Below are 144,179 nucleotides of genomic sequence, written 5' to 3' on the forward strand. Positions count from 1 at the left end.
GTGTGTAGATTGATGAGGACATGTTTTTATTTAATCCATTTTAGAATAAGGCTGTTTGGTAAAAAAAAAAAAAAAAGTCAAGGGGTCTGAACACTTTCCAAATATACTGTAAATGTCATAGTTAAACTAAAGGCACTCTATTAGCTTCCAAAATGTATGTAGGCATTATCTAATGCATTCTGATTAAATGGCTTGTCCTGCACTTTGTAAAAACCCAGACTGCGTGTTGGGAAAAATATTGGTTCCTTTCTAAACATAGTATAGAACAAGAAGGCTTCTGTTAAAGCTCCCAATTCACTGCTTATTGACAATGTTTCGATCCAAAACGGATCTTCGTCAGGTCAAACACACATGTGTTCACATCCCAAAATATATACATTTCACCTCACATGACCATTGCGGACATGATGCATAGTGGGTGCAAAAAAAACATTTGTATATCTCTAATAATAATAGAGATTTAGAAATTATTTTGTACATTGAGACTTATGGAGTTATTTTGTCCCATAAATGATAAGACTCCAAATGTGGATTTGTCAAGTATGGGTGAGACGAGTGTTCAGACTATGGGTGACACAATGTAGAATGACATTTTCCATAGAACGAAAACCCTTTTTGAGCTAAATCCACTGTTCAAAGAGATTCACTGCAAGCTGATGTCTCTTATGGAAAGTGGAAAGAATATGAGTTCATGAAAGTAGACTATCCAATCAGGAGTATCATTCATACCTTACCAAAAATCCACAAACGACTGGATAAGCCACCAGAGAGACCTATTGTGGCCTCAATTGGCTCATTGACTGAAAATAGTTCTGCTTTTATAGATTTATTTTTAAAAACCAGTGTGGTGTGACTCCTTGCACATGTACGTGATTCTATGGACATGATTAACACCCTCAAGACAATGCACAATATCAATGGGGAGATGTTTATGGCTTGTTTTGATGTTGAATAACTGTATACTAACATCCCCCACCAGGGAGGCCTAGAAGCCATGACACACTACCTCAGTCAACGACCCACTGGCAAACTGCTATGGGTAGTAAAATGTCACAGAATTATGCCAATCTGTATGTGTTTTTTTTTTCTTTTTTAGAAGAAGAATGTGATTTTCAGCCCTAATAATCCATTCTTGCGACATATTAGACTCTGAAATGCTTAATTGATGACGTATTCGTTCTATTTCAGGGCACAGCAGAGGAACTTCATTGATTCCACTCCTTCATCAATTACAAGCAGTTAACATTTGAAATTCACCCTCACATTTGATGAAATACGTTTTCTTGACATTTTGAATAAGAGGGATGGGGTGGGGGGGTGGGGGGGGGGGGGTAGTACGGATCTACACAGGAAGCCGACGGACAGGAATTCCCTGTTACTTGACGACAGCTTCCACCCTACTCCGCTAAAAAAGTGCCTCCCCATTAGCCAATACAGTCGCATATGTAGGATTTGTAGTACACTATGTCAAACAAACTGACCATCTGGATTAGCGTTTCAGACAGCAGGGTTACCTAGAGGAATGACACGTTTTGTATACATATTATTATTTTCTGGAACCATTACATGCACCCATCTCATTGTTTTTTTTTAACTATTAGAGATATACAAATGTTTTTTGCACCCACCATGCGTCATGTCTTCAATGGTCATGTGAGGTGAAATGTGTATATTTTGGGATGTGAACACTATGTGCTTGACCTGACAAAGATCCATTTCGGATCGAAATGTTGTCAATAAGTGGTGAATTGGGAGCTTTAACTTGTTCTATACTAGTATTCTTTATTAGCCCAGCACCTATGTTTTTAAGGATGTGCGTATGACCACAAACTTTCCTAGCAATGCGAATGCAAAGAGGACTTGGTCCACAAAATAGTTGACGTGAACTGGCAAAAGAGTTGAGTCAATGTGAATACAAAGAGAACTGAGTTATTTTGCTCTCTTTTTTTTACCCCAGAGTTCACTCTAAATAGGACTGAGATCGGTTCTTTTAAAGAGAACTATATGTGAAAACACCCTTAAGTAGCTGAGAAGTATACCAATGTGTTATACCCTCTAAAGTTCTGGGAAAGTGGTGAAAATGTCAGTTTGTAAAGGTTGAGACAAAAAGTAGTTGATGTGGTAACTAAGCTGTCTTTTTTATTGGTAGCAGATAATTATGTTCCGATTCCTGATTTGAATAGCAGATAAGTAGACCAATATGTCACACCCTAAGTTTTTGTCTAAAGTTCTGTGACAGTTGTAAAAATGTAAATTGTTTGGAAGTAGAGGTTAGATTTCATATGCTTTCTGTTTAACTTCAGTGTGGCATATTTTTGTCAAAAGTTGTGTTGTTCACAGTGAATGGTATGTTGGAAGTCTGGGAGTTGATTATATCACAACAGGGCCTTTAGACCGGTCTGCACATTTTAAAGTTTGAATGAGGTGTTTAGCTTAAAGCTGCAATATGTAACTTTTTGGGCGACCCAATTCACATAGAAATATCAATTGTAGATCTGTCATTCTCATTGACAGCAAGTCTAAGAAGAGATTGTAGATATGTTCTATGTGCTATTGCTATTGCTATGATTCACGTGATTAAGTTTCATTTTTGCATCTTTTGGTTTTATACACCAGCTTGAAATACGGAATATAGGGAAATATATTTCACAGCAGTTTAGATTGTACATTGATTTTCTACACTATACTTGCTTTTTTTTGTCACATAAACTGAAATTGGGTAAAAGTGTAAGAGGAATCGTTTTCCAGGTAGTAATTATAAGAAGTATGACGAATATTTAAAGTGGGGACTCTTGCCTTGCAAACCCCATTAATAAGAAGTATGAAGAAGATTTAAAGTTGGAACTTTTGCTTCACAAGTCCCATCTATTTAAAATGTCCTAGCAAGCCAGGCCAATGGGAGACGAGGAAAGGGGGCGGAATCGTTTTGACGTCTCGTGCGGCGGCGGCGCTGAGTGTTTGTGTAGCGCGAGATTGTGTTTTTGTTGTTCTAATCAGCTGAATGTGGTTTCGTAGTTCCAGTTTGACAAGGCGTAGGGAAAGCCCCCCCCCCCAGTTTGTTTAGTGCAAGATCTGCACTGCACACACCGCTAAGGAAATGCGGACTTCTGGCCCTTTCGCTACGGGTTACATTGCTACAGTACCCACACCGTAGCAAGCTGGTAAGTAGTGCTAAACGGTGTAACTTCACGCTATGTATTTTAGTCTTTCGAATGCTTGAGTTCGTGAATAATTTGATGCCATTATGTCCAAGCTCTATGAAATATGAAGAAATATGGTAGTTGTAGGCTAATGCTGTGAAGTATATTTTTCCAATATTTGAGCTGCTCAAGATTCAAGTTGCCTAATCTCAGTGTAAAGTGGACAGTATTATATTGTTACTGTAACGGTATTGGAACTGTGGTACATGCCGTGAATTGAATTGCACTTCCTGACTGTCAAGTCACAGAGTTTCTAAACCCAGAGTCACAACATCGCAAGACTTTCGGCAACGCTTGCGAAACAGACCAACAGACCAGTTCCAGGTTTGGTGTTTGACAACTCAATGAGAGTAATTCTTCCTTAGTTAATGTTCTTGAAATGTAAGGGCACAACCTTGATTCGAGCCAATGTCTTAAGTAGTTGAACACTCCAGCCTCTTGAAGGTGACAAACGGACGTTTTCATTTAATTCAGAAACGACTTCATTATCGAAGGAGGGCCTTTATCTGACGGCTTGCACATGCGCAATTTGGCGCGAGACGACCGTTAGACGCATTTACGTGTTTCTGCGCATGAGTTTCGCGAGCTAACATCGCCATGACATCGCTAAGTGTGATCGTGGATCTCTACTGAAGAAGCAGTTTCTGCCTATCTTCATACTGTACTGTCTTTGATCAAATTCTGAATATGTTATGTTATTATTGATAGGAATGTTGTATTTTGACATAGGATAAAACAAGAATATGCTATATATTTGACATGCGCGCAACTGTCTGTTTGCAATGTGAAAGCAAAGAATACATTCAACCAGTTTTGATTTACTGTTGATAATGAATTCTGGAGAGCGCCCAGTGCCCAGAATGAAATTACGCATAGCCTAGTGATGGGCTGCTTTGTTGGGAAACTTGAGTCGGTTCACTGTAGTGGGTCGCCTGGCTGAAAACACACATTACAATAATTTTTGATCGTGTGAGATCTCCTTATTCTGGTGATATGACATTTTCTGTGCATTGGTCATAGGACATGGTCAATACATTTTTGTTATTGTCTGCGTTTGGTGCGATGCATTCGTGGTTCCTTTTTACACACGCTAAAAGGTACTGCCACCAGGGGCATTTTAGGACAAAAAGTTAGACTATAAAAATATGTTTTGAATGAAATCCTGAAGCGTTTGCTTTGCATCTATTCCTCATTTCCTTTTATATTTTCTATTACCTAATATAGTAATGGGTCATTACTTATTAGTGTGTGTCATTTTAAAATCTGCATACATTTCTTACATTTTTTATACTGTCCTTCATTCAGAGAGAAGTAGCTCGCTCTTTTGGAAGTTTCGAATTTTCACTGTGTACATTCCTAATAATCTCATTCACAACCCATCAGTGTTTCATTACAAATAAATCTACCCATTTCAATAATCTGTTTCCTCCCTCTTTATTATTTTCCCTGTACAAGTGTCATTACAGTTTAAGTGTAATACTGACTAGCACCACCAAGACATTTTCTGACAGAATGTGTCCAAGATGCTCTCCTCTGCAATTGGTTGGTTGGTCGCTTCATTTTGTTCTTCGATTTGATTTATAATTGATTTCTGCCTCCTCTCCTAACAGCTAAGTAGAGGATGTCACTTCAATAATGTGTTGAAATATATTATTTCACTTACAATGTGTACTGTATTGAAACATAAACATTGTATTTTAATGGTATTGGTCGCATACACATACTGTATTTAGTAGATGTTATTGCGGGTGTAGTGAAATGCTTGTGTTCCTAGCTCCAACAGTGCAGTAATATCTAAGACGCACACACAAAAAAAAGTCAAATAATGGAATTTAGACATTTTAGGAGGAGGTGTGTGTGTGTGTGTGTGTGTGTGTGTGTGTGTGTGTGTGTGTGGTGCATTCGGAAAGTATTCAGACCCCTTGACCTTTTTCACATTTTGTTACATTACAGGCTTACTCTAAAATTGATTAAATAAATAAAAATCCTCAACAATCTACACACACTACACCATGATGACAAAGCAAAAACTGGTATTTAGAAATTGTTGCAAATATATAAAATGTAAAAAATGGATCACATTTACATAAGTGTTCAGACCTTTTACTCAGTACTTTGTATGATGCTATAAGCTTGGCACACCTGTATTTGAGGAGTTTCTCACATTCTTCTTCTCTGCAAATCCTCTCAGGCTCTTTCAGGATGGATGGGGAGTGTCGCTGCACAGCTATTTTAAGGTCTCTCCAGAGATGTTCAATCAGGTTCAAGTCCGGGCTCTGGCTGGGCCACTCAAGGACATTCAGAAACTTGTCCCGAAGTCACTGCTGCGTTATCTTAGCTGTGTGCTTAGGCTCGTTGTCCTGCTGAAAGGTGAAAGGTGAACCTTTGCCCAAGTCTGAGGCCCTGAGTGCTCTGGAGCAGGTTTTCATCAAGGATCTCTCTGTACTTTTCTCCGTTCATCTTCATCTTTCCCTCAATCCTGCCTCTGAAAAACAGATTGGGGTCCATTATGAGGATCCGGTTGGCGAGTGGCTAATCTGCCTTTGCCATCGGTACTATTGGCCAACGTACAATCGCTGGAGAATAAAGTGGACAAACTAAAAGCACGTACATCCTACCAATGGGACATTAACTGTAATATCTTATTTCACTGAGTCGTAGCTGAACGACAACATGAATAACATACAGCTGTATCGGCAGATTAGAACAGCAGCCTCTGGTAAAACACGGGGCGGGGGCCTATGCATTTATCTAAACAACAGCTGGTGCACGATATCTTAGGAAGTCTCGAGGTTTTGCTCACCTGAGGTAGTGTGGTCTACAGCTTATGAGATACTCTATCTACCTAGAGTTTTCATCTGCATTTTTTTGGTAGCTGTCTACATACCACCACAGACCGATGATGGCACTAAGACCGCACTCAATGAGCTGTATACGGTCATAAGCAAACAGGAAAACGCCCATCCAGAGGCAGCCAGGGACTTTAATGCAGGGAAACTTAAATCTGTTTTACCTCATTTCTACCAGCATGTTAAATGTGCAACCAGAGGGAAAATAACTCTAGACCATCTTTACTCCATACACAGAGACGCGTACAAAGGTCTCCCTCGCTCTCCATTTGGCAAATCTGACCATAATTCTATCCTCCTTAAATTAAAGCAGGAAGCACCAGTGACTCTAAATAAAAAAGTGGTCAGATGAAGCAGTTGCTAAACTACAGGACTGTTTTGCTAGCACAGACTGGAATATGTTCTGGGATTCTTCCGATGGCATTGAGGAGTACACCACATCAGTCACTGGCTTTGTCAGTAAGTGCATCGGTGACTTCGTCCCCACAGTGACAACGTACATAACCCAAACAGAAGCCATGGATTACAGGCAACATCTGCACTGAGCTAAAGGCTAGAGCTGCCACTTTCAAGGACCGGGACTCTAACCCGGAAGCTTATAAGAAATCCTGCTATGCCCTCAGAAGAACCATCATACAGGCAAAGCGTGGATACAGGACTAAGATCAATTTGTACTACACTGGCTCCGACGCTCGTCGGATGTGGCAGGGCTTGCAAACTATTACAGACTACAAACAGAAGCACCGCCGCGAGCTGCCCAGTGACACGAGCCTACTAGATGGGCTGAATTACTTCTATGCTTGCATCGAGGCAAATAACACTGGTGCGTGCATTAGGGCATCAGCTGTTCCGGATGACTGTGATCATGCTCTCCACAGGCGATGAGAGTAAGACCTTTTTAAACAGGCCAACATTCACAAGGCCACAGTGCCAGACGGATTACCAGGACGTGTACTCCAAGCATGCGCTGATCAACTGGCAAGTGTCTTCACTGACATTTTCAACCTCTCCCTGTCTGAGTCTGTAATACCAACATCATCTTTCAAGCAGACCACCATAGTCCCTGTGCCCAAGAAGACTAATTCAACCTCCCTAAATGACTACAGACCCATAATACTCACGTCTGTAGCCATGAAGTGCTTTGAAAGGCTGATCATGGCTCACAACACCATTATCCCAGAAACCCTAGACCCACTGGAATTTTCATACCGGCCCAACAGATCCACAGATGATGGAATCTCTATTGCACTTCACACTGCCCTTTCACACCTGGACAAAAGGAACACCTATGTGAGAATGCTATTCACTGACTACAGTTTAGCATTCAACACCATAGCTTATTGATGAGCTTTTGAGAACACTAAGGTCCCTGGAACTAAACACCTCCCTCTGCAACTGGATCCTGGAATTCCTAACGTGCCGCCCCCAGGTGGTAAGAGTAGGTAACAACACATTCGCCATGTTGATCATCGACACGGGACCCCTCGGGTGCGTGCTCAGTCCCCTCTTGTAATCCCTGTTCACTCATGACCGCACAGTCAGGCATGACTCCAACACCATTAAGTTTGACGATGACACAACAGTGGTAGGCCTGATCACCGACAATGATGAGACAGCCTATAGGGGGGAGGTCAGAGACCGGACAGTGTGCTGCAAGGACAACAACCTCTCCCTCAACATGATCAAGACAGAGGAGATGATTGTGGACTACAGGAAAAGGAGGACCGAGCACGCCCCCATTCTCATAGATGTAGCTGTAGTGGAGCAGGTTGAGCGCTTCAAGTTCCTTGCCGTCCACCTCAACAACAAACTAGAATGGTCCAAACACACCAAAACAGTCATAAAGAGGGCATGGCATAGCCTATTCCCCCTCAGGAGACTGAAATGATTTGGCATAGATCCTCAAAAAGTTCTACAGCTGCACCATTGAGCGCATCCTGACGGGTTGCATCCCTGCCTGGTATGGCAACTGCTCGGCCTCCGACCGCAAGGCACTACAGAGGGTAGTGCTTACGGCCCAGTACGTCACTGGGGCCAAGCTTCCTGCCATCCAGGACCTCTATACCAGGCGGTGTCAGAGGAAGGCCCTAGTCATAGACTGCTCTCTTTATCGCACAGCAACTGGTACCGGAGCGCCAAGTCTAGGTCCAAGAGGCTTCTGAACAGCTTCTACCCCCAAGCCATAAGACACTTGAACATCTAGACTATTTGCATTGCCCCCCCTTCTTTTACGCTGCATGTACATATTACCTCGACGAACCGGTGTCCCCACACATTGACTCTGTACCGGTACCCCCTGTACATAGCCTCGCTTTTGTTATTTTACTGCTGCTCTTTAACCTCTCTGTGCAAGTGTTCCGCTAGCGACCCACCTCGACAACATCCGGTGAAATTGCAGGGCGCCAAATTCAAAATACAGAAAGAGTCATAATAAACGTTCATAAAAATTGTTATACATCGGCTTAAAGATGAACTTCTTGTTAATCCAGCCGCTTTGTCAGAATTCAAAAAGGCTTTACGGCGAAAGCATAAGAAGCTATTATCTGATTATAGCACAACCAGTAAACAAAGAGGGTAGCATATTTCAACCCTGCAGGCGCTACACAAAATGCAGAAATAAAATATAAAACATGCATTACCTTTGACGAGCTTCTTTTGTTGGCACTCCAATATGTTCCATAAACATCACAATTGGTCCTTTTTGTTCGATTAATTCCGTCCATATATATCCAAAATTTCCATTTATTTGGCGCGTTTGATCCAGAAAAAAACAGCTTCCAAATTGCGCAACATCACTACAAAATATTTCAAAAGTTGCCTGTAAACTTTGCCAAAACATTTCAAACTACTATGGTAATACAACTTTAGGTATTTTTAAATGTTAATAATCGATCAAATTGAAGACGGGTCTATCTGTGTTCAATACAGGAAAACAACAAACCAAGCTACTTTTCAAGTCTTGCGCAACTCTCAACAGTGTTACGAAGTTCCTAGATGGCCGTACTTCTTCATTGCACAAAGGAATAACCTCAACCAAATTCCAAAGACTGGTGACATCCAGTGGAAGTGGTAGGAACTGAAAACAAGTTCCTAAGAAATATATTTTCCCAATGAGAAATAACTGAACAGACAGAGACCTAAAAAAAGAAAAAAATCTGAACGGTTAGTCCTCGGGTTTTGCCTGCTACATAAGTTCTGTTATACTCACAGACATGATTCAAACAGTTTTAGAAACTTCAGAGTTTTCTATCAAAATCTACTAATAATATGCATATCTTATATTCTTGGCATGAGTAGCAGGAAGTTGAAATTGGGCACGCTATTTATCCAAAAGTGAAAATGCTGCCCCCTACCTTAAGAAGTTAATTATTTGTTACTTTTATGTCTTTTTCCTTGGTATTTTTCTTAACTGCATTGTTGGTTAAGGGCTTGTAAGTAAGCATTTCACTGTAAGGTCTACACCGGTTGTATTCGGTGCATGTGACAAATAAGATTTGTTTTGATAAACTATACACAACAGCCGTGATGCAACATTCAAGAAGACACTCATTGTTTGACATGTGTTGATGTTGGTCGCATACACATACTGTATTTAGTGGTGCAGCAGTCTCTCTCAGTGTTAGAGGCGTCAGTACAAGCCCTGGTTCGATTCCAGGCTGTATCAAAACCGGCTGTGATTGGGAGTCCCATAGGGCGGCGCATAATTGGCCCAGTGTCGTCCAGGTTAGGGCTTGGCCGGGGTAGTCAGTCATTGTAAATAAGAATTTGTTTTTAACTGATTTGCTTAGATAAAAAAATATATATATGTTGGACATATGTTGGCCTTTTGTAGTGAAAGTGGAAATAATTGGTGATCTGACAGGATCTGGCAGCACCACTTGTTGGATATCTGGCCATGGTCTCATTTTAAGAGAGGCAGTGCTGAGTCAGACATGGGCCTTACAGCCCTGAACTAACAGGCAGATTAAGAACATACTGTGGAGTGATGTATACACTAGCTGTTTTAGTTTAGCTCTCCCTCAGCACATGCTACCTACAAATCTTATATCTGGCCTGTCTTAACAGTTGGCTGCCCGCAATCACTGCTGGATTGTGGCGGTCTTACTTTGCTGAAAAATAACACGCAGGGGTTATCATTAGGACATGCTTGGAAAAGCAGGCAAAATAAAATATAGGTGGATTTATGACTATTTAATTGCACCCCGGGTAAGGTGGCACTTTGCTGGTAATACCAGTTTAAGCTAATGAACAGAAGAAGATAAATGCACTATTAAAGGGATAGTTCTGTATTTTGGCAATGAAACCCTTTTTCTACTTCCTCAGAGTAGTGGATTCCTCAGAGTGGATACCTTTTTTTATGTATCTGTGTCCAGTATGATGGAATTTAGAGGTAGTTTTGTGAGCCAATTGCGATAATGCTAGTTAGAAACATCCTTCATACTGGACGCAGAGACATACAAATGGTATCCATGAGTTAATCTGACTCTGGGGAGGTAGATAAAGAGCCTCATTGCCAAAATCCCAAGAATAATTTAGTGGTTAAGTTTCCAACCTTCCACGATGAAGCAGCCAGTTTTCTTAAGAGAAATGATCTGGTTATGATATCATTGCCATGCTCTGATCTAGGTTGCCTATACTGCACCAACAAAACACCACCTCTAAACTTCATAGAGACAACAGTTAACCTCTAGGGGCCAGTTTCCCTGATACAAATTAAGCCTAGTTCTGAACTAAAAAGCATGGTCAATGGCCCCTAGTCTAAATGCCTAGATCCAGACCTTGCTACACAGTCTTTCCTCTGGGGCTGCAGTGAAGTCAGTGAAGTACAGTTATGCTCTTGTGCTGAGGGGGGATCAGTGTAGAGAGGCCAATATGAAATTATTTCCTCAGAGAATGGTGTTTGAGCCACTTGTGCTGGTGGGGGACAGCAGCACTAGCTCAGCATGGAGCCTGGGAGGTTTTGGGTTTGTTTCTTCGGGAAGGTCAATTGTTTGAAGTCATTGTAAAGTAAACCACTTGATCATTAAAACCATTTAGTGCTTACTCCGATAAGCACTAAATGGTTGTGGTGAAAATGGTCAAAAGTTATAGGTTGAGTTTTTATAAGTTGGCAGAAGAGGGACACCTGCTTGTGTAACCTTTTATTTTACTAGACTTGTTAAGTATGATTACTTTGATATAAAACTTCAACTGAATGTTATTGTAGAACCTCTCATAACTTTACCAGTGGGTGATTTTTTTTATAGGGGTGAATGCTAAATATACTAGCTATTCAAGATTTTGGCATTCACTGTTTGATAGGAATTTGAATAGTCCCAATATATCAGCACGCAGGCTGTGCAGCACGCAGGCTGTGCAGCACGCAGGCTGTGCAGCACGCAGGCTGTGCAGCACGCAGGCTGTGCAGCACGCAGGCTGTGCAGCACGCAGGTACATGTATTGTGTGTGTGGGTGGGTGCGTGCATCATGTGTAGCTTGTGTTTATGTTCGTGTCTGAGTAACTGTGACCATGACTCTGTGGCTGCTATTGTAGTTGTACATTTCCCTTGCTTTGGCCTGCCTGTGTTCATTAAAAGTACACACACACACACAACCTTTTCATGTCCCTGCTGCTGGTCATTAATCCTGTTCTCTGAAACACAAGGGAATAATAGAACCACTGTGGCCCTCAGAGAAGAGGGAGCCAGGAACAAGGCCCTGGACACACAGATTTTCGTGGGGGGGGCTGAAAACAAGAGACCTGGAGCACTGTTCAGGAAGCCAACTGGCCCACTAGCCTGATTATTTCAGTAAGGTCATTAATTAATTGTGAAGGCACAACATGCATCCTTAAAATGTAGACCAGAGATCATCAATTAGATTCAATTGCGGGCCAAACATTTCTAAAAACCTGTATTCACTTTGCCATTATGGGGTATTGTGTGTAGATTGATGAGGAAAGCATTTTATTTAATCCATTTTAGAATAATGCTGTAACGTAACAAAATGGGAAGGTGTCTGAATACTTTCCGAATGCCTTGTATATCCATGGCCCAGACCCATCCTAGTGTGTTGGCTACCTCAACGAATGAGTCTTCGGTAGCAGACTCGACTGATGTTATTGTGGTTGGTTCTGCAGTAAGCGTAGATGGGGAGGATGTTGTTACTGTAACCCTCCTTACTCCCACAGTAGTTAATCATTACATGTGCTCATATCTACCAACAGAACATGGGCTCATATGAGGGCTTTTGCATGGCTCAGTTGTCAAATAGCTCCCTACATGAAATGGTCTAATGGTACCCAATGCCTGTAACCACACAAGGCCTTTAGGTAACAGCTCTCCCACTGAGGTTTAGTGTGTGGAGAAAATATTGTCTGTTCTACTTCTGCCTGGGTGATATCTTTGTGTAAACTGAAGTTGGCTGTGACAATCCCTCATGTTATAGGCTCCTTTTGGGAGAGGGAATGCAGAGAAAGTATGTGTGTCTGCTTAGTCTCTTGTGCAACAGTGGCAGTGTGACTGCAGTGTCATACACCACACTTACTGTATGTCTGTAGTGGCAGGCTATTATTGGTAAGAACAGTGTTTTGGAGGGGTGTCTTGTTTTAGGAATGGATAAGAAAGCTACTGCCCATGCAGTGTCTGCTGTCCAGAGCTGGTAACTGGTCTCTTTCATCTCATTGACATGGGATACCATTGAAATGGAGGCTTACCTGTAACCTTCACACATTAACATTTTTCATGTGGATGCAGGGTCCAAATGACCAGCGCTAGATAGTGCTGTGTGGTTGGTGACAGAATCACCAGATACTCAGCAAACAGTAGACATTTGACTTCAGTTTCTTGTAGGGTGAGGCCTACAAGAATTCCCCTGGCCAATTCGTTGATATACACTACCGGTTAAAAGTTTTAGAACACCTACTCATTCAAGTTTTTTGTTATTTTTACTATTTTCTACATTGTAGAATAATAATGACAACATCAAAACTATGAAATAACACATGTAGAATCATGTAGTAACCAAAAAAGTCTTAAACAAAACTAAATATATTTTATTTTTGAGATTCTTCAAATAACCACCCTTTGCCTTGATGACAGCTTTGCACACTATTGGCGTTCTCTCAACCAGCTTCACCTGGAATGCTTTTCAACAGGAGGAGTTGCCACATATGCTGAGCACTTGTTGGCTGCTTTTTCTTCACTCTGCGGTCCGACTCATCCCAAACCATCTCAATTTGGTTGAGGTCGGGTGATTGTGAAGGCCAGGTCATCTGTTACAGCACTCCTCACTCTCCTTCTTAGTAAAATTGTCCTTACACAGCTTGGAGGTGTGTTGGGTCATTGTCCTGTTGAAAAACAAATGATAAGCCCAAACCAGATGGGATGGCATATCTCTGCAGAATACTGTGGTAGCCATGCTGGTTAAGTGCCTTGATTTTTTAAAAATTTGTTAAAATCCGACAGTGTCACCAGCAAAGCACCATCACACCACCTCCTCCGTGCTTTACGGTGGGAAATACATGCGGAGATCATCCGTTCATCCACACTGCGTCTCACAAAGACACGGCGGTTGGAACCAAAAATCTCCAATTTGGACTCTAGACCAAAGGACATATTTCCACTGGTCTAATGTCCATTGCTCATGTTTCTTGGCCCAAACAAGTCTCTTCTTCTTATTTGTGTACCTTTTTAGTAGTGGTTTCTTTGCAGCAATTTGACCATGACGGCCCGATTCACACAGTCTCCTCTGAACAGTTGATGTTGAAATGTGTTAGTTGAACTCTGTGAAGCATTTATTTGGGCTGCAATTTCTGAGGCTGGTAACTCTAATGAACGTATCCTCTACAGAATAGGTAATTCTGGGTCTTCCTTCCCTATGGTGGTCCTCATGAGAGCAAGTTTTTTTTGCCAATTTTTAACCTCACACTTGTTGTTTGTGTACATGGATTTTATAATGTATGTTTTTATTTCCCCCAACACCACTTTCCATACATCTGTATAGCAGGCCCTCATGGCAAATTGAGTCTCAAGCTTTAAAAAAAATCAACACAGCATGAGAAGACTTTGCCTTTGTTTGTTTGTTTGTCAATTAGGGTGTGCAGGGTGAATGTGGTCTGTTGTATGGTAATTTGGTAAAAAGCGTATTTGACACTTGCTCAGGTTTCTGTTGATGCATACCCCCACGGTAGTTATTTTGGTCAAATTTGTCTCCATTTTTGTGGATTGGGGTGATCAGTCCTGGGTTCCAAATATTGGGGAATATGCCAGAGCTGAGGATGCTGTTGAAGTAAAGTTGAATTTGTGGTCTGTATATTTTATAATTTAATTTAGGATACCATCAACCCCACAGGCCTTTTTGGGATGGGGGGTTTGTATTTTGTCCTGTAGTTCATTACATGTAATTGGATAATCCAGTGTGTTCTGGTAGTCTTTAATAGTTGATTCTAAGGTTTGTATTTGATCATGTATATATTTTTCTGTTTGTTCTTTGTTATAGAGCCAAAAAGATTGGAGAAGTGGTTTATCCATACATCTCTGTTTTGGTTGGATAACTCATCTTTGTTTAGTTTTACAATTTTCCCAGAAGTGGTTAGATTCTATGGATTCTTCAATTACATTGAGATTATTTCTGATGTGCTGTACCTTCTTTTTCCGTGGTGTATTTCTGTGTTATAGTGATGGCGTATTCTCAGATTTTCTGGGTCTCTGTTTTTGGTTGGATAGGTTTCTCAATTTCTTTCATAGGTTTTTGCATTCTTCATTTGTCATGGTTAATTTTCTTACGTTGTTTGCTTGACAATTGTAGATTTGCTAGGGAAGCTGAGGTCAAATATACTGTTTAGGTTTCCTACTGCCAAGTCTACACCTTCACTATTACAGTGAAACATATTGTCTAGAAGGGATTGAATTTGTTGTTGCCTAATTGTTTTTTGGTAGATTTCCACACTACTTTCCTTCTACCTATAGCATTTCTTAAAATGATTCAGTTCTTTTGGCTTTGATGCCTTATGATTGACCATAGCTCTGTTCAAGTAGTGTGATTTTTGCTGTGATCTGATACGGGTGTCAGTGGACTGACTGTGAATGCTCTAAGAGACTGGGTTGAGGTCAGTGATAAAGTAGTCTACAGTACTACTGCCAAGATATGAGCTAAAGGTGTACCTACCATTGAGTATGTACATACTGTCAAGACGTTGCCCTGTTTGGTGAGGTTTATGACCCCCCCCCCCCCCCCAGTAAATACCATGGTAACATCAAAAGTTTTGGGAATGGAACAATATTTTCCCTTCACAACCAGTTGAAAGTGTCCGTTGGTACTTAAAGAATATGATGTCAGATCAGTTTGTTTCTGGGACATTATATCTGATGATAAGACAACATAAATTGTATCTTGGAAAGTCTACACGTTCTAATTATCAGATTCACATGGAATTGGTGTTCAATTTAAATGTTTAAATATGAAACTATTTGTGAAAAGATTAAATGTAATTTTAGCCTCCTAAATAAGATAATTGTTTCATAGTAAAACGTAGGCCCAAGTGAACAGACTTTGGTTGAGAACTATAAAACACGCCCTTCTCTCCCCCGGTACAAAAGCCTGTTGGTGGAAGTCAAACTTCGTTCCCGACGACATGAGGACTGGTGTCCATATGTTTAAAAGGGCTAATTTCAACGTGGAGGTGATGATCACCACGTTGAAATGGAGAATTTCGACAAGACTAGCCAGAATACAGCGCGAGCTGATTATGGCAACTTGGTATGAACTTTGAATGATTATTCACTGAAGAAGAAGTGATACCTCCCAGACGTTGAGATATCAGCTGTAAACGTACGTGGCCTAGGAAAGGACAGACAATCTTAAGAACGACAGGGTACTTTAACCTATCCGCTCTACAACACTACGGCCAGAAAGATTCTTCAAAAGACAATGGTGATCTCTGCTGGGTAAACCAGTCTTCCATCTTTGACCCATCTATCGAAGCACAGCTCAGAGGGAATGGGCTTATTCGAATGCGTAAGTATTATTAGTAAGTATTTACTGTAGCATAGCTTCTCAAGATCTGATAGATTCAATCCCTTTGTTCCTCAGTCTTCCCTCTCTTTCATTCAAACCCAACCCCCTTCCTTTGTGTAGCCAGCCGTCATATCGGGTTAGTCCACTAGGGGCTTTTCATGACATTATTAGTAGTGTGTGTGTGTGTGTGTGTGTGGTTATTTAGCTTATTAGCTAGGGTTTGTGCAGATAACCAAGTAATTACGACAATCAGAATGAGATCGATCGAGGTGACGATTAATAATTCACTGCTATTGATATAAAAGATCTTCAGATCTTTAAGAGTGGATTCGGGAGATAACAGCTCTATGTAAATGAATGATTCCATGGTACCCCAGGTTATTAATAGTTTAATTCAATCAAGTAATCAATTAAACATTATGTAATTGATTTGATAAAATAGCATGTCATATAATTTAATCATACTAGAGTCACGACAATACCCAGCGTCCGACAGAGCTGCAGGAGTTGTGACCCTTTTTTTGTTGGTTATGTTGATGTGTCTAGGGGGCATATGGGGGAGGGAATGCTGTCACCTCCAGGTAGGGGGTTGTCCCCCTGTGTGCTGAGAGGGTGTCAGGTTCTGGCATTTAGGTTGCTACAGAATAGTAAATCCCTGGGCCTGAACATTGATCTCCCCTTCTAGGATGGAGAAGCTGTCATCGTTAAAGTATGGAGATTCTATTGTGGGGATATAGGTAGCATACATGAGGACATTTTTCTCTGAGATTATTTCCTTATTCATTTCTAGCCAGATGTAAAATGTTCCTGTTTTGACTAATTTATTAGGTCTGATCTATACCAAATGAGCATGCCCCCTGTCTCTTCCCTGTTTCACATCTGCTCCTGTGTGAGGTGCTGGGGCTACTCTGTTGCATTGAGATCAGGCCAGATGCATTACTTGCAAATTTATTGATTGGTCTTGCAGGCAAGGCATTGCATTTCAGTGTGGGACAGACAGAGGTTTTATAGGTCCCAGGATACACAGGCCCTCAGCTGAGTGTGTTGGAGGGTACACCCTGTTTTCACAACTTCCCAGAACTTAACTTTAACAAGTCTTCATTGTTAATCTTAATTGTACCATTTAACTTCCCGACTAGTGACACGCTATTCAATGAAGATAATGGCTGAAAATCAAGTAAAGCTATTTTTTGCACAAAACATTAACTAAAAAAAGCTTGTTTCGAAGCCAAAACTTGGACACAATATGTCAGCTGTCTTGTACTTTACCTCCCTAATCTGTTCATCTCAAATGTGTTCTCGCTTTCTCTTGCTCGCTCTTCTCTTTGCCACACTCTCTCCCTCTACCCTTCTTCCCCACACCCCCTTTTCTGTCCATGTGTAGTATCTACATGTCCTCTTTAGGCTCAGCCTGGTCACACCTCAGTGGTTAAGTGAGGGAGGTATGTGTCTGTCTGTGCCTGTGCATGCCAGAGAAAAAAGGAGAAATTACCAAAACATACAGGAGCCAAGCAGACTAGGCTACACCTCCTCAGTATCTCTTTCCCGATCAAGCTTTCCACTCCTCTGTAACCTGTCTCCCCTGTGAGAGTAGCAGTGCTCTGAGCAAGGCTGTCTCTGTGTTCCTTTGTGCTTGTGTGGAAGCCGTCTAGGTCAGTGGTCCCCAACCACTGGGCCGCGTGCCGGTCCCCGGCAAATTCGCTACCGGGCCGCACGGAAAGGATAAATAATGTATTTTAAAAAATCTGTAAAATAATATTTATAGGCTATTTGTGCAGTAATTACATTGAACTTGATGCAGTCTGTTGGTCCTTTTTTTTTTACCACTAATATCTCTGTCACGTCCACAACAGTTTACAGATTTTGAACTTGAGTAATGCGGCTGGTAACCTAGTGGTTAGAGTGTTGGGCCAGTAAATCTCAAAAATCTGTCGTTCTGTCCCTGAACAAGCAGCTAACCCACTGTTCCTAGGTCGTCATTATAAATAAGAATTTGTTCTTAACTGACTTGCCTAGTTAAATAAAATGTAAAAAATGCATGCGCCGCGAGTTCATCACGGTCTGTGTGCGCTGTGTTGCCCACTGACTTTGTACTAGCTAACTTCGTTTGCTGACATGAATAAAAACAAACAATGTTGCTGGAGAGCTTCTTCGGAAGGGGTAAGGGAGATAAAAGGCCCAACAATTATGTTTACAATGCAGAGCCCGAGACTGCAAAAAAAGAGAGCCTCATTCAATAGAAAATGAGTCCTACCTAAAATATGGCTTTATTGCAACAGGTGACTCACATGCTCCACGCCCCCTGTGCATAGTATGTGGAGATCTCTTGCCAGAGTGTTTGTGTTATGAGAGACACTGCAGAGATTTCTTTCAGGAAAAAAAGTCACCACTGGCAGCACATTTCAATGACGATGAATGGGTCGCAGAAACTTGCTTACCTGTGCGACCTATTCAACCTGCTCAACAAACTCAATCTGTCACTTCAGGGGAGAATGACAACTGTCTTTAAGTTGGCAGATAAAGTGGCTGCATTCAAAGCCAAACTGGAAATGTGGGGACGGCGAGTGGACAGGGGCATATTTGACATGTTTCAAACATTAGCAGGATTTTGGGAGAGATTGAGACTGAGCCGTCTTTCTCCCAGCTGGTGCGTGATCACCTAGCTTCGCTGTCAACGGCCTTCGAGCGTTATTTCCCAACCGCCAAAGACCCACGAAGTGCGAAGGAATGGATCTGCAACCCATTTGTGAATGTCCCAGGTGAATCGTCCATGTCCGTGCAGGAAGAAGAAACTCCTTGAGGTTCCAAATGACGGTGGCCTTAAGTATGTTTGAGAACTTCTTCATCTCTGCCAACCTGGATTAAAATCAAGGCTGAATATCCCGAGAGAGCCACAAAAGCACTGAAAACGTTGCTTCCATTTCCAACATCCTATCTCTGTGAAGCAGAGTTTTCCGCAATGATGGCAACAAAAACGAAATTACTGGACTGGACATAAGGAACACCTGTGTCACTGTCTCCCATCACCCCTAGATGGAACCGTCTTGTTGCCCGGGAAACAAGCTCCCACTGATTCGGCGACATGGTGAGTTGCAATGTTTTTATTATATGGTCATTAGAGAAAAATATGCACTTAGTTTTTTTTATAGTTAGACCTACTTAAACTAAAATGTTATGAAAAAGTGTCTATACTAAACTTATAGGCCTAATCGATATTCCGGTCATGTCGGGATCTGCTGAGTGAATCTTGCTGACGGGAGACGCTCCAGAAAAGCCCCCACAGCGGATAGATGTACTTTACCATTGCCACCAATGCTCCTTATAGGACACATCACTGCACTCTATACTCCTCTGTAAACTGGTCATCTCTGTATACCTGTCGCAAGACCCACTGGTTGATGCTTATTTATAAAACTCTCTTAGGCCTCACTCTACTGCAGCCCTCATTCTCCACATACAACACCTGTTCTGCCAGTCACATTCTGTTAAAGGTCCCGAAAGCACACACATCCCTGGGTCGCTCGTCTTTTCAGTTCGCTGCAGCTAGTGACTGGAACGAGCTGCAACAAACACTCAGACAGACAGGACAGTTTCATCTCAATTTCTTCATTCAAAGATCATGGACATTATTATTGACAGTTGTGGCTGATTCTACCTTCTTGCCCTTTGTGCTGTTATCTGTGCCAAATAATGTTTGCACCATGTTTTGTGCTGCTACCATGTTGTTGTCATGTTGTGCTGCTACCATGCTGTGTTGCTGCCTTGCTATGTTGTCTTAGGTCTCTCTCTATGTAGTGTTGTCGCTCTTGTTGTGATGTGTGTTTTGTCCTATATTTATATATTTAAACATTTTAATCGCAGGATGCCTTTTGGTAGGCCGTCATTGTAAATAAGAATTTGTTCTTAACTGCCTTGCCTAGTTAAATGAAATCTCTCCAACACTACTGTCTGTGGTGCACCTTGTTCAGCCCACGGCAATGCTGTCTGTCTTGCCTGGTGTGCTTGTATGACATAAACACACGCATTCACTTTTAATTGTTGCCCCCAGGTGTGTTGGTGTGTGTGTGTGCAGCATAGGGTGGGCTGCACCAAAATGGTTTAAATTAATCTTAGATTAGACTTAGATTAATAGATTAATCTAGACTTTGTAAATGTAGGTTTATAATTAATCAGAGATGTGTTGCACAATTTAATGTTAAGCCTAATCTAAGGTTAAATCAATACACGTCATAAGGGTTCAGCATAGCAATTTGTTCTAATTATTTTTCCTATGGAAAAAAAACAGCCTTGCTCGCTTGCTTGCTTGCTAGCAAGGTGAGTTTTCACTTTGTACTAAATTCTGAAATTAATTGCACTTTTTTTGTCAAAGTAGTTAGCTAGCTCGTTGAGTTTTACAAACATAAGCTAAAGGAAATAGCATTTCAATCACACCAAAAACAGCACCTACACTGACATTTGATTAATTTAAACCCCCCATTCAGTCTTTGTAATTGTATTTTTAAATCACCACTGTATGTCTAGTAAATCTGTGTTTATTTAATGAAAATAACACCAATACACTACCGGTCAAAAGTTTTAGGACACCTACTCATTCAAGGGTTTTTCTTTATTTTAAAAATGTTCTACATCTGTGAATGATAGGCTGTTTCTCTTTGCTTATTTCAGCTGTTCATGCCATAATATGGACTTGGTATTTTACCAAATAGGGATATCTTCTGTCCCCCCCCCCCACCTTTTCACAACACAACTGATTGGCTCAAACACATTACATTTAACAAGGCACACCTTTTATAATTTAAATGCATTCCAGGTGACCTCATGAAGCTGGATGAGAGGATGCCAAGAGTGTGCAAAGCTGCCATCAAGGCAGAGGGTGGCTACTTTGAAGTATCTCAAATATAAAATATATTTAGATTTATTTTACACCTTTTTTTTGGTTTTACATGATCACGTGTTATTTCATAGTTTTGATGTCTGCACGCCGCCATGTTTGTTTTTCCGCAACCATCAAAGATAAGCAGTTACAAGAGGAGATGGGTCTGTGTGCAGTATGCATGTTGAAGGGGGTGTGTCGTCTACCATCAATAACTTACGGAAGTTTACTTGAAAGACGAGTGAACCATCCCTTCATCTCATTTTGCCAACATCTTTAGTCTGACTGATATTTGTGACAACCAGAATGCATGGCGCCACACATAGCTGGCAATCAAATCAAATTTATTTTTAAATACCTTTTTACATGAGCAGATTATGCTTACACAGAAACTCAGCCTAAAATGCCAAACAGCAAGCAATGCAGATGTAGAAGCACTGTGGCTACAAAAAACCTCCCTAGGAAGGCAGAAACCTAGAGGAACCAGGCTCTGAGGGGTGGCCAGTCTTCTTTTGGCTATGCTGGGTGGAGATAAGAGTACATTGCCATTAAATTAAGTCTACCCCCTCCTTTTTCGAACATTCTGTTAAAAATCGCGCAACTTTTCAGCGTCCTGCTACTATATAGTATATGCATATGATTAGTATGTGTGGATAGAAAACACTCTGAAGTTTCTAAAACTGGTTAAATCACGGCTGTGACTATAACAGATTGTGTGTTTCATCGAAAAGCGCAAGAAAAACTGCTCTCTGAAAGCTAAAAATAATTTCCATGCGTCACTTTCATGGGTTGTTAAAAGGGCACAAAATTAATTATGGACCTGCATGCAATTCCTACAGATTCCACACGATGTCGTGTGACCATTGTCGTCATTTTCCAGGGACTTTTTTGTTGGTGAATCCAACTAACTGGATTCAATTTCTTCCGGTCTCAGCCAGGATGTTGTGAGGTGCACATTTTCAGCCATTGATTTGAAGACGAGGAGCTATTGAATACACATCGCCCTGTAATCATTTTGATAGATTATAAACGTTTACTAATACCTAAAGTTGGATTACAAAAGTATTTCGAAGTGTTTTGTGAAAGTTTATCGTCTACTTTTTTAATTTAAAAAAATGACGCTGCGTTTTAAAACAATGTTTTTTTCTGAATCACACAGCTTCCATAGAAAGCTATTTTGGGTATATATGGACCGATTTTAAACGACAAAAAGACCCAATAGTGATGTTTATGGGGCATATAGGAGTGCCAAGAAAGAAGCTCGTCAAAGGTAATGAATGTTTTATATTTTATTTCTGCGTTTTGTGTAGCGCCGGCTAAGCTAAATCTTTGTTTACGTCGCATTCAGGCATTTTGGGGTGTTGCATGCTATCAGATAATAGCTTCTCATGCTTTCGCCGAAAAGCATTTTAAAAATCTGACTTGTTGGCTAGGTTCACAACGAGTGTAGCTTTAATTCAATACCCTGCATGTGCATTTTGATGAACGTTTGAGTTTTAACGAGTACATTTAGCATTTAGCGTAGCGCATTTGCATTTCCAGGTGTCTACTTGAGACATCTGCGTCTCAAGTAGGAGCAAGAAGTTAAGGCCATATCGTTGCGTTAGCTCATCATAATCAGTACAACCTTCAAAAAAGTATTTGCAAATCATATGAGGAGGTGGAACACACCTCAATTCAAACTGTTAGAAAATAAAACTTAGTCAGAAAATAATTTGAAATTGACAAGTTGAAACAGCCTATAAATAATTAGCAGGCAGCATGCCTTGGTTTGAGGGCAGTGGGGGTTAACTGTCCTGTTGCGTAACAATCACATTTTGGAACAGACTGCATTCTGACATCATGCGCATTAAAAAAAAACTCATGCAGGGGTGACTGTTAGAGATATTTAGAGCTCAAGCTTGAATAAGGTAAAAAATAAAACCCTGCGGAATCTCATTTAACTGCAATGACCCTTTGAACCTCCAGTGGCAGTTTTAGATTTCATCTCTAAATTATTATTTTTTAAGTTATTTTAAAACAATGGCTCAAAAAATATTACATTTGATCCTGGTTTGGATTAAATAAAATTTATTTTAGAAGTATTACATTGAACAATGATTATTTTACAACTAGGTCTATTGTTTTTCACAACATGATTGATAGCTCAACCTTGATTTAACACAGTTTAAGAGTTAATCCATGTTGGTTCTACACAATCACACATTTGTAGGGTGGGTGTGGAAGGGGGCGTGGCAATGGGCTTGGTCAGCCAATCGTCATGGCTACATTTCTTACACCCTCATCTTGGCGTTAGAGAGATGTTTGCATTTTTAAGCCATTTTCCTGCAATGCTACAATTTTCTCCATGGAACTGAGAGAATTGTTTTAAACTAAACACTAATGTCCTTTTGCTCAGTCGTGCACTGGGGCCTCCCACTACTCTTCTATTCTGGTTAGGGCCAGTTTGCGCTGTTCTGTGAAGGGAGTAGTACACAGCGTTGTACGAGATCTTCAGTCTCTTGGTCATTTCTGGCATGGAATAGCCTTCATTTCTTTGAACAAGAATAGACTGACGAGTTTCAGAAGTAAGGTCTTTATTTCTGGCCATTTTGAGCCTGTAATTGAACCCACAAATGCTGATGCTCTAGATACTCAACTTGTCTAAAGAAGGCCAGTTTTATTGCTTCTTTAATTAGAACAACAGTTTTCAGCTGTGCTAACATACTGTAATTGCAAAAGGGCTTTCTAGTGATTAATTTGCCTTTTTAAAATTATAAACTTGGATTAGCTAACACAACGTGTCATTGGAACACAGGAGTGATGGTTGCTGATATTGGGCTTCTGTACACCTATGTAGATATTCCATTTTTAAAAACTAATCTGTTTCAGGCTACAATTGTCATTTACAACATTAACCATGTCTACACTGTATTTCTGATCAATTTGATGTTATTTTAATGGACAAAACATACATTGTCTTTCTTTCAAAAACAAGGACATTTCTAAGTGACCCTAAACTTTTGAATGGTAGTGTACTTTATATTTCACACCCAAGGATTACAATGGCAGGAAAATCCCTTCATTTGCATGCCACCAATATACCTCTACCTGTAAGGCTGAAGGTTTCTAACACTGCATCTCAGTGCAAGAGGCGTCACTACAGTCCCTGGTTCGAATCCAGGCTCTATCACATCCAGCCGTGATTGTAAGTACCATAGGGCGGCGCGTTATTGGCCCAGTTTCTTACGGGTTTGGTCAGGGTAGGTAGTCAATGTAAATAAGAGTGTGTTCTTAACTGAGTTAAATAAAGGGAAAAAAATGTAACAGAACAAAAAGCAGACATTGTGGGTAGGTTAGGAATGCTGATGTGCGCAAAATTTTACGTGACGTCATACCTACGTTTATATAGGTATGCACAGCAACTTTGACATCGGTTTTTAACATTACCGTTAAACTAGACATATGGCCGATACCGATGTTGGCATTTTTAGCTAATATCAGCCGATTCCGATATGTTCACCGATATATCATGCATCCGTACTTTTAGGGGTGCCAGCTTGTCCAGTGCTGAGAAATCTACCCTGGAAGAGTTCCTATGCTCTATCGACATCAGACCAGTCTACCTGTCCTAGCAGTTTATTCAATTGTTCTATGACAGTTTGAGTGATCTGGTCCTGATGGTATTGTGACAATTTACCAGGTTTTTATTCTTACTTTCCTAGTGCAGTTTATTCCCTTATGCAATTACACCACTTAGGGATATCTTGTGATTATTGGATACCATAATGAGATCAATGGCAGTAAGACTGGTTACACAGATTCTTGTGGGCTCATTTATCAACTGAGTCAGTTTTGCAAAAGTTAGATGAGGCCTTATACAGGGAACAGCTCATTTTCAGTACATCAGATTGGTTTGCTCTTTGGTAATAATATATCCAACCAAACTGCTTCCATGTGATCCTGGTTTAAAACATATGTCCACTTTGAAATAGATGCACAACCCCCCTCTCCAGTTTCTGTCCTTTCGGTTAATTGGGATGTTTTTCACAGAAGGATCTAGCCAAGTTTCACAGAAACTTAACACCCCTGCATGCCTCTTTCTGGCGAGCAAGCAAATCATATCTATTTTTGGCAGTAGACTGAGTAAATGAACATTTTAAACAAAGCAAACCTCTGGAGGCGAGAGGCTAGAAAGAGCACCTCAAGATCAGTTTGGGGCACTTGGTTGATTATCCCGCAAGTTCTCTTCACCAAGGAAGTCTGCTGACTAAATTGATTGGTCCTCTGTCCGCTCTCCCACAAAGGGTTCAACTCTAGCCATCTTCACGCAACATTGTGCCTCTTCCTCAGATGGTGGAGCGACCACCCCCTCCACATGGCAACTGCCAGTGTTGGTCGCAGTGAGTCTCTAGCCTCACTCCCCCTCGCTCCCTTGGCTTTCCTATACAAACATGGGCTTGCTGGTGTGACTTAGAATTGATGTCTCAGAGCAGGTATTCCCAAACTGGGTTACAATGCCGTCGGTGGTATGCCAAAAAATAAAATAATATTAGCCACATTTTTCCCCTTCATTTTCAAACGGTATATTTATATTTTACAAACGAGGCTATACATTTGGGTGAGTTCCCCCCCCCCCCCCCCCCTTCGCTTGAGTTGCCTCGTTTCACTACCAAAAATGTAATTAAACCATCTAGTGTTCAGCAAAATAACACTGTCAAGTACAGGATGCCTAGTTAAATAATTAACATCCAATCACATTAACCGTTACTCTCTCACGGGAAACCTTTACTCTTGCGCAAACATTTAGAAATGAAACATGATATGAAAAATAAGCCACAGGAGCTTTTTGAGCGAGAATATAGATGCATTTAGAGTAGTAACATGTATAAAAGCAACAGATACCATTAATAAGAAGGGGCTAGAAGCGTCTTATATAGTGAGCTACTGAGTGGCAGGACAGGCAAGCCCCATACTATTGTGGAGGACTTAATTCTTCCTGCTGCCGTGCATATGGCTGGGATAATGCTGAGGGAAAAGACCAAAAAACTACAGACAATGCCTCCATCAAACACTTTCACGACGCATAAGTGACATGGCAAGAGATGTTTTGAAACAATTACTGCTTCGCATACAAGCCAGTGAATTCTATGCGTTACAGCTGGATGAGTCAACAGACGTGGCGGGCCTGGCACAGCTCCTTGTTTATGTCCGTTATGTTTATGGGTGGTGGTCAATTAAGGAAAGTATCCTCTTCTGGAAAACAGAAAACAAATATTTGTGCCCTGGTCCTATAAGAGATCTGTCACAACCCAGCTTGTAGGACGTGACACTCACTCTTATGTTTAGATGTAGAGTGTTTGTGGCAGGCTCTCAAGTGTGCTGACCCTGGTGCTAAAGGGTGTACGCAGCTGGAGGTTGAATGTTTGAAGGGGTACAGGACTATAAAAAGTTTAGGAACCACTGTTTTAAAGGAAGTAGGCTTTCCCGTGTGTACCGTTATCTAGTTGCAACTTTAGTTCCCATGGTTCCCATAGGTGAGAAGCACATCAAAAGCAGCGAAAAATGTCTGAGTCCTTCTCATTAAATTTAGGCAACAACCGTAAGTTCCCAACAATATCAAATGTGTCCGGGGCACGACCAAAAGAGGAACGACCCCTAGGTAAATCTGGGTCACCTTCCCAGAACAAACTCCCTCCTGAGAGCTTTCCTTCCCTAACCAGCTCTAGCCACTCTTGTTGCAGCTTGATTTTAGCAAGCTCCAAATCCTGTTTAAATTCCCAATTCCTTTTCATATTTTACACAATCATGCTCTAGCTGTTCAAAAAGAAGACTACTAGGACTAACAGATGGAGCGGCCATTTGTGCCCGTTACCTGGAGACGGCGAGTCCTCAGTAGAGGCTGCCCCAGTGGTAACTTCAAGAATACCACTCTCCAGCAGATTGGCCTTCATTATTAACCTATTAGAATTGACGTTTATCACTAATTTCAACCTTGTAGTGTTCAGCAATCTGCAACAGCTGTTCTTTAGTACATCATTCTAATGGTTCCTCTTATGGAAAGCAAATGAACTCGTCTACATTAGACACCACAGTCAGAAGTAAATACAAAAAAAAATTATAATCTCACTCGTCACTGCTGAACTCACCAGACCACAAGAGAAGTGACAATCACACTGGGCACCACAGGAGGTGAGATATATATGGAGCTTCCCCAAAACCTACAGTAACTCAACCCTAGTCTTCGTGCAGATTTGCAGTGTGTAATTACACACTGGAGGAAATAAAACCACCCAGCACGCTAGCAGATTCCCCCAAGCCACAGATGTGCCCTGTCTGCTCAGTCTACAGACACCACACAAAAAAAGAAAACAAAATAACCATGCCCAATGTATTCCAAAATGAAACGCGTCGCTAAGCCTAACGGGGAAAAAGGCTATAGCGCCGGGTAGTAAGTGTCACTACCATACCCAAATATCCCACTGAGGTACACAGCCGACTGTACTCACCTCCTCGGACCGATGCCCAACAGCAAGTAGATCAAGAGTCTCCAGCCTGGGCAAGGGCTTGGAAACAAACCAATGTACTCTCTCCAATGCAGCACACAACCAACTATCCACTGCAGTGCAAATTTACCAAACAAACAAAGGTAACCAATAGTGGGCACCAAACATTACAACTCAAACAAGCTGTAACAAAAAATGCAAACAAAGAAGCTACAGAGTTTAACATTAACTCCACATTTTCTGTGCATTTATCCTGGGACACACCCGAGCCCAGAAGGCAGAATTGTCTTTCTCCAAAACGAAATATACAGTGCCTTGCGAAAGTATTCGGCCCCCTTGAACTTTGCGACCTTTTGCCACATTTCAGGCTTCAAACATAAAGATATAAAACTGTATTTTTTGTGAAGAATCAACAACAAGTGGGACACAATCATGAAGTGGAACGACATTTATTGGATATTTCAAACTTTTTTAACAAATCAAAAACTGAAAAATTGGGCGTGCAAAATTATTCAGCCCCCTTAAGTTAATACTTTGTAGCGCCACCTTTTGCTGCGATTACAGCTGTAAGTTGCTTGGGGTATGTCTATCAGTTTTGCACATCGAGAGACTGAATTTTTTTCCCATTCCTCCTTGCAAAACAGCTCGAGCTCAGTGACGTTGGATGGAGAGCATTTGTGAACAGCAGTTTTCAGTTCTTTCCACAGATTCTCGATTGGATTCAGGTCTGGACTTTGACTTGGCCATTCTAACACCTGGATATGTTTATTTTTGAACCATTCCATTGTAGATTTTGCTTTATGTTTTGGATCATTGTCTTGTTGGAAGACAAATCTCCGTCCCAGTCTCAGGTCTTTTGCAGACTCCATCAGGTTTTCTTCCAGAATGGTCCTGTATTTGGCTCCATCCATCTTCCCATCAATTTTAACCATCTTCCCTGTCCCTGCTGAAGAAAAGCAGGCCCAAACCATGATGCTGCCACCACCATGTTTGACAGTGGGGATGGTGTGTTCAGCTGTGTTGCTTTTACGCCAAACATAACGTTTTGCATTGTTGCCAAAAAGTTCAATTTTGGTTTCATCTGACCAGAGCACCTTCTTCCACATGTTTGGTGTGTCTCCCAGGTGGCTTGTGGCAAACTTTAAACGACACTTTTTATGGATATCTTTAAGAAATGGCTTTCTTCTTGCCACTCTTCCATAAAGGCCAGATTTGTGCAAAATACGACTGATTGTTGTCCTATGGACAGAGTCTCCCACCTCAGCTGTAGATCTCTGCAGTTCATCCAGAGTGATCATGGGCCTCTTGGCTGCATCTCTGATCAGTCTTCTCCTTGTATGAGCTGAAAGTTTAGAGGGACGGCCAGGTCTTGGTAGATTTGCAGTGGTCTGATACTCCTTCCATTTCAATATTATCGCTTGCACAGTGCTCCTTAGGATGTTTAAAGCTTGGGAAATCTTTTTGTATCCAAATCCGGCTTTAACCTTCTTCACAACAGTATCTCGGACCTGCCTGGTGTGTTCCTTGTTCTTCATGATGCTCTCTGCGCTTTTAACGGACCTCTGAGACTATCACAGTGCAGGTGCATTTATACGGAGACTTGATTACACACAGGTGGATTGTATTTATCATCATTAGTCATTTAGGTCAACATTGGATCATTCAGAGATCCTCACTGAACTTCTGGAGAGAGTTTGCTGCACTGAAAGTAAAGGGGCTGAATAATTTTGCACGCCCAATTTTTCAGTTTTTGATTTGTTAATAAAGTTTGAAATATCCAATAAATGTCGTTCCACTTCATGATTGTGTCCCACTTGTTGTTGATTCTTCACAAAAAAATACAGTTTTATATATTTATGTTTGAAGCCTGAAATGTGGCAAAAGGTCGCAAAGTTCAAGGGGGCCGAATACTTTCGCAAGGCACTGTAAGTGTTAATAATAGTTGGCAGGGTTCTTGTTTTTGATGTATTTCTGAAATGTAAGACTTTTTCTGGTAGACCAGAAATCAAAGCCTTTGAAAAATTGTTGAAAAATTTGTATTTGCCTTTTATTAAAAAAAAATAAATAATAATATATACATTCCACTTTCATTTGACACCCAATTTGATATGCTCCTATGAACTTCCCATGTTGGTTTTCATGGGTCCTTTTACATGGAAATTACCTACTGTTCTTAACACACCATTTTTTTTTACTGTATCCTTGTTAGCAGGTTAGCCCCAGCTAGCTCCGGCTAGCTAAGCTACCTGGCTGTCACCAGCAAAGCTTGTTTCATGTCGCGGTTGGCTCTTGTAGTTGGGACCGCTGTTTCTGACCCGAGTATATGCAGCTCGGACTCCTCTGATTTGGAATCGGATCCTGGGATGGATGGTGAAACCATGAAATGTGAGACCTCTTCACCCTAGTAAACAAGGAAGAATTTACTGATTTATACACTTGTTTATTTGCAAAAAAAATTGTACAATGGCTCAAGACTGATTCATTGAACTACTAGAGGAGTACAGGGTCCTAAGAGAATGTATTGCTTTTGCTAAGGAGATTTCAAGATTGCGTTCCGTTTTGAACGGGACAATTCTAAATTACTGAGGGGATAATCTAGGGTGCTCTATGAGATTGGGCCACTGAGGATACTATCTTGGACCACTTTCCAGTATTAACACATCCCCACCAATGAGAACCGGAGGACTACTGCGTCTTGCTCTACATCATCGGAGGCAATTTTGCATCCAATTAGAGGTAGGAATATTCCAACGTGTCCTTTCTCTGATGTCTCGTCCAGACCTGCAACTCTCTAATCGTTTTACGGCTCTGAGCCCCTTGACTTCACCAGGGCTCTCCGAGGCCGCCCTCCCGTCCTTCCCAATCCACTTCAGCACCCAGCGCTAGCTTCTCTGGATCTGGTCCTGGGTTACTGAGCCGGCCATCCGCTGGAACAGCCACAATAGCACGTCCGACAGGCTCGCAGTGACCCTCTCTTTTTCCTCCAGTGGTGGTTGTTATAGGAAGCTCCATATTAAGGATATGGTGGTCATGGGAGGTCCTTGCTGTGATGAAGAAGAACCCAAGTGCTCACACAGTAGTCATTAGTGTTGGTACAAACGACATCAATCTTCGTAAATCGTAGCAATAGCCTAGAGGTTAAGAGCTTTGTGCTAGTAACCAAAAGGTCGCTGGTTCAAATCTGGGAATCGATCCTATTTCCATGCACAAAACCATTCAAACAAAGTACGTTGGGGTTTTCCCTAAATATTTGCATAATGTCACAAACCGTGCAGCAGTGGCATCAAAATATTTTCTTTAAATAGTGGATGACTTAATAAGATATGTATCCTGAGCTACTGAAAACAGTATTTTTACCAGATGAAATCATGACGGGGAGCGTTTGATTCTTGTTAAAGAGATGGAGTCCAGACAGGGTAATTTAGGAAACTTTTTCAATGGACATATAGGCCTATTGAGAGAATCCTTTAACTCACACATGCACACCCCCGTAAAAGCACCCGTCAATCAAAGCCACCAGTGTATATCAGACACACCAGCAAATTCTTAAAAACATAGGCCTACGTTATGCTTCTCTGAAAGTAGGCTATAAGATAATGAATTGACGATTAAAGTATGAAAGCTACAGCTATGCTATAGTATGAAGATGAAATTGACACAAATGAAAATTATGTCCATAGCCCATTTGTCAGTAATGCTGATTATCTAGGGGGAGTGTGTTGGAAAATATTTTTAAATACTGTGAAACTATTATAATTTGAATGGATGTAGAAAATAAAAAATAAATACTTTGTGTGAGGTGAAGAAAAAAATGAATTAGTCCCATCTGAGTTTTGCAATGGAGGCCTTTTTGTCTGGAGAAGTACTACGCTTTTTTTGGGACAAACTGGATCACTCGAAGTTCCAATGCAGCAATTGTTTGTTTGCTGAGGTTATAGGCTTGAGATGGCTTCCTTGATCATGCAGGTCGCCAGTCTATGTAAGAAACTGGGGAAAACAAATGTTTACCATCTCTACACCGGTGGCTGGATGGCGTTCGGGCTTGTTGGATGCATCTCTGTCTTGCTTTTTGTCGTTGTCTGACTGGCCTGGAGTTCATTCACCAGGGGAGCCATCTCCTTCCTCTCCTCCCCCATCTGATAGCGGAATTGAAGGAGTACAGCAATAGGAGCATGGCAATCAATGATGGTCGCATGTCTTCAGCTCGTGACAGCGGCCTCCAGCAAAACAGGCTACACTCCCAACCAGAGGCCCGGAGTGGATACAAACAACGAATAGTTTTGCCTCCCTGTAGCCTGATCTTCCTGCACCTTCATCGCTTGGGGTACCTGTGTCTGCGGCCGCTGTGCCTACTCCTTCCCCTACGATTCCCAAGTCAACGTCGGCAACCTTCCGTCCCTGCTCGATCCCATCTGTCGGCAGCCTGCACCAGACGCCAGGAGCTATGGGCTCAAGTTATCCTGCTTCTCGTCGTCCTTAAAGGGTTCTCCGAATCCTGTGAAGCATGGGAGTGGGCGGATTTCCTCATCCTCCTTGCCAGCTTTGATTTTGGGTAACTCCATGGTAAGAAATGTCACTGTTCCTGGTGCAAAAGCACTTATCCTGGAGCTGAGTAAATTACATTCCTAAACTGCTCCCAAATGTTCTATGCCAGGACATGGAAATCGTTTTTATTGTAGTCCATGTGGGATTTAATGACATTATGAAGGGCAACTCTGAACAGTTTGAACTGGATTTTAAAGAGCTGATTGACTATCTGCTACACACTAATAAAGACCCATCAAGACCCTGTGCCCTCTCTGAATCATGGCATTGAACGCTTTAGCAGGATTATTTCTCTTCAACTGGCTACGTGATTATTGCAGCTCAATGGGTGTAACTTTTTATAAGGAGGATGGGATCCACCCAAATAATTTGGGTTGATTTCACAGCATTCCAATGCTGCGTTGACTTATCAATGACCCAAGACAATTACTTATTGACCCAAGCCCAGCTCAGTTAATCCCTTCCATTGTTTTTCTGAGTTGTGATAATGCTTGCGCAAATGTACATTATCCCAGAGGCGTTGGCAGACACAATGTAAGTAACCAAATTTACAGTGGTTCCTCAATTTAAAAGTTATGAGCTTATGCTGTGACTGTTTGTGGTAAATGGTGGCATTCTGTCATTGCACCACACTATCACAAGGGGGAGTTAGAATGATGATCTATCAGTAGTCTCAACTGCGGCAATTAATGGAGACGTTTTCAGTCTGAGTCTCTCCTCTGGCACTAGAGTCCCGCATCAAGTAAAAATAACAAACTGTCGGTGGTCCAGGAGTTATACAGTTAGCACTGAAGTGGTGTGCCCTAGTAGGAAGTCCACTGTGTGCAGCTCACCCTGCAGTAACATAAACAACCCAAGCTTGTCTACTTCTGCTAAGCTTCCCAGTAAAGCATTGAAAATGATCAAGCATCACAGAAAAGTGCTAAAAATAACCCACATTAACATATATAGCTTAAGAAACAAGGTTCATGAAATCCATAACTTGCTTGTAACAGATGACATTCATATTCTGACTATCTCTGAAACTCACTTAGATAATAGCTTTGATACAGTGGTAACAATACATGGTTATAACATCTACAGGAAAATCAGATCTGCCAATGGTGTTGTTGCTGTTTGTATTCAGAACTACATTCCTGGAAAGCTTAGAGAGGGTGTCATGTTAAATACTGCTGAAGTAATATTGCTACAGGTTTGTCTGCCTCACATAAAGCCAATTCTTGTGGGAAGCTGCTTCAGACCACCAAGTGCTAACAGTCAATATCTGGATAACGTGTGAAATGCTTGACAATGTATCTGATATCAATAGGTTTTATTTTCTGGGTGATTTTAAATATTGACTGGCTTTCATCAAGCTGCCCACTCAAGAAAAAGCTTCAAACTGTAACCAGTGCCTGCAATTTGGTTCAGGTTGTCAGTCAACCTACCAGGGTAGTTACAAACAGCACATGAATGAAATCATCAACATGTATTGATCACATCTTTACTACTGCTGTCGAAATTTGCTTTAAAGCAGTATCCAAATCCATTGGATGTAGTGATCACAATATAGTAGCCATATCAAGGGAAACCAAAGTTCCAAGAGGTCATACAAGAAGTTTTGTAGTGATGCCTATGTTGACGATGTAAAGAATATTTGCTGGTGTGTAATGAGGACCAAACAGACATTGCACTTGACACATTTATGAAATTGTTTATTCCAGTTACTAATAAGCTTGCACCCATTAAGTAAATGATTGTGAAAACTGATACATTTCTGTGGATTGATGAGGAATTGATAAATTGTATGGTTGAGAGGGATGAGGGAAAAGGAATGGCAAATACGTCTGGCTGCACAACCGATTTGGCATATGTACTGCAAATTGAGAAATCATGTGACAAAACTGAATTCAAACAATAAACTATACTATGAAACAAATATGAATGATAGTAAAAAGCTTTGGAGCACCTTAAATTAAATGTTGGGAAAAAAGGCAAATTAGTTGGCTCATTCATCGCAAAATAATGCCACCACTGGTCATGCCAATTACTTAAATGTTCATGGGCAAGATTAGCAAACTTAGGAATGACGTGCCTGCAACAAGCGCTGACACTACACATCCATGTATAACTGATCAAGTTCTGAAAGAGAAGCTTTGAAATTTTGAATTCCGTAAAGTGAGTGTGGAAGAGGTGACTTTTTGTTGTCTATCAAAAATGACAAGCCACCGGGGTCTGACAATGTGGATGGAAAATGACTGAGAATAATAACGGACGATATTGCCACTTCTTCTATTTGCCATATCTTCAATCTAAGCCTAGTAGAAAGTGTACCCTCAGGCCTGGAGAGAAGCAAAAGGCATTCCGCTACCCAAGAATAGCCCCCTTTTACTGGCTCAAATAGCCAACTAATCATCCTGTTACCAACCCTTAGTAAACTTTTGAAAAAAATGCTATTTTACAGTAAATAAATTGATAAGACTTTCAAGCATGCTTATAGGGAAGGACATTCAACAATCACAGCACTTAAAACAAATTACTGGTTGGCTGAGAGAAATTGATAATAAAAAGATTGTGGGGGCTGTTTTGTTAGATTTCAGTGCGGCTTTTGACATTGTCAATCATAGTCTGCTGCTGGAAACACTTATAACATAGGTGTTATGGCTTTACACCCCCTGCTATATTGTGGATAAATAGTTACCTGTCTAACAGAACACAGAGTGTGTTCTTTAGTGGAAGCCTCTCCAACATAATCCAGGTATAATCAGGAATTCCTCAGGGTAGCTGTCTAGGCCCCTTGCTTTTTTCAGTCTTTACTAATGACATGCCACTGGCTTAGAGTAAAGCCATGCGGATGACTCTACTCTATGCATGTTAGCTACTACAGTGAATGAAATCACTGCAAAACTTAACAAAGAGCTGCAGTTTGTTTCAGAATGGGTGGCAAGGAATATGTTAGTCCTAAATATTTCTAAAACTAAACTAACATTGTATTTGGGACAAATTGTTAACTAAATCCTAAACCTCAACTAAATATTGTAATAAATCATGTTGAAATTGAGAAAGTTGATATGACTAAACTGTCATGGTCAAAACATATTGATACAACCGTAGCTAGGATGGGGAGAAGTCTGTCCATAATAAAGCACTGCTCTGCCTTCTTAACAACACTATCAACAAGGCAGGTCCTACAGGCTCTTATTTTGTTGCACCTGGACTACTGTTTAGTCGTGTGTGCAGTTGCCACAAAGAGGGACCTATGGAAATTATAATTGGCTCAGAATAGGGCAACACGGCTGGCCCTTAAAATGTACACGGTGAGCTAGCATTAAAAATATGCATGTAAATCTCTCATTGCTCGAAGTGGAAGAGAGGTTGATCTCATCACTACTTGTTTTTTAAATAATTTTTTACAAGCTGAATATACCGAGCTGTCTGTTTAAACTACTAGCACACAGCTCGGACACCCATGCATACCCCACAAGACATGCCACCTGTAACGGGATTCTTCCTGGGAAGGAGAGGCGGACCACAATGCAGCGTGGTTATAATTCATGGTTCTTTAATAATAAAACTATACATGAATAAACTACAGAACAAGAAACGTGAAAACCCGAAACAGTATGGTACAAACACTGACACAGGAGACAACCACCCACATAACCCAACACAAAACAGGCTTCCTAAATATGGCTCCCAATCAGAGACGATGACTAACACCTGCCTCTGATTGAGAAGCATATCAGGCCCAAACACAGAAACAGACAAACAAGACATCCAACATAGAATGCCCACTCAGATCACACCCTGACCAAACAAAACATAGAAACATACAAAGCAAACTATGGTCAGGGTGTGACCCCCCCCCCCCCCCCCCCCAAGGTGCGGACTCCGGCCGCAAAACCTGAACCTATTGGGGAGGGTCTGGGTGGGCATCTGTCCGCGGTGGCGGCTCTGGTGCTGGACGTGGCCCCCACTTCACCATAGTCTTAGTCCGCCTCATTGTCCGCTTCCGTGGCCTCCTAACCACGGCGACCCTTCTAAATGACCCCACTGGACAGAGGGGCAGCTCGGGACAGAGGGGCAGCTCCGTACTGGCTGACGACTGGCAGATCCTGGCTGACTGGCGGCTCTGGCGGATCCTGGCTGAATGGCGGCTCTGGCGGATCCTGGCTGAATGGCGGCTCTGGCGGATCCTGGCTGACTGGCGGCACTGGCGGATCCTGGCTGACTGTCGGATCCTGGCTGACTGGCGGCACTGGCGGATCCTTGCTGACTGGCGGATCCTGGCTGACTGGCGGCACTGGCGGCTCCTTGCAGACTGGCGGCACTGGCGGCTCCTTGCAGACTGGCGGCACTGGCGGTTCCTTGCAGACTGGCGGCTCTGGTGACGCTGGGCAGACGGGCAGCTCAGGCGGCGCTGGACAGGTGGGAGACTCCGACAGCGCTGGACAGGCGGGAGATTCCGGCAGCGCTGGACAGGCGGGAGACTGGCAGCGCTGGACAGACGAGGCGCACTGTAGGCGTGGTGCCGGCACTGGTGGTACTGGGCCGAGGACACGCACCTCAGGCCGAGTGCGGGGAGCTGCCACCGGAGGGCTGATGCGTGGAGGTGGTACTGGATAGACCGGACCGTGCAGGCGCACTGGAGCTCTTGAGCACCGAGCCTGCCCAACCTTACCTGGTTGAATGCTCCCGGTCGCCCTGCCAGTGTGACGAGGTGGAATAGCCCGCACTGGGCTATGCAGGCGAACCGGGGACACCATGCGCAAGGCTGGTGCCATGTAGGCCCAAGGAGATGCACTGGAGACCAGATGCGTAGAGCCGGCTTCATGGCACTTGGCTCGATGCCCACTCTAGCCCGGCCGATACGCGGAGCTGGTATATACCGCACCGGGCTATTCACCCGCACTGGGGACACCGTGTGCTCCACAGCATAACACGGTGCCTGCCTGGTCTCTCTCGCCCTTCGGTAAGCACAGGAAGTTGGCGCAGGTCTCCTACCTGGCTTCACCATACTTCCTGTGTGCCTCCTCCCAATACATTTTTGGGGCTGACTCTCGGGCTTCCATCCACGCCGCCGTGCTGCCTCCTCATACCAGCGCCTCTCTGCCTTCGCTGCCTCCAGCTCTTTTTGGGGGCGGCGATATTCTCCTGTCTGTGCCCAGGGTCCTTTTCCGTCCAACTCTTCCTCCCATGTCCAGTCCTCCTTGCGCTGCTCCTGCTGCCGCTGCCTGTCACCACGCCGCTTGGTCCTGTTTTGGTGGGTGGTTCTGTAACGGGATTCTTCCTGGGAAGGAGACCACAATGCAGCGTGGTTATAATTCATGGTTCTTTAATAATAAAACTATACATGAATAAACTACAGAACAAGAACCGTGAAAACCTGAAACAGTCCCGTGTGGTACTGACACAGGAGACAACCACCCACATAACCCAACACAAAACAGGCTACCTAAATATGGCTCCCAATCAGAGACAATGACTAACACCTGCCTCTGATTGAGAACCATATCAGGCCCAAACACAGAAACAGACAAACAAGACATCCAACATAGAATGCCCACTCAGATCACACCCTGACCAAACAAAATATAGAAACATACAAAGCAAACTATGGTCAGGGTTTGACACCACCAGAGGTCTGATCCCAAGTCAAATACAGACTGAGGGAGGCGCACAGTACTACATAGACCCATGACTACATGGAACTCTCTTTGACATCAGGTAACTGCAATCAGTAGAATCAAATTTAAAAAACATAAAAATACACCTTATTGAACATATACACAAGTACAGACACGCATATGCGGGTGCTAGCCCACGCACTCTACACACACGTTCATTGTAATATTGTTGGAAATTGGTATTGTACATTTTCTATTGTTGATATTTAGTGGTGTAATAATGTTACATGATGTACTGTTTTTGTTTTATGTGTGATCTAAGTGCCTTAATGTTTTTGGACCCCAGGAAGAATAGCTGCTGCCCTGACCGCCTCTAATGGGTATCCCTAATAAATACAAATGCATTATCTGCTTTCCCTCGCTCATCAACCCACCCATTCTCCCGTTTTCTCCCACATTATACTTTACTTCATGTTTTTCATCTGTTGTTATGTGTGAAATTAGTTTCGGTTTAGGTTCTGTTTCGAGGCAATTATTGGGGTGATTATCAACTGGCCACTTTATCCTTCCAATGTCGGGAGAAAGAGCGGCTGCCTGGCTGTGAGCTGTGTGCACTGTGATTGAAATGAAGATACATTTGTAGAAGAGCTGCGCACAGGCATAAAAGTTGGTCTAATTTACTTAAGTTTACTAATGTGAATCTTTGTCCTTTGTGTTTCTTGGCTATTTACATTGTTTTGTTCACAATATATTTTTTTCAATGTTTGAGTGTATGCTTCAGCGACGACACATCAGCTACTGATCAGATTCTCATATGTCACTGGCCGGGACACTAACTGGCGACTCCAGCGGCTCAAGTGCCCTCATTGTCACTGTAACCTCCTGCCCTTAAAGGGGCAGCTGAAGATTTGTCTCATCTGTGATATTTTAGTTACTCTGATCACAAAAAAATGTAATAAATTGTTGCAATATATCAGGTCACTTCTTACTAGTAATACACATATTGTTTTAGAAAAATTAAAAAGCATGCTCAACCCTTTTTGTTTTTTGGTGTAATAATGGAAAAACAATATTTTGGCTGGTTGTTAGATTTTAAAATCTACCTGCCACAGTTGCTGGTGGACTAAAAAGTTTGTTTCGGTCCCTGAACTGATCTATTTTGTTACCAAAGCTTGAGTTTTGAAATATAATATGGTCTGAGAAGAACAATATTGGCAGGCCAGGCATATAGCCAATATTCTGTGATAATGTATAACACCTGCCTTCTGCATGAACCTCATTCCTTACAGAACAGTTTTTTGGTTGGTAATGTAACATTTTTTTAAGTCAGCGATAAATCTTTATTTTTGACTGCAAAAGTGATCTTTGCTCGGAAAAGATTGGTGATCCCAATGTTAAAAGAACAAAGAGTTCTACAAGCAGTTGTTACAACAAGAAAAGTGTTGTCCAAATGCTGGTGGAGACAACTAACAAAAGAATGGACGATCTGACCAGAGAGGTCCAGGACCTGAAGAACAGCTTGCAGTTCTCCCAGGGGCAGCTTGATGAGTTTAAACAGGAGCAAGATGACTGCAATATGCAAGTCATTGAGAGAAGACATCAGTTCTCTGTGAACCCATGATGACAATGACAGATTATCTCAAGAAACAATCAAGGTGGAACAGCATTCTTGTGGATGGATTTGCAGAATCTCCATATGAGATTGAGGTGAGGGAAATGATCACTGAGAAACCAAAGGAGGATTGTGGTGGAGTGCGCACACAGGACTGGAAAACCCAGCACTACCCCATAGTGGTCAAGTTCTTGAGGTTCAACGACAAGGTAGCTGTTCTCAAAAGAGCCAAGAACTTGAGAGGAATGTACATCTTCCTCAACAAGGACTATCCTGAAACTGTGCGCCAGAAGAGGAAATAACTTATCCCAGCTATGAAAGCTGCCAGAGCGCGTGAGGACATTGCTTACATCCGCTATGACAGGCTCATTGTCCAAAAGCCTGGAAGGGATGAGAAAGCCAAGCCTGTGGGTTTGTAGCGTCAACCCTGCAGCGCACACACACACACACTTACACACACCAACTGGTTGCTGAATATTTTTTTTCTTCTCTTGCTTTGTTTGTTCTTTTCCATATTATGTCTATCTCTGATAAGCTATCCAGGAAAGGGCAAAAAATAGCCCACATGAATATATATATCCTTAGAAATAAGGTTAATGAAATCAATAACGTGCTAACATCAGATAATGTTTATATATTAGCCTTTTCTGAAACTCGGTTAAATAATTCCTTTGATAAAGCAGTAGCTTGAATTCGAAATTCGGCATGTCGCCCCGGGCCTCTGCAAATACTACTGCTGCACCATCAAGAGTGTCCTGACCGGTTGCATCATGGCCTGGTACGGGAATTGCTCCGTCCAGGACTGTAAAGCACTACAGTGGGTGGTGAAGACAACCCAGTACATTATTGGGACCATGCTCCCATCCATCCAGGACATCTACACTAAATGATGCCTGAGGAAAACACACAACATCATCAAGGACCCCACAAACCCCAGCCACAAGCTGTTCTCTCCCTTAACGTCGGGCAGATGGTATCGGAGCATGAGGTTTGATACCAACAGCTCAGAGACAGTGTCTATCTGCAAGCCATCAGACTGCTGAACACTTAAACTGGACTGACCACCTGCTTTGATTCTCTGCACCTTAGCACACATGCACTCGCTCATGCACACACCCACATACACGGAGTAAACCAAACATTAGGAGTTTTGAGTTTAACCCCTCCCCCTTTGCTCTCAAAACAGCCTCAGTTTGTCGGGGCATGGACTCTACAAGGTGTCGAGAGTGTGTTCCAAAGGGATGCTGGCTTATGTTGACTCCAAAGCTTCCCACAGTTCATTCGAGTTAGCTGGATGTTCTTTAGGTGGTGGACCATTCTTGATACACACGGGAAACTGTTGAGCATTAAAAAAAAAGCAGCAGCACCTAGTACCATACCCCATTCAAAGGCACTTCCATATTGTTTCTTGCTCATTCACCCCCTTAATGGCACACATACACAATATACAGTGGGGAGAACAAGTATTTGATACACTGCCGATTTTGCAGGTTTTCCTACTTACAAAACATGTAGAGGTCTGTAATTTTTATCATAGGTACACTTCAACTGTGAGAGACGAAATCTAAAACAAAAATCCAGAAAATCACATTGTATGATTTTTAAGTAATTCATTTGCATTTTATTGCATGACATAAGTATTTGATTCATCAGAAAAGCATAACTTAATATTATTTGGTACAGAAACCTCTGTTTGCAATTACAGAGATCATACGTTTCCTGTAGTTCTTGACCAGGTCTGCACACACTGCAGCAGGGATTTTGGCCCACTCCTCCATACAGACCTTCTCAGGTTTTTCAGGTTTTGGTGGCTGTCGCTGGGCAATACGGACTTTCAGCTCCCTCCAAAGATTTTCTATTAGGGTTCAGGTCTGGAGACTGGCTAGGCAACTCCAGGACCTTGAGCTGCTTCTTAAGAAGCCACTCCTTAGTTGCCCTGGCTGTGTGTTTCGGGTCGTTGTCATGCTGGAAGACCCAGCCACGACCCATCTTCAATGGTCTTACTGAGGGAAGGAGGTTGTTGGCCAAGATCTCGCGATATTTGGCCCCATCCATTGTCCCCTCAATATGGTGCAGTCGTCTAGTCCCCTTTGCAGAAAAGCATCCCCAAAGAATTATGTTTACACCTCCATGCTTCACGGTTGGAATGGTGTTCTTGGGGTTGTACTCATCCTTCTTCCTCCAAACACAGTGAGTGGAGTTTAGACCAAAAAGCTCTATTTTTGTTTCTCTCATTCCTCCTCTGGATCATCCAGATGGTCATTGGCAAACTTCAGATGGGCCTGGACATCCACTGGCTTGAGCAGGGAGACCTTGCGTGCGCTGCAGAATTTTAATCCATGACGGCGTAGTGTGTTACTAATGGTTTTCTTTGAGACCGTGGTCCCAGTTCTCTTCAGGTCATTGACCAGGTCCTGCCGTGTAGTTCTGGGCTGATCCCTCACCTTCCTCATGATCATTGATGCCCCACAAGGTGAGATCTTGCATGGAGCCCCAGACCGAGGGTGATTTTAACTGTCGTCTTGAACTTCTTCCATTTTCTAATAATTGCGCCAACAGTTGTTGCCTTCTCACCAAGCTGCTTGCCTATTGTCCTGTAGCCCATCCCAGCCTTGTGCAGGTCTACAATTTTATCCCTAATGTCCTTACACAGCTCTCTGGTCTTGGCCATTGTGGAGAGGTTGGAGTCTGTTTGATTGAGTGTGTGGACAGGTGTCTTTTATACAGGTAATGAGTTCAAACAGGTGCAGTTAATACAGGTAATGAGTGGAGAACAGGCAGGCTTCTTAAAGAAAAACTCACAGGTCTGTGAGAGCAAGAATTGGTTGGTAGGTGATCAAATACTTATGTCATGCAATAAAATGCAAATTAATTACTTAAAAATCATACAATGTGATTTTCTGGATTTTTGTTTTAGATTCCGTCTCTCACAGTTGAAGTGTACCTATGATTTTAAAAAATGACAGACTTCTACATGCTTTGTAAGTAGGAAAACCTGCAAAATTGGCAGTGTATCGAATACTTGTTCTCCCCACTGTATGTCTCAATTGTCTAAAAGGTTAAATAATTATTTTTAAGCCACCTCCTCCCCTTCATCTACAATGATTTTTAAATGGAATTTAACTAGTGAATAAGGGATCATAGCTTTCACTTGGATTCACCTGGTCAGTCCATCTCATGCAGGTGCTGCTGCTACCAGACTCTTATTATACTGCTCAATTTATACACTTGCACCCTATCCCCCTACTTTAACGTAATGCTTTTAAAAAGTTAATCAGGGGAGCTCAATTGAGACCAGGGTCTTCATTTTCAATGGTGCCCTGAGACCATGAAGTAAAATATTAAAATGTGTTTTGTGTACTTATGACTAAGAAAACTTCAACTAGCAATACAAGGATAGAACTTCAAGGAAACAATACAAAGATATATATATACGAGAAGGTGTTTCTGTATGTATTCAGAGCCATCTGCATAGTTGTGGTTGCAGGTTGACCTGCCTCACCTAAAGTCTTCTTTTAGGGTGTTGCTATAGGCCACCAAGTGCAAACAGTTTGTAACTTTTTTTACACTTTTTCCACATCTTGTTACATTACAGCCTTATTCTAAAATGTTTCCCCCCCTCGTCAATCTACACACAATACCCCATAGTGACAAAGCAAAAACAGGTTTAAATTATATTTTTTCAATTTCAAATGAATTTATAATCATGAAATATGACATTTACATAAGTATTCAGACCCTTTCCTCAGTACTTTGATGAAGCACTATTTGCAGCGATTACAGCCTTGAGTCTTCTTGGGTATGACGCTACAAGCTTGGCACACCTGTCTTTGGGGAGTTTCTCCCATTCTACTCTGCAGATCCTCGCAAGCTCTGTCAGCTATTTTTAGCCTCCAGAGATGTTCGATCAGGTTCATGTCCTTCTTCCTGGCTGGGCCACTCAAGGACATTCAGAAACTTGTCCCGAAGCCACTCCTGCGCTGTTTTGGCTGTGTACTTAGGGTCGTTGTCCTGTTGGAAGGTGAACCTTCGCCCCAGTCTAAGGTCCTGAGCGCTCTGGAGCAGGTTTTTATCCAGGATCTCTCTGTACTTTGCTCTGTTAATTTGCAGCGATTACAGACTAGTCTCCCAGTCCCTGCCACTGAAAAATCCCCACAGCATGATGCTGCCACCACCATGCTTCACGGTAGGGATGGTGCCAGGTTTCTTCCAGACGTAATGCTTGACATGGGAAAATCTTCCAGAAGCACAACCAGAGTGACCATCGGGTTCTTGGTCACCTCCCTGACCAAGGCCCTTCTCTCCCGATTGCTCAGTTTGGCCAGGTACCCTTCCCCAGATCTGTGTCTCGATACAATCCTGTCTCGAAGCTCTACGGACAATTCCTTTGACCTCATGCACAGTCAACTTTGGGACATTATATAGACAGGCCTTTCCAAATCATGTCCAATCAATTTAATTTACCACAGGTGGACTCCTAACAAGTTATAGAAACATCTCAAGGAGCTCGATTTCGAGTCTCATAGCAAAGGGTCTGAATACTTATATAAATAAGTTTGTATATTTTATATATATTTTTTATATATACATTTGTAAAAAAAAATCTAAACCTGATTTTACTCTTCTCGTTATGGGGTATTGTGTGTAGATTGATGAGGAAAAACATTTATTTAATCAATTTTAGAATAAGGCTGTAACTTAATAAAATGTGGAAAAAGACAAGGGGTCTGAATACTTTCTGAATAAACTGTATACTTGCATGGTCATTCAGTGACCTGGTATTACCATAGAAATCATAATATGACAGGAGACCTCTAATAATATCTGTTTTCTATGCCCCCTGGTGTAGTTAAACTCTGCAGGCTCAGTTTCATATAAGCTGATAGATATGACCTCGGAGATAGCTCAGTGAGCATATGCAGTGTAGGTTTGAGGGATGCAGTAGCCCAGAAGGCTGGGGTTCAGTTCAATCTGCTTACTGCCTCAGATTAAGCCTCCAGCTCACAGTCGGTCAGTATTGGGTGGCAGATCAGCCGTGCATTCCTTGGAAAGAGCTAACAGAAAATCAATGCTTGTAACATCTCTTCTACTTCGATACAGTGCCTCACCTTCCCTACATCTCTCCCTCTCCATTTCGCTCTATCACTCAAAATGTCTTTCTCTGCAACTCAGAACTCCTTTAATGCTTAACAGAAAGAGTAACATTACAGGAAACAGTGTGTGTGTGTATGCATTTGTAAGCCCTCCATGTGTACTTGAGTATACTCAAACAACAATTGCACATGTGCAGCCTGTTGCTCTGTCAAATTCTATTTGTCAAATGTGCCGAATACAACAGGTGTAGAATTCACCGTGAAAAGCTTTATACAAGCCCTTTCCCAACAATGCAGAGCAAAAAATAAAATAATACAATAAAATAACAATTATGTGACTATATACAAGGAGTACCAGTACAGTGTCAATGCGAGGTAGTTGTGGTAATATGTAGGGGTAAAAATTACTAGGCAATCAGGATCGATAAACAGAGTAGCAGCAGCATATGTGAACAGTGTGAAAGTGTTCCTATGTGGGTGGGTGTGTGTGACGTTAAAATGTGTGGGTGTGTTTGTTGCGTCAGTCTAGAATGTTTGAGTGTGTGGGTAGAGTCCAGTGAGTATGCATAGAGCCGGTGCAAGAGAGCTAATAAAAAAAGGGTAAATGCAAATAGTAATGTTAGCCATTTATTAACTGTTCAGCAGTCTTATGGCTTGGGGTAGCAGCTATTCAGGAACCTTTTGGTCGCTCCGGTACACATGTTGCAAACACTGTCAAGAATCAATATGTGCAAGAACATTCATATCAACCTTACAGTTGCGCAATACAGGCACATGTTTATATCTTGTGATCTGTTTGACTCCGAAGATTAAATTTGGCACACATGCTCAGGGATATGAGTTTAGCTAATCCACACGATAGCTCAGACACCACTGGCCCAATTTTGACGAAACATATGTGAATGATGCGTCTTGCCATAGAAATCTGGCATTTCCAAAATTACACTGATGGTGGCCTACAACGAGATACAGTTTGAGGAGCGTGATCTTTCAAAGGTAGCATTTTCAAACTTTGAAAGGTCACGCCCCTTACCCCATTTGACCTAAAGTCATGCAATTAGGGACATGTGTTCCTCTCCTCACAAGGAACAAATTTGACTCGGGACCCATGTCTTCCATGATGGATTTTCCACCATTTTGAATTTTGTTAAAAAACAAACACTTAAAACACTACTCTTCTGGCATGGAATGGTTGATCTGCACAAAACTTCATATGTGGCATATATTTACAAAGGTCTCTCAACTCAATATTTGTCAGACTTGTACCTAAAACAACATGGCTGCTATTGAGCAATAAACATTAATGTGGGCGTGGTCTGGCACTTAAATGCATATCAAAAAATCTAATGAAATTGTATTTGTCACATGCGCCGAATACAACCTTACCGTGAAATGCTTGCTTACAAGCCCGTAACCAACAGTGCAGTTAAAGAAATAGAGTTAAGAAAATATTTGCTAAATAAACTAAAGTTAAAAAATGTAATAAAAAGTAACACAAGATTACATTACAATAACGAGGCTATAAACAGGGGGTACCGGTACTGAGTCAATGTGCGGGGGTACAGGTTAGTCGAGGTAATTTGTGCCTTTTAGGTAGGGGTAAAGTGACTATGCATAGATAATAAACAGCAAGTAGCAGCAGTGTAAAAACAAAGAGGGGTGTCAATGCAAGGTGGCGCTCCGATTCCACTTGCCGTGCGGTGGCAGGCAGAACAGTCTGACTTGGGCGACTGGAGTATTTGACAATTTTTTGGTCTTTCCTCTGACACTGCCTAGTATATATTTTCAATTACGGCCTAGGAACAGTGGGTGTTCAGCCTGTTCAGGGGCAGAACGACAGATTTGTACCTTGTCAGCTCGGGGGTTTGAACTTGCAACCTTCCGGTTACTAGTCCAACACTCAAACCACTAGGCTACGCACGTTTTGGCACGTGCACTGTAGAAAAACAGCTCGCAGTAGGCTGTGCGGGTAGGCAAGTCTGCATTATGAGAATATTATGGATAAGAGAATATTTGTATTTGTCAAATGGCAGTCAAGCATCGATTATCATGTCACCAGAATAAGACACTCAATATTTATAGGAACAGAGCATCAAGCTCATCACCATGCACTTTCAGCCCCCTGTGAAGCATCATAACTTATTTAATCTGTAACATAATAAACTGGATGTCTCGAGTTGTAGTGGGGGGACCACACACCATATCATCACGTGACATGATGGTTATTATATCAATATTTGCTCGTAAAGAAATTTCCACTGTAATTTCTTACGTAATTAAGTGGATGGCAGGAAGCTTGGCCCCAGTGATGTATTGGGCCGTACGCACTTCCCTCTGTAGCGCTTTACGGTCGGATGCCGAGCAAGTGCCATACTAGGCGGTGATGCAACCGGTCAGGCTGTATAACTTTTTGAGGATCTGGGGACCCATGCCAAATCTTCTCTCCTGAGGGGAACATTTTTTGTCGTGCCCTCTTCACAACTGTCTTGGTGTGTTTGGACCATGATAGTTTGTTGGTGATGTGGACACCAAGGAACTTGAAACTCTCGACCCGCTCAACTACAGCCCTGTCGATGTTAATGGGGGCATGTTCTGCCCTCCTTTTCCGGTAGTCCACGATCATCTCTTTTGTCTTGCTCACATTGAGGAAGAGGTTGTTGTCTCTGACCTCCCTATAGGCTGTCTCATCGTTGTCGGTGATCAGGCCTACCGCTGTTGTATCGTCAGCAAACTTAATGATGGTGTTGGAATTGTGCTTGGCCACGCAGTCATGGGTCAACGGGGAGTACAGGAGGGGACTAAGCACGCACCCCTGAGGGTCCTCAGTGTTGAGGATTAGCGTAGCAGATGTGTTGTTGCCTACCCTTACCACCTGGGGGCGGCTCTTCAGGAAATCCAGGATCCAGTTGCAGAGGGAGGTGTTAAGTCCCAGGGTCCTTAGGCTATATGGTGTTGAACACTGAGCTGTATTCAATGAACAGCATTCTCACCTAGGTGTTCCTTTTGTCCAGGTGGGAAAGGGCAGTGTGGAGTTTGATTGAGATTGCATCATCTGTGGATCTGTTGCGGTGGTATGCAAATTGGAGTGGGTCTAGTGTTTCCAGGATGATAGTGTTGATGTGAGCCCATGACCAGCCTTTCAAAGCACTTCAGGGACACCAATGTGAGTGTTACGGGTCGGTAGTCATTTAGGCAGGTTACCTTCACATTCTTGGGTACAGGGACAATGGTTGTCTGCTTGAAACATGTAGGTATTAGACTCGGCCAGGGAGAGGTTGAAAATGTCAGTGAAGACACTTGCCAGTTGGTCCATGCAAGATCTGAGTACACGCCCTGGTAATCCATCTGCGGCCTTGTGAATGTTTAAAGGTCTTGCTCACATCGGCTACGGAAAGCTTGATCACACAGTCGTCCGGAACAGCTGGTGCTCTCTTGCATGCTTCAGTGTTGCTTGCCTCAAAGCGATCATAAAAGGCATTGAGCTCGTCTGTTAGGCTTGCGTCACTGGGCAGCTCGTGGCTAGGTTTCCCTTTGTAATCTGTTATAGTTTGCAAGCCCTGCCACATCCAACGAGCATCAGAGCCGGTAGGATTCAATAGTAGGATTCAATCTTAGCCCTGTATTGAAGCTTTGCCTGTTTGTTCGTTCGTCTGAGGGCATAGCGGGATTTCTTATTAGCGTCCGGCCTTCACCTCTCCCTAGTCCGTAGGAGAGTTGCAGCAATAAGACTAACTACCAATTTGATGTCACGAAATTGGAGAGAAAATGGGGTACAAGTTCTTTTTTTAAATCTATATATAAAATAATGTAATAATCAATGTGTGAGGACGTGGTGCACACAAAATGTACTTTTTTTGCTTAAGTTTTCATGTACCGAATAAAGATCTAAGTTCAATGTTTCTCCATCACTTTTTCAACTCTACCGATAGTTTAGTCACAAAAACTTTTGCGTTAAATAGCAAATGTGCCTACTATGTTACCTTTATTTAACTAACCAGTTAAGAACAAATTCTTATTTTCAATGACGGCCTAGGAACAGTGGGTTAACTGCCTGTTCAGGGGCAGAACGACAGATTTGTACCTTGTCAGCTCGGGGGTTTGAACTTGCAACCTTCCGGTTACTAGTCCAACACTCAAACCACTAGGCTACGCACGTTTTGGCACGTGCACTGTAGAAAAACAGCTCGCAGTAGGCTGTGCGGGTAGGCAAGTCTGCATTATGAGAATATTATGGATAAGAGAATATTTGTATTTGTCAAATGGCAGTCAAGCATCGATTATCATGTCACCAGAATAAGACACTCAATATTTATAGGAACAGAGCATCAAGCTCATCACCATGCACTTTCAGCACCCTGTGAAGCATCATAACTTATTTAATCTGTAACATAATAAACTGGATGTCTCGAGTTGTAGTGGGGGGGCCACACACCATATCATCACGTGACATGATGGTTATTATATCAATATTTGCTCGTAAAGAAATTTCCACTGTCATTTCTTACGTAATTAAGTTTACAGACACAAAAACATCCCACCATGTCGAACAAAAACATTATCTGTCTGCATTTATAAAATTGTACTGAAACTTCCAGTTTCCATCACAGCTGTCATAAAAAAATGTTTTATACGATATGACTTTTGTGGATGGAAACGTGGTTATGAGTAAGACATGGAATCCAAACAAATGGACAAAACCCACCCACGGACACTCCACTCCAATCCGAACCCAATAAGTATGCAGTGTCAGTTCTCTATGTCTGACAAGTAGTATGGAGCTGCGGCTCGGAGTATTGTTTATTTATCCTATGTAATGTATTCTCATTGAATTTCGGGATAGTTTTTTTATCCATGTTCAGAGTTGTTAGGTTTATATCCCATCAAGCATCCTGGTATTACCAGGTTCTGACCACTAGATTGTACTGTTAAGGACATAGGAGAATATCTCTCCCTAACACTATTTCTGCATTATGGCAATGCAGTGTACTGGCCTGGGCAGAGCGGGAACAGAGGGGAGGCTTTTGTCAACTGTAAACCAACTCTGGGTCTGAATGGAGGTGTTTGTCGCTATGGGCAGAGAGTTATTACTTAGATTGGCTGGGCGGTGGTGTGGGTAAACTCCTTCCTCAGCAGGCTGCCTGCCGTGGCAGACTGGGAGGGCTGTTTACCACCGGAAGACCCCTGACATCCAGCAACCTGTTGCCCTAGTTTGAACACATTTAAACGCAGCTCCCACCTGTTGACTCTCCCCTGAGCCTATGTTTGTGCCCAACGGGTTAGACTTCATTAGCATAGTTTAACATAGTCACAGCGGTTACAAAGATCCGTTGATATGGTGCCTGGTTACACTCCAATAGTGATGGCAGGCCTGGGATTTTGCTATACGAGGGTAGCTCTGGAGGGAATTTGAATGGGTCTTTCCCTGCCTTTCATAGTGTTGCTTCAACCACTCGGTTCCTGATGTCTTGTCGGGTTTTGGATTTTAGTTGTGGGATGTGATGGGATGTCTTTGCTCAGTTGTTGAGTTGTACTGTGAGTTATTCCATTTTTCATATGACTCCCTCTCTATTTTCAAATTCCCATTCACCTCAGATTATGGTGACTTTAGAAGGACTTTATTGGCTCTGTGGGACTATAGGCTGAGTGTGAGTTTTCTCTAGACTGAGAGAGTGTAAGTAGAGGAGTGTGAAAGATGGGGTGAAAGTGTACAAATATTTGCATGCTGTCCAGACGCCTACGCAACAGCAGCGAAACCTGTGGGTGGAGGGGGGGCGGCGGTGTCTATAAATGACACTTCCTCTTTCTATTTTTGTGTTCTGTTTTTCCCTCATGCCATGATGCGTCACATTTTCTTTCTTTCCTTTGTGTATCTCTTTTGTCAGTTCTATGTCTCTGGGTTGTTTTGGGTTGGTTTCAGACAGCTACTGTGGCAGTTGAAAAGACTTAGACCGACACTAAGTGTTTGGTTTACTTCTGTTTGCTTTCAGTGTGGGCCTTCTTTGGTTGTCTGCCAGTGCATGGGTCACAGCTGGGTCGTTTCACCAATTCAGTGCCTTTTGAGAAGTGTAATTTGGTCAAATTCTGTCATAAAGAGCACATGTTCAACTTCATAAAAAAGGCATGTTTTCCCAAATAAAGAGGTTAAATAAATAAATGTGGCTATTAAGTGGCAAATATAGTAACAGGATTGACAGTAAAGGGGTTGACTATTTCTTCTTAAATCAGTCATAAATTCCCTTGTAACAAGGGGAATGGAATCTTGTTGAGGTCATACAATAAGTTTTGTAGTGATTCTTATGTTGATGATGTAAAGAATATTTGCTGGTCGGTGGTGTGTAATGAGGAGCAACCAGACACTGCACTTGACACATTTCTGAAATTGCTTATTCCAGTTACTAATAAGCAATAATGACTGTAAAAACTGTAAAATCCCCTTTGATTGATGAGGAATTGAAAATGGTATGGTTGAGAGGGATGAGGCAAAAGGTATGGCAAATAAGTCTGGAAGCCCAATTGATTGGCAAACGTACTGAAAATTAAGAAATCATGTGACTAAACTAAATAAAAAATAAACTATACTATGAAACAAAAATAAATAATATAAAGAATGATAGTAAAAAGCTTAGGGGCACCTTAAATTACATTTTGGGGAAAAGGCAAACTCGGCTCCATCATTCATTGAATCAGATGGCTCATTAATCACAAAACCCACTGATATTGCCAACTATTTTAATTATTTTTTCATTGGCAAGATTAGCAAATTTAGGCATGACATGCCAGCAACAAATGCTTACACTACACATCCAAGTATACCTGACCTAATTATGAAAAATAAGCATTGTACTTTTAAATTCCGTAAAGTGTGTGTGGAGAGGTGAAAAAGTATTGTTGTCTATCAACAATGACAAGCCCCCGGGGTCTGACAATCTGGATGGAAAATTACTAATAGCGTGCGATATTGCCACTCCTATTTGCCACATCTTCAATTTAAGCCTACTAGAAAGTATATGCCCTTAGCTTCCCTCCAGGCCTAAAGTCATTCTGCTACCCAAGAATAGTAAAGCCCCCTTTATTGGCTCAAATAGCCGACTAATCACCCTGTTACCAACCCTTAGTAAACTTCTTGTGTTTTGTGTGTTCTTGAGTCAATGCTATTTTACAGTAAACAAATTGATAACAGACTTTCAGCACGCTTATACTGTAGGGAAGGACATTCAACAATCACAGCACTTACACAAATAACTGATGATTGGCTGAGAGAAATTTATAAGAAAAAGTTTGGGGGCTGTTTTGTTAGACTCCAGTGTGGCTTTTGACATTATTGATCATAATCTGCTGCTGGAAAAACATAGGTGTTATGGCTTTATACCCCCTGCTATATTGTGGATAAAGAGTTACTTGTCTAACAGAACACAGAGGGTGTTCTTTAATGGAAGCCTCTCCAACATAATCCAGGTAAAATCAGGAATTCCCCAGGGTAGCTGTCTAGGCCCCTTACATTTTTCAATTTTTACTAGCGACATGCTTTGAGTAAAGCCAGTGTGTCTATGTATGCAAATGACTCAACACTATACACGTCAGCTACTACAGCAGCTGAAATGACTCCAACACTTAACAAAGAGCTGCAGTTAGTTTCAGAATGGTTGGCAAGGAGTAAGTTAGTCCTAAATATGGGACAAATAATTCACTAAACCCTAAACCTCAACTACATCTCGTAATGAATAATGTTGAAATTAAGCAAGTTGTCATGGTCAAAACATATTGATACATTAGCTAAACGGGGGAGAAGTCTGTCCAAAATAAAGTGCTGTTCTGCCTTCTTAACAACACGATCAACAAGGCAGGTCCTACAGGCCCTAGTTTTGTCACACCTCGACTACTGTTCAGTAGTGTGGTCAGGTGCCACAAAGAGGACTTAGAAAATTGCAGTTTGCTCAGAACAGGGCAGGACGGCTGGCCCTTAAAAGTACACGGAGAGCTAACATTAATGACATGCATGTCAATCTCTCATGGTTCAGTGGAAGTGGAAGAGAGATTGACGTCTACACTACTTGTTTTTGTAATAAGTTTTGACAAGCTGAATGTACCTAGCTGTCGGTTTAAACTACACAGGTCGGACATCCATGCATACCCCACAAGACATGCCACCAGAGGTAACTTCACCCCAGGAAGAGTAGCTGCTGCCTTGGCAGCAACTAATGGGGATTCCTAATAAATACAAATACAAACTGGGAGTGGCAATTGAATGCAAGCTCCACAAAAAAATGAAATTGCTAAAACAATTTTAGCCTGTCTATCTATGCTCGACCCGCTCAGTTTCCCACCAGAAACACCAGAAAATTGCCAAAAACAGTAGAACCAGCTCACCTGCTTTTATTTAGAAAAAAAGAATTGTATTGTTTTATATTGTGGTGGTACAACAATACATAATGTGTAGTGCATTTAATGTTTTATTTCGAAACCCTTTTTTTTTTACAGAACCGATCTCAAAAGCACTAATTAGCCAGCACTAGGGAGTTTTAAATACTATTATTAGTCTATTTCTCCCTATTTCTGTTTGTCATTCTGTAGGAGTGTAGGAATCCTCTGCAGCATAGAACTGCCCCAGTGAGATGGAAATGAGAGTGGGGTCCCCAGAGGGTGATAATGATAGTGAGAGAAGGGGAGAGAGAGAGAGGCAGGGTGGTCAATCTGTGTTTTACCAGATCAGATGTCAGATCTGGCTGAGAATAAGTATCGATTGGAATTAATAACAAAAGACTCACATGCAGGACTCCATTAGTTGCCAGAGAAGCTAGTCAGCTTGAACCTCTCTTTCCTTCTCACTGGAGTGGAGCTGTGTGTTTGTGTGTATTCATAGGTGTGTGTTTACTTTTGTGCTTTCTACCTACTTAGTTAAAGCAATACTTTGCCCTGTAGGCCTATGTGTTATGAAAAGCTATGACATCCCTCAGTGGCAGTTCCTTGAGGATAGTCTATCTGCAGCGTTGAGGTAGGCCTTCTTGTAAGGGGTATCTGTTTTTCACCCCCAGCCTACACAAATACAAAGAACAGGCAGAAAATGGGACAGACCCAGGCAGTGGCCCTCATGTAAATGTAAACTAGGTGGGCACAGTCTAAATGGATCCTGTTTTTATCATAACACAGAGAGGGTCGGTTTAACGTAAACACACACATCTTAAATAGGCTGCCTTCTGGATTGGAGGAATTCTTCAGTCTGCTCCTTTTTGGCCCTTTTTACGGTCTATGTCTCCAGTTTACGGGGTGCAAGTCCGAAAATATGCCATCTGTATTGCTGTCTGTCAACAGACAACAGGATAAACAGTAATAGCAGCAGCATAAGTGATGAGTCAAAATAGTTAGTTCAAAAAGGGTAAATCCAGATAGCTACCTGGACTGTTGGTTAACTATTTAACTAACCATTTTGCAGTCTTATGGCTTGGGTGTAGAAGCTGTTCAGGGTCCTGTTGGTTCCAGACGAGGTGCATCATTACCACTTGCCAAGCGGTAGCAGAGAGAACAGACTATGACTTCGGTGGCTGGAGTCTTTGACACACCGCCTGGTATGGACGTCCTGGATGGCAGGGAGCTCGGCCCCAGTGATGTACTGGGCTTGTACGCATAACCCTCTGTAGCTTTTTCCGGTCAGATGCCTAGCAGTTGCCATACCAAACGGTGATACAGCCATTCAAGATGCTCTCAATGGTGCAGCTGTATAACTATTTGAGGGACCATGCCAAATCCTTTCAGCATCCTGAGGGGGAATAGGCGGTGTTGTGCCCTCTTCGCAACTGTGTTGGTGTGTGTATGGACCATGATAATTCCATAGTGATGTGGACACAGAAGAACTTGAAGCTCTCAACCTGTAGGCTGTCTCATCATCGTTGGTGATCAGGCCTACCACTGTTGTGTTGTCGGCAAACTTAATTATGGTAATGGAGTTGTGCGTGGCCACGTAGTCATGAGTGAACAGGGAGTACAGGAGGGGACTAAACACGGACCCCTGAGGGACTCCCGTGTTCAGCGTGGTGGATGTGTTATTGCCTGCCCTCACAATCTGGGGGTGGCCTGTCAGGAAGTCCAGGATCCAGTTGCAGAGGGAGGTGTTTAGTCTCAGGGTCCTTAGTTTAGTGATGAGTTTGGAGGGTGCTGTGGTGTTGAATGCTGAGCTGTAGTCAATGAACAGCATTCTCACGTAGGTGTTCCTTTTGTCCAGATGGGAAAGGGCAGTGTGGAGTGCAATGGAGATTGCGTCATCTGTGGATCTGTTTCACTAGCACCCCAACAGTCTTGTAGCTTAGCATCCCATTCATCAGACAACTTCCGTATTGAGCATGTAACTGGTACATTCTGTTTAGAGTTTTTGCTTGTAAGCAAGAATCAGGAGGATAGACTTACGGTCAGATTTGCAAAATGAAGGGTGAGGGAGAGCTTTATATGCATATCTGTAACATGCTGGTAGAAATGAGGTACAATGGATTTCAGTTTTTTCTGATCCACTAGGATCGCCGCCTCTGGGTGAGCATTGTCTTGTTTGCTTATGGCCCTTTTCAGCTCATTGAGTGCGGTCTTAATGCCAACATCAGTTTGTGTTGGTAAATAGACAGCTACGAAAAATATAGACGAAACCTCTCTTGGTAAATATACTGGACAAAAATATAAATGCAACATGCAGCAATTTCAGAGATTTTTACTGAGTTACAGATCATGTAAGGAAATCCTTCAATTGAAATTAATTAATTAGGCTGTAATACAGTGCCTTGCGAAAGTATTCGGCCCCCTTGAACTTTGCGACCTTTTGCCACATTTCAGGCTTCAAACATAAAGATATAAAACTGTATTTTTTTGTGAAGAATCAACAACAAGTGGGACACAATCATGAAGTGGAACGACATTTATTGGATATTTCAAACTTTTTTAACAAATCAAAAACTGAAAAATTGGACGTGCAAAATTATTCAGCCCCTTTACTTTCAGTGCAGCAAACTCTCTCCAGAAGTTCAGTGAGGATCTCTGAATGATCCAATGTTGACCTAAATGACTAATGATGATAAATACAATCCACCTGTGTGTAATCAAGTCTCTGTATAAATGCACCTGCACTGTGATAGTCTCAGAGGTCCGTTAAAAGCGCAGAGAGCATCATGAAGAACAAGGAACACACCAGGCAGGTCCGAGATACTGTTGTGAAGAAGTTTAAAGCCGGATTTGGATACAAAAAGATTTCCCAAGCTTTAAACATCCCAAGGAGCACTGTGCAAGCGATAATATTGAAATGGAAGGAGTATCAGACCACTGCAAATCTACCAAGACCTGGCCGTCCCTCTAAACTTTCAGTTCATACAAGGAGAAGACTGATCAGAGATGCAGCCAAGAGGCCCATGATCACTCTGGATGAACTGCAGAGATCTACAGCTGAGGTGGGAGACTCTGTCCATAGGACAACAATCAGTCGTATATTGCACAAATCTGGCCTTTATGGAAGAGTGGCAAGAAGAAAGACATTTCTTAAAGATATGTTGTTTAAAGTTAGCCACAAGCCACCTGGGAGACACACCAAACATGTGGAAGAAGGTGCTCTGGTCAGATGAAACCAAAATTGAACTTTTTGGCAACAATGCAAAACGTTATGTTTGGCGTAAAAGCAACACAGCTCACACCATCCCCACTGTCAAACATGGTGGTGGCAGCATCATGGTTTGGGCCTGCTTTTCTTCAGCAGGGACAGGGAAGATGGTTAAAATTGATGGGAAGATGGATGGAGCCAAATACAGGACCATTCTGGAAGAAAACCTGATGGAGTCTGCAAAAGACCTGAGACTGGGACGGAGATTTGTCTTCCAACAAGACTGATCCAAAACATAAAGCAAAATCTACAATGGAATGGTTCAAAAATAAACATATCCAGGTGTTAGAATGGCCAAGTCAAAGTCCAGACCTGAATCCAATCGAGAATCTGTGGAAAGAACTGAAAACTGCTGTTCACAAATGCTCTCCATCCAACGTCACTGAGCTCGAGCTGTTTTGCAAGGAGGAATGGGAAAAAAATTCAGTCTCTCGATGTGCAAAACTGATAGAGACATACCCCAAGCGACTTACAGCTGTAATCGCAGCAAAAGGTGGCGCTACAAAGTATTAACTTAAGGGGGCTGAATAATTTTGCACGGGCAATTTTTCAGTTTTTGATTTGTTAAAAAAGTTTGAAATATCCAATAAATGTCGTTCCACTTCATGATTGTGTCCCACTTGTTGTTGATTCTTCACAAAAAAATACAGTTTTATATCTTTATGTTTGAAGCCTGAAATGTGGCAAAAGGTCGCAAAGTTCAAGGGGGCCGAATACTTTCGCAAGGCACTGTATGTGGATTTCACATGACTGGGCAGGGGCACAGCCATGGGTGGGCCTGGGAGGACATACGGCCACCCACTTGGGAGCCAGGCACACCCAATCAGAGTGAGTTTTTCCCCACAGTAGGGCTTTATTACAGAAATAAATACTCTTCAGTTTCATCAGCTGTCCGGGTGGCTGGTCTCAGATGATCCCGCAGGTGAAGTACCTGGATGTGGAGGTCCTGGGCCTGCGTGGTTACACGTGGTATGCGGTTGTGAAGCCGGTTGGACGTACTGCCAAATTCCCTAAAACGATATTGGATGCGGTATATGTTAAAGAAATTAACATTCAATTCTCTGGTAACAGCTCTGCTAGACCTTCCTGCAGTCAGCATGCCAATTGCATGCTCCCTCAAAACATGAGACATCTGTGGCATTGTGTTGTGTGACAAAACTGCACATTTTATTGTGCCATTTTATCGTCCCCAGAAAAAGGTGCACCTGTGTAATGATCATGCTGTTTTAATCAGCTTCTTGATATGCCACACCTGTCAGGGGGACCGATTGGTCCACTCTCCAATGTAATCTCGTCAGGTATCCTGCACGCCGGCTTCTATAGCTCCGTCTCCTCCTTCGAGTGTCTGGTGATTTGGGCCTGGTCCAGGATAATCCATGTCTTTTGCCTCCGATTCATTGTCCTCGGCCAAATTCCTTTGTCATTTGTGGCATTATTGAATTTCCTACTTTCCAGAGTGTCACTGAGCTTGCAGCCTGGTCCCCAGCCCTTCTCATCATCATGCCAATGTGTTGCAGCTTCCCTGTCAACAGAGGCTGTATTGTACCTACCTACCGCCCATCCACTGTAAGCCCCACTCCTTCCCCAGTTTGAAGAACAGAGGACAAAAGGATGGGTGAAACCCCCTCTCTGGGAAGTACAGTATGGGAGGTGTGTGCTGGGGCTGCCGTACGTCGGCCACAAAGATCACATTCATCTCAAACACAATACAGTACAATACTATAGAGGCCCTTCGGCCAGGACAGGACAGGACCGGCCCCAGGCCACCACAGCACCACAACGCCTGCCTGCTACACAAGAGTTTGGGGTTAGGGTTGGCATTGAATGGGACTAAAAATAGAGAGTGGGACAACGAAAGGGTTGAGGGGAATGTGAATAAAAAGAGGAGAGTAAGAGAGAGGGACAAAGATGGGTGAAGAAAAGGTGGATAATGGAAAACTAGCAAGGGGACAAAGGATATAGAGAGAGAGGAAAATTTGTTTTTTCCAAGGATGAGAGACTGTAGAAACAACCGTAGTGACCTGCACTGTCTTTCACTGTATCTCATGCCTGCCGCCCAATAAGGAGAATGGCAATGGTCCCACTGGGTAATAATTAGCCGACAGCGCTCCCTCCCTTGTCTGTATGTGTGTCGGTTGGGCTCGCGGCTCGCTTTGTGCGACTGTTTATGTTCGAGTGTGACTCACATTTCCTGTGCCTTGCCAGTAAGGCAATCCTCAATGGATCAGCAGGGCCTCCTCTCATTCTCAATTCCACACGGAAAAACTGTGCGGGGGCTTGAATGGATGAGGTGGCTCTGTAATTCATTTACTAGTGCACAGGCACCGCAGTGGATTTCTTTGGAAGGTACATTTTTTTATATGTTAAAGGAGAGGGCACAGTCTTATGACTGATGTTTTGTTAGCAGGAAAAGACTGCCGTTAGACGCAGTCATTGTACGTTCCAGTGTTTCTTGAGTGAAATCTTCTGGGAATTCATCATGCCTTCATCACTTCATCGCTTACTTAGTCAATAATGGTAGGCGATGATGACGGGTTGCTAGGTTTTTCCCCAGAATCTGTCTCCCTTCGGTGTCCTGCTTGTGCTCTGCTCCGGGGAAAATACCTTTTTGAGACCTGTTTGTAATGGAGTCCACAGCCGACTGAGCCACTGTGCCAGTCTGTTTATTAAAGGTGAAAAGAGGAGTAATTGTGAGGAGAGGTCTCAGACCTGGTTTGAATGAGTGTGTGTGTTTTCATTCATAGTCCTGGCACAATATTTATTTTCCTCATAAAGTCTGACCACAAACGTTAATATTAGGGATGCAGGGTATATCAGTAAGTATATCGGAATCTGCCAATATTAGCTAACAATCTAGTTTAACACCGATGTGCAAAAGCGATGTTTTGATGACATAATGACTCCACGAAAAATACAGTGCTACACGTGCAATACAGCATTCCTAACCTAGCCCACAATGTCTGCTGTGTGGATCTATTTTGAAGTTTCAAAGGAAGATAACTAAAAGGCCATATGCAACGTTTGTGCTGCTATTATTTCTCGAGGAGGGGAGAAGGTGAAATCATTCAATACCACAAACCTAATTACTCATTTGAAAGTTCATCACCCCCAGATGTTCAGCGACTACAAAAGCAGAAAAAAGTGCACACTTCTAACAACTAAACAAGTTCAAGTCGAGCAGTCATTTGAAAGAGTAAGAACATTTCAGTGAGACAACTCAAAGGCGAAATCCAGTAACGCCAAGATAATGGAATTCATTGACCTTGACAATCAACTGCTCTCTGTGGATGATGTTGGCTTTCGCCGACTGATTGAGCACCTCGAGCCCCGCTACACACTACCAAGTAGGCGCTATTTTTCAGATGTTGCCTTACCGGAGTTACACTGTATTATTGAAACACACATCCATGAGCTACTTGCTATGGGCGTCACTGCTATTAGCTTCACAACTGACATTTGGACCAGCTGTGTCAGCCCCATGAGCATGCTGGGTCTGACAGCACAGTGGGTCGACGAGGATTTCGTACTGAGGAAAGCCTTATTGCATGCTCAAGAATGTGCTCGTTCTCATACCGCTGCTGCCATTTCAATGGCATTTGAGAACATGTTTGAAACTTGGGAACATCAACACACTCCTAGTTCCATTCAAACTGACTCGATAGTAAGCTCATCAACTGCGTCTGCAGCAGATGTGATACCCTCTGTCATGGTATTGAAACGCCTGCTCAACAAAACTGCCGACAGACCGTGGAGTTAAAACTTGTAAAAGTACTCTACTAGAGGCTGTGAACAAGCGATTTGGTGGCATTCTCTCTGAGCCTCTTTACTGTGTCGCCACCATGCTCGATGCTAGGTATAAGGACCGCTACTTCGATACAGACAAGAAAGAGGGTTGAATGGAAACGGACATAGTGACATTGTGCACTGAGGAAGAGAGGCCATGGACAGACAGACAGCTGAAACTTCACTGCTTGCCATGTATGATGAAATCCTGGTTGAGAATGAAACGACTGGGCAACATGAACAACGAAACAGCACAGCAAGTAAGTGAAAGAAATAGGTTTTGATTATGTTTTACTGGTAATGGGGACATACGTAAATGCCAACAAAAAATATTGGATATCGGTATCGGCCAAAAATGTCATAACGGTGCATCCCTAGTTAATGTGCTTCGATGTTACAACAATGATGATGATCTTGATAATGTTTGTAATGATGATGGTTATTCTAAGGTTGCAACTTTGTAGGTCCCTCCTAGCTCTCTATTAGCTATTTAAGTGTTTTCATCCCTATTCCCTCTACCTATTCCCTCTACTTCTCTCCATCACTCTCTTTTCACCTCACCCCCTCCCTCTCTAAGAAACACACCCACTCAAGCACACATATCCGCTCATTCTCTCCCCGAATGTCTCTCAGTGACTCTGAAGCTCCTCTGAGGGGTGAAACCAGACTACTCTCTCCCAGGTAAACTGCTCTCCATCCTCGCTCCCTCATTCTCTCTCTCTCTCTCCTTCCTCAATCTCTCTGTCCTCTTTCACTATCTCACTCTTCTCTCTCACTCTCCTCTCACTCGCTCTCCTCTCTCACAACTCCCTCTCTCTAAGGCTAAATGGTCACTGTAATGGAATTAGTCTGTTAGATTGGGATTGATAGTCCTCATAACTGTCTGTTGTGTGATCTGCTGCTGTACCATAGGTAGTGTTTCTATTTGTGTGCTTTCTCTGAATGGGTTGCCTGATTGTCTTCTTTATTCAAGTTTGCTTGAGTGTATTATGTACTGGATGTGAGTGTAGCAGCTACCTGAGTTCTCATTCTTCCTCATGTTTGAGTGCAGCTAAATGGGAGTGAGTTTATTAAAGGGCATCTCTGAAAAACAAAGTCCTCAATACTCTCCATTTGTTTTTGGAGGGTTAATGGTGGATAGAGGGAGGATGACTAATCAGTGTGTGTGTGTGTGTGCTCACGTGTATGGGAGTGTGTGATGAGTCGTCTACATATGCATGATTCACAGTTATACAGGCATACTCCCTCCACTTCCTGGTGTGGGTGGGCTCTTTGCCTTTCTTAATACGTTCAAAGGGCAGTAAAATAAGTATTGACAGCTTCTATGGGCTAATCAGCCTGGTCCCACTGGATTGGGTTCAATCCTTAGACTTTGTGAAAATATGAGAGCAGCACTTCGGTTAGAGCTTTGGTCAGTTCCTCTTCTTATAATGTTACCTGAATACATGATCAATCACCTTCATCCTAGCCCCTCGTACATTTCTGTCAAATCCTCCTGGGCTTTTCTTGTGGTTTAGATTAGGGGTGTGAACGTGTAAACTAAATTAGGATTTTTAACATGACGCGAAATCCCTAACCGAAATAAGTTTTTTTTTTTCCTCACCAAATTAAGTCACATTCTTTGCATTTATCACAAAACTCCTCGCGCTGGCTCCCCTGCTCTTTCTCTTCGCTAATGATGAGTGTGTGTATCCAGTTTTCCGTCTGTTGCGTGTTGAATATCCTAGCCTATTAATTGATTCTAAGCCCGCTTTACTGGAGTTGCGAGACATTGCATGCCACAGCATTCCATTGCGATATACAGTTGAAGTCGGAAGTTTACATACACCTTAGCCAAATACATTTAAACTCAGTTTTTCACAATTCCTGACATTTAATCATAGTAAAAGGTCCGTCTTAGGTCATTTAGGATCACCACATTATTTTAAGAATGTGAAATGTCAGAATAATAGTAGAGATAATTATTTATTTCAGATTTCATTTCTTTCATCACATTCCCAGTGGGTCAGAAGTTTACAAACACTTCATTAGGATTTGGTAGCATTGCCTTTAAATTGCTTGACTTGGGTCAAACGTTTCGGTACCCTTCCACAAGCTTCCCACAATAAGTTGGGGGAAATTTGACCTATTCCTCCTGACAGAGCTGGTGTAACTGAGTCAGGTTTGTAGGCCTTGCTCGCACACGTTTTTTCAGTTCTGCCCACACATTTTCTATAGGATAGAGGTCAGGGCTTTGTGATGGCCACTCCAATACCTTGTCTTTGTTGTCCTTAAGCCATTTTGCCACAACTTTGGAAGTATGCTTGGGATCATTGTCCATTTGGAAGACCCATTTGCGACTAAGCTTTTACTTCCTGACTGATGTCTTGAGATGTTGCTTCATTATATCCACATAATTTTCCTGCCTCATAACGCCATCTATTTTGTGAAGTGCACCAGTCCCTCCTGCAGCAAAGCACCCCCACAACATGATGCTGCCACCCCTGTTCTTCACAGTTCGGATGGAGATCTTCGGCTTTCAAGCCTCCTTCTTTTTCCTCCAAACATAACGATGTTCATTATGGCCAAACAGTTCTATTTTTGTTTCATTAGACCAGAGAACATTTCCAAAAAGTATGATCTTTGTCCCCATGTACAGTTGCAAACTGTAGTCTGGCTTTTTTATGGAGGTTTTGGAGCGGTGGCTTCTTCCTTGCTGGGCGGCCTTTCAGGTTATGTCGATATAGGACTTGTTTTACTGTGGATATAGATACTTTTGTACCTGCTTCCTCCAGCATCTTCACAAGGTTCTTTGCTGTTGTTCTGGGATTGATTTGCACATTTCGCACCAAAGTACGTTCATCTCTAGGAGACAGAACGCATCTCCTTCCTGAGTGGAATGACGGCTGCGTGGTCCCATGGTGTTTATACTTGCGTACTATTGTTTGTACAGATGAACTTGGTACCTTCAGATGTTTGTAAATTGCTCCCTAGGTTGAACCAGACTGTTGGAGGTCTACAAAAAATGTTTGGTGGTCTTGGCTAATTTATTTTGATTTTCTCATGATGTCAAGCAAAGAGGCACTGAGTTTGAAGGTAGGACTTGAAATAAATCCACAGGTACACCTCCAATTGACTCAAATGATGTCAATTAGTCAATCTTCTAAATCCATGACCTCATTTTCTGGAATTTTCCAATCTGTTTAAAGGCACAGTCAACTTAGTGTATGTAAACTTCTGACCCACTGGAATTGTGATACAGTGAATTATAAGTGAAATAATCTTTCTGTAAACAATTGTTGGAAAGGTTACTTGTGTCATGCACAAAGTAAATGTCCTTACCGACTTGCCAAAATTATCGTTTGTTAACAAGAAATGTGTGGAGTGGTTGAAAAATGAGTTTTAATGACTCCAACCTAAGTGTTTGTAAACTTCTGACTTCAACTGTACAGCTTTTGATTGCCGATAGATAGGCTTAGTGCACAGTTCTGACCCTGTCTGCCTGGTGGTCGACCTGCCTATACTGTGCCCCTCCCCCTCGCAATTAAAGATGTGAGTGTTTGTGTTCTCAGAAGTACGGCGACTAATCAGTCTCCTCTGTTCCAAAAATACTTAATCTTAGGAATCGATTTCTAGCGGAATCGAATCTTGACCGTCAGAAATGGGAGTCAACATGCAAGGAGTTGAGGAATCAACTATTTTGGAGTCTACTCTCCACCACTTCGTCATCAGCAGCAAAGTCCTGTATGGCAATACTTTGAGAAGTTAAATGAGAACGAAATGCAAACTTTGCGAAGTGAAAGTGAGGTACAGTAATGGTAGTACAGATGCAATGCATAACCATCTGAGACATAAACCGTTGCTGGTAGCAGCTCAGCTGCATTGTGAATTCACGTGGATATTATAGTTTAAACATTGAGATTTTTTTTCTCCATTTGTCACATCCCTAGTTTAGATGTACATTTCGATAATACCTTTGTGCTGCTTGTGTTTGATTTGAAGGGTAGAATTGACCTAGTCCAATCGGCTTGTGTTTAATGAAAGTGAACATGGTGATCGCTGTGAACTGCCTGTCTTATCAAAGCCCTCTGAAATCCTGCTCTGCCTGCTCACGGCCTCAGAGGCACAGCAGAGCAGACCTCAAAGAGACTGCTTGTATGCAGTTTAAGAAAATTCCCTCTGTGGGTGTGTACATCTCCTACTACTAGACACAGTGGGAGTAACCCTAGGTGGGTCTGGGGCACGTTGGTTTTACATGCCATCTGATTTTTAGAGCTTCTGTTCTCTGGGTTTATTTAATTGTAAGTTCTTGTAAAAAGAGCTTTATTGTGTTTTCGCCCCTTGGTTACAAAAACACCCTCAGGTTCAGGTTTGGGCATTTGATCTGGTAAAAGTGCTTACACTCTCTCTGAGAAAGAAAACCAAGAACATGGTTTGAGCTAATGTCACTTCCACAGACCTAAGTAATGAATGTTAACAAGTTGCCCCAGTGTTGCATTGTCATGACCTGATGGTTACGATGACAATTTGGTGAAGGTAAGCTAGATCTGCAGGCTGCTTTCTACCTTCAGCGACCCTCAAGCACAGGGGTCAGGGGTTAGGGGCTGTTCTGCATGGATGCAGAAGTCAGGCTGTTCCACCACTTCCTCCTGCCAGCGTGCAATTGTACCCAGAGAGGATGCTGGTTGATAAATGTAGCCCTCCAGCTCTCTCTCTATCTGCCGTAGCTCAGAGTAGACCCGTTTCCATGGAAACCAACAGCACCAGGCTGGAGCAAGGAAAGGAGAGGCGGAAAGAATGACAGACAATTTTTATTTTTTATTTTGTTTAACTCACTTAAGAGGGTTCGCTTCTCCAGGCACAAGCTAATTTAATGTTTGGCCCATATTTTCATCCATAATTACCAGGCGTGGAAAGACCTGCCAAAATGAACACATAACCTGGACTGCTCTGTATTCTTAGTGTCTATTCATATTAATATGAAAAACAGTTCTGATATTGTACTAGTGCAGCTTTTTGTATATTCATATTGAGTGACTGAATGGTGATTGTGATGATGCCCCATGTTATGTGACCTCAACTTATCAAAGTTACAGTATATCAAGATTTGTTGCTGTGTCTCAATCTTCAGATGTCAAGGTTAACATAGCAGGACTTGCAGCAGACCCGGTTGCTCAAAGAACTCTTACAATGTAATCGCAATGTTGCGAGCTGTCATTGGCATGATCAGGTTTCCTCTGTCTTTTACAAACATCCCACCAATGTCAGAATAATCTTGCTGTCTAAAGAAGGGTTAGAACATTAGATTGGAGCCTGAGTGAACATTTTGCTTAAATAGTCAGCGCTGTTCCTCTCATGTCGTCCACACATTACAACCACTTACGATCAACGTGTTAAAATAATTTTAACAACATTTCCTAGCAGTTTTATCAACAACGTTCCTTTCACCTGGAAATGTCTAGGAAAATAAATCTAGTCAGGTGTCAGTCTATTTTATCTGTTTTAATCTCCTCCTCAAGACATGAAGCAAGGTATCAAGCAAAGTGCTTCTGTTATCAGTACTGAATAATAATGCTCTGATACATGTAAGCTGAGCCCTAACTTCGTGGCTGCCATGTTGATAAGGCTGATTGATGCCCTACGAAGCTTCTATCTTTTGTGTTGATGAAATTCCTGGAAATTCAGGGGTAACCCCTCAGGTCTTTGTGAGGACATTTTAAGGCATGACACATATCCAGAGTGAAGGGATATTTAACTTGCCCTGCATTTAAATACTGTATGTCTCTGCAGACTCACTGCAAGTGTTCCATGGAATAAATAAGAGAGGAAGTCTCAGAAAGCTTCTTCCTGGGTCTCCTTTCCCCTGGGTACCTTCACCACTGTTTGTGTTTCTGCTGACGGTGCACCACACTCACACTCCCCCTCCTCCACCCACACCCCCTCTCCTCTCTTCCTAGTTTGCGCTAGGCAGGAGCTAGGCAATCCCTTTCACACCATGATATGCACGCCTCACACGCATGCACACACACACAGACATAAAAAGACACTCACACCACACCCCAAGTCTAGTCCAACTGATGACAGCAAAGGAATGTACTGTACAGACAAAGGTTAAAGATAGACACTAAGCAGAGAGGTGTGTCCCATTACAGGTTCCCATACAGAAGGACCTGATTCTGCAGAGTACAGGATTAGCCGTTTCATTTCCTGATACTAATATTAGCTCTGGAGTTTTGCTTGTGACAACTCCTATCAAAGGAATGTGTCACTATAAGAAAAGAGAACAGAGCTGCATCATCGGCTTCACTAACAGTACATTCACACCCCATAGACTATAAATAGATCTTTGTGAATGAGTGAATCAGCAACCTTTCCCCATCTGCATTCATCCACAGTATACTTCTAATTACCATCCTGAGGATCCAGCATTGAAGTGTTTGGACTGTCAGCCTTCAACTGCTGTAAATTTTTAGTCTCACTTCCTTCATATGGTTCCTTCTACCTGGTTATCGTAAAGCATTAATGTAAGGTAAGGGGGTCAGTGGGAAGGAAACAACAGGAGGTGAAACAACAGGAGGAAACGTTGAGAGCAACTAGAGCCACTGGGGAATGGCAGGATCTCTATACCTGATCTGACAGTCAGAATGGATTTGAGACCGACAGGCTACAGAGGAGGGTGTTCTGGGCAGTGTAACGTGTGAGCGAGTTGGTGCGTGCATGTGTTTCAAGAAAATAACATGACCAATAACCATATCTCCCCTACCCAAGGTGATTGTTCTGTGTGTAGCACAACCATTAGGAATTAGCCTATTATTTCTAAACAGTGTAGTTTCCTATCCCTATCTCAAATAATTGTGAAAGGAATACAATGTAGCCAAATTAAATTAATGTTATTAATACATTTAATTAACTCAGTCTGTATAGGATTAGTTGTTTGATTCATCTCTTGTTGAACAGCAGTAACCAAATGGAGTTCCAAGCTCTAACCAACCATATATTTGAGCCAATTGAGATGAGTTTCCAGGTGATTCATTGCCTCTCCAATGGTGTGCCTGCCTGACTAGTAGCCATTGGCAGTATGGTTGTTGAGCTTATGCACCATTAAAATGCCTCATCACCGGACTCATCTTTTGAAAGTTGAAAGTAAAAGTTGCCATTCCCAGTCGGACTCAAGTTGTACGCTGACATTTTTTAAGTTAAATGCTGTCAACCAAAGGATTTAAAAGCTTGCTATCTCTGTAGGTGAGAGTATGCTAAGGTAGAGGGGAATCTGTGTTTAGAATTATAGAATGTTATTGCTGGTATCTATGGCAATCCAAACTTCCTTCTCTTGTGATGTACACTACAGTTCAAAAGTGTGGGGTCAATTAGAAATTTCACAAGTCCTCAACTGGCAGCTTCATTAAATAGTACCCGCAAAACAGCAATCTCAACGTCAACAGTGAAAAGGCAGCTCCGGGATTCTGGCCTTCTAGGCAGAGTTGCCTCTTCACTGTTGGCGTTGAGACTGGTATTTTGAGGGTACTATTTAATGTAGATGCCAGTTGAGGACTTGTGAGGCGTCTGTTTCTCAAACTAGACACTCTAATGTACTTGTCCTCTTGCTCAGTTGTGCACCGGGGCCTCCCACTACTCTTTCTATTCTGGTTAGAGCCAGTTTGCACTGTTCTGTGAAGGGAGTAGTACACAGCGTTGTACGAGATCTTCAGTTTCTTGGCAATTTCTCGCATGGAATAGCCTTCATTTCTCAGAACAAGAATAGACTAGACTGATGAGTTTCAAAAAGTTATTTCTGGCCATTTTGAGCCTGTAATCGAACCCACAAATGCTTATGCTCCAGATACTCAGCTAGTCTAAAGAAGGCCAGTTTTATTACTTCTTTAATCAGTATAACAGTTTTCATAATTGCAAAAGGGTTTTCTAATGATCAATTAGCCTTTTAAAATTATAAACTTGGATTAGCTAACACAACATGCCATTGGAACACAGGAGTGATGGTTGCTGATAATGGGCCTCTGTACGTCTGTGTAGATATTCCATAAAAAAACAGCCGTTTCCAGCTACAATAGTCATTTACAACATTAACAATGTCTACACTGTATTTCTGATCAATTTGATGTTATTTTAATGGACAAAAAATTTGCTTTTCTTTCAAAAACAAGGACATTTCTTAGTGACACCAAACTTTTGAACTGTAGTGTATGTGAAGTCATTATGTTGCTTTGTGACATACATTCTGTTTACTTTTAGATGTTTTAGTATATTCCAATTTTTACCATGGCAACTTAACCTGTTGTGCCCCTATCTGCCTCTTTCCCCATCAGAGAACTCTATCTGGGCTGCCTAGTCTCCCTTGGCCCCCTCCTGCTAGTGGGAAAGGACCCATACTCTCCAAATTTGTCCAGGATTTTGGGAGTCGACTCCGTCTCCTGCTATCGTCGTTGTAGTCGAATCTCTCTCTCGAAGCCGACTCCAATTTGACCAAACTGACAAAAATTTGCAAAAATTGTCAGTGTGTGTGCTTGCACGCTAATGAACTGGGTGATTGATTAGCAATGCATATGTAGCTGTCTGACAATCTACTGACCAAAATATTGAAAGCTAATCGGTAGCCTACGTCAGCCTTTTTTGTATAACTCCATAATTTTTGGAGTCAACTCCAACGCTTGTGGTCAAGGAGTAGACTCTCCACGACTATTCATTAGTAAATAACGAGTGTGTACACATGCTTTAGTGTGTGTGTGTGTGTGTGTGTGTGTGTGTGTGTGTGTGTGTGTGTGTGTGTGTGTGTGTGTGTGTGTGTGTGTGCACATACATACTGTAGCATGCTTGTTAAAATGTGTGTGCTTGTGTGAGAGATTATGATGTGCTTGCTCACTCTGGCAGGCTTTCCCCTTAACTTCCTTGCAAAGCCCTAATGCGTGTTTCCCTGCTCTGAGCTAGAGTCTAGACTGCACTGCTATGCATAATTCAGACGGATCTCTCCCCCACCCTAAAACCGCCTAATCACTCTGGTTAAAGATTGCATAAGTACTATGCCAGAGATTATTAAGCCTTACACTGTGATGGCCAACTTGTGCTCAGGTCAAACAACACAAGTAGGACGGGGGAAGACAATTTCCGTTCTACTTTTTTCTCTCTCTCTCTCTCTCTCTCAATTTTTTTCCTCCCCTCTCTTTATCTTCGTTCTTCCTCTCACCGGTATATTTCTATATACAGTATGTATCGCCCTCCTACGCACTCTGACTTCATAGTGCCTTATTTTTTCTCCCCATTCATCTTCTCACTCTTTACCTGTCTTTTCCTGTCTCTCCCACTCATGCCTTTTTTATTTCTCAGTCTCACACTCCTGTAGTATTCTCACCCTCACTTTTCTTTCTTGGGAATTGTGTGTGAGGAGACCACTTTGGTACATGACCTAGCTACAGCATAAAACCAATCCCTTTTCTAACTATTCTAGCTAATTCCCAAGGCAAACACCACAATGTAGCTGGACAGCTCAGAACATTTTCTCGTCTGCCTCTCTTACTGTGAGGCGTTTGAGTTCATTTTAATGTCTGTTATTCTTAATAATTGCTACTGCTAATAGTACTCTGCTGTAAACAAAGTTAACCCTTGTGTAGTCTTAACATCCTATATACTCCCCTTGTCCTAAGGGTAAAAAAATGACCCGCCTTCACTACACCACTAAAATAAAGCAGCTTAATTGAATTTTAAAGCCCAAATCTATTTTGCATGAAGAAACAACCTGTCATTCATCACAAACATTGAATATCTGTGTTTTCCCTTCTTCACAATGTAGAAAGACTGCATTTAATCAGTGGACACCACTCGTTTTTATTACAACACACCTATCATAATTGTTTCCTTTACTAAAGTAAAGGTTTATTTGTATTGTTATTATTATTATTGCTAAAGGTCCTGCATAGGTGTAAACATACATTTTCTCGCAAGAGATAGCACTTGTATAGCCTAAGAAAGTAGCAGAAATGTGCAGAAAGTAGTTTTGATTGCATTTTATTGAAGGGAAACAATGACAGTCTTGAACTTTTTTGGCAACATAGCGATATATTCTTATATACTGTACAATGAGGAATTCAACTACAAAATACTAGTCTTCTCCCATTTTTTAACCATTGCCCCCACCCACAAGGTGTATCAACAACAACAATAAATAAGAAAAAAATAAGATAATAGATACAAAACAAAAATGTGAAGAACATAAATCAATCAACTCTAATTAGCACATGTAGGACAGTATGCAAGTGTGTGTGCATGGACTTTGCAGATGTATTTCTCACATGTGCAGCACATAGTATTTGTTTTACAGTCATTCTTTGGGGGGGCAGAATATGCATCTCCTCCTCTTGCCTGCCCCAACTGCAGCCTCAGGTGGATCAGGACAAGATTCACCCCCCTGAACAGCTTTCACAAGCGCTGCAGAGGCTGCTGTGCGGGGTAGGCGCTCCCTTATTTGAATGTGTGGGGTTACAAGTACCTTTCCCAGCTGCTCCAGGAACACCCTCCTCTTGTTCCGCTTATCAAGCATCCAGGTAGGGTTGATCTTGTTCCGTATCACAAAGGCATTGTATGAGGACACATCAATGATGTTATGGAAGATGACCAGGGGCCAGCGGGCAGTCATCCTCCTGCAGCTGTAAGTTCCAATCACCTTGACCAGGTTGTCCACGCCTCCTTTGTTGTGGTTGTAGTCCAGGATGATGGCTGGCAAACTTTGATGAGAAGTCCTCTCTGCCCCTTGTTGATGAGAAGACTTCCCTCCCTCTCTGCATCCCAGAGACTACATGTAGCCTTGCCTCGGGACCTATACACACCCGCTAAGATTAGCAGCCCTATGAAGGTACGCAGGTCAATCTCATCCACCCTTTTCCAGGTTTCTCTATATTTACAGAAACCCTCCAAATTTGTCATCTCCAGGATGATTTTCTTGATGGCTGGTGTGATGAACATGTAGAATGTTGAGGCAATGTCCTGGGCATGGGAAACTGCATGTCTTGTGGGCCCTGGGGTCATCCTTATGACATTTTGTGCTGCCATTCTGCCTTGGTTATCATATGGTGACAAGGACCATGTTATTTAGCTGTTCTTTGACAAAAATGTCTCTCTTTCAGTTTGGGGGATTTCTTCTTCATCTGAAGATGATGCATTGTGCTCTGGGTTGTATTCTTCCCCATCTTCTTCTTCATATACCTCCTCCTTCTAAATAATTGATCTCTTGTTCCTCCTGGGCATCTGAAAAAATCAGATCTACGACCTGTTGTGCACTGAAAAGTGCACTCATGGCTTCAGCAAAGAGAGAACTGGGGGGGACTGTCATCTGCATCACCTTTATAGCCTCTGACTGCATTTCCCATTAGTAAACAATGCTTTCAATAAATGTATTTTGTCTGAAATGTTTTTGTTTTGTCTGTGAACTTGAGTCATGTGTGGGGTTGTGGAGGGGAGATGCTGCACATGCACAATAACGTTTTTGTTTTGTCTGAGTTCAATCAGTAGCACACAATCTCAATTTCTCATTGTGTGTGTTTTTTTTGTGGTGTGTAAATTATTTTATAACTGCTGGTTAACCACCCTAAGAAAATGTTTGTACCCTGGTGGTGTACAGCTTTCATTTTTTTTTAATTATTATATATTTTATTTTACCTTTATTTAACTAGGCAAGTCAGTTAAGAACAAATTCTTATTTTCAATGACGGCCTAGGAACAGGGGGTTAACTGCCTGTTCAGGGGCAGAACGACAGATTTGTACCTTGTCAGCTCGGGGATATGAACTTGCAACCTTTTGGTTACTAGTCCAACGCTCTAACCACTAGGCTACCCTGCCGGAAAAGTCATCAGATTTCAAGTTGAAAAAATATAATTTAGGGGGTTTTCTCTGCTATTAAACAGTGTCGGGTCATGTTTGACCCTTGAAACAACACAAGGGTTAACTTCTGTTCGGGGGAAACCTAGGTGTGACCTAGGTTTCTGTACAGGATTGTTACATATACAGTGGGGCAAAAAAGTAGACTAAATGTATGATCATCAGATGTAGGGGAACATGGAAATGGAGCCGAGAATCTGTCAATTCACTTCCAAAAAGGAAGTGTTATTCTCTGTTTTATTTTCCACTGTTAAGAAGCCAGACTGTGCTGTGTTTTTCAGGAACATATGGAGAACGAGTGAAACCCGGGCTCATTAAAAAACCTGTCACCGCTGCCCCAGCTGGAGTCAGTCAGACTAGTCTTCTGCTAGGCCTGTTTAGCCAGCCGCTGGGACACTGAATGACTCCACACAGCCTCTCTCTGAGAGTAATCTCTCTCTCTCTCTCTCACTCGCACACTTACTCACCCTGTCAACTTATCAGTCTCTACCTGCCACTGCTTTTGCCTTACCTAGGGAAGGTGGGAGGGAGACAGTGTTAAATGCACTAGCTTATAACCCCTACATCTATTCTCTCCCTGAAAAGTGGTATTCTGAAGTATGATTTACTGAGACGTGTGTGTTGATGGCTCTGTTCTGATGATGGATGTCAGTGGATGGGCCTCAGCTCGGACTGTCAGCAATTGGCTACGACAGCTCAGTGACATTTTTTGATTGGCCCTGGCTGCTCCCAGAATGTGTTTTAATTGGCTGCAGTACAATAATTCTGTGTGTGGAGTTGAGACCTAGGTTTTTCCTAAAGTGGGAAATATAACATCAGATATGTCTTGATAAAAGAGGGGAGGTACACTTCCCCATCTTCCTACAGTCTTTTTTTCTATCTTCAACTACTTCACCTGGCATCTCATCCCTGCCATGCTGCACCCTAGTGGCTGTACATGACAGTGCAACACAGGGGGAGACGCTGAAGGCCTGTTGCTGTCATCTCATCTTTACTCATTACAAGAAGATAGCCCCTCTTCCCCCAGCTTGAGAACAAGATTGAATAAGCTCAGGCTAAATTTAAAATGTTTGTTTTGACTTGAGTCACACTTTTACCCTCTCTGTTGGCGCTGCTGCCCTGGATGTTGACCTGGCTTGGCCTTCTCAGAGCAGTGGTGTCTCGTGCAGACTGCTCTAGCCAGATGGTTTGTAGATAGATACACAGTGGTGTGGTAGAGTTTTCTCTCTCACTGTGTCTGAGCTCTTTTTGGAACCAGGAGGTATTATGTTGGATGTTGCACGTTACAACATTACAGGGTAGAAGTACACTGAAATAGACCGTTTCTGTATGTGGCAGAGACTCCAGCATACAGGTAGAGCAAGAATAGATCAGAGCAATAACACGGTGTTACCGCAATTACCTCGCTAATGTGATCATTAGAGCACTTCCTCCACTCATCAGGCCAAGGAAATGTGGCCTTATTTGTCAGGGTATGATTTGTGGCAGCAATATCAACGTGAGAGTCAGTGTTTGGTCACAGGGCTTTGACTAGGCCTAAACACCATGACAGTCTGTTTTGGGGGTCTTTAGGGACTGGCCACCTAGTCATCGATAGTGTCACTAACTAATAATGATGAAACTAATGCCGAGGTGTATTTTGTCAGGTCTGCCTAAGCTCTGTGATTCACTTCTGCTTATTTCTGTGTTTCTGCAGATCCAGTGAGGTACTAGGTTTGACCAGAGACGGCCTAAGAGGAACAAGAGAAGACCCAGAGGTTTCTACTCACCAGAGCCACAGGTGTCAGAACTGTCCAGCAGTATGCCAAGCCAGACCCTCATCTAGCTCCCAATCCACAGTGAAGACCTATCAAAATGGCTCAGACTTACTCTGTGATGAGAGCGAATCTATGTTTACCTACATCCTCTATGCTGCTCTGGGGCACTTTTTAATTATGTCTTATTTGGTCCTCTTGAAAGACTTTTGGCCTGCTCATAAAAAAGGTACTCCGTTAGATGTTCCCTCGTCCCAGGCATCCCTGCGGCACTGTGGCTAGCCCCATGAGGCTGTGTGGTGCACTGCTCCCTGAGGCAATCCCTGTGTGTCTGTAAGGCCTCCTCCCCACTCTATGGAGGCGGAGCCCAGCCACCCTGCTGATGGGGAGCGATCCGGAAGGCAACAGCAGCCTCTTTCTCCTGGGGCCACTGAGCCCCCCACAGGGTCCCGTCCAACTCAGCCACAGCAACCGTCATCCAACCCCCGCCCCGTCCACGGTGGCCTGGGATGTCTCCACCACCGCAAGCCTAAACGTAGCGACCTGCTTCTCAGGCTTCAGCATCAGCACAAGACCCAAGCAGCATGTCAGCTCTCAACAGACACCCCAGGTCCTTCAGGAGGTAGCTTCTCCTCCCCCTCCACCTTATCCCTACAATCCTCCTCTACCCAAGGCCACAACACTCAGGGGGTGCAGTCCCAGCCCAACCAGGAAGTCCTAGAGGGCAGCCCATCTAAAAGAGGCGAGAGGAAGCTCCAGAAACCGGGGAAGTACGTGTGCACTTACTGCGGCCGTCCATGTGCCAAACCCAGCGTTCTCCAGAAACACATCCGCTCTCACACAGGGGAGAGGCCTTATCCTTGCGTCCCCTGTGGCTTCTCCTTCAAGACCAAGAGTAACCTGTACAAGCACCGCAAGTCCCACGCCCACCGCATCAAGGCAGGCCTGGCATCCAGCCGGGACGAGCTGAGCCTGAGCGGACCCGAGATGAGCGCCCTGGGAGAGGATCCCGAGGAGCCCACGGAGGGGGAGAGCACAGACTCTGAGGAGGAGACGGGTCAGTACAGGAAGGAGAGGCTGAGCAAGCAGAAGAGCAGCAGCAGTTTGGCGCTGTCAGGGCAAGAGGAGGGCCAAAGGCCTGACGACTCCCAGGCCGTGAAGCAGAGACTGGCCATGAGGCTGAGCGAGAGGAAGCGTGGCCCCATGGCCTCCCCGGACGACCCTCCCTCCACCTCCTCCTCACTGGGCCCCAGCAGTAAAGGCAGCCAAGAGTCAGGCTACTTCTCCCTTTCGAGGAGCTCTGAGATGAGCCGAGCTGACTCCCAGGTAAGCCCTCCCAATGCCAAAACCTATGCCGAGATCATCCTGGGCAAGTATGGGCGGCTTGGAGGGCAGCAGCGCGGTCCCCATCAGCAGCGCGCCCACTCTTCTTCATCGGGGATGGAGGAGAAGAGCAGCATGCCCTTCAGCATGCCCAAGACGCAGGTCATCGAGCACATCACCAAACTCATCACCATCAACAAGGCGGTTGTGGACACCAGCGAGATCGACAGCGTCAAGCCCAGGCGCTCCTCGCTCTCCAGGAAGAGTAGTCTGGAGTCACCCAAGTTCTTCTCCCCCAAAGACCCCTATGTGTTTGAGCCTAAGGGAGAAAGCCCAGGTCCCAGTATGACAGGCCAATCATTCCATCCCCATATCCAAGACGTGGGCCCATCGGGGGTCCAGAAGTCCTCCTCCTCATTGCCTCTGCTGAGAAGCCACTCCATGCCCACCTCAGCAGGCCAGGAAAACCACTCCACCACCTCTCCCTGGGGGTTCTCTGGTCAGAGCCACTCCTTTGATGAGCAGCAGGCCGTGGTGGCCAAGATGAGGGTGGGCGGGCAGTACCGTTTGCTGAGGCGCCAGCCCGCCATCGAGTTGCCCCTCGGCACTGAGCTAAGCCTGGAGGAGGCTGGCCCCTCCTCCTCCGCAGCTACAGAAATTGGCCTAACCAGGAAGCAGCAACGCAAAGGTCCAAGGCTGTATGAGTGCGAGACCTGCGGCATCCGCTGTAAACAAAGGGAAAGTTACGAGGCCCACAGGGGTTTCTGCACAGGCAAGCCAATAAAGGAGCTGGAGAGAGGAGAGGTGGATGGGGCGTTCCGGGATGACCGCCCCCAGATGATGCACTATAAATTCCGGGCACTGGCCATGGCAGTGAGGAAGAGGAGGAAAGCGGATAGTCTGGAGGAGGATCCTCCCAGCCCCAGGCCTACAGCTGTTGTGACCTGCAGCCCCGCAACCACCACTGCAGTGCCAAATCGGGTGCAGCAGAGTGAGGCCTTCTCAGGTGCTCCCTCACAGGCTGAGCAGCAGCAGCAAGATAGGAAGGGCATCTCGGTCATCCAGCACACCAGCTCCTTCGAGAAGCAGAAAAGTATATCCATGGAGAGCCAGGAGTCTATAGAGCTCAGAGAGAGCCAGTTAACACCGCAAAAACAGCCGCAGCCAAAATCATCTCCCTCCATGTCCCGCCTGGTCCGCCAGCACAACATCCAAGTGCCAGAGATCCTAGTGACGGTGGAGCCTGACGCTGATATGGTGTCAGTGTCGCCCATGGCGGCGGCATCCTCGTCCAAGGAGCCAGAGAGAGTGGTAGAGGAGTTCCAGTGGCCTCAGCGCAGCCAGAGTATGGCTCAGCTCCCCGCCGAGAAGCTGCCACCAAAGAAGAAGCGTCTCCGTCTAGCCGAGGCTGCTGCCCAGTCTTCTAGAGAGTCCAGCTTTGAGTCGGTATCGCTGGGGACCCAGAGCCCCAGCCAGGAGAGCAGCATTTCCCATTCACCCAGCCGCTCTGCCTTCTTTGAAGACATGGGGGGAAAACCTGCTGAGCCTTCCCCCTGGGGCTCCAGCAGCACCCAGGGCTCCCACATGCTAACAGTGCCCTCGGGCCCCCACCAACAATACCAACCCCAAAGAGAGATGCGGCGCTCAGCCTCGGAGCAGGCCCCGGTCAGCCCCCAGCACACGGATGAGATCGTGGAGACCAGGAGCAAATCCTTTGACTACGGTTCCCTATCCCCGCAGGAGTCTGCTTCAGCCTGGAGGGAGAGGAGGAAGTGCCTACTGGTAAAGCACACCACCCTCGGTGAGCCAGACCACGAGGAAGGGGCCGTGGCTAGCCACTCAGGCCGACCAGGGAGCACCAAGCCGGACCCGTCCTACACCAGCCACCCTTCCTTCCACCCAGCTGAAGCCAGCACCTCGAAGCTCAGCCTGGGGGCCATAGGGAAGACCGTACAGCTGTTCCACCAGCCCCGGATACTCCCATTCCCCATGCGACCAACTGGGCATGATCGGTTCCCTCTTGGCCAGTTAGCCCAGCTCCATCCGGTCACCACTGCCATCTCAGATGTCCTCTCCACCCACATCATCCACAGAGCCTTCTTACACACACACCCTTCCCCTCCAACCATACAAGTTCACCCAGGGCAGCTTCACATGGCAGAACGCCTAGGCCTGCCCCTCCATCCTATTTCAGCTCTGCTTTCCCTGCAGTACCCCACTGGGGCTGGCCAGGCTGTGTACCTCCCTGTTTCTCCTGGGCTCACCATCCAAGTCCCCACACAGCCCCCCATGCCCTCCACCGTGGTTCTCCCTACCCCAGCTCCTCAGTCCTTAGTCCCTCTGCCCTGCCGCCATCCCCCGCTTGTCATCGCAACGTGCCTGGCACAGCTGACGCCAGTCGTGTCACTGATGGTGCCAGTGCGCCTCCAGACCAACATGATCACCTACGCCAGTGCCCTGTACACCACCCTCTCCCAGATCCTGGCGTCAGCCCGCTCCCAGGAGCCCATCTGCTGCATGGCCATGGTCATCATGGGCCAGCTGGAGCAGGAAAAGCTGCAGAGGTCCTACCTGAAGATCCCCACCCCGGACTTCAAGAGCTACCTGCCCCTGTCTCTACCCCTGGAGCTGGGCTCTGTGTCCGGAGAGGGCTATGAGCCACTGGGGGCTGGAGGGAGCAAACGCATGCTCTCTCCTGCAGCCAGTCTGGAGCTCAGCACAGAGGCCCAGCGCCAGCAGAAACGAGTGAAGGAGGAAGAGGAGGAGGGAGAGAAGGTGGGAGAGGAAGAGGAAAATACGGGTTCTGGGAGAAAACTGGAAATCAGGGAAGACAAAAAGAAAGAGCCGGAAAGGGCCCAGATAGGAGTAGTAACTGTGAAAGTCGAGGAGGAAGAGAATGTACGGGACACAGAAGGGCACAGGGAAGAGAGGGAGATGCAAGGGAAGGCTGGACCTAAGAAAGAAAAGGGGAATGAGGGCCAGGGAGTGAGTGCGTCCTTTGTACCCCAGAGTCCTGAGCGAGTCAAAGCCCCCTTGTATCCCAGCCTCCACACCACCACCTCAGTCAGCTGGTGCTACTTGAACTACGCGAAGCCCAACCCTTCTGCCCAGAGGGAGCCACAAACCTCCGTTTACACCTCCTGGAGCATCAGCGTGCACAACCCCAACCTGCCAGGCCTGTCCACCAAGCTGGCCCTGTCCCTGCTGCACTCTAAGCAGAAACACAGCTTAGAGACCTACACCATGGCCACAGCTCTAACCCCGGCGACAGGCAAGGTGGTCCCTGCCAGCAGTAGAAAGCCCCACATTTCAGAGGTAAATATAACAGCAATATTCAATATGTAGCAAACCACAGCATGGGCACAAATTAGACCAAAACTACCAAAACCGCTGATTCAGTTTTAGTTATGAATTATATAGAATAATGCATACCCCACAACTTCACAGCTGGAAATTACCAGACACTATGCTGTTAGATTATACACAACCAATACATGAAATGTTTGACATTAATTGTTGTTCCAATGTACTGTATATCATCAATGCCAACCAAGATGTTGGTGAATTTGCCCGTATCTGTCTTTGAGTGTAGGTACATGCTACCCCACCCAGCACCCCTGTCGAAGTGAAGGAGCCACCACAGCAGCCTGAGAAGGAGGAGAAGAAGGAGAAGAGAGAGGTGCAAGGGCCCTCCACCTCCAAACAGAGCGAACCTCTCCGTGTCCAAATCTTCGAGGGCGGGTAAGCCCTGATCAACTAATACTAGTGGAGTTTTCTATGAGCAGATAGATTTTTCTGCAAAATTAATCATGCAGATATTCAACGTTACTGACAGATAAAGGCAGTAGAGATGTAGCAATACAGTAGATGTGAGTCATTGTATTCAGATACGGTAGCAGTACCAGAAAGCACAGAGTTGCCACCAAATGCTGAGTCTCAAAATATAAATGACACATAAGGGGAAACAAAGCAGTAACAATGGAGAATGTTTTACACTTCAGTCTTCCAGAATAACAGAGAAACAGGTGAGCTAGCCCCCAGGGACTTCATTTATACCGACAGCAGAGCCTTTCCCATTCACAGCTGGTAGAAAATGTAGAGTGTTGAATGGGGTTGGGATTTGTGCGGTGCAGCAGACAAGCAGAAAGCATCTCACCAGATGTGTTTTATGAGATTCTCATGGGTGTTGGTATACCTTCCTCTCAATGACACAAGAGCAACTGAAGTTTAGCTGCTGTACTGTACATACATATGTAGGAAAGAAATCACCTAAAGTCTCTTGAGTAAAGGCAATAATTGGGTGTGGGTATTGAACACGACTAATTGCTGTGAGGTGTGTGAGAGTCTTCCCACTGCAGAATATGCTCTCACTGTTGCTTCTGATCGCAGCTCACAAAGCTGCCTTTTCCTGTGGCAGCTTCTGCAGTCTAGCCAACAGATCGTGATCTGCCAAGAGCACAGTAAAAGATAGTGTGATAGAGATGGAATTGAAAGGGAAAGATGGAGGGGAAATGGTGGATAGAGGGAAATATAGAAGGAAACATTAAACATTTAGTTTCCTTATGACAGACAAGGACATACATGCATGTGTGCGAAAGAGATGGAGACAGAAATACAAACCGATAGGTGTTGATAGAAAGATGTGTGATAGAGAATTTTTACAACGAATGACAGATGGACAACATAAGAGGTGTGTGTGTGGGTGGGGGGTGAGTGATTTAAGCTTATACAATGCTGTTTGTGATCTAATTATTGACACTTTTAGGATATTAATAATGATTTCTCATAAAATTGTTACTTATACATTGATTTATTATAACATTTGTGAAGAATGATAATTCCAGCCAAAATAATATATAGGAGTAGAGCTTTCCACAAATCACCATATCATTTTCAAATATAGAGAGCTTGCTTTGTTATAATTAGCAAATCTGAAAAATTAGAATTCCATATAGTTGGTTCCGAACACATCTACATGAATGAATCATGAATGAGTAATGAAAGTTAGAGGCATAGAGTAAATATCATACCCCCCGAAAATGCTAACCTCCCCTGTTATTGGTAATGGTGAGAGGTTAGCATGTTTTTTGAGGTATGATCACACAGTTTTGGAATATAAAAGGAATGAATCCATTAAATATAATAAAAATAAGTTATGCGTTTAATACATACAGATAAAATCAGGGTTCCCCAACTGGCGGTGGTTTTATATGATCAACCAATTTGTCTGAGGAAAATAAATAATATATTTTTGGGAGGGCATGAAAGACACAAGGAAATCAGCTTCAAGTGATTTTAATTTTGGTAATCTGTTTCCAAGTATTCCCACGCATAATAGGTGGGTAGGCTGTTTGGCTGGATTTAGGACCGCGCCGACGCCACAAAGCGGACGGACAGGCTGTGTGAAGGCAAAGCTTCTGGAGGGCTGGCTGGACCAGCACGGGAGAGTTGAACATACTGGTGCAAGACTCCAGGATTTTTGGGGTTGTAGGAGTCGTGTTTGGAGTCATAGGAGTCGACCCTTGCTCGACTCCCAAAACACGCTGAAACAGATGCGCACACACATAAACCTCATTGTTGCAGAGTCCTACTGGAAAGACTACATTTGTATTCTAGAGGACTGACATGAGCATGATTCTGCCCATTTGCCTATAAAAGGGCTATTTTGTTTGAATATAGAAGGTGATGTGTAGGAACTCGAATATTTCTGTGATATTTCTGTTGTGCACCGCCTTGACTGATCCCATGGGATGATGCGGTGCACTCTGCTCATAACTTTATTCTTTGCCATGTTATTGCCCTATTCGAACGGATATTACTAGATACGTTGGTTTTATAGTTATTATCCAAGCATGTGCTTTACTCCAGAGGAATTCACACAGGATTCATTTTTTCAAAACTGCCCCCTGTAATTCTTAATTTTTCTAATTGAATCGACTCTTATGACGGAAGCCTGGAGTTTTTTTTATTTTTGGCGTGAAGATATTACAAAGTCATGTCCAGACGATAATAGGCTATACTGATAACTCGTGCTAGGCTTCCAAATGTGGTTGGCTTCCAAATGTATAGGTCTTCCCATAATAATTCAATGTATGAATTGTGATCGTAATCATTATTTTAGCGATCCATCTATGGTGACTTCCTTCCTGCTGATTTGAGCTGCTGAATCATATTTGCACTTGACCGTGTTTATGGATGAAAAAGTGAACTTGCCATTTCCAAAAAGTTTAGTGGGGATTCTGTTTTGCGATCTATTTCCTAAGACAGGACTCTTCAGCCCTGTTCGTGGAGAGCTACCATCCTGTAGGTTTTCACTCCAACACTAATCTTGCGCATCTGATTCAATAGTTAGCTAGTTGATAAGCTGAATCAGGTTAGTTACAACTGGGTTTGGAGCGAAAACCTACAGGAAGATAGTTCTCCAGGAACAGGGTTGGAGAGCCCTGATCTAGGACATCAATAGCCAGCCAGGGTTTCATTAAATAATAATACTTTTTATTGCCTAATTTAATTTATGCATTTGGCGATGTTCAACTTCAATTCACTTCCACTATGAAGAATATCTTAGCCGTACTCATTGATAGCCTAATATATACTTGAATATACTTTTGGTGAATATATGAGGCATTGCTAAATGGAGATTGCCAAGGTATAGCCTATGCGCACAGTTCTGACTGGCTGTCTGCCTGCCTCAAACTTCTCTCCCTCACTTGCTCCTCTTTCTCTTCGCTATGAAAATGCTAGTATGTGTTTGGTCTTCAGTTGTTGTGTGTAGAATAGCTCAGCTTACTTATTGATAGCCCCTACTTTGGTGAACTTGCACAAGACATTGCAAGCCAAGGAATTGCGAAACAGCATGCCTATAGCCGACAGATTTTGATCACCTGCACGCTTCTGACTGTCTGCCTGGTAGCCGACATGCCTACCTATGCCTGGCTGTGCAACTTCCATCCCTTTCTCTCTCCCTCAGTAGCTCGCTCTTTCTTTTCTGTGAAAGATGCTAGAGTTTATGTTCTCTTAGTACACTACAAAAAAAATGTTTCCTCCGTTGCAAAAATACTGAATCTTAGGAGTCGAGGAGTCTATTCTAAGCTTGACACCCAGAAATGGGAGTCGACGGGCAAGGAGTCGTCTCCCAACCAATAGCTGAACATTGGCAGCTGCTATCGGAAACTCATATGTTATGCAACTCTAGAAACTCATTATGGTCTTATTATGAAGGCTGTTTTATCTCAGCATGTCTACAGATTCTCCCTTCTCCCTGTTTTTGTTTGCTTGGAAATGTTGATACTTGATACTTAACAAAAGAAACTGTAACCAATCATTTATAGCGGCTAAGAAATGCATTGCCATTAATTGGAATGTCACAATGGATGGCAGAAATATCAAGTTATGTATCACCAGATTTGATTTATTACAGGATTAAGGGTATACTGGGCACTTTCATGAGGTCTGGATTAGGGCTGGGCGATATGACGAAATATATCGTGTGACGATCGAAAAACGTCTATCGTTTCATATTATGCTCTATCGTTTATTTTGTTGTTGCAAATCAGTCTTTACGGTAATATTTTGCAACACAAACAAACATGGAGGAGAGGGGACACCAGGCCTGGTTTTCATTGTTGGTTTTAAAAAGGCTTTTGATAAAGTACAACTGGAGTTTATATATAAATGCCTAGAACATTTCAATTTGGGGGAATCTCTTATAAAATGGGTTAAGGTTCTGTATAGTAACCCTAGGTGTAAAATAGTGAATCATGGCTACATCTCAGAAAGTTTTAAACTATCTAGAGGAGTAAAACAAGGTTGTCCACTATCGGCATATCTATTTATTATTGCCATCGAAATGTTACCTGCTAAGATTAGATCAAACAATAATATTAAGGGATTAGAAATCCGTGGCTTAAAAACGAAGGTGTCATTGTACGCTGATGATTCATGTTTTCTTTTCAAACCACAATTAGAGTCTCTCCACGGCCTCTTAGAGGCTCTAGATACTTTTGCTATCCTCTCTGAATTAAGACCAAATTATGATAAATGTACCATACTGGATCACTAAAAAATGCACATTTTACATTACCATGTAGTTTACCAATTAAATCGTCTGACGGAGATGTGGACATACTCGGTATACAAATCCAAAAAGAAAGAAATGATCTCACTCCAATACATTTTTATAGAAAGTTACCAAAAATAGATAAGATCTTGCTACCATGGAAAGGAAAATACATGTCTATTTGTGGAGAAATCACCCTGATTAACTCTTTAGTTAATCACAGAGTACCTATCTGTTTACCTATTTGCTTATGGTTTTGCCTACACCCAGTGACCCTGCTTTTGAAATTATATGAACAAAAAATATTCAGTTTTATTTGGAACGGCAAGCCAGATAAAATTAAAAGGGCCTATTTATATAATGAATATGAATTCGGTGGGCAGAAATGATTAAATATTAAAGCATTAGACCTCTCACTAAAGGCATCAGTCATACAAAAGTTATAGTTAAATCCAAACTGGTTCTCTAGTCAATTGGTACGAATGTCTCATCCTATATTCAGGAAGGGCCTTTTCCCCTTTATTCAGATTACACCTGCTCACTTTCGGTTGTTTGAAAAAATAAATAATCTCCAAAATATCTTTATTTTTTTAACAAGCCTTAGAAAGTTGGTTGCAATTTCAGTTTAATCCACCTAAAAGGACGGAACAAATAGTACAACAAATATTGTGGTTAAATTCAAATATACTAATTGATAAAAAAAAACTGTATTTATTGAATAAATGTTTAAAAAGGTATATTTTAGTGAATGATATCATAAATAGGACTGGTGGAGTTATGTCACACATGCAGCTAACACAGACATATGGAAAGGTCTGCTCTACCCAAAATTACAACCAATTAATTGCAGCATTACCACAAAAATGGAAGAGGCAAGTAGAAGGGGAAAAAAGTAAGGAACTTGTATATCGGCCCTGTATTAAAGAACATAAATGTTTAAAGAAAAGTGTGATAAATAAAAACATACACCAATTTCATTTAAGGACCAAAAAACTGACAGCTGTGCCATATAAATTGCAAAATAGTTGGGAAGAGATTTCATGGCACATGGTTTATGAATTGATACGCAAAACAACGCCGGATTCCTCTTCAATTTAAATTACTATACAATATTCTTGCAACTAATAGAATGTTATACAGTGGGGCAAAAAAGTATTTAGTCTGCCACCAATTGTGCAAGTTCTCCCACTTAAAAAGATGAGAGAGGCCTGTAATTTTCATCATAGGTACACTTCAACGATGACAGACAAAATGAGAAAAAAAATCCAGATAATCACATTGTAGAATTTTTTATGAATTTATTTGCAAATTATGGTGGAAAATAAGTACCATAATTCGTAGTCACATTCATGCCCAGCATCATCACAACCAGAAACAGATTGAAATTGTCAGTGTGATGTAATTTTAACACATTTTGTCCAGTTTCTCCTGCTGGGTGTATGCCGTGTGCCTGCACTCACAATAGTGACTCAAAACGCTGTTGCATTCCATCAATGACATTATCACAATCAGTTGTTGCTGCTTTGATTTGACCATATTAATGACCTAAGGCTCGTATTTCTGTGTGTTTATTATATTATAATCAAGTCTATGATTTGATATTTGATAGAGCAGTCTGACTGAGCGGTGGTAGGCAGCAGCAGGCTCGTAAGCATTCATTCAAACAGCACTTTCCTGCGTTTGCCAGCAGCTCTTCGCTGTGCTTCAAGCATTGCGCTGTTTATGACTTCAAGCCTAACTCCCGAGATTAGGCTGGCAATACTATAGTGCCTATAAGAACATCCAATAGTATGTATTGTCTAACCTAAAACTTCTTAACTAGGAATATTGAAGACTCATGTTAAAAGGAATCACCAGCTTTCCTATGTTCTCATGTTCTGAGCAAGGAACTTAAACGTGAACTTTTTTACATGGCACATATTGCACTTTTACTATCTTCTCCAACACAGTGTTTTTGCATTATTTAAACCAAATTGAACATGTTTCATTATTTATTTGAGACTAAATAGATTTTTTTATGTATTATATTAAGTTCAAATAAAAGTGTTAATTCAGTATTGTTGTAATTGTCATCATTACAAATATATATATAAAAATCAGCCGATTAATCGGTATCGGCTTTTTTTGGTCCTCCAATAAATCGGTATCGGCGTTGAAAAATCATAATCGGTTGACCTCTAGTTCAAAGTACTGTTGTTGCCTCATTGGAGCTCAATGCGAATTCTGATCTTTATTCATGTTGATTAAGTATACTGTATAACAAATTCTGTATTTAAAGATAAGTGTACATCAGGTTGGGTAGTGCATAGTATTTCCGTAAGTTTTAAAAACAAAATATAAACTAGTCTTTTATAGAGGAGTAGAGCTAAATGTAGAGGTGGATTTTGTATGTATTGTCTATTTGGCTAAAGCCAGGCTTCCCTCTCTGTAGCTACTGATGTTGTTGGCCAAGTCACCCAAACTTAGGATAAAGGTTGGGTTCTCTACCTACCTGCCTGCCTGCCTGCCTGCCACGGGCATAGACAGGCTGGAGAGAGAGAACTACAAGGGGACTTAGAGGAAGCAGGGGTTTGGTGGGGCTACCCCGCTCTGATGTAAAGAGTGCCTTGTGTAGAGTAGGCCCAGGGAGCAATCTTTACCTACTTTTAACTCTATGTATTTTGTTTTTCTTTTCTCATTCCCTCTCCCCCCACTTCCTCTCTCTGTCCCTCTCCCCCTCTTTCCCATCAGATACAAGTCTAATGAGGAGTATGTGTATGTGCGGGGTCGTGGCCGAGGAAAGTATGTGTGCGGAGAGTGCGGGATCCGCTGTAAGAAGCCCAGCATGCTAAGGAAGCACATTCGAACACACACAGACGTCCGGCCCTACGTCTGCAAACACTGCAACTTTGCCTTCAAAACCAAAGGTGAGGAAGAGGAGGAGGAGGTGTGACCTTTCTAAATAGGACCCAAGTCATACAGCATCAGTGTCGCTCTGTCTTTGTATATGGTTGAGCAGTTTAGCTATACTCCAAGTTGATATTCACATCATAAGAAGGAATTCCTCTTGACCATGCCCACAAATTGGGGAAAACAAACATTTTTCCCCATTGACCCCCATTGTAAAAGAGCTAACTGTCAATTGTATTATTATACAGAAATAACAAAACATGCCGGAAAACTGCTGTGTTGTTCAATATACAAATAACCTGGTAAAAAATCCCGAACTGCGGTTCGCAATGCTCCAACATAAGGAAATGGAGCCTGCGAGAAGAGCCCTGTGGCTTCAGGCAATTTGGCGTGGAAAATATGGGGTCTGGTTCCCAAGTAGGCGACATGTACAGTGCATTCAGAAAGTATTCAGTATTCAGAAATTCTCCTCATCATTCTACACACAATACCCCATAATGATAAAGCAAAAACAATTTATAAAATAAAAGTTTAAACTGTTATCACATTTTACATAAGTATTCAGACCCTTTACTCAGTACTTTTTTGAAGCACCTTTGGCAACGGTTATAGCCTTGAGTCTTCTTGGGTATGACGCTACATGCTTGGCACACCTGTATTTGGGGAGTTTCTCCCATTCTTCTCTTCAGATCCTCTCAAGCTCTGTCAGGTTAGATGGGGAGCGTCGCTGCACAGCTATTTTCAGGTCTCTCCAGAGATGTTCGATTGGGTTCATGTCCGGGCTTTGGCTGGGCCACTCAAGGACATTCAAAGACTTGTCCCGAAGCAACTTCTGCGTTGTCTTGGCTGTGTGCTAAGGTTTGAGGTCCTGAATGCTCTGGAGCAGGTTTTTTTTATCAAGGATCTCTTTGTACTTTGCTCCTTTCATCTTTCCCTCGATCCTGACTAGTCTCCCAGTCCCTGCCGCTGAAAAACATCCCCATAGCATGATACTGCCACCACCATGCTTTACTGTAGGGATGGTGCCAGGTTTCCTCCAGACATGACACTTGGCATTCAGGTCAAAGAGTTCAATCTTTGTTTCATCAGACCAGATAATCTTGTTTCTCATGGTCTGAGAGTCCTTTAGGTGCCTTTTGGCAAACTCCAAGCGGGCCGTCATGTGCCTTTTACTGAAGAGTGTCTTCCGTCTGGCCACTCTATCATAAAGGCCTGATTGGTGAAGTGCTGCATGGTCGTCCTTCTGGAAGATTCTCCCATCTCCACAGAGGAGCTCTGTCCGAGTGAACATCGGGTTCTTGGTCACCTCCCTGGGCGGCCAGCTCTAGAAAGAATCTTGGTGGTTCCAAACTTCTTCCATTTAAGAATGATGGAGGCCAGTGTGTTCTTGGGGACCTTCAATGCTGCAGAAATGTTTTGGTATCCTTCCCCAGATCTGTGCCTCAACACAATCTTGTCTCGGAGCTCTACGGACAATTCCTTTGACCTCATGGCTTGGTTTTTGCTCTGACGTGCACTGTCAACTGTGAGACCGTATATAGACAGGTGTGTGCTTTTCCAAGTCATAAGGCTGTAATGTAAATAAAATGTGGAAAAAGTCAATGGGTCTGAATACTTTCCGAATGCACTGTAGCTATGTGTGTGTGAAAAACATTTAATCACATTTAAGACATTAAACTTGCTTAGTATAGTCTGTTTGTAACTCCACTCACTACTTGTAACTGTATTGTCTGTTTGTTTCTGTTGGTTTTTGCTATCTTATAATGTTCCGGTCAGTAGGTAGCTAGTACTCACTAACTTGGCTGCTAGCACCGTCATTTTTTCCCCAAATGTTTGATTTATTTAACCTTTATTTAACTAGGCAAATAACAGTCAGTTAAGAACAAATTCCTATTTACAATGACGGCCTACCAGAAGGCAAAATGAAAAGGGGCATGAGGGATGTCCTACAATATTACTTTTAGTAATGAGAATGCTTAGGAGTAGGCAATGTTGAAAAGTAATCTTTAGACATGTTGTACTTTTCTTAAATGTAGTTTTGTAATTGACTAAAACAAGCCGACAAGAAAATTCAGTTTGAAAAAGGTCAAGTTTTTTTGCTGTGAGCCAAAGGGGGTAGGTAACCTAGGTAACAACAGGTGGTTTTCCCCATCGGCGGGCTGTGATGTTCTGTCTAAAAACGACTCGGACTTAGTGTTGCAAAATGCAGGTAACTTTCAATAAATTCCCTGGTTTTACAGAAATCCTGGTTGGAGGTTTCTGGATTTCCTGCTTATTCCCTCCTGATTCCGGGAATCTTCCAACCAAGATTTTGGAAAAAACAGGGGATTTATTGAAAGTTCCCAGAATTTTGCAAACCTAGTTATGCTCGGCTATTTGGTTGTACTCCGGTCTCTCTCCCCACCATCAATTATTCCTCATCTACCCTGCTCTGGTTCAGTCTAATGTGGCTTTGCTGTTCTTGTTTTCCTTGTCTTCATAGGGAACCTTACCAAGCACATGAAGTCCAAGGCTCATGGGAAGAAGTGCCAGTCAATGGGAACGTCTGGGTCTTCACTGGACGAGCCGGAGACCGAGGAAGCAGGTACAATACCATCGGGAGGAAACTTCACTCATCAAACATCTTTCCTCAAACCTGACACGATAGCTAACCTTGTATCTATATGTAAGCTATATGTAAGGCTATATGTTGCTATTCTCCTTACTCTTGTGCTGAAGAGAAATTACAAATATTAAATTAATACATGAAGAATACATGGCCAAATACATTCCATAGAGTCTGTTTCTGGTGCAGGATGGGAGAGATGTACAGTGTTGTTTTCAAGGCGGCAGTCCTGGCCTATAAAGAACAGCATTCCAGACACTCACATCCACCCCCTCTCTGTGCAGGCTCAATGCCACCCATCCCTCTCTCCATCCCTCCCGGTAGCAGACTGCACTCAACACTGAGCCAAGGACAGCCCATTCAAACAACCCTTCCATTCAAATGCCAGCTGTTAGACTTCATGAATGGGAACAGCAGCACGATTCCATTAAATCAAACCTTGCCAATCTGCTCGCTATTTATAGCATCAGGTTGATAGAATGTTATGTTAGGTAGGAAGTCACCCTGTCCTGGTCCTTGTGCCCATTTCATGTGTTTGTGTGTATGAGTGTGTGTTTATATACAAAGGTATTGGGGTGTAGTGCCCAATTTTTTTATGTTTTGGCTCTGTACTCCATCACTTTGGGTTTGAAATGATACAATGACTATGAGGTTAAAGTGCAGACTGTCAACTTTAATTTGAGGGTCATTTTATCCAAATAGGGTGAACCGTTTAAAAATTACAGCCCTTTTTGTACATAGTCCCCCCCCCATTTTCAGGGACCAAAAGTATTGGGACAAATTTACTTATGTATTTTAAAGTAGTCAAAAGTTTAGTATTTGGACCCATGTACCTAGCATGTAATGATTACATCAGGCTTGTGACTCGTGTGACTACAAACTTGTGACTACAAACTTGTTGGATGCATTTTCTGTTTGTTTTAGTTGTGGTCAGAATTTCTTTTGCCCAGTAGTAAGGAATGGTAAATAATGTATTGTGTCATTTTGGAGTCACTTTTATTGTGAATAAGAATAGCAGTTTCTAAACACTTCTACATGAATGTGGATGCTACCATGATTAGGGATAGTCCTGAATGAATCGTGAATAATGATCAGTGAGAAAGTTAGATGCACAAATATTATACCCCAAAAACATGTTAACCTCTCACAATAGCACTGGAGGTTAGCATATTTGTGTGTCTAACTTTCTGTAACTTTCTCTTTCTCTTAATTATTCACGATTCATTCAGGACTATCTGTAATCATGGTATCATCCACATTTATGTAGAAGTGTTTATAAACATATTGTATTTTTATTGAAGCTCGTAGTCCAATCCAAAGTGCTGGAGTACAGAGCCAAAACAACAACAAATGTGTCAGTGTCCCAATACTTTTGGAGCTCACTGTAAGTCCATAATGACTTAGGTGAACTCAGTTTCTGTAGAGCTGCATTGTCTGCTGGTTTTCAGTCTTGCCTTTCAATCTGGAACTAGTTTAGACCAAGTGTTCCGTATTGGACAAGTTCAGATAGTACCTCCCCGTTTCACTCTGTTTCTGACTGCTTTCTTCCATTTCGTGACTACTGAACACAACTGTGTTAATTTAGGTGCATTCTGGAGGACTGGAGTTTGGAGAATTAGGCTTAGTGTAAGTTTTCCCCTTTTCTCATCAGGAGATATTGAAGAGCATTTATCTGGCTCCGAGGACCAGGATGAGCACCAGTTCTCTGACGTGGATGATTCAGAGGAGGACGATGACGAGGATGATGAAGAGGAGTACTCATCTCACAACGAGCCGTCCTCCTCACCCGACCGCCGTCTGTCCACATGGGGGCACTCCAGCAGCGGAAGACGGTCCCAGCAGGGCACGCCTGACCCCTCAGCCCCAGAACCCCAGCCAGATCCCTGCCTCAGCCAGGAGCCCTCTCCCACCCATAGACTGTGGCCCAGCGGGCGTGCTTCCTCTCCAGAAAGCCGGAGGGCACTGTTCTGGGACGCCTCCCCCAGGGCCTTCTCCCCTAGCAGTGAGAGCTGCTCTCCCATCCGAAGCCTTTCCCCCAGACTGGAGCTGGCCTCCCCCAACCGACACCTCTCGCCCTCTTCCAAGAGAGAACCATCCCCCATCAGAGCTCTATCCCCCATCAGAGCTCTATCCCCCCTGTACCCCCTGCGGCCTCTGTCCCCTAGCCAGTATCGGGTGTTGTGGGCCCGGGCCTCTCCCTCGTCCCTGGGGGTGCAACATAGACCTCGCAGGTCTCCCAGTCGTTTGCCATGGGACATCCCCAGTATGATGGCCAGCGATCGCAGACAGGTGGGTTCAATGGTAAGTTATGTATATAATTCACTTGGTGATCCTGTAGTTTTGTCAGTTACAAAATGAGATGTAATTAGCCATCCCTCCACATAACTACATTGTCAGTAATGGTCAGTAGTAAACACATCTTATTGCAGAGTAATTTCCCTTTTGGTACTAAGCTAACACTCACTATATGAGAATAGCAGAGACCTAAATACATAACTATGCAACACTTTGTAAATGTACTTTTGAGAGTTTTTTTCCTATCATCAGGCTGGCGGCTGATGGTGTTTAATGCCTGTGGTTGCGTCTTGCTTGCTCCCCTCCACTGTGTTTTAAAATCTGCATTGGAAGCCCAGTTTAGCCAAAGGCAATGTGAAAACATGTTCAGTGTTTTGTTCTACTGTGTGAAGTAATGATGAGGTAATTGCTCCCCGTACAGGAGAGGATAGGAACACCAAGTAAAGGGCAGATTGGTCCAGAGCCCTGCCTGTCATTCCCCCCAGCTTTCCGTCTTTCCCCCACTGACAGCCCTAAAGCCCAGTCCCAGTCCAATGACCGCATCTTCAGCCACCTGCCTCTGCACTCCCAGCAGGCCAGGGTGCCCTACCTGATGATCCCCATTGGGGGCATTCAGATGGTGCAGGCTCGTCCCCGTTCCCACCCCACTGCCCCCACCTCGACCTCCTCTCCCCCAATGGAGGGGCTTTTACTGGGCCAGACCAGGAGGGAAACCCCCTGGTGCAGGACCCCCATAACTCAAGGGCTCAGAACTCCTGGGGACCACTGGTCTGACAGCCAGGAAGTAGTAGGAGCCAGCCAATCAGGGCTATGCATTCCCAGTATAACCCCACCCATATGTTCCAAACCCTCCACCTCGCACCAGGGTAGGATGGACCCAGGGATGATAAACACAATGCAAAAGGACAGCTTACACAGCTCCTCCCACTCACACAGGTCTGAGGGAGAGACCAGAAAACGACGGCCCTCACACAGCCAGGCAGGACCATCCCCCTAGTCAGCCAGTCCCCCCTCCCACACACGGGATTGGATAGCTGTCTGAGAGGCAGGAGCCACCAGGGTTGTGGTCCAGAACGACTGGTTCAGAATTGGTAGAGGAAGAAGCTAAGGTGGAGACTCAACCAATCAAGGCCAGAGCACTTTGATACGTCATGCATCCTTTACGCTTTTTGTTGCAACTCTTGTTTTTGGGTTTTGTATTGCTTTGTTTTTACACAGTTTTCAATTCAATTGTTAACTTAAATGTTAGTTCTTCTGCAATATTCAGGTTTGTTATAAAATGCACTTTTTCATTTTTGGCGATTTCTTTAAATCTCTTGATCTTAGCAGTATCAATAGAGATACAGGTATCTTAATATATATTTAAATATATATGTCAAATAAATATGAATACATTTGTAAATGACCAAAATCGTTAATGAACAATAAATTCACATTTATTTGTTTTGTCTCTTTGTCCACTATTACCCAAACTGTAGTTACTTGTGCCTTTTCTTTCTGTGTTTGTCTTGAGATGACGACAAAGAAAAAAGGCTGTGAAGTTTTGATTTACACTCTGTGTTTCCAGGAAGGGGGTTCCTGTGTGGCGTGATGATTGATTGTTTGTATCCTTAAAGGGATAGTTTGGGGTTAGAAGTAGTTTCGTGAGCCAATGCTAACTAGCTGTACCCGAAGACTTCCAGTCTTTGCACTAAGCTAGTTAGCATTGGCTCACAAAACTACAGCACCTCTACCTTCCTTCATACTGGATGCAGAGACATAATAATTAATTGCCAAAACACCAAACTATCCCTTTAAGGCCATTGCATTGATGTCAGGGTATTCTAAAATATGGAATATGAGGTGGTATATTGAAGGAACAGTGAGCGCTTTGCAAAGAAAATGCACTGAAGTCATATTTTTTATAAAAAGATAGTCAATGTTATGTCTCTGTACAGAGAAGAGTGCTCCATATTTATTATTTTGTTAAACTATGTAAGTTATTCTTTAAGTTTTTTTACTTGACATTTTTGGAGGAAAAAAACATGCCATTTTTATTTAGTCATGTGTCTGTCTTTTTCATAATGTTCTCAAAAGACTTGAGATGGAGAGGAAGTTCTCTTTTAAGATTGGATATGGAACAAGTGCCCAAAATATTTTCACACAGGACATTTTTTTTTCTCTGAACCAATAAAAATTGCACCAGACTTCTGTGAGGTTATTTTACTTGTTTTGTTTTCTTGTTTTTAAAAAATGTCATAATTTTTTTAATAGGTCAACCACAATACTGATTGATTAATACATATAGAATGCTTCTGTTTGAATTCCACAAAATAACAACGAGTTAATATCAACAAAATTCAATAAATTGTTATTTGTCACTTGCTTCGAAAACAACAGGTGTAAACTAACAGTGAAATACTTACTTAAGGGCCCTTCCCAACAATGTAGATAAAAATAATAGAATCAAATTATAACACAAGGAATAAATACATAATGAGTAATGATAACTTGGTTATATACACGGGGTACCAGTACTGAGTGTCAAGTCCTGATCGTAGAGTGTCAAGTCCTGATCGTTTTATTCTCTATGTTTGTTTAGTCAGGGTGTGACTCGAGTGGGAAAGTCTATGCTTTCTGGTTCTTTGTTTTTGGCTGGGTATGATTCTCAATCAGGGACAGCTGTCTATCGTTGTCTCTGATTGGGAATCATACTTAGGCAGCCTTTTTTCCTTTTCTCATTTGTGGGTTGTTGTCTTTGTTAGTGGCATGTATAGCCTTACAGAGTTTCACGTTCGTTTTGTTGTTTATTGTTTTTGTTGGCGACTTTTAAAATAAAATAATGTACGCTTACCACTCTGCACCTTGGTCCGGTCATTTCCTTGACGACGATCGTGACAGAACAACCCACCACAAACGGACCAAGCGGCGTGGCCGGGAGGAGCAGACAAAGTGGACATGGGAAGACATTGGAAGGAAAGGGATCCTTGACATGGGAGGAGATCCTGGCTGGAAAGGATCGCCTGCCGTGTGGAAGCAGCGAGGAAGGCGGAAGCAGCTAGTAAAGGGGCCCAGTGTTACACAGGGTCACGGCTGGCAAGGAAGATCGGGAGGCCACTCCCCAAAAAATTGGGGTGGCATATGGGGAGGTTGGCGGAGCTAACTCCCCATGCTCACGGTAGGGAGCGTGGTACTGGTCAGGCACCATGTTATGCGGTGAAGTGCACATTGTCTCCAGTGCACGTTCACAGCTCTGTGCGCTATATTCCAGCTCCTCGCATTGGCCGGTCTAGAGTGGGCATCCAGCCAGGATGGATTGTGCCACCTCAGCGCTCATGGCCTCTAGTGCATCTCTTCGGCCCAGGGTATCCCGCGCCGGCTCTGCACACTGTGTCTCCAGTGCATCTGCACAGCCCAGTGCATCCTGTGCTAGCGCCCCGCATTTGCCGGGCGAAGATAACCATCCAGCCAGGACGGGCTGTGCCAGCTCTACGCTTGAGACCTCCAGTGCGCCTCCATGGCCCAGTGTATCCGGTGCCTGCTCCACGCCCCAGGCTTCCAGTGCATCTCCCCAGTCCAGTGAGACCTGATCCAGTTCCACATACAGTGCCTTGCGAAAGTATTCGGCCCCCTTGAACTTTGCGACCTTTTGTCACATTTCAGGCTTCCAACATAAAGATATAAAACTGTATTTTTTTTGTGAAGAATCAACAACAAGTGGGACACAATCATGAAGTGGAACGACATTTATTGGATATTTCAAACTTTTTTAACAAATCAAAAACTGAAAAATTGGGCGTGCAAATTTATTCAGCCCCCTTAAGTTAATACTTTGTAGCGCCACCTTTTGCTGCGATTACAGCTGTAAGTCGCTTGGGGTATGTCTCTATCAGTTTTGCACATCGAGAGACTGAAATTTTTTCCCATTCCTCCTTGCAAAACAGCTCGAGCTCAGTGAGGTTGGATGGAGAGCATTTGTGAACAGCAGTTTTCAGTTCTTTCCACAGATTCTCGATTGGATTAAGGTCTGGACTTTGACTTGGCCATTCTAACACCTGGATATGTTTATTTTTGAACCATTCCATTGTAGATTTTGCTTTATGTTTTGGATCATTGTCTTGTTGGAAGACAAATCTCCGTCCCAGTCTCAGGTCTTTTGCAGACTCCATCAGGGTTTCTTCCAGATTGGTCCTGTATTTGGCTCCATCCATCTTCCCATCAATTTTAACCATCTTCCCTGTCCCTGCTGAAGAAAAGCAGGCCCAAACCATGATGCTGCCACCACCATGTTTGACAGTGGGGATGGTGTGTTCAGCTGTGTTGCTTTTACGCCAAACATAACGTTTTGCATTGTTGTCAAAAAGTTCAATTTTGGTTTCATCTGACCAGAGCACCTTCGTCCACATGTTTGGTGTGTCTCCCAGGTGGCTTGTGGCAAACTTTAAACAACACTTTTTATGGATATCTTTAAGAAATGGTTTTCTTCTTGCCACTCTTCCATAAAGGCCAGATTTGTGCAATATACGACTGATTGTTGTCCTATGGACAGAGTCTCCCACCTCAGCTGTAGATCTCTGCAGTTCATCCAGAGTGATCATGGGTCTCTTGGCTGCATCTCTGATCAGTCTTCTCCTTGTATGAGCTGAAAGTTTAGAGGGACGGCCAGGTCTTGGTAGATTTGCAGTGGTCTGATACTCCTTCCATTTCAATATTATCGTTTGCACAGTGCTCCTTGGGATGTTTAAAGCTTGGGAAATCTTTTTGTATCCAAATCCGGCTTTAAACTTCTTCACAACAGTATCTCGGACCTGCCTGGTGTGTTTCCTTGTTCTTCATGATGCTCTCTGCGCTTTTAACAGACCTCTGAGACTATCACAGTGCAGGTGCATTTATACGGAGACTTGATTACACACGGGTGGATTGTATTTATCATCATTAGTCATTTAGGTCAACATTGGATCATTCAGAGATCCTCACTGAACTTCTGGAGAGAGTTTGCTGCACTGAAAGTAAAGGGGCTGAATAATTTTGCACGCCCAATTTTTCAGTTTTTGATTTGTTAAAAAAGTTTGAAATATCCAATAAATGTTGTTCCACTTCATGATTGTGTCCCACTTGTTGTTGATTCTTCACAAAAAAATACAGTTTTATATCTTTATGTTTGAAGCCTGAAATGTGGCAAAAGGTCGCAAAGTTCAAGGGGGCCGAATACTTTCGCAAGGCACTGTACCAGGCCTCCAGTATGTCTCCCCAGCCTGGTAAGCCCTGTGGCAGCTCCACGAACCAGGCTTCCAGTACGTCTCCTCAGTCCGGTGAGACCCGTTCTGGCTCCACGTAAGAAGCCTCCAGTGATGATCCATGGCACGAAGCCTGTAGTGATGATCCATGGCACGAAGCCTCCAGTGATAATCCATGGCCCGAAGCCTCCAGTGATGATCCATGGCCCGGAGACTCCAGTGATGATCCATGGCTCGGAGCCTGTAGGACGATCCATGACAAGGAGCCTGCAGCGACGGTCCCCAGTCCGGAGCCTGCAGCGACGGTCCCCAGTCCGGGGCCTGCGGCGAGGGTCCCCAGTCGGGGGCCTGCGGCGAGGGTCCCCAGTCGGGGGCCTGCGGCGAGGGTCCCCAGTCCGGGGGCCTGCGGCGAGGGTCCCCAGTCCGGGGGCCTGCGGCGAGGGTCCCCAGTCCGGGGGCCTGCGGCGAGGGTCCCCAGTCCGGGGGCCTGCGGCGAGGGTCCCCAGTCCGGGGGCCTGCGGCGAGGGTCCCCAGTCCGGGGGCCTGCGGCGAGGGTCCCCAGTCCGGGGGCCTGCGGCGAGGGTCCCCAGTCCGGGGGCCTGCGGCGAGGGTCCCCAGTCCGGGGGCCTGCGGCGAGGGTCACCAGTCCGGGGGCCTGCGGCGAGGGTCCCCAGTCGGGGGCCTGCAGCGAGGGTTTCCGCACCAGAGGCGCCACCAAAGTGGGGCGAGCCAGAGGTGGAGCGGGGTTGTGTCCCGCACCGGAGCCGCCACCAAGATAGATGCCCACCCGGACCCTCCCCTATAGTGTCAGGTTTGCGGCCAGAGTCCGCACCTTTGGGAGGGGGGGGTACTGTCACGCCCTGACCGTAGAGATCCTTTTATTCTCTGTTTGTTTGGTCAGGGTGTGACTCGGGTGAGGAAAGTCGATGCTTTCTGGTTCTTTGTTTTTGGCCGGGTATGGTGACATTTAAAATAAAATAATGTACGCTTACCACGCTGCACCTTGGTCCAGTCACAGCTGTCTATCGTTGTCTCTGATTGGGAATCATACTTAGGCAGACTTTTTTCCTTTTCTCATTTGTGCGTTGTTGTCTTTGTTAGTAGCATGTATAGCCTTGCAGAGTTTCACGTTCGTTTTGTTGTTTGTTTTTGTTGGTGACATTTAAAATAAAAGAATGTACGCTTACCACGCTGCACCTTGGTCCAGTCATTTCCTTGACGACGATTGTGACACTGAGTCAACGAGTCAGGGGTACGAGGTAATTGAGGTAGATTAGTACATATACACTCAGAGGCCAGTTTATTAGGTACACCACCCTGTTCATGAAAATGGTTCTCTCCTACAGACAGTGAGTCACATGACTGTAGCTTGCTATATAAAGCAGGCAGACAGGCATTGAGGTATTCAGTTACTGTTCAGTTGAATGTTAGAATGGGCAAAACAAGCTTTTCACGCACGGCAGTGTTTAGAGTTCACCAAGAATGGTGCGACAAACAAAAAACATACAGCTCGTTGACGGATGAGAAGTCAAAGGAGAATGGCAAGAATCTTGCAAGCTAACAGGCGGGCAACAAACAGGCAAATAATGGCGCAGTCCAACAGTGGTGTACAGAACGCCATTTCGGAACACACAACTCATCGGCCCTTGTCACAGATGGGCTATTGCAGCAGATGACCACACCGGGTTCCACTCCTATCAGTTAAAAACAAGACGAATAGTCTCCAGTATGTTGTGCGATCACCAACATTGGATAATTGAGGAGTGGAATCGCCTGGTCCGACAAATCCCGGTTCCTGTTGCGTCATGCTGATGGCAGAGTCAGGATTTGGCCCCTCCTGCCTGGTGTCAACGGTTAGGTCCTTTGATACCAATTGTGCAATGTTTTACATTCCCTGAATAATTTGGGTTGTTCTTTGAAACAAAGGGGTTCCAACCGGGTAACTAATAAACTGGTCACTGAGTGTAGATAGGGGTAAAGTAACTAGGCAACAAGATAGATAATTAACAGTAGCATCAGCATATTTAATTAGGCAAAATAGTTATTGCAAAAAAGATCAATGCAGATAGTCTCGGAAGCTATTTGTTTAACTATTTAGCATTCTTATGGCTTGGGGGTAGTTGTTTAGGATCCTATTGGTTCCAGACTTGGTGCATTGGTACCGCTTGCAATGCAGTAACAGAGAGAACAGTCTATGATTTGGGTGGCTGGAGTCAAATTTTTAAGGCCGCCTTCTGGCACCGCCTGGTGTAGAGGTCCTGGATGGCAGGGAGCTCTGCTCCAGTGATGTGTAGGGCCGTACGCACTACCCTTCTGTTGCGCCTTGCAGTCGGATGCCACGCTTTTGCCATACCAAGGCGACGATGCAACCAGTCAAAATGGTCTCAATGGTTCAGATGTATAATTTTTTGAGGATCTGAGGGTCCATGCCAAATCTTTTCAAACTCCTAAGGGGGAAGAGGAGTTGCCGTGCCTTCTTTGTGACTGTGTTGGTGTGTGTGACCATCTTAATTCCTTAGTGTTGTGGACACCGAGGAACTTGAAGCTCTCGACCCGCTCCACTACAGCCCCGTCGATGGGGGTGTGCCCGGACCTTCGTTTCCTGTAGTCCACGATCAGCTTCTTTTGTCTTGCTCACGTTGAGGGAGAGGTTGTTGTCCTGGCACCACAATGCCAGGTCTCTGACCTCCCTATTATAGTCTCATCGTCGTCTGTGTTCAGACCTACCAACATCATGTCATCAGCAAACTTAATGATGGTGTTGGAGTCTTTAGCACTAAATGGGAAATCGTGAACAGGGCGGGACAAAAGAGCGTGAACAAGGTTGGACAAAAGTTGGGGAAAGCTGAATATGCAAATACTCGACACTATTGATCAATCGAAGCTCAATATAGCTTCCAGCTACGAGTGGGTTGGCTGTTGATACCTAGCACTGCCTAGCCTGCTTCCTAGCACCAACATGAGGGCAAAGCTAGAGTGGCTATCCGAACTATCGTGCTATGTGGAAATCCACCATGACGAGAGGGCTAGCTTTAGCTAGCTTTAAACTCTCTAATCTCACTTTACATCATTATTTTCTGCAAAATAAACATTCCAGTCAACACTGACTTTGCTCCAATTCTATATTTGGTGAGGTTTGTTCATTTCTGACACCATGTTAAGATGTTAGGACTGAACAGGGGGGCGGCAGGTAGCCTAGTGGTTAGAGCGTTGGGCCAGTAACCCACCCAAGCTCATGTTCTGTCTTCACTCATGTTCCCGGCATTCCTGTAAAATCCCTTTTGCAGGATTAGACACCCCATGTCCCTGTAGGTTGACCCAATAATTAATTACCAGCTGCTGTCTCCTAATCTGCAATGGCATATCCCCAATCTCCACCTGTAGTGCAGCCATTGGGGACGTCCGAAATGCCCCACAACATATTCTGAATCCTTGTCCCTGTATGACATCTAGCCTTTCCAATGATGTCCGGGCTGCCGAACCATACACCATAACCATACTGCCGTAGTCTATTACAGATCGGATCAATGCAACATACATGGTCCTCAATGAGGAATGCCCAGCCCCCCACCCCTTCCCCGTCAGACAGAGCATCACATTTATCACCTTCTTACACTTTCCCACCACTTTCTCAATGTGTTCTGCCCAGGTCAGTCTAGTGTCAAAGTGTACCCCAAGGAACCTGAAGGCCCCCACCCTCTCCAAGTTTCTCCTATATTACATCAAGTATACAGTTGAAGTTGGAAGTTTACATACACCTTACATTTACACTCAGTTTTTCACAATTACTGACATTTAACCTAGTAAAAAATCCCTGTATTAGGTTAGTTAGGATCACCACTTTATTTTAAGAATGTGAAATGTTGGAATAATTATTTATTTCAGTTTTTATTTCTTTCATCATATTTCCAGTGGGTCAGAAGTTTACATACACTCAATTAGTATTTGGTAGCATTGCCTTTAAATTGTTTAACTCGGGTCAAACGTTTTGGGTAGCCTTCCACAAGCTTTCCACAATAAGTTGGGTGAATTTTGGCCCATTCCTCCTGACAGAGCAGGTTAACTGAGTCAGATTTGTAAGGCCTCCTTGCTTGCACACACTTTTTCAGTTCTGCCCACACATTTTCAATAGGATAGAGGTCAGGGCTTTGTGATGGCCACTCCAATACCTTGACTTGGTTGTCCTTAAGCCATTTTGCCACAACTATGGAAGTATGCTTTGGTTTCATTGTCCATTTGGAAGACCCATTTGCGAATAAGCTTTTACTTCCCGACTGATGTCTTGAGATGTTGCTTCGATATATCCACCAAATTTCCCCCCCTCATGATGCCATCTATTTTGTGAAGTGCACCAGTCCTTCCTGCAGCAAAGCACCCCCACAACATGGTGTTGCCACCCCTGTTCTTCACGGTTGGGATAGTGTTCTTGGGCTTGCAAGCCTCCCCCTTTTTCCTCCAAACATAACATTGGTCATTATGGCCAAACTTCTATTTTTGTTTCATCAGAACCAAATATTTGCGCGTCTTGACAAATTGGCTTGCGAAGGTGGGTGCACATATCCAGATTAGATTAGATCCAGATTAGACCAAAAAGTGCTTGTTTCATTTTCTCCGGTTTTGCCTGGCAAAAACCGTTCAAATTATCCATATAAAATGCAGTTTAGCAATCTGTTACAAAGGCATCTTTGACAGCTACCTGGCAATGTCTTTGATAATTTACATATTTCAGATAGGCCTAGTTTGGGTGGGTTAATTATATACCTCAGGTGGGGGGTAGGCCTACTGGCTATATGTCTAAAGGTAGCTAGCTGTAACATTGTACTGCCTTCAATATTTATGGGATGAATATGTAACATATTCTGGTGAATTAAATACAATATTTGTGAGGAAGAAAAAGACTACAGACCGAACATGCTTTCCAAGCGTGTCAATCACCCATTGTTTTAGAGGGGGCACGAAGTATGTTATGATGGATGGAGGGGGGGACAGGTGGTGGTTTATGTAAGCATACCTCTTTACCTGTTAAATTGCATTTTAATGAGGGTGTCATTCTGACTGTTGTCATCCACACATCTCATACTGCACTAACATGTCTAGAATATTACATCCAAATTACAACAGTACATGGGACAATACCACACATCATCAACACAGGCACATATCATGGCATTATGATATTGCAGGGGTCTGTTTTGAGACCTGTTATCTTTACTATTCATATAAATAATATTGGTCTATCTATTAATATAGATAGACCAATGTAATATTAATCAGTATGCAGACGATACGGTTATGTATGCCATTGCACCAACTGTTGACCAAGCTATGTTAGAGCTGCAATCTGATTTTGTTACATTACAGAATGCCCTTGTTGATTTACAATGTGTACTTAATGCGGGCAAAACTAAATATACTGTATGTTCTCTAATTCACAAAATAATTTATTTGATGAACTACATGTTTACTCATTGGATCGTTCTCTCATCGAGCGGGTTCCTGCCTATAAATATCTGGACATTTGGAGAAGAGCTTGTTAAAAAGCTAAGATTTTTTTTTTGAAATAGATCTTGCCTCTCTCTAAACAGCAGGAAGCAGATTGTACAATCAACATTCCTTCCAGTTTTGGACTATGATGACACTATTTATAAAAATGCAGCAGGATCACTCTAAAACCCTTGGATGCAGTCTACCATAGCGCACTTTGCTTTATCACAGGTGACAGGTTTAATACTCATCACTGCATCCTGTATCAGAAGGTCAGCTGGCCATCACTAAAGTCTTGTAGATCACTTCATTACTCCTTTTTTGTTTACAAAGTTCTGCTGAAAAAGCTTCCAACATACTTCACTGTTAAAATAAGACACCAAACCCGTTCACAGGGATAGATAACTCTCGAGGTTCCGCTAATCCATACCGATCTAGGTAGATCGCTTTCAGTTTTAATGCCCCCCATTCCTGGAATAGCCTGCAGAAATCCTTGCATCTTGAATCCCAGAGGCCGCCCGGGCAGTTTAAGACTAGTATTACTTTAGATGTGTTGAATGAGATTTGCAGTTGGTTTGATTAAAATAAGAGAATTTTGTGGTTGCAATGTTGAATGGTATACTGTAACTTGTAGTTTTTTTGTTAAAGTGATAATTTTGTATTGTTGTATAGTTGTATAGCCGTGCTCAGGGCACCTTTGAAAATAAGACGCTGGTCTCAATGGGTTTCCCTTAACTAAATAACAGTTAAATAAATCAAATCATAATTAATACACAAATATGATATTATCATTAGGTGCTAGATTACATTTAAACCTCTTGAGCTATCTGTATCCTTCTGACTGGTCCAGTCAGTGTGCCCCCTCTGCAAAATATTGTTGACAGGTCTTTTTTATAAATAATTATGATAAAAAGTGGGCTTAGAAATTCTGTTTAGTAATTAATTTAACATCTGATTTTTTTTTTTAAACAGGACAAATCTGAGGGGGCACGTGCCCTTGTGCCCCCTATGGGTATGACGCCTCTGTCTTCCATCCGATCCTGCAACCTCCCTGCCTAAATTATTACCCCCCGTAGCACTCATGTTGGTAGCCATGAAGTGCTCACATCAACACCCTCATTCCGGAAAACCTAGACGCACTCCAATTTGCATACCGCACCAGCAGATCCACAGACGACGCAATCTCAATCACACTCCAAAACTGCCCTTTCCCACCTGGACAAAAGGAAACCTATGTGAGAATGCAGTTCATTGCCTACAGCTCAGCGTTCAACACATCTGCCACGCTGATCCTCGACACTGAGGCCCCTCGGGTGCGTGCTTAGTCCCCTCCTATTATTCCCTTTTCACCCACGACTGCGTGGTCAAACACGACTCCAACACCATTAATAAGCTTGGTTATTTTCTGTATACCAGGGAGCTAGTTTCTTGTGACAAATGTATTTAGTTTTTAGGGGTTGCAATTGCATCTAGGGTATTGCGCAAGGTTAAATTGAGTTCCTCAGTTAGGTGGTTAACTGATTTTTGTCCTCTGGCGTCCTTGGGTAGGCAGAGGGAGTCTGGAAGGACATCAAGGAATCTTTGGGTTGTCTGAGAATTTATAGCACGACTTTTGATGCTCCTTGGTTGGGGTCTGAGCAGATTATTTGTTGCGATTGCAAACGTAATAAGAGGGTGGGCCGATAGTCCAGGATTATGAGGAAAAACATTTAGATACACAATATTTATGTCACGGGACAAAACTAGATCCAGAGTATGACTGTGACAATGAGTAGGTCCGGAGACAAATTTGACAAAACCCATTATCTGCTATAATTACAAGGTTCGATAGGAATTCAGGGAACTCAGTGAGGAACGCTGTATATGGCCCAGGAGGCCTGGAAACAGTAGCTATAAAAAGTGACTGAGTAGGCTGCATAGATTTCATGACTAGAAGCTCAAAAGACGAAAACATTTTTTTTTTTTTGTAAATTGAAATGTGATATCGTAAATGTTAGCAACACCTCCGCCTTTGCGGGATGCACGGGGGATATGGTCACTAGTGTAACCAGGAGGTGAGGACTCATTTAACACAGTAAATTCATCAGGCTTAAGCCATGTTTCAGTCAGGCCAATCACATCAATATTATGATCAGTGATTAGTTCATTAACTATAACTGCCTTTGAAGTGAGGGATCTAACATTAAGTAGCCCTATTTTGAGATGTGAGGTATCACAATCTCTTTCAATAATGGCAGGAAGGGAGGAGGTCTTTATTCTAGTGAGATTGCAAAGGCGAACACCGCCATGTTTAGTTTTGCCCAACCTAGGTCGAGGCACAGACAGTCTCAATGGGCAAAGCTGAGCTGACTACACTGACTGTGCTAGTGGCAGACTCCACTATGCTGGCAGGCTGGCTAACAGCCTGCTGCCTGGCCTGCACCCTATTTCATTGTGGAGCTAGATGAGTTAGAGCCCTGTCTATGTTGGTAGATAAGATGAGAGCACCCCTCCAGCAAGGAGGGAGTCTGTCACTCCTCAACAGGCCAGGCTTGGTCCTGTTTGTGAATGAGTCCCAGAAAGAGGGACAATTATCTACAAATTCTATCTTTTGGGAGGGGCAGAAAACAGTTTTCAACCAGCAATTGAGTTGTGAGACTCTGTTGTAGAGCTCATCACTCAATTACTCAAGACAATTACTCGATGCCGACACATCTTTCTAGCTGATTTACAGGCTGAAGCTATGTTACGCTTGGTGACCTCTGACTGTTTCATCCTAACATCGTTGGTGCTGACGTGGATAACAATATCTCTATACTCTCTACACTCGCCAGTTTTAGCTTTAGCCAGCACCATCTTCAAATTAGCCTTAACGTCGTTAGCCCTGCCCCCTGGGAAAAAGTGTATGATCGCTGGATGATTCGTTTTAAATCTAATACTGTGGGTAATGGAGTCGCCAATGACTAGGGTTTTCAATTTGTCAGACCTAATGGTGGGAAGCTTCGGTGTCTCAGACCCCGTAACGGGAGGAGTAGAGACAAGAGAAGGCTCGGCCTCTGACTCCGACTCGCTGCTTAATGTGGAAAACCGGTTGAAAGTTTCTGTCTGCTGAATGATCGACACTGGTTCAGCATTCCTACAGCATTTCCCTCCAGAAGCCATGAAAACGTGCGAGGGGATTTGTACTACTATCTGTACTTACTGGTGGCACAGATGCCGTTTCATCATTTCCTACACTGAAATTACCCTTGCCTAACGATTGCATCTGAAGCTGGGCTTGCAGCACATCTATCCTCGATGTAAGGCGATCGTTCTCCTGTATATTATGAGTACAGCGACTGCAATTAGAAGGCACCATGTTAATGTTAGTACTTAGCTTCGGCTGTTTGAAGTCTTGACGAACCATGTCCAGATAATGCGTCCGGAGTGAAAAAGTTGAATGAAAAAAAGTTGAGTGAGGGAAAAACTAAAAAATATAAACGGTAATTAAAAAGTAAAAACCGTAAAGTTGTCAGGTAGCAAAGTAAGGTTTGCAACAAAATAGAAATGGAAATTACTGGTCTATTGAGGTAAGGAGGAGGAGGAGGAGAGAGAGTGACAATTTTGTTGCTTGTCATGTTTTGTGTTTTTTTGGTGGACTCCAGCAAGAGTAGCTGCTGCTTCTGGAAAGGCTAATGGGGATCAAAATAAACAGACAAATATACACTCAGTGTTTAATTTGATTTTAGCAGCTGGTAATGGGCAGGAATTATGTTTGCAAATTCATTTTGATTAAGCTATGTAGCCTATTTATTTCTTCTTGATGAATAAATAAAACAAAAATGTTTTGTTTCTCTGTAAAACTAGCCACCTAGCAATTTTATGATGTTGGCTTTAGCTAGCCAGCTAGATAAATTCCCAATCTCCCAACCTCATAACTAGCTACCAAGACATTTCAAGCTATCAATCAAGTTAGAGTAGCTTGTCTAACTATCATAGCTGGCAAGCCTGCTGGCAAGGTTGCTAGACTTTAGAAAAGCAAGCAATATCTACATGTATTGAATAAGACTTCCATTCATTTAAATATTTTACCCAGATTTTTAGCAGAGATGCAGAGAAACATATTTAGTTTCATTAAAAAAATAACCACTTGTCAGGAGGATACAGACATCTCAAGCGGTATGATTCGATAGGCAGAAAGGTGCTTCCCATTCTTAAGTTTTGTTTTTGCTTACTTTCAGATTTGTACACTAGTCTAAAACAGCTGAAAAATACTATATTTATTCTTCTTAAAAATATATTTCACAGTGGTTTAGATGGTACACTTGTTGCTTGTTTTGTCACATACAATTAGGTGAACTATTAGAATTTTAGCAACCAGGAAATGGAGCTATTTCTGCACACTGCACCTTCAATATTAATATTCTACTCCCCTACTTCTTACTACATTTTTTAATTTACCTATAACCTCTGGGTGACTGTTGTTCTCTGATAAAGCGGTACCTCTAGATGTCACTACTGATTCACATAAAGATAAGAGATGGTTGCACTTCACATTTCTAGCTGCCTTTTTTGCAATCTGTACAGCAGCATGGGTCTGTCTGAGTTGGGCTGTTTTACTTCGAAAGAGACACCTTATAGTTCGATTTTTATCGAAGTGCAGGAGCACAGTAGAACAGAGCTCACTAGGGCTCCTCATCTACCTTCAATCTGCCGTCAAAAGGAGATTATGCTTGTCATCCCTGAGCCATAAAAAACATTCAAGATTTAACAGAATAATACATCTCAGTATCTCTGTTAGTGTATGGGTAATGTGCAGTGCATGAGAGCTGGGTGCCATCTCCATTTGTGTTTTATTATGTCAACACATGTCTATCATTATGTCTATCACTCTGTCTAAAAATTAACACTCATCACTGTAGCTAATATCTGATATGACAATCATTTAAAAAGGCATTTCTAAATGCAGTGACTGTGAACTGGTTTTGTAAACCATTTATCATTCCATGTTATTTGCGGGAATGTAAAACCATATTTATATAAAACTATATTCACATAAAACAGTGCCTTTTAATGCCCCCCATTCTTGGAATAGCCTGCAGATCTCCTTGCATCTTGATTCCCTGGTGCCGCCAGGGCAGTTTAAGACTGTAGTGTTAGATGTGTTGAATGAGATTTGCAGTTGTTTTGATTGAATGAAGAGATTGTTGTGGTTGTAATGATAAAAGTTGTAACTTGTTGTCGCCCATCTGTAGTCAATGAGTATCATTGTCCAGGTGGGAAAGGGCAGTGTGGAGTGCAATAGAGATTGCATCATCTGGTGGGGCGGTATGAAAATTGGAGTGTGTCTAGGGTTTCTGGGCTGATGGTGTTGATGTGAGCCATGACAAGCCTTTCAAAGCACTTCATGGCTACAGACGTGAGTAGTACGGATCGGTATTCATTTAGGCACCTTACCTTAGTGTTCTTGGGCACGGGCAATATGATGGTCTGCTTAAAACATGTTGGTATTACAGACTCGGACAGGGAGAGGTTGAAAATGTCAGTGAAGACACTTGCCAGTTGGTCAGCGCATGATCGCAGGACACGTCCTGGTAATCCGTCTGGCCCTGTGGGCTTGTGAATGTAGGCTGCGGACAGCATGATCACACAGTCTTCCGGAACAGCTGCTGCTCTCATGCATGTTTCAGTGTTATTTGCCTCGAAGCGAGCATAGAAGTAGTTTAGCTTGTCGTGTCACTGGGCAGTTCTCGGCTGTGCTTCCCTTTGTAGCCTGTAAGGGTTTGCAAGCCCTGCCACATCTGACGAGCGTCGTAGCCTGTGTACTACGATTCGATCTTAGTCCTGTATTGACGCTTTGCCTGTTTGATGGTTCGTCGGAGGGCATAGTGCTATTTCTTATAAGCTTCCAGGTTAGAGTCCCGCTCCTTGAAAGCGGCAGCTCTACCCTTTAGCTCAGTGCGGATGCTGCCTGTAATCCGCGGCTTCTGGTTGGGGTTTATACGTACAGTCACTGTGGGGACGACGTCCTCGATGCACTTATTGATGAAGCCAATGACAGATGTGGTGTAGTCCTCAATGCCACCTGAAGAATCCCAGAACATGTTCCAGTCTGTGCTAGCAAAACAGTCCTGTAGCTTAGCATCTACTTCATCTGACCACTTTTTTATTGAGGTAGTCACTGTGGCTTCCTGCTTTAATTTTTGCTTGTAAGCAGGAATCAGGAGGATAGAATTATGGTCAGATATGCCAAATGGAGTGTGAGGGAGAACTTTGTATGCGTCTCTGTGTGTGGAGTATAGGTGGTCCAGAGTTAGTTTTTCATCTGGTTGCACATTTAACATGCTGATAGAAATTTTGTAAAACGGATTTAAATTTCCCTGCATTCAAGTCCCCGGCTACTAGGAGCATCGCCACTGGGTGGGCATTTTCTTGTTTGCGTATGGGGGAATACAGCTCATTCAATGCTGTCTTATGGTATGTAAACTGTGGTGGTATGTAAACAGCTACGATGAATGAAAACTCTCTCGGTAGGTAGTGTGGTCTACAGTTTGTCATGAGATATTCTACTTCAGGTGAGCAATAGCTCGAGACTTCCTTAAATATCGTGCACCAGCTGTTATTTACAAACATACATAGTCCGCTGCCCCTTGTCTTACCAGATGCCACTGTTCTATCCTGCCGGTACATCGTCTAACCAACCAGCTGTATGTTGATATTGTTGTTGTTCAGCCACGACTCTGTGGAGCATAAGATGTTACAGTTTTTAATGTCCCATTGGTAGTTTAATCTTTCGCTTAACTCATCGATTTTATTCTCCAAGGATTGCACATTTGCAAGCAGAATGGAGGGAAGTGGGGGGTTTAGTCGATCTCCTACAAATTCTCAGAGGGCAGCCCGCTCTTCGGTCCCTCTTTCTCCACCTCCTCTTCACGCAAATCACGGGGATCGAGGCCTGTTCCCGAGGAGGCAGTATATCCTTTGCATCAGACTCGTCAGTCGTGAAAGAAGAAATGGATTCTGCTAGTCCGTGGTGAGTAATCGCATTCCTGATGTCTAAAAGTTATTTTGGGTCATAAGAGACGGTAGCAGCAACATTATGTACAAAATAAGTAAAAAAATATATTTCAAATAAACAAACATAAAACACAATCGACTGGGGGCACGGAAAATGCCTGCCTTCTTCTACGGTGCCATCTAACAAACGGTGCCATCTTACATATAGTCGAGGTAATATGTAAATGTAGGTAGAGGTAAAGTGACTATGCATGGATAATAAACAGAGAATAGCAGTAGCGTAAAAATGGGGGGTGGGGACAATACAAATCGTCCGGGTAGCCATTTTATTAACTGTTCAAGAGTCTTATGACTTGGGGGTAGAAGCTGTTAAGAAGCCTTTTTGACCTAGACGTGGCGCTCCGGTACCACTTGCTGTGCGGTAGCAGACAGCACAGTCTATGACTAGGGTGGATTGAGTCCTTGGCAATTTTTTGGGCCTTCCACGGACACCGCCTGGTATAGAGGTCCTGGATGGCAGGAAGCTTGGCCCCAGTGATGTACTGGGCCGTACTTAATACCCTCTGTAGTGCTTTGCGGTCAGAGGCCGAGTAGTTGCCATACCAGGCGGCGATGCAACCATTCAGGATGCTGTCTGCAGCATCTGCAGCTGTAGAACCTTTTGAGGATCTGAGGACCCATGCCAAATCATTTCAGTCTCCTGAGGGGGAATAAACGTTGTCGTGCCCTCTTCACAACTGTCTTGGTGTGTTTGGATCATGATAGTTTGTTGGTGATATGGACACCAAGGATCTTGAAGCTCTCAACCTGCTCCACTACAGCCACGTCGATGAGAATTGGAGCGTTCTCTGTCCTCCTTTTTCTGTAGTCCACAATCATCTCCTTTGTCTTGATCACGTTGAGGGAATGGTTGTAGCTAGTGATACGAGTTGAGAGATAGGTTCCCTATCTTGATGGATAGCTAAAGTCAACTTCATAAAATGGATAGCTGGCTAGTATGACAGAGAAACAATAGTACATTTTTGTCCAGCCCATCACCGGCAGCTAAAATCAAATCAAACGATGTGTGTCTCTGTTGCTTGGTGCACCTTGGAAGGAACCACTTACTAGGGAGAACAAGGGATGGGTCCTCTTTGCCTGGTCCAGTCAGTGTGCCCCCTCCGCAAAATACAGCTGACAGATCTTTTTATCCACTCTTCATACCCCTGATACCTCCTTTGTCCCACCTCCCACACATGCGGTGACCTCACCCATTACAACCAGCATGTCCAGAGATACAACCTCTCTCATCATCACCCAGTGCCTGGGCTTACCTCCGCTGTACCCGCACCCCACCATACCCCTGTCTGCGCATTATGCCCTGAATATATTCTACCATGCCCAGAAATCTGCTCCTTTTATTCTCTGTCCCCAACGCTCTAGGCGACCAGTTTTGATAGCCTTTAGCCGCACCCTCATACTACTCCTCCTCTGTGATGTGAAGGTAAACCCAGGCCCTGCATGTCCCCAGGCACCCTCATTTGTTGACCTCATTTGTTGACTGTGATCGAAAAAGCCTTGGTTTCATGCATGTCAACATCAGAAGCCTCCTCCCTAAAGTTTGTTTTACTCACTGCTTTAGCACACTCTGCTAACCCTGATGTCCTTGCCGTGTCTGAATCCTGGCTCAGGAAGGCCACCAAAAATTCTGAGATTTCCATACCCAACTATAACATTTTCCGTCAAGATAGAACTGCCAAAGGGGGAGGAGTTGCAGTCTACTGCAGAGATTGACATTACTTTGCAGGCTTACTTTCCAGGTCCATACCCAAACAGTTCGAACTACTAATTAAAAAAATTACTCTCTCCAGAAATAAGTCTCTCACTGTTTCTGTTTCCCCCATCTAGCTTCAGAGTTTGTTCTGTTAGGTGACCTAAACTGGGATATGCTTAACACCCCGGCAGTCCTACAATCTAAGCTAGATGCCATCAATCTCACACAAATCATCAAGGAACCCACCAGGTACAACCCTAAATCTGTAAACCCTCATAGACGTCATCCTGACCAACTGGCCCTCCAAATACACCTCCGCTGTCTTCAACCAGGATCTCAGCGATCACTGCCTCACTGCCTGTATCCGCTACGGAGCCGCAGTCAAACGACCACCTGGCTAGCTCCCTAAAACACTTCTGTGAGCAGGCCTTTCTAATCGACCTGGCCCGGGTATCCTGGAAGGACATTGACCTCATCCCGTCAGTTGAGGATGACTGGTCATTCTTTAAAAGTAACTGCCTCACCATTTTAGATAAGCATGCTCCGTTCAAAAAATGCAGAACTAAGAACAGATATAGCCCTTGGTTCACTCCAGACCTGACTGCCCTCGACCAGCACAAAAACATCCTGTGGCGGACTGCAATAGCATCGAATAGTCCCCGCGATATGCAACTGTTCAGGGAAGTCAGGAACCAATACACGCAGTCAGTCAAGAAAGCTAAGGCCAGCTTCTTCAGGCAGAAATTTGCATCCTGTAGCTCCAACTCCAAAAAGTTCTGGGACACTGTGAAGTCCATGGAGAACAAGAGCACCTCCACCCAGCTGCCCACTGCACTGAGGCTAGGTAACACGGTCACCACCGATAAATCCATGATTATCGAAAACTTCAACAAGCATTTCTCAACGGCTGGCCATGCCTTCCGCCTGGCTACTCCAACCTCGGCCAACAGCTCCGCCCCCCCCCCCCCCGTAGCTACTCGCCCAAGGCTCTCCAGGTTCTCCTTTACCCAAATCCAGATAGCAGATGTTCTGAAAGAGCTGCAAAACCTGGACCCGTACAAATCAGCTGGGCTTGACAATCTGGACCCTCTATTTCTGAAACTATCCGCCGCCATTGTCGCAACCCCTATTACCAGCCTGTTCAACCTCTCTTTCATATCGTCTGAAATCCCCAAGGATTGGAAAGCTGCCGCAGTCATCCCCCTCTTCAAAGGGGGGGACACCCTGGACCCAAACTGTTACAGACCTATATCCATCCTGCCCTGCCTATCTAAGGTCTTCGAAAGCCAAGTCAACAAACAGGTCACTGACCATCTCGAATCCCACCGTACCTTCTCCGCTGTGCAATCTGGTTTCCGAGCCGGTCACGGGTGCACCTCAGCCACGCTCAAGGTACTAAATGATATCATAACCGCCATCGATAAATGACAGTACTGTGCAGCCGTCTTCATCGACCTTGCCAAGGCTTTCAACTCTGTCAATCACCATATTCTTATCGGCAGACTCAGTAGCCTCGGTTTTTCTGATGACTGCCTTGCCTGGTTCACCAACTACTTTGCAGACAGAGTTCAGTGTGACAAATCGGAGGGCATGCTGTCCGGTCCTCTGGCAGTCTCTATGGGGGTGCCACAGGGTTCAATTCTCGGGCCGACTCTTTTCTATGTATATATCAATGATGTTGCTCTTGCTGCGGGCGATTCCCTGATCCACCTCTACGCAGACGACACCATTCTATATACTTCCGGCCCGTCCTTGGACACTGTGCTATCTAACCTCCAAACGAGCTTCAATGCCAAACAACACTCCTTCCGTGGCCTCCAACTGCTCTTAAACGCTAGTAAAACCAAATGCATGCTTTTCAACCGTTCGCTGCCTGCACCCGCACGCCTGACTAGCATCACCACCCTGGATGGTTCCGACCTTGAATATGTGGACATCTATAAGTACCTAGGTGTCTGGCTAGACTGTAAACTCTCCTTCCAGACTCATATCAAACATCTCCAATCGAAAATCAAATCTAGAATCGGCTTTCTATTCCGCAACAAAGCCTCCTTCACTCACGCCGCCAAACTTACCCTAGTAAAACTGACTATCCTACCGATCCTCGACTTCGGCGATGTCATCTACAAAATTGCTTCCAACACTCTACTCAGCAAACTGGATGCAGTTTATCACAGTGCCATCCGTTTTGTCACTAAAGCACCTTATACCACCCACCACTGCGACCTGTATGCTCTAGTCGGCTGGCCCTCGCTACATATTCGTCGCCAGACCCACTGGCTCCAGGTCATCTACAAGTCCATGCTAGGTAAAGCTCCGCCTTATCTCAGTTCACTGGTCACGATGGCAACACCCACCCGTAACACGCGCTCCAGCAGGTGTATCTCACTGATCATCCCTAAAGCCAACACCTCATTTGGCCACCTTTCGTTCCAGTTCTCTGCTGCCTGTGACTGGAACGAATTGCAAAAATCGCTGAAGTTGGAGACTTTTATCTCCCTCAACCAACTTCAAACATCTATCTGAGCAGCTAATCGATCGCTGCAGCTGTACATAGTCTATCGGTAAATAGCCCACCCATTTTTACCTACCTCATCCCCATACTGTTTTTATTTATTTACTTTTCTGCTCTTTTGCACACCAATATCTCTACCTGTACATGACCATCTGATCATTTATCACTCCAGTGTTAATCTGCAAAATTGTAATTATTTGCCTACCTCCTCATGCCTTTTGCACACAGTGTATATAGACTCTCCTTTTTTTTCTACTGTGTTATTGACTTGTTAATTGTTTACTCCATGTGTAACTCTGTGTTGTCTGTTCACACTGCTATGCTTTATCTTGGCCAGGTCGCAGATGCAAATGAGAACTTGTTCTCAACTAGCCTACCTGGTTAAATAAAGGTGAAATAAAAATAAAAAATAAAATTATAAAGAATTATGATACAACGTGGGCTTAGAAATGAAGTTGAGTAATTGAAGTAATGAATTTAAAATGAAAAATCTGAGGGGGCATGACACCTCTGCAGACAGAGGTTATGAGTTCATCCCATCAGGAGCACAACCCCTCTCAGTCTCTGCAGCAGAAGCAGCAGCAACACACCACAACACAACACATGCCAAAAGGCAGCAGCCGACTTCATATCAATAACAATGGAGTGTCTGCAAGTCAGGGAAAAGCAAGATAAGCAGTTTATACACTAACCCCCTTCTGTTTAGAAAGTAGAGTAGAGGGCTGAGTCTCTGAATAGTCTTCTCTCCTTGCTGTTGGTATTTTGTTTTTAATTTGCTACCACACCCCCATGCACAATTAGTAATCTTTAATAAACTCCACAACCCAACATCCCCTGCTTCCCTGTCGGTCTCTGAACTTTCACCTCCTCTGCACACTGCCGTGTAGGAGGTATGGAGTAATTCCAAATCACTTCCTCTATACTTCTATTTGGGACATGAAACTTACAAAATAGGGTGTCTCCAGATGTTTTGTGTGCAAGTCACTAAAGTATTCCCCTTTTTTCCCTTTGATGTGCTCTGACTGCCCACAGTCTGTTTGAAGTGTAGATAACCCTACTGATGTCTCTATGTAGATTTGTGAGTGACCATCATGAAGAGTGGATGGATACAGTTGGGGATGTAGATAAATACACAACGCAGAGACAGAGGACGAGAGGTCAAGAGGATGAGAGTCAATAGAGTACTAACGATAAATGGAAATAGTGTTCTTTCTTCTGTAATAGGGAATTATTGATCAATGGTTCAGAGACATGGGAGGAATATGTCTTCTGAAATAGAAAACCACTGAGAGAGCATCAGTGATGACAGGGGAGAATGACCATCTACCTCTCAGCATAGCATCTATGGTTTCTCCTCTTTGAATAAACCTATTTTCCTACCTCTGATTTTCTTTGGGTTTTGTGTTATTGAAGAGTAACATCAACTGCTAACAGGGACAACAGGGGTTGGGTGGGCAAGCAGTGGTGTAAAGTACTTTAGTCAAAATACTTTCAAGTACTACTTAAGCTGTTTTTTGGTATCTGTACATTACTTTGCTATTATATTTTTGACAAATTTTACTTTTACTTCACTACATTCCTAAAGAAAATGATGTACTTATTACTCCATACACTTTCCCTGACACCCCAAAGTACTCGTTACATTTTGAATACTTAGCAGGACAGGAAAATGGTCTAATTCACACACTTATCAAGAGAACATCTCTGGTCGTCCCTACTGCCTCTGTTCTGGTGGACTCACTAAACACATGCTTTGTTTGTAATTATGTCTGAGTATTGGATTGAGGCTCTGGTCATCAGTAAAAAAATTAAAATGTGGGTATCTGCTTTGCTTAATATAAGCAATTAGAAATCATTTTTACTTGTACTGTAAGGGGTGCGTACTGGTTGCAGAGAAGTCAGACTCATTAGAGCAAAAACTGTGTTTTCAACGGCAGTTTCATAATAAAAACCACCGGAAAACAGGACAATATATAAATGGGTACAAAACCCGACACACACCAGACATAGCGTCCACAAGCACTTAAAATAAACAATACCGGACAAGGACATGTGGGGAACAGAGGATTAAATACACAACATGTAATTGATGGAATTGAAACCAGGTGTGTGGGAAGACAAAACAAATGGAAAATGAAAGGTGGATCGGCGATGGCTAGAAGACCGGTGACGTCGACTGCCGAACGGCGCCCGAACAAGGAGAGGGACCGACTTCAGAGGAAGTCGTGACATATACATTTTAGAGAAATACATTTACTTTTGATACTTAAGTATAAGTATATTTAAAACCAAATACTTTTACTCAAGTAGTATTTTACTTTGCAACTTTTAATTTGACCTGAGTCATTTTCTATTAAGGTACGTATCTTTACTTTTACTCAAGTAGGACAATTGGGTACTTTTTCCACCACTGTGGGAAGGCACAGTTTTATGTGAATATAAACATTGTTTTATATTCCTGAAAATAGCATGTCATGATAAATGGTTTACAAATCAGTGCAATTACTGCATTTAGAAATGCATTTTTAAATTATTGTCATGTCAGATATTTGCTACAGTGATGGAAGTGTTCATTTTTAGACAGAGTGATAGAAAAGTATGACATAATAAAACATTACTGGAGATGTCACCCAGCTCTAGTGTACTGCACTTTACCCATAAACTAACAGAGATACTGACATGTATTATTCTGTTACTTAAATCTTGAAGGCTCTTTATGGCTCTGGGATGACAAGCATAATCTCCTTTTGACAAGGCAGATGAGGAGCTCTAGTGACCTCTGCTCTACTGTGCTTTTACACTTAGATAAAAACCAAACCATGAGGTGTCTCTTCTCGAAGTAAAACAGCCCAGCTCAGATAGACGCTTGCTGCTGGACAAATTGCAAACAACTGTAGCTAGAAATGTGAAGTGCAAACATCTCTTATCTCTATGTGAATCATTAGTGACATCTAGTGGTCCTGCTTTAGCAGAGAACAAGCAGTCACCCAGAGGTTTTAGGTAAAGTAGGTGTTAAAATGTATTAAGAAGTAGGGGAGCCGAATATTAATAATTCAGATACAATATTAACATGCTGTCATTACGTTGGCCTCTGAGTATAGCAACCCCATCGACCTCTCCCTGCCTCCCCCCTTTCCTCCTTCAACTATGCTGCTGTGGTCAGAGGTCGTAAATTCATCAGAAGACCCTGCCTCATGGCCACACAGTATTAGAGATAGGGTAAACTTTCATAGAGGACAAAGGAAATCCTTCCACCTCACAGAACTTGAGGTACGAACAAATTTCATGTTCCGGAGAAAGTGTAAAAGATCGATGAAGAATCCAGCTACGAACTGGTCTGTTTGTCACAACTTGGGAAGCTCATGGGAGACGGTGTGGCCACATTGCCATAACGCTGTTTATATAATAGCCTCAGATATGAGGTTTACATCTAATTGTTGTATAAGATTAATGAATGAGTATGATACTGTTTACACAATTTCACAATGTGATTTTTGGACTGTTTAATGAAGGAAAACTCAAAGGGAATTGGATTTTAACTAAATCAGAGGACCGCCCCTGAGCCCAGTTAGGGTCAGACATCCTGGGATGACAGTTTTTTCTGCCAAAAAAACTAAATGTGGGTTTTGACACTTACGTAGGTGTCATAAGCAGCCATAAAATAACGCAATATGTGTCACAACAGGTGTAAATATATAGATCATGACAGTGTTATGACCATATTATGACAGGTTACGACAAGTTATGTCAGCTGTTATTACATATTATGACATTTGTTTCTTAAATCCTTTGTTGTTGTAATGAATTCTTTACGAACATGTTTTTTTTCATCATATTTAAAATACACTTTATGACACTGTCCTGAAGCATTATGACCACTCTATTTCACTTTACTTTGACTAAGAAAATACAAGTTTAGTAAAAGATGTAACATCTGAAATTTTTAAACTGGACAATCTCAGGGGGCATGTGACTTGGTGGGCATGACGCAGCTGTCTGTCTGATCCAGGAATGTTTTATTTAAATATATATATATGGGCATGACGCAGCTGTCTGTCTGATCCAGGAATGTTTTATTTAAATATATATATATTTCACCTTTATTTAACCAGGTAAGCTAGTTGAGAACAAGTTCTCATTTACAACTGGCCAAGATAAAGCAAAGCAGTGCGACACAAACAACAACCAAGAGTTACACATGGAATAAACAAGCGTACAATCAATAACACAATAGAAAAAGAAAGAAAGTCTGTATACAGTGTGTGCAAATGGCATGAGGAAGTAAGGCAATAAATAGGCCATAGTAGCGAAGTAATTACAGTTTAGCAAATTAACACTGGAGAGATAGATGAGCAGATGATGATGTGCAAGTAGAGATACTGGTGTACAAAAGAGCAGAAAAGTAAATAAAAACAATATGTGGATGAGGTAGGTAGATTGGGTGGGCTATTTACAGATGGGCTATGTACAGCTGCAGCGATCGGTTATCTGCTCAGATAGCTGATGTTTAAAGTTAGTGAGGGAAATATAAGTCTCCAGCTTCAGCGATTTTTGCAATTTTGTTCCCGTCATTGGCAGCAGTGAACTGGAAGGAAAGGCGGCCAGAGGAGGTGTTGACTTTGGGGATGACCAGTGAGATATACCTGCTGGAGCGCGTGCTACAGATGGGTGTTGTTATCGTGACCAGTGAGCTGAGATAAGGCAGAGCTTTACCTAGCATAGACTTATAGATGACCTGGAGCCAGTGGGTCTGGCGACAAATATGTACTGAGGGCCAGCTGACGAGAGCATACAGGTCGCAGTGGTGGGTGGTATAAGGGGCTTTGGTGACAAAACGGATGGCACTGTGATAGGCTGCATCCAGTTTGCTGAGTAGAGTGTTGGAAGCTATTTTGTAAATGACATCGCCAAAGTCGAGGATCGGTAGGAAAGTCAGTTTACGAGGGTATGTTTGGGGACGTGAGTGAAGAAGGCTTTGTTGCAAAATAGGAAGCCGATTCTAGATTTCATTTTGGATTTGAGATGTTTAAAATGAGTCTGGAAGGAGAGTTTACAGTCTAGCCAGACACCTAGGTCTTTGTAGTTGTCCACATATTATAAGTCAGAACCGTGCAGATGTCACGTCCTGACCTTATTTCCTTTTTGATGTCTCTATTTTAGTTTGGTCAGGGTGTGAGTTGGGGTGGGCATTCTATGTTTTGGTTCTGTGTGTTATATTTCTAGGTGTTTGGCCTGGTATGGTTCCCAATCAGAGGCAGCTGTCAATCGTTGTCTCTGATTGAGAACCATACTTAGGCACCCTGTTTTCCAAATATGGGTTGTGGGTAGTTGTTTTCCATTTGTACCATATGGGACTGTTTCGGTTTTCATGTATTCTCTTGTTATTTTGTATTTAGTGTTCAGTTAATTAAAGGAAATATGAACACGTACCACGCTGTGCTTTGGTCTACTCCTTCTTCCTCAGACGAACATCGTTACAGAACTACCCACCACAAAAAGAACCAAGCAGTGTGGAGTGGACTCCTGGACATGGGAGGAAATCTTGGATGGCAAGGGACCCTGGGCACAGCCGGGAGAGTATCGCCATCCGAAAGCGGAGCTGGTGGCAGCTAAAGTGGAGCGGTGACACTACGAGGAATTGGCTCGAGGTATCGTACACGAGAGGCAGCCCCAGAATTTTTGGGGGGAGGAGGCACACGGGGAGATTGGCAAACTCAGGTAGGAGACCTGAGCCAACTCCCCGTGCTTACCGTGGCGAGAGAGTGACCGGGCATGCAGTGAGGCGCACAGTGTCCCCAGTGCGCACAGCGCAGCTCCTCGAATCGGCCGGGCTAGAGTGGGCATCGAGCCAGGAGGGATGAAGCCGGCTCAGCGCATCTGGTCTCCAGTGCGTCTCCTCGTCCCGGGTTATAGGGCACCAGCCCTACGCACGGTGTCCCCGGTTCGCCAGCACAGCCCAGTGCGGCCTGTTCCAACCCGCCGCACTTGCTGGATACTCCCTGTAGCCCGGCAAGGACATGTTGTGCAGGCTCATTGCTCGAGACCTCCAGTGCGCATCCAGTGCCTCGGTCAAGAACGGTTGAAAAGCATGCATTTGGTTTGTGGTGGAATCAAATCACAAGCCCCGAATAAAATAGGTGAGTGAAATGCTTACTTTCAAGCCCATAACCAGCAATGCAGTTTTAAGAAAATACAAAAAGTTAGTTGAGGTAATTATGTACACGCAGGTAGGGTTAAGTGGCAATGCATAGATGAAAGCAGAGAGTAGCAGCAGCATGGGGGGTGCAAATAGTCTGGGTAGCCATTTGATTAGCTGTTCAGGAGTCTTATGGCTTGGGGGTCGAAGCTGTTTAGAAGCCTCTTGGACCTAGACTTGGCGCTCCGATACCACTTTCTGTGCGTACGCAGAGAGAACAGTCTATGACTAGGGTGGCTGGAGTATTTGACAATTTGTATGGCCTTCTTCTGACATCGCCTGGTATAGAGGTCCTGGATGGCACGAAGCTTGGCCCCGGTGATGTACTGGGCCGTACGCACTACCCTCTGTAGTGCTTTGTGGTCGGAGGCCGAGCAGTTAAAAAAATAAAATAATTCAACAAGGAACACAGACTGAGACCAAGGTCTCTTTTACAGCTGGGCCCTGCATATACATGTTTACACATACAGTTTAGGTACAATGATTAAAAAACTAAACAAGACAAACAAAACGATCACAGATAATACAAAAAAAAAAAATACAGCAACAGATTTCATTGACACATAGTAGAATAATCTAACAGCACATGCATGAGAGCATGCCATACCAGGCGGTGATGCAACCAGAGGATGCTCTCGATGGTGCAGCTGCAAAACCTTTTGAGGATCTGAGGACCCATGCCAAATCTTTTCAGTCTTCTGAGGGGGAATAGGTTTTGTCGTGCCCTCTTTACGACTGTCATGGTGTGCTTGGACCATTTTGGTTTGCTGTGGACACCAAGGATCTTGAAGCTCTCAACCTGCTCCACTACAGCTCAGTTTCCTGTAGTCCACAAGCATCTCCCTGGTCTTGATCACGTTGAGGTTGTTGTCTTTGCACCACACAGCCAGCTCTCTAACCTCCTCCCTATAGGTTGTCTCATCGTTGTCGGTGATCAGGCCTACCACTGTTGTGTCATCAGCAAACTTAATGATGGTGTCGGAGTTGTACCTGGCCGTGCAGTCATGAGTAAACAGGGAGTACAGGAGGGGACTGAGCACGCACCCCTGTGGGGACCCATGTTGAGGATCAGCGTGGCGGATGTGTTGTTACCTACCTTTACCACCTGGTGGAGGCCTGTCAGGAAGTCTAGGATCCAGTTGCAGAGGGAGGCATTTAGTCCCAGGGTCCTTAGCTTAGTGTTGAGCTTTGAGGGTGCTATGGTGTTGAACGCTGAGCTGTAGTCAATGAATAGCATTCCACATACGTGTTCCTTTTGTCCAGGTGTGAATGGGCAGTGTGGAGTGCAATAGAGATTCCATCATCTGTGGATCTGTTGGTGCGGTATGCAATTTGGAATGGGTCTAGGGTTTCTGGGATAATGGTGTTGATGTGAGCCATGACCAGCCTTTCAAAACATTTCATGGCTACAGACGTGAGTGCTACGGGTCGGTAGTCATTTAGGCACGTTACCTTAGTGTTCTTGGGCACAGGGACAATGGTGGTCTGCTTGAAACGTGTTGGTATTTCATAATCAGACAGGGAGAGATTGAAAATGTCAGTGAAGACACTTGCCAGGATAATAGAGGGGGGAATAGAGGAGGTAGTGTTTTTTCTTGTTTCCTCTGGTAGATATAGATGAGCTCTGACAGTTGATACTATGAGATCCTGATAGATAAATCTGTTAATCTCTCATTCCCAACAGTCTAGCATTTGGATCTCATGATTCACCCCATTATTCTTCCATGATTGTAAATTCTACAATTAGAATAGTACCAAACATTGTTTATGTCTCATTAATGTGAATGTCATACTTGATATATGTCTTTAGTTTACCCAGGAAATGTTGTCTGTTGTGGCATAATACATGTCTTCATGGACAATTTGTCTAATGCAAAAGATGCCAAGCATCCTTGTGTAGGAAAAGTACCAGTTTAAAGAACTTGTACTCTGTTATATTCCATCTTAAGGTGCCAATTCTCACTGAAGTAATTTCCCAGCAGGCACACACAATTTCACCAAAACAAAGTACATGTAGTACTCACAGAGAGTTGCCATCCCTTTGACTCTGGGAACATATCTAGGAATATTTGCACAATTAGGTGAGGCAGTATGTAGCCTAGATGTTAGAGGCGGAGGGTTGCGGGTTCGAATCTCTGCACTATACTGTGGCTGACCATGTGCTCCTCTGAATGTGTATGTGTGTTATGTCATGTTATATTTGTCAACAGACTGCATACTAGATACAGTACTGTTGAAGAATAGACCATTTGAAAAAGATAACATACATTTATTCACATCCACAAGAACCACAGTATAGTATACGTATATTATTATCATAAATGATCAGCAATGTTCAGAAGAGCGTCGAGACTCCTATGGTCATACATTACACAAGTAAAACTGATTCAGATTTACACATGCCTGGATGAAAAACACACTCAACTCTTTTTCTCTTTCATCATACTCTAGATGTGTGTGTGTGTTGTCGAGACACGTGGCCCCCAGTATCTACATCTGACAGAGCTCATCACAGCCCACACTGATGCTGATGACTGACAGCTGTATCCACACAGCATTTCCATACACATTAGCCATATTTTCCTATCAGATAATTGACCATCTATTCATCGGCCATGCCCCGGTGGCTTTAACGAACACCTAAGTTACTTTATGGAGTTAGCGATAAAATCCCTATTGATTAACCTGGCTAATCTGAGTGTGTGGGGAGATTAACGCCACAGTTCATTTGCATGAGTGAGTGCTAGCATTTGGCTATCTGCATGGCAGTGGTAAGATTCCCCCTTGGCTCCTGGGCCAGTCACTCACCGCGCACTGTGTGGGTGGCACAATGCACTGGGGGCACCACTACCCTCAGGCAGGGAAGAGAGCTGTCGGTTTATCTGTGCATGGGCTAATTCCAGCCATCACAGAACAAGAGATAAAGGGATATTTGTTCTCGGGAATGCACCAAGAATATTTTGGTCAAATGTAATTCCGGAAACAGTTTAGCTACTTCTGTGACAGTGCAGTTGTCAAAACAACGACAATGTAATAGCTGGCAATGGAAGTAGAGATATTGCTGTTGGTCTGTAGCCTTCATTTTCAAAACACTGCTTCTGTATTGCATGAGATGTTTTGTGTGGTACGTTGCTGACTTTGAGGTAGTGTGTCATAAGGGTTGTCTTATGATTTACTGTGAGTATTGTACCTTGGCCTTAGCCTCACATCTATTGTCTTTAACTCTCTTCAACCCAATTACCATTATTAGGTGAAGTGTTTATCATAACCACATCCTTTAGATTAATTGACTGAATTGGTTGTATAATTAAAAGTAGTAAATTGCTCCAGCTGGAGACAACATTCAATACATCAAAAATGATAGAGGATTAAAAAACAAAGCCCAGAGCTTATTTCCATACTGGTCTTCAATTTCCCCCATTTATCTTGTTCAATGACTAATCAGATGAACGTAATACTCACAGACCTCAAAATTACGCATCATGTTCTCAAAACACATCTTGCCTGAATTATTTAATGTTCAGTGCCTTTGGAAAGTATTCAGACCCCTTGACTTTTTACACATTTTGTTAGGTTACAGCATTATTCTAATGGATTACATAAAACATTTTCCTCAGCAATCTACACACAATACCCCATAACGACCCCATAACGACAAATCATAAACAGGTTTTTAGCCATTTTTAGCAATAAAAAAAACATACCTTATTTACATAAGTACTCAGACCCTTTACTATGAGATTCTAAATTGAGCGCATGTGCATCCTGTTTCCATTGATTATACTTGAGATGTTTCCACAACTTGATTGGGAGTCCACCTGTGGTAAATTAAATCAATTAGACATTATTTGGAAAGGCACACACCTGTCTATATAAGGTCCCAAAGATGACAGTGCATGTCAGAGCAAAAACCAAGCCATGAGGTCGAAGGAATTGTCCACAGAGCTCCGAGACAGGATTGTGTCGAGGCACAGATCTTGTAAAGGGTACCAAAAAATGTACGCATTGAATATAATTTAATATCCCCAAGAACACAGTGGCCTCCATCATTCTTAAATGGAAGAAGTTTGGAACCACCAAAACTCTTCCAAGGGCTGGCCGCCCAGCTAAACTGAGCAATCGGGGAAGAAGGGCCTTGGTCAGGGAGGTGACTCTGATTGATGGTCACTCTGACAAAGCTCAAGAGTTCCTCTGTGGAGATGGGAGAACCTTCCAGAAGGACAACAATCTCTGCAGCACCACCAATCAGGCCTTTCTGGTAGAGTGAAGAGATGGAAGCCACTCCACAGTAAAAGGCACATGACAGCCCGCTTGGAGTTTTCCAAAAGGCACCTAAAGACTCTCAGACCATGAGAAACAAGATTATCTGGTCTGATGAAACCAAGATTGAACTATTTGGCCTGAATGCCAAGTGTCACGTCTGGAAGAAACCTGCCACCATCCCTACGGTGAAGCACGGTGGTGGGAGCATCATGCTGTGGGGATGTTTTTCAGCGGCAGGGACTAGGAGAGTAGTCAGGTTTGGGAAAAATTGAATGGAGCAAAGTACAGAGAGATTCTTGATGAAAATCTGCTCCAGAGCCCTCATAACCTCAGACTGGGACGACAGTTTACCTTCCAACAGGACAACGACCCTAAGCACACAGCCAAAACAACGCAGGAGTGGCTTCGGGACAAGTCTCTGAATGTCCTTGAGTGGCCCAGCCAGAGCCAGGACTTGAACTCAATCCAACATCTCTGGATAGACCTGAAGATGTCTGTGCAGCAATGCTCCCCATTCAACCTGACAGAGCTTGAGAGAATCTGCAGAGAAGAATGGGGGAAACTCCCCAAATACAGTTGTGCCAAGCTTGCAGTGTCATATCCAATAAGACTCAATGCTGTAATCGCTGCCAAAGGTGCTTCGACACAGTACTGAGTAAAGGGTCTGGATACTTATGTAAAAAAATATATATATATATTATCAAACATTTCTAAAAACTGTTTTTGCCTTGTCATTATGGGGTATTGTGTGAAAGCTTGAGGGGAAAAAAACAATTTAATACATTTTAGAATAAGACTGTAATGTAACCAAATGTGGAAAAAGTAAAGGGTTTTGAATACTTTCCGAAGGCACTGTAGACCCAAAACTGTGTATGAGTGAAAATCTTATTCTGTGGTGCACGCATGGCCTAGTGGTAACACTTCCAGCAGTATTCAAACAGTACATGTTACAACTGCAATCTTCTGCACTGTCTAGACTATAAATACAGCTTGAGAAAATAAGTAGCGTATGGAGGGTGGAATTACACTTAAATAATATTGTTCGGTCAACACCCCATGGGGGAATTAATTTGATCTGTCAATCAATGCCGAATTGAGTCAATTGTCACCCAATGCACATCTGCACATCTGCGCCATCACCACATGCCACCACCATCTGCCAACTCCCCATTATTGGATAACGTTCCCCCTGAGCATTGTTTCCACGGCACCCTGGCCTTCTCTTGCAGACTCCATGTAAAGCAGGCAATCAGGAGCCATCTCTCTCCTTTTCCTCATGGTCTTCCACTCCCTTCCTCTCTCTCCTTCCCTCCTACCCTCCCCCTCAAGGCTCTCGCAAAATGTCAAACATCACTCAAAATATGACAGAAAAAGTATATGTCACACAACCAAATTGCATGTGGAAAGTGAATGCAACATGCTACAGGTGATAAGTGAACTGTTGTCTGTCCAGTGACCTGCAGGTTGGGGAGTTGTGGTGGGGTGGAGTGAACATACCTGTAGATTCCTGAAATTTTCAGCAGAGGCTCAAACCCTCTGGAGGAGTTGTGTAACATTGTAGCAGCAGGGGGCAGGGCTTCCAGTGTGACATCATGGGGAAAGAGCACTATAAATTGAAGGCTACGACTCAGACACCTGCAGACAAACAAGCAAGCAGCAAAGCAGAAGACAGCTGGGATAATTTGCCAAAGCGCATTTAAGGGTATTATACTTCACCATGAGCTCTACAAACAGACCAACAGCAACCATGTCAGCACACGCCAGCCTGCTCCTTCTCATCACCGTGTGTGTGTCCATGCAGGAAGGTAAGTACTACAGCGCTATTATTATAATAGGATTTAGGATTTGTTATTTCCTCCACAAGCAAACACAGACTTAATCATGTCATTGAAGTATTGAAAAATAATGGTCAAGTGTCTTCCACTGATCATTTTCTGAATGCATAACTTAATACAAAATATCCCAAAAATATTATTTTGGAATGACGAACTATACAAAAAAAATATGACATTATATTGATGTTCTATGCTACTGTCTTGCATCAATAAAACACTAGCTGACTTTCCATTTAAACTAATTATTAGCCCTATAAAATGGTGACATGGTGCAGCATTGACTACATGTTTTCATTGTCTAGAGCAATGTAAAGACTTACTCATAAGCACACTCATTAAATTCAGTGACAAGATATACAAAGCAACAAAGAGACACGTTTCAGCAAGCCCCGTTCCAACTGTCACGTCATCAATGAAGATTTATCGTTAACACATTAAAACCAATGTTGAATCTCACTTCAACCTTGCTGACTAGCTCAGGGGTACACATTCTCAAATGTTGATTATCTGGAGAAACTCTTCATCTCACACAACAAATTAATGATCTTGTATTTGAGTGATCTTGGTTGTCAAAAGCACCTTAAACTTGAACTTGTGAGAGCATGACAATGTTTGCTTGCTGTTTGTAGACTTGTCATTGTACAGTCAGAAAATACCAGAGGCTGTATCATCATACTCTGGTCATCTCTGTATAGGGACAAATGAGATGATATGACTCCACTGAGTCAATAAAGAGGTGAAGTTTCCTCTAAATGTCTGCCCTTCACTATTTGAATGTTTGAACAGACAGATGACAGAGATTACAGATGATTACTAGCTTTCCACGGAAATGATTGATTAGACAGACTGTTGTGATAGATCAAGGAAAATAGCTGAGTACTGGTAATAATACACTTGTATAGTGTCGCTTTATGCTGTTGGCTGGGTTGGGGAGTAAGGGATTACGACAAAAATGTTTTAACTGTAATCCATTACATTACCAGCATTTTTAAATAATGTAATCAGATTACAGATACTTTTGAAAAACTAGATGATTACTTTGAGGATTACTTTTAAATTCAGAAAGGATGTTTGCGGGAAAAAAAATATTTGACACCTCTGTTTTCTCAATGACATTCAAATCAGCATTGAAAAAAGGCGCAAATTTAAAATTGTTCCACCTGAGTGAGTCTGACCACAAGTCAGAGACCACTATGATGACGCACCAAATGTGTTTGATGGATCGTGGGAAAAGAGAACGAATAGGGTTTTGTAGGCTACAGTCTAAGCTTTCCAATAATGCGATTGTTGTCAGCATTCAAAGATTATCCAACTTGAATAAACGCTTGGAGGTAAGGATGAAGCTGCCTGTCAATCATTGTTTTTGAAACCAGCTTGTGAAAAATGTGCAACAGCCCCATAGTGCGGATCCCAGCCTACGGAATGAAAGTGGGGCTTTTATTGCTCAATCTAATTCACGCTGATAAAAAAACTAAAAATCCATAGGCCTAATGGACACATGCTCAAACTCACACACTTTTGAATAGACCTAAAGGGGCAGTCTGTAGTTGCTACATCCATTTTTGGATTTATAAATGATAGATATATATATATATATCCATTGATTCTTGAAGAATATAACTTATAAATGCCTCATGAGCTTAGTTCAAATGTCACACTCAACCCAAAAGATAAGCTTGTTTTTCTCCATTGTAAATGTAATCAAACACTGTATAGCCTACATATGGTTAAAACAATACTTTTTATATCATGATTGGTCAGTCCTTGCATCCATAGCTCTGTCTATTAATCTGAGAGTGGTTACATTTCTCCAGGCCCATCCCTCAGTTTTTTACCAAAACAGAGGCGGGGCGATTTGTTTGGGTATTGTTTCATCTGTGGATTTGCCTTTTAAACAGCTGCATATTATCAAGATATCAAAGTGTCAACAACAAAAAGGTAAACAATACGCATATAGCAAATGCAGCATATTGCATTCATTTTTCACATGTATATAGTACTTTTCAGTAGTGCCCAAAACATACCATTTAATGAGAGCAGCATTTATTTTTCAACTCGAATCAATGAGCACAATCAGTACTCCATGACAACAAAATCATGAACAACAGAGTGAGGCTGGCTAATACGTCCTTAGTTTTGGGTTTGTGCTCAGGTAAAACAATTTGGCTAATCAATACTTCCATATTTTTGACTGGAATTCTGATAGACTTTGGTTTGTAAAATTATAATTTAATCGTATTATTATATGTATTTGAAAGAGATGGGTTAGAAGAATTCTACATAATCAAACCATAAAGTAAAATTTAACATCCTTATAAACTTTAACATAGATTTATCCTGCAATAGATGTTGTTCAATTGGTAACATGCATTTTTGTCTTCTTCTAATGTCTCTTAAGAGGAAAGTAATCTAAAAGTAACGGAATGTAATCAGATTACGTTACTGAGTTTGGGTAATACAAAAGTTACGTTACTGATTACAATTTTGGACAGGTAACTAACTAGTAACTGTAACGGATGGTGGATCGTATGGTCTTGATGCACCAGGATTGGTTTCTAAGCTATATCCTTGTCTGTCATGTAGGTTTTGGACATCCACTGTCAGAGAGGCCTAAGTCCAGTGATCTGGCTCCACCTCACAGAGTGCGGACCAAACGCTGTGCCTGCAACAACCAGCTGGACTCTGAATGCCACTACTTTTGCCATCTTGACATCATCTGGGTCAACACACCAAGGTGGACACACATACCTCACAGAAAAAATATGCATTTCTAGAGCGAAACACATGCACATACACTTACTTACACTACACACCAAGTACGTCAAACAAATACCTACTCAGCTTTGCAGACATGTACTTGAGAAATTAACTTATGTGGGTCAATTACATCCCTGTGTGATGATATCAACATTATCGCTCAACGTTAATATTTGCATCGTTTTTTATTTTAGCTGTGCATCACTATTATCAATATGCCATTATTCTGGCAATCCTCCCTGTCTGGCATCACTACATTTTAATTTTATAAATGCCAAGGAACAAAGTCTATAAACATTGTGGTTATATTTTGAGGGTGACTGATAAAACTGATATTCCCTTTCTTTCTTTCCCCTTCTGCAGTAAGACCACTGTTTACGGCTTGGGCAGCCCTCTGTCACGTCGCCGTAAGTCTGCCGGTCCCTGTGTGTGTGCGGACTCTGACGACCACACCTGCACCAGCTTCTGTCTGGACAGGTGAGTTGGGGTCAAAACAATGGCCAAGACACCTTCACACACACCACCACCGCAGACAGACAGATACTCAGTCACTGTGGAATGTAATTACTTTTATTAGTCAGCCATTTGAGTACACAGAACAATAGGGACTCCCCGTTGGAGCTCTTCAAGGTGCACAAGGCGTGGTAGTCTGAGAGCATAGCTCACTTCTCTGGGATGCTATTATTAGCTTGACCAAGTGTTATTGTGTGTATCACACAGGCGTTCCCTCTCATGGTGGAATGAATCTGCACCACAATGTTACGGAGTGCCCGAGGGGGCAGTGTAATCCCAGGCTGCTCTAGCATCCCCACTGCATGTTTTGATTGGCTGAGGGGACAGGGGAGTGAAGTGTGTAGGAGTCTCACGCATTGAAAGGCTGAGATAAGGATTAATGGTTCCTAAGGATGAAAGAGAAACAAATACATGCACCTAGAGACACCCAGAGACTCATTGCACTCATTGTTCCTCATTGGGAGACAAACAGGGGCTGTTTTTCCACTTAGGGACAGATAGGGCTCTATTCAATCCGTTACGTTACAACTGGATTGAAATTGAAAGACAATGTTCCCGCGTTAGCGGAGACTGCATTCACAGTAAACGCTGCATACAGTATGTCGGCTCAAATCCAAATGACCTTGACATTTCTAGCACGCAGTCTGTAACGCTTCAGCAATCCAGATTGGATAGAGCCCTTAGATATTATATTGTAAATACATTATTGTTTGGTCTATGACCTTGCAAAGATGTCAGTAAAACTTTTAGTGTACAATAAAGTACAATAAAGTTGTCTTTAGATTACCAAATTGGCACAAAAAAAGAGGCAACAGTTTACACACCTGATTCTTTGATCAAAGGTATTGTGAGAATTCACTGATATGAGTTTGTTTGAGGGGTATCTACAGTGCCTTCAGAAAGTATTCATACCCCTTGACCTAATCTACTTTTTGTTGTGTTACAGCCTGAATTCAAAATGGATTAAATAGAAACATGTTCTCACCCATCTACACACATCACTGTTGGCAAGCTTCCTGCCATCCAGGACCTCTATACCAGGCAGTGTCAGAGGAAGGCCCTAAAAATTGTCAAAGACTCCAGCCACCCACAGCAAACTGTACCGAAGCACCAAGTCTAGGTCCAAGAGGCTTCTAAACAGCTTCTACCCCCAAGCCATAATATTCCTGACCATCTAGTCAAATGGCAACCCAGACTATTTGCATTGCCCCCCCTCTTTACACCACTGCTACTGTCTGTCATCATCTATGCATAGTCACTTTAATGACTCTACCTACATGTACATACTACCTCAACTAACCGGTATCCCCGCACATTGACTCTATATCGGTACCCCCATGTATATAGTCTCGCTATTGTTATTTTACTCCCCAGTCCTTTAACGATAACAAGCATATCTATAACATGATGCTTGAAAATATGGAGAATGGTACTCCGTAATGTGTTGTATTGAATTTGCTTCAAACATAACACTTTGTATTCAGGACAAAAAGTTAATTGCTTTGGCAATTTTTTTTGCAGCATTACTTTAGTGCCTTGTTGCAAACAGGATGCATGTTTTGGAATATTTTTATTCTGTACCAACTTCACAACTTCCTGTCAATTAGGTTAGTATTGTGAAGTAACTACAATGTTGTACATCCATCATTCGTTTTCTCCTATCACAGCCATTAAACTCTGTAACTGTTTTAAAATCACCATTGGCCTCATGGTGAAATCCCTGAGCAGTTTCCTTTCTCTCCAGCAACTGAATTAGGATAGACGTGTCACGCTCGTCGTAATCACATTCAGACCAGACGTGATCTGGGTTCCATATGTTTATTGAGTGAAACGCACAAAAGAAACAATAAAGATTGAACGAAACATGACGTTCTGGAGAGCTCACAGGCAACAACACAAAAACAAGATCCCACAAAATGGCTGCCTAAATATGATTCCCCCCCCCCCCCCCCCTAGTTACACCCTAACCAAAGTAGAGAATAAAAAGGCTCTCTATGGTCAGGGCGTGACAAGATGCCTGTATCTTTGTAGTAACTGGGTGTACACCATTGGGTGATACACCATCCATTGATACACCATCCAAAGTGTAATTATTAACTTCACCATGCTCAAAGCGATATTCTATATCTGCTTTTTTATTTTTATTGTACCCATCTACCAATAGGTGCCCTTCTTTGAGAGGCATTGGAAAACCTCCCTGGTCTTTGTGGTTGAATCTGTGTTTGAAATTCACACTGTGTGTGGTACAGAGATGAGGTAGTCATTTCAAAATCATGTTAAACTCTATTATTACACACCATCCGAGTCCATGCACCTTATTATGTGACAAAAACGCTTTTATTCCTGAATTTATTTAGGCTTGCCATAACAAAATGATTAAATACTTATTGACTCAAAACATTTCAGCTTTTTAATTTTTTTTAATCATTTGTGAAAATGTAGAAAAACTAAATTAATTTCAACATTATGGGGTATTGTGTGTAGGCCAGTGACCAAAAAAAAACTAAATTTAATACATTTTTAAATCAAATCAAAGTTTATTTGTCACATGCGCAGAATACAACAGGTAACTTACAGTGAAATGCTTACTTACAGGCCCTAACCAACAGTGCAACTGAAGTAAATAATAGGTATTAGGTGAACAATAGATGAGTAAAGAAATAAAAACAACAGTGAAAAGTAACAGTAGCGAGGCTATAACAGTAGCGAGGCAATAACAGTAGCGAGGCTATATACAGGCATCGTTTAGTCGGGCTAATTGAAGCAGTATGTACATCTAGGTATGGTTAAAATGACTATGCATATACAGTACGATAAACAGAGAGTAGCAGTAGAGTAAAAGAGGGGTTGTAAATTCAGGCTGTAACACAACAAAATGTGGAAAGAGTGTGTGAATACTTTCTGAACGCACTGCATCTTTGTTTTCACAACAGTAAAATTCCACCAAAATTCAAGGTTCGCAACACTGAGGCAAATTGCTGTGTCATTTTATGGTTTATTCCATAGCTTTTGGAGAACTCTTTCACTGATCACCGTTTTATGATGTCATGTTCAAAATGTCTGCCCCATCTCTCTCTCTCTTGTGTGCAGCTCAGATAACTCTTCACCCCAGACTGCCATTAAGAGCTCCCGTGCCAACCTGTTGACTTTCCTTAGGTGAGCTTAAAATAAATCCTGGAACAGCTGTTTGCTATTCTGGTTATCAAATTAAGCATAGGCTGTACACATAATTATTTCATTTAGTACCACAAGATGACCTTTGTGATATTGTTGCTGACCAGTGTCTCTTTCCTCCATAGATCTATGGTCAGAGCCTCTGAGAGAACCAGGGGATGGGCTTTCCCACCCAGGAAGGAAGCAACCAGGGCCCCTGGGCTTGATGAGCGCTAAACGACATGGCATGGCAGACAGAGTGAGAAGAGAAGAGCGAGTACCAGAACAAATTACACTACTCTAACATGGAGAGGAGCAGAAAAAGGGCTGCTGGTAGAGAGATGTGTCACATGCAGGAAGGCCACAGACCGGTGGGACTGCCTGTTTGTTTGTCGGTTTGTACCCATAAATAGAGGTTGGAAAACAAAATGTGACAGAGGCCTGAAGACAGAGAATAGATGCTAGATCTATCTTGAGGGATGGATCAGGCATGATGCATACAGGCTATTTGTGCAGCAAAATATTTATGTTAGGGGCAGGAGGGACAAGAGTGGTCCATGCTACTGGCAGACTCTGGCCAGGTAGCCGTAAAGGAGAGAACACTTGATGTGTGTAGGCTGGTTGTCTGTGTTCAAAACAGTGGCAGACCATTGCTGTCATGATGGAAAGAACGTGACAGGGAGAATATGACTGACAGGCTACTGATACGATCATCAAAATGATGTATGAGAGAACCAGTGTTTTACTCTTTCTTTTGCAAACATATTTAATCTCTCCATTATTTGATTGTATAATAACAACATATTATGATTGCTATGCAGGTTATTCACCAGGGGAAATGACTGAGGTCATTTAAAGGTGCAATGTTTAGGATTATACACTTAGTGTACTTAACATTAAGAATACATTTCTAATATTGAGTTGTAAAGTTGACTGGATGTCTTTTGGGTGGTGGGCCATTCTTGATACACATGGGAAACTGTTGAGCGTGAAAATCGCAGCAGTGTTACAGTTCTTGATACAAACCGGTGAGCTTGGCACCTACTACCATACCCCGTTCAAAGGCACTTAAGTCTTGCCCATTCACCCTCTAACTGGCACACATATATAATCCATGTCTCAAATGTGTCAAATCTTAAAAATTATTCTTTAACCTGTCTCCTCCCCTTCATCTAGAATAATTGAAGTGAATTTAACAAGTGACATCCAATAAGGGATAATAGCTTTCACCTGGATTCACCTGGTCAGTTTGTCATGGAAAGAGCAGGTGTCCTTAAAGTTTTGTACACTCAGTGTATATGTGTGTGTGGGTGGGAGTAAAAAATACATAACATCGAAACATACGATATGATATATCATTGACTATTTATTCAATTCTTGAGATTTTGATTTAGACCACTTCTGTATTGAGTGACTGTGTGAAGCAGTGTGTAATAATAAACTAATTAATGCTTGAATTATACAAAATACTTGACTTATTCTCCTTATTTGATTGCTTTGACTAGATGATGAACTCTACATTTACATACAACACAGTGTAATAGTTCCATTGCAAATTTTCTGATGGGTCAAGGAGTGCAGCCGGAATGGACTTGTCAGTCTTTGGTTTATAAACCTGCAAACGAACATATTATAAAGGGAATGTGAAGGGACAAGGAATTGCACCAAAGTCACATGTGGCCAATTCTCCTGTGTTGTTTTATGGTGTGATACAGAACAAATCAAATCTATTTATATAGCCCTTCGTACATCAGCTGATATCTCAAAGTGCTGTACAGAAACACAGCCTAAAACCCCAAACAGCAAGCAATGCAGGTGTTGAAGCATGTTGGCTATGAAAAACTCCCTAGAAAGGCCAAAACTTAGGAAGAAACCTAGAGAGGAACCAGGCTCTGAGGGGTGGTCAGTCCTTTTCTGGCTGTGCCGGGTGGAGATTATAACAGAACATGGCCAAAATGTTCAAATGTTCATAAATGACCAGCATGGTCAAATAATAGGTCTGGGACAGGTAGCACGTCCGGTGAACAGGTCAGGATTCCATAGCTGCAGGCAGAACAGTTGAAACTGGAGCAGCAGCACGGCCAGGTGGACTGGGGACAGCAAGGAATTATCATGTCAGGTAGTCCTGAGGCATGGTCCTAGGGCTCAGGTCCTCCGAGAAAGAGAAAGAAAGAGAGAATTAGAGAGAGCATACTTAAATTCACACAGGACACCGGATAAGACAGGAGAAGTACTCCAGATATAATAAACTGACCCTAGCCCCCCGACACAAACTACTGCAGCATAAATACTGGAGGCACATCTAGCCTGTGGGATAAGAGACAGGAAGCATATTCAAGTTGCCTGGATTTAAACAGTTTTTTCCTGGTGTATACTTGGGACAGAAAGGGAAACACCTAATAAGCAATGACTGAGCACTTTGAATTTACTGAATCATATAAATTATCACTCCACATCATACTATATGTACTGTTAATTGATGAGGTTGGTGTGGAAAAACAAAAGGTCACTTTAGTGTTGTGTGAAGAGTGGACTTATTAATGAAAACTCATAGGTGAGATTGAATGGGCCATTTCTAAACTATGTAACGTACAGTATATGATTACTAATTTGGCAGTGGTGTAGAACCACACTTTGAACAGAGTGTCCTGAGTACCAAGCCACTGAATCTCACCAGAATGTGAAACGTTGAAAGGATACCATTAGCTTATTAGTAGCTTATTGATGATGTAAACATGTCTGTAGTGAGGAGCAACATGCTATAATGTTGCATTGTTACGTAAATATGGGTAATTGTAGCTCTCCACAGACCTATACATTAGGATTCTCCATTCACTTCACTAGGAAACAAACTAATAACTATAACTGTTTTGAGAAATACTCTCACATGCTGATGTATGCCACGTGGAGCAAATAATCGAGAAATATAATATTATTTTTCTATTTCTGTACAGTAGTTTCACCTTCTCCCAGTCTCTTAAGCCAGCGCAAACACTGCTCAAACGGAGGCCCAAGGTAGATAAATGGCCAAGGAATTAAAAAGCTCAAATGAATTTAAAAAAATAGATTTGCCCTTCAAAAGCAGGCCAGTTTGTATTGTTATAAGGATCTCTTGGCACATTTCCTATGACCAAATGTGTCATTGTGGTAGTCTCCTGCACCACCCATTCTTAGTTATCATGACCCCTTGCTGACCTGTAGGACATAGGCCTATTGCTGAGACGATGAGTAACACTGGGAATTGTCTTTACTGGGGTTTTTAATGAGATGACTTTTAAATAATCAAATCTCCCCTTTGGCAGTGTGATGCAATCAGCCCAATTTCAGTCATACTTGTTGTCATACATCTACTGTAGAGTACTCCTGCGGCCAGGCTCTCCAGACAGGCCCCAGCATAGTCCTCGTGTTTCCTCGTGTCACCACAACAATAATAGACCAGAGGGCAACAAGGTCACACCATGTCCCATAATGTTATCTTATACTGTACATTACTCAGATAATTGTGAATCCACCTACAGTTCTGCATCAGAAATCTATCCTCTGCCAAAACCCTGCTCTATTTAAAGTAACCTGCTATGCTCAAATCTGCTCTACGGCAACAAGGGTTGCAAAACTCAGATAATTTTAATTTCCATAATTCTGACAGGAAGTGTTTAAAATGTACCCTGGATTTTTCATTTCCAGTGTTACTCATCGGCTGGGTAAACCTTTCGGTTTTCTATGAAATGGTGTTGGGTTCTAAGAATATGAAATGTCACTGAGGGAGAGAGGGGAATGTATAATGTTTACATTCTGTACAGATATATTATTGTTAGCCATCAGGGATCCTATGGGAGGAAAAAGACACAGTCTGGTACGAGTCAACATGACAGCCGTGAGTTGGGGAGGAGTGAGCACTTTGGGGCAGAGGTCAGGTCGGATGAAGTGAGGTAGAACAGATATCACTAAGGTTCTGTCTAGCAACAGAGATACATTGGCTGTTCAAATGTGCAGGAGGAGACTCAGCCTAGGAGAACAGGTTAAATATCAGTGCTTGTGTGAATCTGTCTTTTGTCTTATGCAGCTGTATCGGCCCAATGGGTGAATAAACTTGGTTTGAGCTTTATTAAGCGTCCGTGATGTTTTAATAGGTTCATTTAGAACCTAACAGTTGGCACTGCAAGCAGGGTTCATCACGATTTACAGTTGAACTAGAGATTCCGAATCAGCGAAACAGGAGCCGGCACCAGAAACAAGGTAGGCACAGTTTCTACACCTGTTATCACTAATTCTGACATCTTGGGGAGATGAAAGTCGTAGGCTGAACCAATTATAGGACACGGACCTAGAAAGCCTGAGCTTATTTAGTAGTCCAATTGTATTACGACAGGTCGTAGCTTTAAAGAGGGTAAGTCCCTAGCAGGATAGAATCCAGTAGTAGTAACTTTCACTGTGGCCATATTATTAACCCTTCGCACATTCGCACACGTAAGATTCATAGCTTTAAAGAGGGTAAGTCCCGAGCACGATAGTTCCTGTGGAGGGTAAATCTCTTAGAGACAATCGATTTACCCCGATTCTCCCTGTAAAGCAGGGCTAGAGGATTTTAGTAAAGCCATGGAGGCGCTGAAAGAAGCGCACGAGCATTCTAGCAATTTGGTTCGAATATGGGAGAAATTTAGCAAACTGGATAAAATTGGTCAGCATTTCCCGGCTAACGGAAGTTCCAATCTAATAGAGCAAGATGCGTTGAGAGTGGAATATAACTCTGAGCACTTCACATATGTGCGAAGGGTTAATAATATGGCCACAGTGAAAGTTACTAACTATGGTTTCAATGGCCAAGGTAAGACAAAGAAATGTAGCGAAAAAACATCAAAGTGTAGGGAGTGTCACGACTTCCGCCGAAGTCGGCTCCTCTCCTTGTTCAGGCGGTGTTCAGCGATCGACGTCACCGGCTTTCTAGCCATCACCGCTCCATTTTTCATATATCCATTTGTCTTCTCTTGTTTCCATACGCACCTGGTTTTCATTTCCCCAATCAATCTACTTGTATTTAACCCTCTGTTTCCCATCATGTTTTGTGTGTAATTGTTTCATGTTATGTGGTGTTAGTTTACGCGCTTTACTTTTATGGTCCGTTTTTTGAGCGCGTTTGATTTATGTAGTGCTCTCGTTATTTGGAACTATAATAAAGTACGCCTGTTCATTATACTCTGCTCTCCTGCACCTGACTTTGCCTCCAATACACCATTGACAGTGAGGTAGATCCCTGTTTTAGATGTGGGGCCGTTGGTCATTGGAAGAATGAGTGTAGAGTGGGAATGGAGTCTGCTGCATTCGGAGGAAATGCTGCCATGCAAGCGTTTGCATCTTTTTCAAAGGAGCCGCAACAAATCCCCTTGAAAGCAGCGGGACAGGAAAATAGCAGAGCATTGCCTCTGTTAGAATAGTGGGTCAAAGAGATTGTTTTTTTATGTGAGGGGAGATGTAGGAGACCACGTTTTACACAACTTTTTAATAGATGCCAGGGATTAAATATTGCAGATTCCTTATGATGAGAAATTGGCTAACTTTGCCACAAGAAAAAAGTATTTTGGGTTGAATAATCTAGACGAAATGCCAGGGGAATGGATTCTAAAGAGGTAATAAATTAAAATGATCTGGCCAAACACTCCTTACAAACTCAGAAAACCTTGGGAGTGTTTTTAATCTCATGAGAAGTTTTCTGTCGTCTTATCCTGAAATAGATTTATAGAATGGACAAAAGGGAGGAACGGTCACGAGAAATTAGCATTGGGGTTACCAAACCTAAAATGAACATTTGTTTTTGTACATGAACATGAAGGGCATTGTGGTGCATAGTGAATGCTAACGAAATGTACACTTTCTTTTCCAGAAGAGGGGGTTTCATTATCTCCCTTTGGAATGTTTCCTGAGGACATGGTCTGGGGAGAGCAGTTAGTGAAATTCTGCAGTTTTATAAGTATAAAGGTATCTGGATTAGGCCATAAACAGAGTTCCCTGATAATTAAGGCCTGGTCATGTGTGTGTCTTTGACCTATGGTTTACCACACCCACACCAGCATGCACACACAACTCACCAGGTATGAGTATTTGTTATTGGTGTTCATCCCATGGGATTTATTGTGTGGGGTTTTATCAATCTTGGTTTAAATTTAGTACGTAGAATGATGGAAATGTTTTAGATGTCTGGGTTGGCGCCCCCACCCCTTGGGTTGTGCCGTGGCGGAGAACTTTGTGGGTTATACTCGGCCTTGTCTCAGGATGGTAAGGATGGTTGAAGATATCCCTCTAGTGGTGTGGGGGCTGTGCTTTGGCAAAGTGGGTGGGGTTATACAGTGCCTTGCGAAAGTATTCGGCTCCCTTGAACTTTGCGACCTTTTGCCACATTTCAGGCTTCAAACATAAAGATATAAAACTGTATTTTTTTTGTGAAGAATCAACAAGTGGGACACAATCATGAAGTGGAACGACATTTATTGGATATTTCAAACTTTTTTAACAAATCAAAAACTGAAAAATTGGGCGTGCAAAATTATTCAGCCCCCTTAAGTTAATACTTTGTAGCGCCACCTTTTGCTGCGATTACAGCTGTAAGTCGCTTGGGGTATGTCTCTATCAGTTTTGCACATCGAGAGACTGAAATGTTTTCCCATTCCTCCTTGCAAAACAGCTCGAGCTCAGTGAGGGTGGATGGAGAGCATTTGTGAACAGCAGTTTTCAGTTCTTTCCACAGATTCTCGATTGGATTCAGGTCTGGACTTTGACTTGGCCATTCTAACACCTGGATATGTTTATTTTTGAACCATTCCATTGTAGATTTTGCTTTATGTTTTGGATCATTGTCTTGTTGGAAGACAAACCTCCGTCCCAGTCTCAGGTTTTTGCAGACTCCATCAGGTTTTCTTCCAGAATGGTCCTGTATTTGGCTCCATCCATCTTCCCATCAATTTTAACCATCTTCCCTGTCCCTGCTGAAGAAAAGCAGGCCCAAACCATGATGCTGCCACCACCATGTTTGACAGTGGGTTCAGCTGTGTTGCTTTTACGCAAAACATAACGTTTTGCATTGTTGCCAAAAAGTTCAATTTTGGTTTAATCTGACCAGAGCACCTTGTTTGGTGTGTCTCCCAGGTGGCTTGTGGCAAACTTTAAACAACACTTTTTATGGATATCTTTAAGAAATGGCTTTCTTCTTGCCACTCTTCCATAAAGGCCAGATTTGTGCAATATACGACTGATTGTTGTCCTATGGACAGAGTCTCCCACCTCAGCTGTAGATCTCTGCAGTTCATCCAGAGTGATCATGGGCCTCTTGGCTGCATCTCTGATCAGTCTTCTCCTTGTATGAGCTGAAAGTTTAGAGGGACGGCCAGGTCTTGGTAGATTTGCAGTGGTCTGATACTCCTTCCATTTCAATATTATCGATTGCACAGTACTCCTTGGGATGTTTAAAGCTTGGGAAATCTTTTTGTATCCAAATCCGGCTTTAACCTTCTTCACAACAGTATCTCGGACCTGCCTGGTGTGTTCCTTGTTCTTCATGATGCTCTCTGCGCTTTTAACGGACCTCCGAGACTATCACAGTGCAGGTGCATTTATACGGAGACTTGATTACACACAGGTGGTTTGTATTTATCATCATTAGTCATTTAGGTCAACATTGGATCATTCAGAGATCCTCACTGAACTTCTGGAGAGAGTTTTCTGCACTGAAAGTAAAGGGGCTGAATAATTTTGCACGCCCAATTTTTCAGTTTTTGATTTGTTAAAAAAGTTTGAAATATCCAATAAATGTCGTTCCACTTCATGATTGTGTCCCACTTGTTGTTGATTCTTCACAAAAAATACAGTTTTATATCTTTATGTTTGAAGCCTGAAATGTGGCAAAAGGTCGCAAAGTTCAAGGGGGCCGAATACTTTCGCAAGGCACTGTATATGATAAACAGAGAGTAGCAGTAGCATAAAAGAGGTGTTGGGGGGGGGGGGGGGGGGGGGGAACACAATGCAAATAGTCCGGGTAGCCATTTGATTACCTGTTCAGGAGTCTTCTGGCTTGGGGGTAAAAACTGTTGAATAGCCTTTTGGTCCTAGACTTGGCGCTCCAGTACCGCTTGCCATGTGGTAGTAGAGAGAACAGTCTACAACTGGGGTGGCTGGGGTCTTTGACAATTTGTAGGGCCTTCCTCTGACACCGCCTGGTATAGAGGTCCTGGTTGGCAGGCTGCTTAGCTCCAGTGATGTACTGGGCTGTACGCACTACCCTTTACCCGCACTACCCTCTTATTCATGTCACTGAGGGAGATATTTAGTTTGAGCTGTATTAAGCATCCATGAGTTTTAATAGGTTCAACCTAAAAAGTCATTTTGGTTCTACACAGAAAAACAGGATACTTTCTCCCATTCTTTTTCATCCAAAGTTGAGGAGGGAGAAATGACAGGAAGTAGCAGGCTAGTTGTTGGTCAATGAGAGGAAGTTTTATGAAGTAGTGGAGGGTTGATAATGAGGTAATGTTTTTCTCCCCGTTTGGCTGTTGCCAAGGTGCACCTTTGTCATACCCCAATACGATCTGTTAGCAAAAGTACCCAACCATATATATTTACCATATTTATTCCAATATGCAGTAATGTCAGATAGACGATCACGTCAGATTGTCCTTTTCAAAGGGGTCTAGCATATCGGTTAGGAAATAAAGAGAGATTGTGAAATAAATTTATGACAATAATATAGTCAGACTTCTCTAAAAGAAAAAGATTCTGAAAGAAATTGTGACATGAAGGTTCATTATGGAAAAATGAACATTTCATGACTGCAATGACGAGATAGAAAACAGTGACAAACTATTGGTATTCATTTTAGATCCTCCAATATAATGTTATCAAAGCTTGGATAAGGAAGCCTTGTGAGAGAAATTACATATTTACCTGATTTATTTGATATTAATGGTTAACAATTTATATTTAGCTTATAGTAAGACATTTCTGTCCCTGCTAGTGTTTTCATGGGCTCCACTCTAGTTCCCTGCAGCTAATCTGGGCGTATGGTTACCAGAGATGGCTTGAGCTGACAAATTAGTTGAATACTGCATTACATAGACAGGAAAGTTTTTTACTAGAGATAGTTTAGGAGTAGAACAGTCCCTCATTGTCTCAAAATCATCCTTGCATCTGGGAAACTAAGCCAGGGTGGGGTTAAGACAACAACCCACGTGCAGATAATGACAGGATGAAGCCAGAGTGGCTTATGATGCCCCAATCTGCATGAGGGGGGTTGAACCAACCATGACTGAGCATGGTTAGTATCAGCTATATATACTACTCTATATACTACTCGGTCTAACACTCAAGGGTGGTGGGTCGACCAGCCTCATTATTGCAATAATAATAAGATGATTGTTTGAAGAAGTGACCAATTTTTTTTTTTTTTACCTGTTAATTTAACTAGGCAAGTCAGTTAAGAACAAATTCTTATTTTCAATAACAGCCAGTGGGTTAACTGCCTTGTTCAGGGGCAGAACGACAGATTTGTACCTTGTCAGCTCGGGGATTTGAACTTGCAACACTTCGGTTACTAGCCCAACGCTCTAACCACTAGGCTACCCTGCCTGCCACCCTGCTACCCTGCCGCCCTCTCTCAGTACTGAATTTCCACGACAGCCTACAGTAAGTACAGTTGGCTGGACCTCTTTATTTCCATTCTATCCACCTCCTATCCAACCCCAGACAAACTCTGTAACTTTGCCTTTGCGTGGTGGTGTCCAAAACAGGAGGGACTGTTTCCTCAACAACCCAAACAGTCACTTTTGCCCCCCTACTCCCCCTGATAAATGCCTCTCACTCCTATTGTCCCCAAGTGTCTGCTTTGCAAAGCGACCCCAATAACCCCGTAGAAAGTCTTCTGTAGCTGCACAAGTGCACGTGTTGTCCCTGGGAATGTGTCGTTGTTGGCTGATTTACAGTAGGTACGTCATTAGTGCAGAGCATCTAGGAAGGCGGCATCCAGTTGGTTGCTGTTTTTCGGACAACTGTGTGATCTCGCTCTCCATAACCAATGTGAGTAAGACCTTTAAGGTACAGGTCGAGAGAAGGATTATAAAATTACAACATTTTTATCCAGTTTAATTGAGGCCCTAACCCCCTACTGTATCATTTCAGTGTTTGACCTGATGGGGCTTGGATAGGTGTAGCAATATGGTGATGACTCCACCCTGCTGGGAAATGGGCTCTGGGACACTTCTGCCATATTACTTACACAAATCTAGAACCTCCAGATATGCAAACACTAACTAGAAACCAATGTCCAATTCCAAACCAACCCTGCCCTAAAGTTTGATTTGTAATTGGGCACAAAATATTAATTGCTAGGGAGAAGGGTTTTTAAGGACCAGTAGGGAACTGAACAGTCAATTTCAGTCAATATATTTTTTACTTGCAATAAATATATTTACTATGCAAATTAAAACATTTGCAGCCAATTCTTTCAAATATTTACCAGAAAGCACACTCATTAAACTCACAGAAAAAAATATACAAATATGTACATGCTTGAAAACGTTACTTACAATACAAGACCTGTGCTATATACTTACCAACCAACTTACCAGCTTTCACACTGCCAATGTCTGCAAGAAAACACATCTTTAAAGAAATGAAAACATTATTATTACAACATGATTAAAGTTATTTACAATATCATGCAATTTACAAAAGATGTAGGAACACAATTCCTAACACCTTGAGGTGGGGAGCCGGCCAAGCAGTGTCAACAAGGTTGGAGAAAACAACAGACAAAACAGATTACAGACGACGGACCCCATGGACAGACAAATTCACGGACATTGACAACATGAGACAAACAAGACACATGAAAATGCTTGCATCATCTCCTGCACCGGCATAGGCGGTAAGGTTGCTGCATCACCCCTGATGAATCACAATTTTAAAAAGTATTCATATTTAAAATAAATGCCCATCAAATTATTTCGCTAGGGCTTCATTACGCCTGTATGAGCAGAGACAAATACTCAGCAGAGCAGGGAGAAAAATACCCCCATGGATTTCAGGTATCGTGTCATGGAGGGTTCCTCACCTCTGCAGAGACTAAGACTGTTTCCAATAGCAAACCGCCCACAATCTGTGCCCCCTTTCTGCTGCTCGACGGCCGGCAACATGTACAGTACCAGTCACATCTACAGTTTGGACACTCCAACTCATTCAAGGGTTTTTCAGTATTTTTACTATATTCTACATTGTAGAATAATAGAGAAGACATCAAAACTATGAAACACATATGGTTTCATGTAGTAACCACATTTTTTTTTAAACAAATCTAAATATATTTTAAATTTTAGGTTCTTCAGAGTCAGAGCCCTTTGCCTTGATGACAGCTTTGCAAACTCTTGACATTCTCTCTACCAGCTTCACTGGGAATGCTTTTTAAACAGTCTTGAAGGAGGTCCCACATATGCTGAGCACTTGTTGGCTGCTTATCTTTCACTCTGCGGTCCAACTCATCCATAACCATCTCCATTGGATTGAGGTCGGGTAATTGTGGATGCCAGGTCATCTGATGCAGCACTCCATCACTCTCCTTCTTGGTAAAATAGTCCTTACACAGCCTAGAGGTGTGATGGGTCATTGTCCTGTTGAAAAACAAATGATAGTCCTACTTAGCGCAAACCAGATGGGATGGCGTATTGCTGCAGAATGATGTGGTAGACATGCTGGTTAAGTGTGCCTTGAATTCTAAATAAATCACACAGAGTCACCAGCAAAGCACCCCCATACCATCACACCTCCTCCTCCATGCTTCACGGCGGGAAGCACACATGCGGAGATAATTTGTTCACCTACTGTGCGTCTCACAAAGACACAGCAGTTGGAACCAAAAATCTCAAATTTGGACTCATCACACCAAGAACAGATTTCCAGCGGTCTAATGTCCATTGCTCATGTTTCTTGGCCCAAGCAAGTGTCTTCTTATTGGTGTCCTTTAGTAGTGGTTTCTTTGCAGCAATGAAGGCCTGATTCACACAGTCACCTCTGAACAGTTGATGTTGAAATGTGTTTGGTACTATCACGTGTGGTCCCACTCCCCCTCTCTGGCACCCGAGGTCGCCAGGTTGCTTATCATTACGCACACTGTCATCATCGTTACGCACATCAGCACTTCATCAGACTCACCTGGACTCCATCACATTATTAATTATCTCCCCTATATCTGTCACTTCCTCAGTTTCTTTCCCGAGTCAGCATTAATGTTATGTGTCCCTTGTCTAGATGCTGTTTGTGTTTTGTTTCCTGTCTGTTAATTCATTAAATATTCTCTCCCTGTACTTGCTTCTCATCTCCCAGCATCTGTCCTTACAGTTACTTGAACTCTGTGAAGCATTTAATTGGGCTGCAATTTCTGAGGCTGGTAACTCCTGAGACTGGTACCTCTAATGAACTCTGGGTCTTCCTTTCCTGTGGCGGTCCTCATGAGTCAGTTTAATCATAGAGCTTGATGTTTTTTGCGACTGCACTTGAAGAAACGTTCAAAGTTCTTAACATTTTACCGTATTGACTGACCTTCATTTATTAAAGTAATGATGGGCTATCATTTCTCTTTGCTTATTTGAGATGTTCTTGCCATAACTTGGACTTCGGCTATCTTCTGTATACCACCTCTACCTTGTCCCAACACAACTGATTGGCTCAAACGCATTAAGGAAAGACATTCCACAAATTAACTTTTAACAAGGGACATATGTTAATTGAAATGCATTACAGCTCATGAAGCTGGTTGAGAGAATGCCAAGTGTGCAAAGCTGTCATCAAGGGTAGCAATTTTGAAGAATTTCAAATATAAATTAGATGTTGATTTGTTTAACACTTTTTTGGTTACTACGACACTTTTTTGGTTATGACTCCATATGTGTTCATTCATAGTTTCGATGTCTTCACTATTATTCTACAATGTAGATAATGGTAAAAATAAAGAAAAACCTGGAATGAGTAGGTGTATCCATACTTTTGATTGGTACTGTAAATTACCAACTTCTTATTTTATTTGTATTTT

At 42.9% G+C, this 144,179-nt stretch overlaps 2 protein-coding genes across 7 annotated transcripts; both read left to right on the forward strand.

The window, feature by feature from the left end:
- Positions 1–2,911: 2,911 nt before the first annotated feature.
- On the forward strand, positions 2,912–92,642 carry hivep3b (HIVEP zinc finger 3b). 6 transcript variants are annotated; one of them, XM_021596673.3, is made up of 7 exons: positions 2,912–3,161; positions 73,228–77,923; positions 78,201–78,349; positions 85,398–85,573; positions 88,039–88,140; positions 89,813–90,462; positions 90,878–92,642. In XM_021596673.3, the coding sequence occupies exons 2-7, from the start codon at positions 73,640–73,642 to the stop codon at positions 91,451–91,453; spliced, it is 5,937 nt and encodes a 1,978-aa protein (XP_021452348.2). In that variant the 5' UTR covers positions 2,912–3,161; positions 73,228–73,639; the 3' UTR covers positions 91,454–92,642. The 6 variants fall into 6 exon arrangements, 5 of the variants coding, with proteins under 5 accessions (XP_021452348.2, XP_021452363.2, XP_021452371.2 ...); XM_021596688.3 differs by having other exon boundaries at positions 89,813–90,450; XM_021596696.3 differs by having other exon boundaries at positions 91,393–91,899.
- Positions 92,643–124,439: 31,797 nt separating this feature from the next.
- Positions 124,440–132,583, forward strand: LOC110519762 (endothelin-1-like). Its single transcript, XM_021596703.3, has 5 exons — positions 124,440–124,663; positions 127,277–127,427; positions 127,814–127,927; positions 131,054–131,119; positions 131,263–132,583. Exons 1-5 carry the CDS (start codon positions 124,576–124,578, stop codon positions 131,351–131,353), a joined length of 510 nt encoding a protein of 169 aa, XP_021452378.1. The 5' UTR covers positions 124,440–124,575; the 3' UTR covers positions 131,354–132,583.
- The last annotated feature ends 11,596 nt before the right edge of the window (positions 132,584–144,179 follow it).

The sequence above is a fragment of the Oncorhynchus mykiss genome, chromosome 3 (assembly GCF_057628025.1).
Source record: "Oncorhynchus mykiss isolate SJ-2025 chromosome 3, ASM5762802v1, whole genome shotgun sequence".
NCBI classification, from domain to species: Eukaryota; Metazoa; Chordata; class Actinopteri; order Salmoniformes; family Salmonidae; genus Oncorhynchus; species Oncorhynchus mykiss.

Coding starts and splice junctions, on each gene's coding strand:
- hivep3b (XM_021596673.3), top strand. CDS start 73,640: ATGGAGGCGGAGCCCAGCCACCCTGCTGATGGGGAGCGATCCGGAAGG. Junction 85,574..88,038: donor CTTTGCCTTCAAAACCAAAG/GTGAGGAAGAGG, acceptor TTGTCTTCATAG/GGAACCTTACCAAGCACATG. Junction 88,141..89,812: donor GCCGGAGACCGAGGAAGCAG/GTACAATACCAT, acceptor TTTTCTCATCAG/GAGATATTGAAGAGCATTTA.
- LOC110519762 (XM_021596703.3), top strand. CDS start 124,576: ATGAGCTCTACAAACAGACCAACAGCAACCATGTCAGCACACGCCAGC. Junction 124,664..127,276: donor GTGTGTGTCCATGCAGGAAG/GTAAGTACTACA, acceptor TCTGTCATGTAG/GTTTTGGACATCCACTGTCA. Junction 131,120..131,262: donor AACCTGTTGACTTTCCTTAG/GTGAGCTTAAAA, acceptor TTTCCTCCATAG/ATCTATGGTCAGAGCCTCTG.